At 43.7% G+C, this 144,179-nt stretch overlaps 4 protein-coding genes and 1 pseudogene across 5 annotated transcripts; 3 read left to right on the forward strand and 2 right to left on the reverse strand.

Moving 5' to 3' along the window:
* Nucleotides 1-28,778: 28,778 nt before the first annotated feature.
* Nucleotides 28,779-41,680, reverse strand: slc38a6 (solute carrier family 38 member 6). Its single transcript, XM_064953684.1, has 16 exons — nucleotides 41,383-41,680; nucleotides 39,852-39,982; nucleotides 39,634-39,707; nucleotides 39,247-39,299; nucleotides 39,008-39,047; nucleotides 35,015-35,093; nucleotides 32,914-32,999; nucleotides 32,761-32,819; nucleotides 32,612-32,677; nucleotides 32,019-32,075; nucleotides 31,046-31,125; nucleotides 30,493-30,593; nucleotides 30,111-30,235; nucleotides 29,748-29,892; nucleotides 29,415-29,509; nucleotides 28,779-29,203 (listed from the first exon to the last, which is right to left on the reverse strand). Exons 1-16 carry the CDS (start codon nucleotides 41,473-41,475, stop codon nucleotides 29,120-29,122), a joined length of 1,368 nt encoding a protein of 455 aa, XP_064809756.1. The 5' UTR covers nucleotides 41,476-41,680; the 3' UTR covers nucleotides 28,779-29,119.
* A 123-nt stretch (nucleotides 41,681-41,803) lies between these two features.
* LOC135525807 (tRNA (guanine(37)-N1)-methyltransferase-like) lies at nucleotides 41,804-44,414 on the forward strand (annotated as a pseudogene).
* Nucleotides 44,415-44,568: 154 nt separating this feature from the next.
* mnat1 (MNAT1 component of CDK activating kinase) lies at nucleotides 44,569-96,092 on the reverse strand. 2 transcript variants are annotated; one of them, XM_064953688.1, is made up of 9 exons: nucleotides 95,984-96,092; nucleotides 95,499-95,589; nucleotides 91,125-91,277; nucleotides 90,772-90,845; nucleotides 90,197-90,300; nucleotides 89,872-90,012; nucleotides 86,333-86,461; nucleotides 75,844-75,965; nucleotides 44,569-44,894 (listed from the first exon to the last, which is right to left on the reverse strand). In XM_064953688.1, the coding sequence occupies exons 2-9, from the start codon at nucleotides 95,585-95,587 to the stop codon at nucleotides 44,774-44,776; spliced, it is 933 nt and encodes a 310-aa protein (XP_064809760.1). In that variant the 5' UTR covers nucleotides 95,588-95,589; nucleotides 95,984-96,092; the 3' UTR covers nucleotides 44,569-44,773. The 2 variants fall into 2 exon arrangements, with proteins under 2 accessions (XP_064809760.1, XP_064809759.1); XM_064953687.1 differs by lacking the exon at nucleotides 95,984-96,092 and adding an exon at nucleotides 95,697-95,977.
* A 138-nt stretch (nucleotides 96,093-96,230) lies between these two features.
* LOC135525805 (homeobox protein SIX4-like) lies at nucleotides 96,231-103,285 on the forward strand. The gene is made up of 3 exons (XM_064953686.1): nucleotides 96,231-97,169; nucleotides 98,952-99,631; nucleotides 100,690-103,285. Exons 1-3 carry the CDS (start codon nucleotides 96,442-96,444, stop codon nucleotides 101,316-101,318), a joined length of 2,037 nt encoding a protein of 678 aa, XP_064809758.1. The 5' UTR covers nucleotides 96,231-96,441; the 3' UTR covers nucleotides 101,319-103,285.
* A 6,363-nt stretch (nucleotides 103,286-109,648) lies between these two features.
* Nucleotides 109,649-111,786, forward strand: LOC135526947 (homeobox protein six1b-like). Its single transcript, XM_064955612.1, has 2 exons — nucleotides 109,649-110,434; nucleotides 111,124-111,786. Exons 1-2 carry the CDS (start codon nucleotides 109,875-109,877, stop codon nucleotides 111,416-111,418), a joined length of 855 nt encoding a protein of 284 aa, XP_064811684.1. The 5' UTR covers nucleotides 109,649-109,874; the 3' UTR covers nucleotides 111,419-111,786.
* The last annotated feature ends 32,393 nt before the right edge of the window (nucleotides 111,787-144,179 follow it).

Below are 144,179 nucleotides of genomic sequence, written 5' to 3' on the forward strand. Positions count from 1 at the left end.
CCAAACTCCCTTGACCCCAATCTTTTTGGCAAAAGAAAAGGTCATATTCGGTGCCACACTGTCAATCTTTGAGGTCAGTATGTATTTCTCTCTCTCACGATCAAAGTCTTGCCGTTATTAGTGTTAGAGTTGACCTCTCAGCCTTCTCTGCCAAACGTCGCCTCCCCACATCTCTCTCTTCCAGCTGCTTCCAATAAAGGGGCCACATCCCAGGGAACAAAGATGGTCTTAAAAAACAAAGCTTTTAACACGGCTCTTACAGATCTCAGGGATAGAGCCTGTCTTATAAACAACGGCTTTTACCTGCCCTTATAAAAAGAAGACTGTGATGAGATAAAAGTGACAGATAGATAGGGTAGTGTGGTTTCATATGTTTTTCAGAATTATCACCCCAGAATGACTAACCTGAGTACTACAGATGTATGTGTATGTCAGTGTGTTCAGTCAGACATTGAGTCATTACTGACAGGGATTTGACCTGTCAGTAATAGAATTCCGAGACAAACATGTGCCCGTAATACATCAACGTGGTCTAAGACAACCTCCTGAGACAACTTTCATTACCGGTAAAAACACATTCAATTGATCCATCATCCATGGTCTGTGAGTAACCATTCCTCACTTTGAATATTCCCAAGGAATACTGTACATTGGTCTTCATTGCCAGTTTTGTGGAGCATTACACCATACAGTCCAGCAGAGGGCAGGCTGAGACTGCTGTTGAACTCAAGAAAGTTCATTTGATAGCCATCTTCCTCCTTCATACCACATCATCAATCTTTTGTTTTTTTTCCGTCTGTACTTTTACATGCCCTACTTCCTCATCTTGACAGTGGTCTTTTTTTCTTAGGCTACCGCAGACATTTTTCTCCACAGCAGTCGTTTCACTGGCTGGCGTTTATACGATCATGGAGGGTGATTTGTTTGGTCTCTCTGTTTTCCCAACTGTCCCCATCTCTCTATTTCTCCAACTCTCTCCCGTTTTTCATCCATTTTTATACTCTCCTCCCTACAGCTGTTGCCATGCCCAAATCAAGAGTTATGATCACACACTTACACACATCTGAACTCAAACGCGTGTTCTGGTGTGTACTCCACAAACACACATGACCACACTTTCTCATACATATAATCACGCATTTCTTTGCAAGGACACACCTCTGGTGTAAACTCTAAAATTGCATGTTTAACGTTCTTGTACACATTAACACAGAAGCAGCTACCTCAACCAGGCTGTAACAGTCCAGGGTATTCATTGGTACGACTAAAGTGACTGCCACCTGTAGTGTTTCCACATTCCCTTCACCGTCCACATTACGATTTATGCTCCTGTAACCCTGGACAGCTCTATTCTCTGGCTCCCTGCCCAGGTACACTCTATAGCTGCAGCTAATGAACCATAGCATTGGTGCCAAATGGGACAACAGGGAATATGGGTAATTTGGGCCAGGTATGGTGAGCTCCATTCCCAGCCCTCTGTGTGTGACCCCGGTAAGGGAAGGCCCATGTGGCTAGTATATAAACACCATGCCTCCCACATCAACCCCCTCCCCATCACCCCCCTCAGACCCAACCCAATTACCTCCATCCCTCATAGGGGCAGTACCCCAACACTATCCCCCTCACCTAATGTCACATTGGACCTCTCGTCCCCTTCAGGTTGGGTACGACTAGAGACTCCTACACACTGAATACTGAACTTGGCCAAATGAGCTGATTATGTGTAATCCACCAGTATCTTTCTTTCCTAGTCACTGTCCTCACAGGGCTATAAACAGAGATATCAAAAGGTACATGATAAACCAGAGTGAACCCTTCAAAAGAGGGCTTATATGTAGGTTATATGTGTCATCATTATCAGTGGCATTATGCCAAACAATTGCAAAATGATAAGCCAAGATGGTTGAATGCAATTTGGGGCAGGTCAATGTTGAATGACAGTAACCACTTATTTGTTATTGTGAGAACATACTATTTATTCTTTGCAGAACTAAGTCAATGTATGTTTGCCCTCCACTAGCTTTTGAGCCCCTCAGTTTACCTCTCCCCCAGCAAAATAAAAACAGCAGTCCTTTAGATGAAATGAGGGGAGAACCAGCAGGCCATAAATCACAGTCGTAAAAGCTGATTTGGTGCGAAGTGTCCCTTTTATTCACACGTCCATATTTCATACCAGCACTCTGCCGCTGGGAAACGTGACACCTTAATTGGTACAGGTTGAGGGCAAGGGAAAAAGGCATGGAGAGATAGAGACAGCGAGAAAGAGATAGTTTGTGCCAGTTAGGGTGCATGAGACCTCACTAGCTCACTTTACCACTACTTTCACCCTTTTTGGAGTAGGGACAGAGAGTGAGTTGTTTTTCCTATTTCAAGTTTAATATAGAGAGACACGCAGATTGTGTGTGAATAGTACCATAGTAGATGTAAAAAGATAAGTTAGGGGGTGAGAGAAGACAGGATATAGAAATATAGACTGGGAGACAGAGAGACTTAGAGGAAGGGAACGAAGGGAAAAATGAGAGCGAGTGAGAGAATGTTGTGAAAAGCAGAGGAATGTGTGTGAGACTGGGCCATCCAGTGTAGGAGGGTGGGGGGCTATGTCAAAGCCCCTCCTGGGTAATTGGCTCCAGATGTGGGGCAGCGTGGCTTCTGCCAGTGAGGCGTCAGGGCCGCGTTAAGGGCTCAGCGAAGTGCTAAGGGGATCGGGGGAAAGGCAAATGCACCCCCCACTTCCCGAAAACAGAGCCTGCTCAAAGCCCCATACTGTGCTGCTCACTATTGTGGCCCCCTTTCCAGACAAACTTCCCCACCTACCCAGCCCTCTCTGTCCAAGTCAGCTAAGGGCTGTTGGAGACAACCATTCTGCTCTAAATGTAGTAAACAGCTCATTGTGCTCTCCTCTTCTAATGTTTCTGTGCAGTTATGTGGAATTATCTTGACGTCTTTAATCTGGTCCTATTTTTCTAGCATTGCTTGAATCAGTCTATTCAACATTATTTTTCTGCTATTGTGTCAACTATGACTGTAGTGAGAAAGAGAAAAGTGATCAGCATGGAACCCAATTCTACTGCCAAGGCTTCACAAATGCATTCTGTTGACATTTGGTTGGTGTTGAGCAATGAACTCAGCGTTGTCTTTCTGTTGCAGGGATTGATAAAGCACTTGAGAGGACAACTAGGGGAAGTGGAACTGGAGGGCACTTTATCGAGCAGACCCCTGACATCCAGTAAAGAGAAGGCCCTGCTCCATTCTTGTCATTATAATAAGGGTTATACACACAGCCCGTCAGCCACAAAGACAATACAATGGTGTGTTTAAGATCTTTACAAGAAACTGCCTGTTGCAATGTGAAAAAGTAATGTTAGCTTCTTTCAGCTTAACCTTTCATGTATGCTTTTGTGATCGGTGTATGTCACTCACTTGACAAAGAGGCTGTTTTGAAAAGGTCTGTGGCCCTGAATCTTCCGTCAATTACACTGCGGGAGCCTGCTGCCAGCTTTACATACATTTAACTGAGTGTTAACTCTTCAAGAGAAAGAGAGAGAGACAGAGAGAGAGAGAGAGAGAGAGAATACACATTTTACTATACTTGTGAGTACCAGAAGCTCTCACAAGAATAGTAAACCAACAGAATTTCAGAGAAGTGAGGACATTTTGCCAATCCTCACTTGTAAAAAGGCTATTTTAGGCTTACAGGTTAGGGAACATAGGATTTTGAATGGGAATTAATTGATGGTCCTCAAAAACTCATCGAGTATAGTAATGTGCGTGTGTCACCAAATTTGATTGGTCCAGTCTATTTTAACCAAATGTTTCACAAGTAGAGTTCAGTACTGTACAGAACAGTAGAGTACAGTCAAGTAGATATGTTCAGTACAGTACATACAGTTAATTAAACTGTACTCAAGTGTTTGGAGGATATATCCTTCAAACACCAGCTTCGAGGCATTATCACTTTTACACAACGGGTTACCAACATATTCAAATAATGATTGACATATTTTCATTAACTTTATTTTGATGAATTTATTCATACTATTTCATCCTTCCACAAGATATAGTCATGACACAAATCTAGGGTTGCTACCCAAGCCGGCTGGTCATTCGTTCTATTGGTTCAGTTGGCAGAGACGCAACCCAGTCATTTAGTCTTTTTGTTCTGCATATATGGACGCGACTCAATTTTCAGCTGTTTGAAGCTGGTGTACAAAACCAAAAGTAAAAGAAACAAAAACAAAACTTAAGAACGGGAAGCATAGAAATAGCGCACATAGAACAGACTTCTTAGACTTGCGTTTAATGAGAATGAAAGATCTATAACTGACCATGTGAATTCGGTCAGGTCTTGCAAAAAGTTACATATTGTAGCTTTAATAATTAATAAACAAATTTGTTATCAAGAAAAACACTAACTCATTGGTAGGTCTACTTTTAATTGTTACTTCTGTGAACTTTCATTATCCTACTTAAATGTGGGTTTTTAGTAACAGAATGACAATTTAAATATACTGAGGATGGATTACTCCACAAAACTAAGCTAAATGACAGTGACAAGAAGGAGCATGTACAGAATGAAAATATTAGAAAACATACATCCTGTTTGCAATAAGGCACTAAAATAACAATGTAAAAAATGTGGCAAAGAAATTAACTTTTGTCCTGAATAGCCTAAAAAGCGTTGCTTGTGGCAAATTCAAAACAACAACCCATCACTGAGTACCAGGAGTGTAAATTGGGTATGTCAGAGTATGGCAGTCGCCATACACTAGTTCAACACCAACAATTTAAAATAGGCTACTAAAGTCATTCAATCCCAATGTAATAAGGCAATTGCAGTTTAGCGGGATTAGTGGCTGGCTTTTGGACCACGTGTGTCATGTCTTATTATGTCTGTTCCTGTCCTTTCTCTTCACTCTGTCTCTCTCTGCTGGTCTTATTAGGTTACCTTCTCTGTCTCTCCTTCTTCAGCTGTTCTACATCTCCCCTAACTAGCTCATTCATCCTTTCCCACCTGTTCTCTCTTTCTCCTCTGATTAGGTCTCTATTTCTCTCTCTGTTCCTGCTACTTTCAGTGTCAGATTCTTGTTTGTGTTTTTCATGCCAGAAGCAAGCTATCGTCTCGTTTGCTTCCACCTTGTCCTATCCTGTCGGAGTCGGCCTGGCAGGTGCATCCTGCACTATACTAACGTTCTTTTTGTTCCATTGACAACGTCGGAAGAGGATTTATGCCATTCCTGTTTTTTCATTAAAGAACTCTGTTTTCTGTTAAAACCGCTTTTGGGTCTTCACTCAAGTACATAACAACGTGAGTGGCGAAGAGCTGACAGGCAGGCTTCAGTACATTCAAAAAGTATGCAGACCCCTTGACTTTTTCCACATTTTGTTATGTTACAGCCTTATTCTAAAATTGATTAAATAAATAAAAAAATCCTCATCAATCTACACAATACACAAAGCGAAAACAGGTTTTTAGAAATTATGCCATGAGGTCGAAGGAATTGTCATTAGAGCTCCAAGACAGGATTGTGTCAGGGCACAGACCTGGGGAAGGGTACCAAAACATTTCTGCAGCATTGAAGGTCACCAAGAACACAGTGGCCTCCATCATTCTTAAATGGAAGAAGTTTGGAACCACCAAGACTCTTCCTAGAGCTGGCTGCACGGCCAAACTGAATAATCGGGGAGAAGGGCCTTGGTCAGGGAGGTGGCTAAGAACCCGATGGTCACAGAGCTCCTAAAGGACTCAGACCATGAGAAACAAGATTCTCTGGTCTGATGAAAGATGAAAGACTGAATTATTTGGCCTGAAAGCCAATCATCTCGTCTGGAGGAAACCTGGCACCATCCATACGGTGAAGCATGGTGTTGGCAGCATCATGTTGTGGGGAAGTTTTTCAGCGGCAGGGACTGGGATACTGGTCAGGATCGGGCGAAAGATGAACGAAGCAAAGTATAGAGAGATCCTTGATGAAAACCTGCTCCAGAGCGCTCAGGACCTCAGACTGGGGCGAAGGTTCACCTTCCAACAGGACAAAGACTCGAATCAAACATTTCTGGAGAGACCTGAAAATATTTTGGGGGGACAGCAGTGGCTTCTTCCATGGTGTCCTCCCATGAACACCATTCTTCTTTAGTGTTTTACGTATTGTAGACTCTTCAACAGAGATGTTAGCATCTTCCAGAGATTTCAGTATGTCTTTAGCTAACACTCTAGGATTCTTCTTAACCTCATTGAGCATTCTGCGCTGTGCTCTTGCAGTCATCTTTGCAGGATGGCCACTCCTAGGGAGTGGCCAATTTATAGACAATTTGTCTTACCGTGGACTTTCTTTTAGAGATACTTTTGTAACCCTTTCCAGCTTTATGCAAGGCAACAATTCTTAATCTTACGTTTTATGAGATCTCTTTTTTTCACCTTTATTTAACCAGGTAAGCTAGTTGAGAACAAGTTCTCATTTGCAACTGCGACCTGGTCAAGATAAAGCATAGTAGTTTGACACATACAACAGAGTTACACATGGAATGAACAAAACATACAGTCAATAATACATTAGAAAAAAAAGAAAACAGTCTATATACAGTTAGTGCAAATTAGGTCAAATAAGGGAATAAATAGGCCATGGTGGCGAAGTAATTACAATATAGCAATTAAACCCTGGAATGGTTGATGTGCAAAATATGGATGTGCAAGTAGAGATACAGTGGTGCAAAGGGAGAAAAATGAAGAGGAATAAACAGACTCACCCCATCTCGACGTCCCCCAAAGGCTAACTCTCTAGCCCTTGCTATCTCCCTGCTTGCTATTTCGGCCTGCTAACTGCTACCTTGTTTAGCCCCGGCCTACTAACTGTTAGCTTGTTAGCACAGGCCTGCTAACCGTCTGAATCGCCTCGTCCCAAACACTCACTGGACCCATATTTACTCTCTTATCTCTTTCCGATTTTTAATTTGTTTATACCTTCCGGTAACCTGCCTCACCCAATGTGATACGGAATCGCTATTATTTTTAATTTTTAGAACACACTCAAGAACCTCCAGAAGCTAACTAGCTAACTAGCTATAAGCTATTTAGTCATTGTTAGTTTTTTTTTCTTTTTACCTGGATAACACTCACTAATCCAGCTTCCCTGGACACTGATCACTTGGCTACATAGCTGATGCACGCTGGACTGTCCATTAATCACGGTACCTCATTCTGCTTGTTTATGTTTTATCTGTCGGCCCCGTTGCCTAGTCAACGCCATTTTACCTGCTGTTGTTGTGCTAGCTGATTAGCTGTTGTTGTCTCACCTACTGTTTTAGCTAGCTTTCCCAATTCAACACCTGTGATTACTGTATGCCTCGCTGTATGTCTCTCTCAAATGTCAATATGCCTTGTATACTATTGTTCAGGTTAGTTATCATTGTTTTAGTTCACAATGGAGCGCCTAGTTCCACTCTTCATACCCCTGATACCTCCTTTGTCCCACCTCCCACACATGCGGTGACCTCACCCATTACAACTAGCATGTCCAGAGATACAACCTCTCTCATCATCACCCAGTGCATGGGCTTACCTCGGCTGTACCCGCACCCCACCATACCCCTGTCTGCGCATTATGCCCTGAATATATTCTACCATGCCCAGAAACCTGCTCCTCTTATTCTCTGTCCCCAATGCTCTAGGCGACCAGTTTTGATAGCCTTTAGCCGCACCCTCATACTACTCCTTCTCTGTTCTGCGGGTGATGTGGAGGTAAACCCAGGCCCTGCATGTCCCCAGGCACCCTCATTTGTTGACTTCTGTGATCGAAAAAGCCTTGGTTTCATGCATGTCAACATCAGAAGCCTCCTCCCTAAGTTTGTTTTACTCACCGCTTTAGCACACTCTGCTAACCCTGATGTCCTTGCCGTGTCTGAGTCCTGGCTCAGGAAGGTCACCAAAAATTCTGAGATTTCCATACCCAACTATAACATCTTCCGTCAAGATAGAACTGCCAAAGGGGGAGGACTTGCAGTCTACTGCAGAGATAGCCTGCAAAGTAATGTCATACTTTCCAGGTCCATACCCAAACAGTTCGAACTGCTAATTTTGAAAATTACTCTCTCCAGAAATAAGTCTCTCACTGTTGCCGCCTGCTACCGACCCCCTCAGCTCCCAGCTGTGCCCTGGACACCATTTGTGAATTGATCGCCCCCATCTAGCTTCAGAGTTTGTTCTTTTAGGTGACCTAAACTGGGATATGCTTAACACCCCGGCAGTCCTACAATCTAAGCTAGATGCCCTCAATCTCACACAAATCATCAAGGAACCCACCAGGTACAACCCTAACTCTGTAAACAAGGGCACCCTCATAGACGTCATCCTGACCAACTGGCCCTCCAGATACACCTCCGCTGTCTTCAACCAGGATCTCAGCGATCACTGCCTCATTGCCTGTATCCGATACGGAGCCGCAGTCAAACGACCACCCCTCATCACTGTCAAACGCTCCCTAAAACACTTCTGTGAGCAGGCCTTCCTAATCGACCTGGCCCGGGTATCCTGGAAGGACATTGACCTCATCCCGTCAGTTGAGGATGCCTGGTCATTCTTTAAAAGTAACTTCCTCACCATTTTAGATAAGCATGCTCCGTTCAAAAAATGCAGAACCAAGAACAGATACAGCCCTTGGTTCACTCCAGACCTGACTGCCCTCGACCAGCACAAAAACATCCTGTGGCGGACTGCAATAGCATCGAATAGTCCCCGCGATATGCAACTGTTCAGGGAAGTCAGGAACCAATACACGCAGTCAGTCAGGAAAGCTAAGGCCAGCTTCTTCAGGCAGAAGTTTGCATCCTGTAGCTCCAACTCCAAAAAGTTCTGGGACACTGTGAAGTCCATGGAGAACAAGAGCACCTCCTCCCAGCTGCCCACTGCATTGAGGCTAGATAACACGGTCACCACCGATAAATCCATGATTATCGAAAACTTCAACAAGCATTTCTCAACGGCTGGCCATGCCTTCCGCCTGGCTACTCCAACATCGGCCAACAGCTCCGCCCCCACCGCAGCTTCTCGCCCAAGCCCTTCCAGGTTCTCCTTTACCCAAATCCAGATAGCAGATGTTCTGAAAGAGCTGCAAAACCTGGACCCGTACAAATCAGCTGGGCTTGACAATCTGGGCCCTCTATTTCTGAAACTATCCGCCGCCATTGTCGCAACCCCTATTACCAGCCTGTTCAACCTCTCTCTCATATCGTCTGAGATCCCCAAGGATTGGAAAGCTGCCGCAGTCATCCCCCTCTTCAAAGGGGGAGACACCCTGGACCCAAACTGTTACAGACCTATATCCATCCTGCCCTGCCTATCTAAGGTCTTCGAAAGCCAAGTCAACAAACAGGTCACTGACCATCTCGAATCCCACCGTACCTTCTCCGCTGTGCAATCTGGTTTCCGAGCCGGTCACGGGTGCACCTCAGCCACACTCAAGGTATTAAACGATATCATAACCGTCATCGATAAAAGACAGTACTGTGCAGCCGTCTTCATCGACCTTGCCAAGGCTTTCGACTCTGTCAATCACCATATTCTTATCGGCAGACTCAGTAGCCTCGGTTTTTCGGATGACTGCCTTGCCTGGTTCACCAATTACTTTGCAGACAGAGTTCAGTGTGTCAAATCGGAGGGCATGCTGTCCGGTCCTCTGGCAGTCTCTATGGGGGTGCCACAGGGTTCAATTCTCGGGCCGACTCTTTTCTCTGTATATATCAATGATGTTGCTCTTGCTGCAGGCGATTCCCTGATCCACCTCTACGCAGACGACACCATTCTATATACTTCCGACCCGTCCTTGGACACTGTGCTATCTAACCTCCAAACGAGCTTCAATGCCATACAACACTCCTTCCGTGGCCTCCAACTGCTCTTAAACGCTAGTAAAACCAAATGCATGCTTTTCAACCGATCGTTGCCTGCACCCGCATGCCCGACGAGCATCACCACCCTGGATGGTTCCGACCTTGAATATGTGGACACCTATAAGTACCTAAGTGTCTGGCTAGACTGTAAACTCTCCTTCCAGACTCATATCAAACATCTCCAATCGAAAATCAAATCAAGAGTCGGCTTTCTATTCCGCAACAAAGCCTCCTTCACTCACGCCGCCAAACTTACCCTAGTAAAACTGACTATCCTACCGATCCTCGACTTCGGCGACGTCATCTACAAAATTGCCTCCAACACTCTACTCAGCAAACTGGATGCAGTTTATCACAGTGCCATCCGTTTTGTCACTAAAGCACCTTATACCACCCACCACTGCGACTTGTATGCTCTAGACGGCTGGCCCTCGCTACATATTCGTCACCAGACCCACTGGCTCCAGGTCATCTACAAATCCATGCTAGGTAAAGCTCCGCCTTATCTCAGTTCACTGGTCACGATGGCAACACCCATCCGTAGCACGCGCTCCAGCAGGTGTATCTCACTGATCATCCCTAAAGCCAACACCTCATTTGGCCGCCTTTCGTTCCAGTACTCTGCTGCCTGTGACTGGAACGAATTGCAAAAATCCCTGAAGTTGGAGACTTTTATCTCCCTCACCAACTTCAAACATGTGCTATCTGAGCAGCTAACCGTTCGCTGCAGCTGTACATAGTCTATTGGTAAATAACCCACCCATTTTCACCTACCTCATCCCCACACTGTTTTTATTTATTTACTTTTCTGCTCTTTTGCACACCAGTATCTCTACCTGTACATGACCATCTGATCATTTATAACTCCAGTGCTAATCTGCAAAATTGTAATTATTCACCTACCTCCTCATGTCATGTCTTATTATGTCTGTTCCTGTCCTTTCTCTTCACTCTGTCTCTCTCTGCTGGTCTTATTAGGTTACCTTCTCTTTCTCTCCTTCTCCAGCTGTTCCTCATCTCCCCTAACTAGCTCGTTCAACCTTTCCCCACCTGTTCCCTTTTTTCCCTCTGATTAGGTCTCTATTTCTCTCTCTGTTCCTGCTACTTTCGGTGTCAGATTCTCGTTTGTGTTTCTCATTCCAGAAGCAAGCTATCGTCTCGTTTGCTTCCTCCTAGTCCTATCCTGTCGGAGTCTGCCTGGCAGGTGCATCCTGTACACTTCTAACTGTCTTTTGTTTGCACTGTGTCCAGTTCATCATATGCTACGTGTGATCAGGTACCACCATTCCTCTGTGACCCGCACTGACCCAGAGCGACCTGCAGCCTGTCGCCGCTACCCAGCTATTCATCAGAGGGACTTTATGTTTCATTTGTCGCCCTCTCTGCGGGTAGTCTATTGTGCCATTGACAACGTCGGAAGAGGATCTATGCCATTCCTGTTTTCTCATTAAAAGAACTCTGTTTCTGTTAAACCGCTTTTGGGTCTTCACTCAAGTGCATAACAGAAGAATCTGACCAAAAATGGACCCAGCGGCTCCGGACCCTTTTCACTCCGCCGTCGAGATCCAGGGAGCGATGCTAGGCAGACACAAGGAGGAATTGTCTGCTGCTCGACATGCCGTTGAGACCCTGGCCGCCCAAGTCTCCGACCTCACAAGACAGGTTCACCAACTCCACCTCGATCCACCGCCCACTTCCAGGGTTTCCGAGTCTCCGGAGCCCAGGATCAATAACCCGCCGTGTTACTCTGGGGAGCCCACTGAATGCCGCTCATTCCTCACTCAGTGTTTTCTCTCCAGCCCAACACTTACTCCAGGAGCACAGCTCGCATCGCCTACATCATTTCTCTCCTTACCGGACGGGCGCGTGAGTGGGGCACGGCAATCTGGGAGGCGAGGGCTGAGTGTATTAACCAGTATCAGGACTTTAAGGAGGAGATGATACGGGTTTTTGACCTTTCTGTTTTTGGGGAAGAGGCTTCCAGGGTCCTGTCTTCCCTATGTCAGGGGAATCGATCCATAACGGATTATTCTATTGAGTTTCGCACAATCGCTGCCTCTAGTGACTGGAACGAGCCGGCTTTGCTCGCTCGTTTTCTGGAGGGTCTCCTCGCCGAGGTTAAGGATGAGATTCTCTCCCGGGAGGTTCCTTCCAGCATGGACTCCTTAATAGCACTCGCTATTCGCATAGAGCGACGGTTTGATCTTCGTCGCCGAGCTCGTGGAAAGGAGCTCGCGTTCTCCGTTGCCCCCCTCTCCGCATCACTGCCACCTGCCGCATCACTGCCACCCTCCTCCGCCGGCTCGGGTTCTGAGCCTATGCAGCTGGGGGGTATCCGCATCTCGGCCAAGGAGAAGGAACGGAGAATCACCAACCGCCTCTGTCTCTACTGCAGCTCCGCTGGTCATTTTGTCACCTCATGCCCAGTAAAAGCCAGAGCTCATCAGTAAGAGGAGGGCTACTGGTGAGTGCAACTACTCAGGTCTCTCCTTCAAGATCCTGCACTACCTTTCCGGTCCATCTCCGCTAGATCGGTTCATCTGCTTCCTGCAGTGCCTTGATAGACTCTGGGGCGGAGGGCTGTTTTATGGACGAGACCTGGGCTCGGGAACATGACATTCCTCTCAGACAGTTAAGGGATCCCACGGCCTTGTTCGCTTTAGATGGTAGTTCTCTCCCCAAGATTCAGTGTGAAACGCTGCCTTTAACCCTCACTGTCTCTGGTAATCATAGCGAAACCATTTCTTTTTTAATTTTTCGTTCACCTTTTACACCTGTTGTTTTGGGCCATCCCTGGCTAGTTCGCCATAACCCTTCTATTAATTGGTCTAGTAATACTATCCTATCCTGGAATGTCTCTTGTCATGTGACCTGTTTAATGTCTGCTATCCCTCCTGTTTCCTCTGTCTCTTCTTCACAGGAGGAGCCTGGTGATTTGACAGGGGTGCCGGAGGAGTATCACGATCTGCGCACGGTGTTCAGTCGTTCCAAGGCCACTTCTCTCCCTCCACACCGGTCGTATGACTGTAGTATTGATCTCCTTCCGGGAACTACTCCCCCGGGGTAGATTATACTCTCTGTCGGCTCCCGAACGTAAGGCTCTCGAGGATTATTTGTCTGTATCGCTCGACGCCGGTACCATAGTCTCCTCCTCCTCTCCCGCCGGAGCGGGGTTTTTTTTTGTCAGAAGAAGGACGGGTCCCTGCGCCCATGCGTGGATTATCGAGGGCTGAATGACATAACAGTTAAGAATCGTTATCCGCTTCCTCTTATGTCTTCAGCCTTCGAGATCCTGCAGGGAGCCAGGTTTTTCACCAAATTGGACCTTCGTAACGCCTACCATCTCGTGCGCATCAGGGAGGGGGACGAGTGGAAGACGGCGTTTAACACTCCGTTAGGGCACTTTGAATACCGGGTTCTTCCTTTCGGCCTCGTTAACCCTTCAGCTGTCTTTCAGGCACTAGTTAACGACGTCCTGAGAGACATGCTGAACATTTTTGTTTTCGTTTACATGGACGATATCCTGATTTTTTTCACCGTCTCTCCCGATTCATGTTCAGCACGTTCGACGCGTCCTCCAGCGCCTTTTAGAGAACTGTCTTTATGTGAAGGCTGAGAAGTGCACTTTTCATGCCTCCTCTGTCCCTTTTCTCGGTTCCGTTATTTCCGCTGAGGGCATTAAGATGGATCCCGCTAAGGTCCAGGCTGTCATTGATTGGCCCGTTCCTAAGTCACGCGTCGAGCTGCAGCGCTTTCTTGGCTTCGCGAATTTCTATCGTCGTTTCATCCGTAATTTCGGTCAGGTGGCAGCTCCCCTCACAGCCCTTACTTCTGTTAAGACGTGCTTTAAGTGGTCCGTTTCCGCCCAGGAGCTTTTGATCTTCTCAAGAATCGTTTTACATCCGCACCTATTCTTGTTACACCTGACATCTCTAGACAGTTCGTTGTTGAGGTTGACGCGTCAGAGGTGGGCGTGGGAGCCATTCTTTCTCAGCGCTCCCTCTCTGACGGCAAGGTCCATCCTTGCGTGTTTTTTTCTCATCGCTTATCGCCGTCGGAACGTAACTATGATGTTGGTAATCGCAAACTGCTCGCCATCCGCTTAGCCCTAGGCGAATGGCGACAGTGGTTGGAGGGGGCGACCGTTCCTTTTGTCGTTTGGACTGACCATAGGAACCTTGAGTACATCCGTTCAGCCAAACGACTTAATGCGCGTCAGGCTCGTTGGGCTCTGTTTTTCGCTCGTTTCGAGTTCGTTATTTCTTATCGTCCGGGCTCAAAGAACACCAAGCCTGATGCTTTATCTCGTCTCTTCAGTTCTTCTGAGGTCTCCACCGACCCCGAGGGGATTCTCCCTGAGGGGCGTGTTGTCGGGTTGACTGTCTGGGGAATTGAGAGGCAGGTAAAGCAAGCACTCACTCACACTCCGTCGCCGCGAGCTTGTCCTAGGAACCTTCTGTTCATTCCCGTTCCTACTCGTCTGGCCGTTCTTCAGTGGGCCCACTCTGCCAAGTTAGCCGGCCACCCCGGCGTTCGGGGTACGCTCGCTTCCATTCGCCAGCGTTTCTGGTGGCCCACTCGGGAACGTGACACGCGTCGATTTGTCGCTGCTTGTTCGGTCTGCGCGCAGACTAAATCTGGAAACTCTCCTCCTGCCGGCCGTCTCAGACCGCTTCCCATTCCCTCTCGACCGTGGTCTCACATCGCCTTAGATTTTATCACCGGACTGCCTTCGTCAGCGGGGAAGACAGTTATTCTTACGGTTGTCGATAGATTCTCTAAGGCGGCTCATTTTATTCCTCTCGCTAAGCTCTCTTCTGCTAAGGAGACGGCTCAGATCATTATCGAGAATGTTTTCCGAATTCATGGCCTTCCGTCAGACGTCGTTTCGGACAGAGGCCCGCAGTTCACGTCTCAATTTTGGAGGGAGTTTTGCCGTTTGATTGGGGCTTCCGTCAGTCTCTCGTCCGGCTTCCATCCCCAGTCTAACGGTCAAGCCGAACGGGCCAATCAGACTGTTGGTCGCATCTTATGCAGTCTTTCTTTTCGTAACCCTGCGTCTTGGTCAGAACAGCTCCCCTGGGCAGAGTACGCCCACAACTCGCTTCCTTCGTCTGCGACCGGTCTATCTCCTTTTCAGAGTAGCCTCGGGTACCAACCTCCGCTGTTCTCATCTCAGCTCACCGAGTCCTGCGTCCCCTCCGCTCAGGCTTTTGTCCAGCGTTGCGAGCGCACCTGGAAGGGGGTCAGGTCGGCACTTTGCCGTTATAGGGCGCAGACTGTGAGGGCCGCTAATAAGTGTAGAACCAAGAGTCCTAGATATTGTTGCGGTCAGAGAGTATGGCTCTCCACTCAGAACCTTCCCCTTAAGACAGCTTCTCGCAAGTTGACCCCGCGGTTCATTGGTCCGTTCCGTATTTCTCAAGTCATTAATCCTGTCGCAGTGCGACTTCTTCTCCCGCGATATCTTCGTCGCGTTCACCCGGTCTTCCATGTCTCCTGTGTTAAGCCCGTTCTTCGCGCCCCCGCTCGTCCCTCCCCCCCCCCATCCTTGTCGAGGGCGCACCTATCTACAGGGTTCGTAAGATTTTGGACATGCGTCCTCGGGGCCGTGGTCATCAGTACCTAGTGGATTGGGAGGGGTACGGTCCTGAGGAGAGGAGTTGGGTTCCCTCTCGGGACGTGCTGGACCGTTCGCTGATCGATGATTTCCTCCGTTGCCGCCAGGTTTCCTCCTCGAGTGCGCCAGGAGGCGCTCGGTGAGTGTGGGGGGGGTACTGTCATGTCTTATTATGTCTGTTCCTGTCCTTTCTCTTCACTCTGTCTCTCTCTGCTGGTCTTATTAGGTTACCTTCTCTTTCTCTCCTTCTCCAGCTGTTCCTCATCTCCCCTAACTAGCTCGTTCACCCTTTCCCCACCTGTTCCCTTTTTTCCCTCTGATTAGGTCTCTATTTCTCTCTCTGTTCCTGCTACTTCCGGTGTCAGATTCTCGTTTGTGTTTCTCATGCCAGAAGCAAGCTATCGTCTCGTTTGCTTCCTCCTAGTCCTATCCTGTCGGAGTCTGCCTGGCAGGTGCATCCTGTACACTTCTAACTGTCTTTCGTTTGCACTGTGTCCAGTTCATCATATGCTACGTGTGATCAGGTACCACCGTTCCTCTGTGACCCGCACCGACCCAGAGCGACCTGCAGCCTGTCGCCGCTACCCAGCTATTCATCAGAGGGACTTTATGTTTCATTTGTCGCCCTCTCTGCGGGTAGTCTATTGTGCCATTGACAACGTCGGAAGAGGATCTATGCCATTCCTGTTTTCTCATTAAAAGAACTCTGTTTCTGTTAAACCGCTTTTGGGTCTTCACTCAAGTGCATAACACCTCATGCCTTTTGCACACAATGTATATAGACTCGCCTTTTTTGTACTGTGTTATTGACTTGTTAATTGTTTACTCCATGTGTAACTCTTGTGTTGTCTGTTCACACTGCTAAGCTTTATCTTGGCCAGGTCGCAGTTGCAAATGAGAACTTGTTCTCAACTAGCCTACCTGGTTAAATAAAGGTGAAATAAAAAATAAAAAATAAATAAATTAGTTTAAGCACACTGAGTTTGTCTATTGTTGTGACTTAGATGAAGATCATGTCAAATTTATGCAGAAATCCAGGTAATTCTGTGTTGAAGTGTTGAAGTAACAATGTTTATTACAACAACAGCACAGGCAAACGACAGGTCAAGGCAGGCAGGGGTTGGTAATCCGGAGTAGGGGCAAAGGCACCAGACAGGCAGAGTGGTCAGGCAGGTGGGCTCAGAGTCAGGACAGGCAATGGTCAAAACCAGGAGGATGAGAAGAGAGAGACTGTGGAAAAGCAGGAGCTGAGAAACAAAACGCTGGTTGACTTAACAAACAAGACGAACTGGCACAGACAGACAGAAAACACAGGTATAAATACCCAGGGGATAAGTGGGAAAGACGGGCGACACCTGGATGGGGGTGGACACAAGCACAATAACAGGTGAAACAGATCAGGGCGTGACATTTACCCCCCAACCCCTCTAGTGACGCCACCTGGCATCCTACCTGAACACATACTTGGTTGAGCATGGTGTCAGCATTGGAATTCGAGATGAAGTCTGGGTCCAGGATGTCCCTAGCGGAGACATAGCACCTCTCCTCTGGGCCATAACCCTCCCAGTTAACCAGGTACTGGAATCTGCCCCGAGGTCGAATCGTCAGGAGACTTCTCACCCTGTACGCTGTTTGGCCGTCCATGAGACGGGGGAGAGGGGTGGGCCTGAAAACAGGAGACAAAGGGCTGTGAGACATGGGTTTAGATATATACACATGAAAAGTAGGACGTATACGGAGGGTACTGTGTAACAGGACAAACAGCAGAGGGGCTATTGATTTTGGAGCAGGGGGGAAAGGTCTCGGCTTCCGGGGGTGTAGCTGCCAGACTATAGCGGTGTGTCAGCTCAACCGGCTTAACCTCCTTGGGTACCGGTCGGTGTTTTGTAGGTGAAGTGGCCCGGGCCTTACTGAACCCCTCCTGGAGGTCCTGGTACTCTGTGGGAATGGCGAAGAGGTTCAGGGTTTCCAAACCCCCAGGAAGATGTCCCGGGGCAGGCAGAGCTGATTTCAGGCAATAGGCATGGCAGAATGGGATCTAGCCCATGATGGCACCAGTAGACCAGTCAATCAAGGGATTGTGTCACTGGAGCCAAGAGAATCCCAATACCACAGGACTCAATTAGCGGGAATTGGATGGTCTTGCTGTGGTTCCCCGACACTCATAGGTTGATGGGGGTGGTATGGTGGGTGACCCGGCCTATAAGAGTGCCCGTCCAGTGCTCTAACATTCATGGGAATGGAGAGGGGTTGAGTAGGGATGCCCAGCTCGGATGCCCGGGTAACGTCCAAAAGACTCATATCGGCCCCCGAGTCAATGAGTATCTGGAGAGACTTGGACTGGTTGCCCCACAGCAGGGTGGCATGGAGAGGGGGGCGAGTAGAAGGAGAAGCAAAATTATCCTTAAGAAAATTATCCTCCGGTGTCCTACCAATAAGCTAGGTCTCTTGAAGGGACAGGTAAACACATAGTGACAGTAGTATCGCAATACAGACGATTCTGAGTGTTAAGTCTGCATATGTGTTTGCCTGGAGACAGCCTAGCCCTGCCGAGCTGTATCAGCTAGGGAAGAGGCAAATCAGCAGGCTTTGGAGGCTCTTGGAGGAACTCTCAGGGACAAAGACGCCGGGGAATTCCGGAGTTCATCAGATGCAAGGTGGGATCCTTGAGTGAGCGTTTGGGACCGCAATCAGACCTCTCCTTCGTTCCCGTAGCCGCCGATCGATCGTAATGGTTAAAGCGATGAGTGAGTCGAGATCCGCTAGTAGTTCCCGGGTTGCAAGCTCGTCCTTTACTTCCTCCGATAATCCGTGCAGGAACGTGTCGATCAGCGCTTCCAGGTTCCAGGCACCCTACGTTGCTAGCGTGCGGATATCCACCGCATAGTCTGCCACACTGAGGGAGTCCTGCCAAAGCTGGAGTAACTTCTGGGTTCATAGTCTGCCACACTGAAGGAGTCCTGCCAAAGCTGGAGTAACTTCTGGGTTCATAGTCTGCCACACTGAAGGAGTCCTGCCAAAGCTGGAGTAACTTCTGGGTTCATAGTCTGCCACACTGAGGGAGTCCTGCCAAAGCTGGAGTAACTTCTGGGTTCATAGACTGCCACACTGAAGGAGTCCTGCCGAAGCTGGAGTAACTTCTGGGCAGCCTCTCTCCTGGACACCGGAGCCTCGAACACCTATCTCACCTTCGTCACGAATACCTCCAGACTGAGGCAGACGGCGGATTGTTGCTCCCACACCGCTGTGACCCAGGCAAGTGGCCTCCCGGACATAATAATGTACACTATCTTTGAGCGGTCCGAGGGGAACGTAGAAGGTTGCAGCTCGAAAACGAGGGAGCACTGGGAGAGAAAGGCCCAGCAGGTTCTGAAATCTCCATCACAGCGCTCCGGGGGAGATAAGCGGGTTTCCGGGAAACCGGTGTGACGGCGCTGCAACTAGCCAGGTTACTGAGGGGCTGGGAGGTTGCCGTCATGGTAGGCTGCCTGGTAAACAACCCATGGAATTGCCCCCGCAAGGCAGGACAGGCAATGGTCAAAACCAGGAGGGTGAGCAAAGAGAGACTGGGGAAAAGCAGGAGCTGAGAAACAAAATGCTGGTTGACTTGACAAACGGGATAAGTGGGAAATTCTCTAAATACTTATGAATATTTTTCTCAACTTTGATTCCTAAAAGATGTTTCAGGGGATTTGGTCAAGTCCATCAGATTTGTCTAAAATCCTAAATGAATCAGGTATAAGAAGGGTCAGCTATACCTCTTATTCATGTCCACATTACATGTAGTGCAACAAGACCACTCATGGTCTGTAAAGTTCTCTACTTTTGATTTTAAAAAATTAACAAACAATATTGGAATCACCATGGTCACAAGCCTAAACTGTCAACTCAATCTGCCTGATAGATTAAAATAGAAAATTAATTTAGGTTCAAATATGTTACATTTAATAAGGTTTTAGAGTCATAAAGAAACTGAGTATTTTTATTTTTTTGTCTTCAACTCCTTCAGCTGAAAGATTTGACAGAATGGTTGTTTTCATTGGGGATTTTCAAATTAATAATTTTCCATATTTTACAAATGTTTGTATTGAACTTTCATATGAAGGCAAAAATATGTCTGTTTTGAGTATGTTGTCAACCCCTGTCAGTGACTTGTCAACTCCATGTCTGATGCCAAACTATTTTTTTCCCCGCAATCACTGTTCTGCAACATATGCTTAAACAATTGAAGTATTTGCTGAGCTAGACTCAAGGGATCATGTTTGCTTTATAAATGTTGTTTAATGGCCTAAATGTAAAAAAACCTGCCAAAATATTAACATAATTATCCCTGGGCCATTTAATAGTGCTATAAAATGAAACAAAAATACGTTTGGAGATTTGTATTACATATCAGAATAATCTAATGTTAGAATTAAACAATCAAGGCCTTTAAACACTTGTTGGACAATAATTGTACAAATGTAATGCCTTTATGGTGTCTGATGGAGTTGACATAACACCAGTTAGTTGCATTTTATGAAAAATAAGGTTGTTCCTTCACATGGTGAAGCTGATACTTTGGTCTATCAAAATATATATTTCAAATGTTGTTAATATTAAGACAAATATTTGTTGAAAAAAAGTTGAGATTGTCCCATCTTTCAAGAATCCCTGAGCTCTAAAACAGCAACATTTTCTCTCAGACTCATAGCAAAATGTGTAAAATAGCATGAGATTTCTCAGACCTTGCGAGCACCGAGAAATTCCATTATGCCACCGCTGACGCATCGACGCAACTGCACTGGACTGTGCAGAGGTGGAAGTTAGGTAACGTCGGCTGTTTGACATGACATGAAACTAAACTACAGTTTTTAATCCCGGTGCTGAGCTAGTGTCTACCAGCTAATTGCTGTATGGCATGTGTTTGTAGAATTTTAAGTCACCTATCAACTGAGGTGACTGAAGCTACAGTAGCCAAGTTGATAATGGCTGGAGTAAATTTTGCTTATTTTTGCTGTTCTTCAAATTGTATTACCCTAGGTTTAGGTGAAATGACGTCACTGCTGAGTACCACTCTTTTTAAATATGGTGGTGGCAGCATGATACTGATGACAAGCATATTCATAACATGATGTAAGGAGAAGGGAGTTTTTTGGGGGATAAAAAGAAACAGAATAGAGCTAAGCACAGGCAAAATACTAGAGGAAAACCTGGTTCAGTCTGCTTTTCATCAGACACTGGGAGACAAATTCACCTTTCAGCAGGATAATAACCTAAAGCACAAGGCCACATATACAGTGGAGTTGCTTACCAAGACTATCATTGAATATTCCTGAGTGGCTTAGTTACAGTTATCGGTTTGAAAATATATGGCAAGACTTGAAATGGCTGTCTTCCAATGATCAACAGCCAACTTGAAGAATTAAAAAAATAAATAATGGGCAAATATTGTACAATCCAGGTGTGTAAAGCTCTTAGAGACTTACCCAAAAAAGACTCCCAGCTGTAGTAACTGCCAAAGGAGATTCTAACATGTATTGACTCAGGGGGTTGAATACTTATCTAATCAAGATTGTTTTTAAATTAATGAAAACTAAAACACTATGTTAACATTTTCTTCCACTTTGACATTAGAGTATTTTGTGTAGATCGTTGACAAAAAAAATCACAGTTACATCCATGTTAATCCCACTTTATAACACAACAAAATGTGGAATTCTAAAAAATATAGACTCTTAGCTTTCATTTGACACCCAATTTGATATGCTGCTATGAACTTCACATGTTGGTGCGCATGGGTCTTTTTACATGGAAATGGCCTAATATGACTGGAGTGGTGTGAATGAAGGGACATCTGTGGACTTAAAAGAGTCCTCAGAGTGAGGAATGTTCTTAGTTTGACGTGAAAAGCATGGTTAGTGATATACCATGTAAATTGATTGGGGTTGAAGATGGTCTGGGGGATGGAGAGAAGCAAGGAGGAGGGGTTAGAGGCAGCAGGATGACACGGTGGTTACGAAAACACAATCTGTGGTGACACTGTCAATTACATTTTGTAGAGATCTATTATAGTACTTACAAGTAGATTCAGACTGTTCTCATGTCTGCGTGACATTCCACAACCATAATGTTAGAATAATGAAAACTCACACCTCCACTAGGAGAAAGTCTAATATCAGAAAGTATTACAAGACTTCTTCTCAGTGCTGGCTTTGAATAGGTTGTAAAGGTGAACAGTAAGCAGATGTCTTACAGGACTTAGATCTACTACAGTGCCAGATGTAGTAGATCTGGCACTGTAACTAAGCCACTGCAGTGAGCCTATAGTGACCGCTCCTCATCTGTTGCAGGAATGACCAGGAAGTGTGGCACTCAAGCAGAGGTTCTGCTCTCCCTCATGTCCACGCTCTCAGAGCCAAAGGAACCTGGACTGTCTGACCATTCATCTGTCTGGCCAGGACCTGTCTCTTCCTACTGGAGGGACTACAGGACATTATACTGGGTCCCTGTGTGTTTACTCTGTATCGTTACTCAGTTCTCAGAATAGGAATACATTGAACTGGAATTCTTAGACTTTTGAAAATATGTATTTAAAATGTGCATACACACCCACAAACAGAAGGGTGTGATCATAACAACATACATCAAGTCCTTCTGTTCACCTGACTTAGAATTCCTCACAATCAAATGTCGACGGCATTATCTAACAAGAGAATTCTCTTCGATTATAGTCACAGCCGCATATATTCCCTCCCCAAGCAGACACATCGATGGCCCTGAACTAACTTTATTTGACTATATGTAAACTGGAAACCACATATCCTAAGGATGCATTCATTGTAGCTGGGGATTTTAACCAGGCTAATCTGAAAACAAGACTCCCTAAAATCTATCAGCATATCGATTGTGCTACCAGGGCTGGTAAAACCCTGGATCATTGTTACGCATAAGGCCCTCCCCCGCCCTCCTTTCGGAAAAGCTGACCACGACTCTATTTTGGTCCTCCCTGCCTATAGACAGAGACTAAAACAGGAAGCTCCCGCGCTCAGGTCTGTTCAACGCTGGTCCAACCAATCGGATTCCACGCTTCAAGATTGCTTCGATCACTTGGACTGGGATATGTTCCGCATTGCGTCAAACAACAACATTGATGAATGCGCTGATTTCGGTGAGCGAGTTTATTAGCAAGTGCATCGACGATGTCGTACCCACAGCAACTATTAAAACAATCCCAAACCAGAAACCGTGGATTGATGGCAGCATTCGCACGAAACTGAAAGCGCGAACCACTGCTTTTAACCAGGGCAAGGAGACCGGAAACATGACCGAATACAAACAGTGTAGCTATTCCCTCTGCAAGGAAATCAAACAAGCTAAGCATCAGTATAGAGACAAAGTAGAGTCGCAATTCAACAGCTCAGACACGAGGTATGTGGCAGGGTCTACAGTCAATCACAGATTACAAAAAGAAAAACAGCCCCGTCGCGGACCAGGATGTCTTGCTCCCAGATAGACTAAACAACTTCTTTGCCCGCTTTGAGGACAATACAGTGCCACTGACACGGCTTGCTACCAAAACCTGCAGACTCTCCTTCACTGCAGCCGACGTGAGTAAAACATTTAAACGTGTTAACCCTCGCAAGGCTGCAGGCCCAGACGGCATCCCCTGCCGTGTCCTCAGAGCATGTGCAGACCAGCTGGCTGGTGTGTTTACGGACATATTCAATCAATCCTTATCCCAGTCTGCTGTTCCCACATGCTTCAAGAGGGCCACCATTGTCCCTGTTCCCAAGAAAGCTAAGGTAACTGAGCTAAACGACTACCGCCCCCGTAGCACTCACTTCCGTCATCATGAAGCTCTTTGAGAGACTAGTCAAGGACCATATCACCTCCAGCAACACCCTACCCGACACCCTAGACCCACTCCAATTTGCTTACTGCCCCAATAGGTCCACAGACGACGCAATCGCAACCACACTGCCCTAACCCATCTGGACTAGAGGAATACCTACAGTGCCTTGCGAAAGTATTCGGCCCCCTTGAACTTTGCGACCTTTTGCCACATTTCAGGCTTCAAACATAAAGATATAAAACTGTATTTTTTTGTGAAGAATCAACAACAAGTGGGACACAATCATGAAGTGGAACAACATTTATTGGATATTTCAAACTTTTTTAACAAATCAAAAACTGAAAAATTGGGCGTGCAAAATTATTCAGCCCCTTTACTTTCAGTGCAGCAAACTCCAGAAGTTCAGTGAGGATCTCTGAATGATCCAATGTTGACCTAAATGACTAATGATGATAAATACAATCCACCTGTGTGTAATCAAGTCTCCGTATAAATGCACCTGCACTGTGATAGTCTCAGAGGTCCGTTAAAAGCGCAGAGAGCATCATGAAGAACAAGGAACACACCAGGCAGGTCACAGTAGTTGTGAAATTGTTTGGTTAGATTACTCGTTGGTTATTACTGCGTTGTCGGAACTAGAAGCACTAGAAGCACAAGCATTTCGCTTCATTAACAAAATTGTATTTTATTTGAGTAGGGACCTGGAATAAGAATTGGTGGTGGTACCTCACGTCCCGATCTCCAACAACAGAAGAAAAAAACATGAAAAAATAAAACTGACAGCTCTAAAAATGATTGGGCAAGCTGCGGCTGCCAAGAGAGGATTAATTGAAGCCCCGTGTTCCCTCCTCCCCACTCCAACTCTCCTCCGTTAAGTCCTTAAGCAAAACAAAAACACTGAGGACACATGCATGAACCCTCCATCAAAACATCTCTGGTCTGCATTAACATACAGCTCAAACTCAGGGAAACGCTTGGCGAAAACTGCCGCATTTGGTTACATCTCTCTACCAAAGTCTACGTATACAAAGCACACAATGTCAACAAGCAGTGGTAGAGGTGGAGTCGAGGTTGCTGTGAGCTTGGTCAAACACTAGATGGTGCTTCTGTTCAGTGATTGAGGAATATTGGCAACTTACTCTTTACTGGTTCCTTTGGGAACATAAGACATGGCCATCAGTGTAGTGATGTACCTGATTATCACCATTTCTGTGAAAACCTGTGTGCTGACCAACAGACAACAGTGGTGACAGATAGCTATGATCTGTACAACTCATATCTGTTACTGTTTAACAAGCCTGTGTTTCTGCTGCAAAGCGTTACAGAAGAGCCTCTCTTTGCAAGCAAAGTCGTCAGACAAGCAAAGGATTACTTTTGTTTGATCAGTTCACTGTGGAAATATGTGTAGTTATGGGGCAGATGAGAGATGAAAAGATCTCAATTGCGTACTCACTTCCTTCTCAAAACCCATTGGATGAGAAAGCCAGAGGTCCCGCCCCTCTTACCTTCTCCAATGAGTTTTGAGGCGGTGGTAAGGTGTATGCAATTGAGATTCTCCCCTTGGTTTCTATAAAGCCAAACAAGGAGATCCTTCCTCTGGGGTTTAAAGCCTGTCATAGGAAAGACACTGGACTCCTCACTGCTGAGGTCGACCAGAACTAAACCACATGTGAGCTAAACTAGCAAATCTCTACCAGAATAATCCAGCAATGACGCACCATGTCCTCCCCCCCTGACTATAGCAGATCTCCCAAATTATTATTTTTTATTTTTAAATAGTAAAAAAAAACATCTTCCTGGATTAGGGAGCCTCCCAACCCTTGGTTGGGGGTGTGAGGGGTGGGCGGACTCCTGCTAGGCCTGGGGACCAGAGTACTCCATTCCTCAGATTAGAAGCAGCAGTGCAGCGGCCAGAGGTTCCAGAGGGTGCCGAGAGACAATCTAAACAGCATCATGATTGGAAAAGTACTGGGCATTTGGCTTTCATTAGCTACAGACCCCAAGCGCTACACTGCAGAGACTGTCCCAACATCAATAAATTGCATGCAAATACATGGTAGAGTGATTATTATTCCACAGTAAAGTAGATCGCAGCAGTACTCAATTAATATTCCAAAGTCAATTACACAAGTCACAATGTTTCCCTTTTATTTTACAATAAATGTATCATGTAATACAACAGATGATAAACCATGATTAGCATTTTTAATGTTTTAAAACCAGGTCGAAGTAAGACAGCAGGATAACTTTTCTATGATTGATACCTGAGGTGCAGTCAAGGAGTGTATAGTATATTCACTCAACACATCAGAGCATTAAGTAACTGAAAATGACATTGTCAGAGAGACCATGTAAACTACTAATATACACTGCTCAAAAAAATAAAGGGAACACTTAAACACAATGCAACGCCAAGTCAATCACACTTCTGTGAAATCAAACTGTCCACTTAGGAAGCAACACTGATTGACAATACATTTCACATTCTGTGGTGCAAATGGAATAGACAACAGGTGGAAATTATAGGCAATTAGCAAGACACCCACAATAAAGGAGTGATTCTGCAGGTGGTGACCACAGACCACTTCTCAGTTCCTATGCTTCCTGGCTGATGTTTTGGTCACTTTTGAATGCTGGCGGTGCTTTCACTCTAGTGGTAGCATGAGACGGTGTCTACAACCCACACAAGTGGCTCAAGTAGTGCAGCTCATCCAGGATGGCACATCAATGCGAGCTGTGGCAAGGTTTGCTGTGTCTGTCAGCGTAGTGTCCAGAGCTTGGAGGCGCTACCAGGAGACAGGCCAGTACATCAGGAGACGTGGAGGAGGCCGTAGGAGGGCAACGGTCAGAAACAGACTCCATGAGGGTGGTATGAGGGCCCGACGTCCACAGGTGGGGGTTGTGCTTACAGCCCAACACCGTGCAGGATGTTTGGCATTTGCCAGAGAACACCAAGATTGGCAAATTTGCCACTGGCGCCCTGTGCTTTTCACAGATGAAAGCAGGTTCACACTGAGCACATGTGACAGGTTTTCTACTTTAATTTTGAGTGTGACTCCAAATCCAGACCTCCATGGGTTGATAAATTTGATTTCCATTGATAATTTGTGTGATTTTGTTGTCAGCACATTCAACTATGTAAAGAAGAAAGTATTTCATGAGAATATTTCATTCATTCAGATCTAGGATGTGTTATTTTAGTGTTCCCTTTATTTTTTTGAGCAGTGTATTTATTTTCTACAGCACTTTCATTTACAAACAAGAATCTCACTCAATGCAAAAACTAATTTAGGGATCTGGCAGTTCATGGTCTTCCACAGCTTCAAGTGATGCTACTAGTAATGTAGAGTTACCCCATCATTTTAGAGGGGGCACAAAGTACATGAGGATATGCCTATTTTTCTGCATGGGTTATGTAAGCATACCTCTTTACCTGGTGTCATTTACCGGTTGTCGATTGTAATTTTGATGTGTGTCATTCTGACTGTTGTATATCACACATCTCGATATGCTGCGCTAACATGCCTAGGATATTACACCAGTACATACGATCATATAGGCACATATTATCATAAGGTGCCAGATTACATTTAAACCAAGTATTTATCTGTCTTGAGCTGTCTGTATCCTCCTGACCGGTGGGGCTTTTTTTTAAAGAAACTAAATATGCTTCTCTGCAGCTTTGCCAAAATCTGGGTAAAAGACTGAAAGGAATGTGAGTCTTATTCAGTACATTTAGAAAGTCTAGCAACCTTGCCAGCAGGCATTCCAGCTAAAATGGTTAGATTAAGATTTGACTGATAACTAGCTACCAAGCGAATTCAGGCTATGTGGTTGGTAGATTGGGAACCCATCTAGCTTGCTAGTTTAAGCTAACGTCATAAAATTGTTATGTGGCTAGTATTACAGCAGAAACAAAATGTATTTTATTTATTCATCAAGGAGTCAATAGGCTACATCACTTGTCAAATTAACTTATTAACATACCACCTGCAAGTCCTACCCATCACTGGCTCTATACTTTGCTCCATGGTTCACCTTGGAAGGAACCACTTACTAGGGAGAATTGGGGTGCCTCTTTGCCTGGTCCACTCAGTGTGCCCCCTCTGTCAAATACTACTGACAGATCTTTTTTTAAAGAATTAAGGTTAAACATGGGCTTAAAAATTAAGTTGTCATTAATAAATCCTCTTAAAGAGCGTGTGAATTTTTTCAGCTTTTTGTTAAAAATCGCGCAAAATGTCAACGTCCTGCTACTCATGCCAGGAATATAGTATATGCATATGATTAGTATGTGTGGATAGAAAACACTGAAGTTTCTAAAACTGGTTAAATCAGGTCTGACTATAACAGAACGTCTGTAGCAGGCAAAACCCCAAGGAAATCTGTTCACAAAAAAACAAAACAAAATATCACTCCACCAGTCTCTGTATTGTCTATGGCAAGAGAAAATAGATACGGCCCAGTTTACAGCTCCTACAGCTTCCGCACGATGTCGCCAGTGTTGGGAATTGGGTTGAAGTTAATCCTTGGTGAAATGAGAAATAGGCACTTCCTGTCATCGAGTACACAAGAGAAAGTTATGGAAGAGAGAATTGTCCATGATCTTTTGACATCAACTACTGAATACAGATCGCTCCGTGATCAATTTGATCGATTATTAACGTTTACTAATACCTAAAGTTGGATTACAAAAGTAGTTTGAAGTGTTTTGTCAAAGTTTATAGGCAACTTTTTTAATTTTAAAAAATGACGTTGCGTTTTGAAACAGTTTTTTCCTGGATCGGACAGTCTTCATAAATGGACATTTTGGGTATACATGGACCGATTTAATCGAAATAAATACCCAATTGTGATGTTGGCACTCCTATATGTCCCATAAACAAAGAAGCTCGTCAAAGGTAATGAATGTTTTATATTTTATTTCTGCGTTTTGTGTAGCGCCGGCTACGCAAATTATTTTGTTTACGTCCCCTTCGTGTATTTCGGGGGGTTGCATGCTATCAGATAATAGCTTCTCATGCTTTCGCCGAAAAGCATTTTAAAAATCTGACATGTTGGCTAGATTCACAACGAGTGCGGCTTTAATTGAGTACCCTGCATGTGTGTTTTAATGAAAGTTTGAGTTTTATCGAGTACTATTACTTGTCACTGAAATTTCCCCTGATGTCGATCCCTGTACAGGGACAGCAGCCATAAAAAGTTTTAACCTAACATCTGAAAAATTTGACAGATCTGCACATGTCCTTGTGCCCCCTATGAGCATGACACCTCTGTTGGTGATTGGCCGGTCTTCAGCATGGTCAGCCCCAATAAAAGAGCTTGGCTCGCTAAAGCATTATGAACGATTTCTTAATCTTGTCAATAATGAGTTTAAAAATGAGTTTAAATAATGAGTTTAAAAATAACAGTATGAATAGAATAACTTCACAGACACTAATAAGTCATCCCACATTCAAGATTTATTGTCAAGTGTACACATTGTCCAGAAGTAAAAAAGGCAACTCTGAAGCTTTGGAAGCACCATAGCTAAAAGGTACAGTTAAACATACAAACACAAGAGCAGCACTGATTGTATGGGGGTGGTGGGCAGTCGAATGCTTTCAGAGTCTGGGTGAAGTGATGCAGTGATCTTGTGGTCATGCCACTGACCTGTGTTGTGGTCATACAGTCTTTTGTGGTCATGGAGTTCTGTTGTGCTGCCTAATAGTATTTCTTTGGCATAATTCTCCCTTTAGGCTCTATGGAGCAGAGCTGTGGGTGGTCTAGTTCTGCGGTCCTGTTCAGGGGTTCTGTGCCCAGGTGACCACGATGACACACAGACTGAGCAGTCCCACAAACAGGCCGAAGATCAGCAGACATACAGCCTGGGGGGGTGACATCACTTTAGCATTAAATACAGTATTATATACACAAACAACCACAGGTAGTCATAATCATTACATTGCCAGATGTTATTGTAGAATAACTATGTGTTTTGTGTTTTCTTGAGTTTCCAGCCATTACAAATTCCTATTTTTTTTTTTTTGAGGCTAAACAACTCCAGTATGAGGATGAATTGGGGAAGTGTGCACTTACCCCCATAGACTCCAGGGACTTGAGCGGCTGGTTGCTGAGCCGGAGGTAGAAGATCCCCGGGAACACAAACAACAGGCAGGTCGACGTGGTCGAGCCTGGAGGATGCAGAGGCACAGGCGGTAAAACATCTCAACAGCTTAGAACATACAGTACACACGCAATATACTTAACACCCAAATCTAACTATAGATTAAAAGACAGTCACCCGAAACAAGAGAACATTAACCAACCATTTGAAACCCATTTATCTGATAAGGACCTAACGTATGAATGCAAATGCTACAATAATAATCCCCTCAAATAACCCCATTCGTTAAATGACTAAACACCTACCCACAACCCCGAACACATTCCTGATGTCAGGGACAAGGATGGCCAGCAGCATCACCACAGTCAGGATCAGGAGAGTGGAGAAGATATGATACACCCAGGAGAGAGGCCTATCTCCACAAAACAGCACTGACATTGCCTTCCGGGCCTTTAGGGCAGACAGCACAGGTTTAGAGCAGTCATACAACTGGACTCATTAAAATATGGTACTGTGATTGAAGGCAAGTCATAACTTTCTATGGGACAGACATGTACATTCTTGGGATATTCCATCTGCTAAATGACCCAACTACTCATATGGAAGTATGAGAGTGTAAGCAAACAAGCAGACGCAGAGCAGTAGTCTAAAAGGGGTACAATACTTACAGGGAAATGGATGAGGGGTACAGTAAGCAGCACAGCCAGCAGGATGGCCAGACGCACAGCCATCACCAAGACATCAAGCGGCAGGTACGTGTCGTAGCTTATCAAGAGCTCTGAGTCTACATGGCCTGTCAGAGATATAGCAGAGCTTGTCCTAATATTTCTTAATTCCATAACTTTTTAGATGGGTGTATTGCTAGATATTACTGCTAGGAACACAAGCATTGTGCAACACCCACAATAACATCTGCTAAATGTGTGTATGCAACCAATAACATTTGATTTGAGTGAAGGACTGGTCCAACATTTTGGAAGGAGGGGGAGACACCATGGATTGAATAGTTTCAACCAGCGCTCTCTCTGTGAGGTGTCACTGTCCGCTTACTGTAGAAGGTGAGGTAGCCAAACAAAGCAGAGATCAGGTAGAGCAGGAAGCTCAGAGAGATGCTAACATTGGTCACATTCTGCATCCTCTTCTTACTGGGCCTAAACACAAATCAGGAAAGTGATTAATTATTTCAGTATACATACATTTAAAAAGGCCCCACAATACATACATGATAACTGCAAAGGCCATGATAATTTCCATAGCAATATGCTGTGAACGTAAACAGGAAATGACTGCCCACTCAACCTTGTAGTTTTTCGGAATGCTCTTCAATAGACAGAAACATGCCACAATGGTATTCAAGAGCAAAAACTTCCTAAAATGCATCTGGTAGAAGTAAATTTATCTACATACATTCATAGATAAAAATGACCAGAAATATATACATTTAGTGAGGAAGGATGAGGATAAACGGCGGCTGAGGTTATTATGCTCGATTAACAACAAGACAGAGAGCGACCCCATGCAGGCCGAGGGTTGTCGTAAGGACATCGAATACACAGGTATATACAGTATGATGTGTATGGGATGTGTCAGGCAGGGTACTGACCGGTCCATCTCACTGTAGATGGGCAACACGGCAGTGTGGCAGAGGAAGGAGAAAGCCAGGGTGGGGATGGTGTAAGCACTCTGAAACACACACCAATCACTCACCACACTGCAGTCATTTAGGCCTTAGCAGTTTATGCGGAAACCCAGGGAGGGGGGAGCAGTTTATACAGTAGCCCAGGGAGGGGGAGCGGTTTATACAGTAGCCCAGGGAGGGGGAGCGGTTTATACAGTAGCCCAGGGAGGGGGAGCGGTTTATACAGTAGCCCAGGGAGGGGGAGCGGTTTATACAGTAGCCCAGGGAGGGGAGCGGTTTATACAGTAGCCCAGGGAGGGGGAGCGGTTTATACAGTAGCCCAGGGAGGGGGAGCGGTTTATACAGTAGCCCAGGGAGGGGGAGCGGTTTATACAGTAGCCCAGGGAGGGGGAGCGGTTTATACAGTAGCCCAGGGAGGGGGAGCGGTTTATACAGTAGCCCAGGGAGGGGGAGCGGTTTATACAGTAGCCCAGGGAGGGGGAGCGGTTTATACAGTAGCCCAGGGAGGGGGAGCGGTTTATACAGTAGCCCAGGGAGGGGGAGCGGTTTATACAGTAGCCCAGGGAGGGGGAGCGGTTTATACAGTAACCCAGGGAGGGGGAGCGGCAGTGTGTGTGTGCGGATCGAGTAGTTGAAGCAATAATAGTAGACATTACCAGCTAAACTGAAGTGTGGTAATGTCACACGTGTTATTCCATACACGGCACAATCCTGCACTCTTAATGACTGGGAAATGTCACCAGCGACCAACTAAGAACTAGAGACAGACAGTGCCATTTACTGAAGCGCTAAAAGAGCCATAGGACTGCTTCTGCAACTGTCATCATTATACTGCACTACTTATTGCAGCTTACCAATTATTATATAGCTTCTGTGTGTTTTATGGACTACATTTCCATGGTTGATGAAGACAACTTTTCAACCAATGCATACATACCTTACTGGAGATGACAAAGAGTTTGGGCGTACATTCCGATTCCGAGGAATTGGATACCTGGAAAAATGATATGAACAGAGAAAATGAAGCAAGGTTAAAGCTATTCCATTCTTTTTTTATTTTTTTAAATGAGACCAGTTGTAAAAGGTGGCCAAACATGAGCGTTGTTGCGGTAGATTTGAATTCCAGTCATGGCTGTGGAGAATGGTAAATAGCAGCCATTTAAAAATGGACCCAAAGCTGTGACTGTGTACAAGGAAGCAATAGTGCTGCGCTTATACCCAACAAGGTCAACGGTCACTTCCTTGCACTGGCGAGGTCATAGGTACTTCCTTCCCTCCAGGACTGGCAACAATCACAGTGCAGTGTTCCCTGGTCTTCGTCATACATAACTAGATCAGTCAGCCACCAATCTCTAGGATTGTGTCCTATGGCCCTGAACCAGGCCTGCATTAAAGCTCACAGCCTTCAGGTCAATTTGTAAGTCGCTCTGGATAAGAGCGTCTGCTAAATGACTTAAATGTAATGTAAATGTAATGAGACCAACAGTATTTGGTGTGTGTGGCCAGGGCAGTTTGCATTGTGGTTGTTACCTGGTTGATGCTCAGGGTCACATTGCTTGGGAGGGGGCAAGGGATGGCCGATTTCTTGACCACAACCTGGGAAAGAGGCAACAGGTCAGATGGATTATGGAGGAAAAGAAGCAAGTCTTTTACAAGCTTAAGATTTGAATTGAACTCACCACAACTGTAAAGAAGAGAATGAAGAGGAATGCAAGGCTACTGGTGTAGCCCAAGAAACCTAGAGGTTGGAAGGAGAGGAATGGTGATATACACAGCCATCAAAGATTCAGGGGCAAGAGCGCCAGATGACGAGACCAAACCAGGCCACTCACCAATCTTGGGCAGCAGAGCCAGAGGTAGAACCACACACACCGTCATCAGAATCAGCAACGTTTTGCCATCTTCATACCAGGCCCCCCTACAGAGAGATGGTCAGAGAGGATGACGGGAGAGGGGGAAAGAGAATATTGATAGTTGATATCTTCAGACCCCCCCCCCCCAGTCTTATGATGAAGACACTAATGGGGAATCTCCCTCTCCCCTGGAACCCCGAACAAAAAAGATCTCCATTTCATGCTCAAATATAGCGAGACAGTCTTATCATGTGGTATACATTAAAGGCTTTAACTCTCACAAACCATAACAATTATGTAATTCACATGCAAACGTTCTGTCAGACGGGGCATGATTTCAATCTGGTTTTTTTCTGAGGGCGAATAATATTTTCCTTTGCTGAGGGATAGCCTTGGCAATTTATTCAGAAAGCGGGTGGTGGGAGAGTGAGGGGGGGGGGGGGGTGACATGTGGAAATCATGCTGGCTCCGCTGGGGTCGATCGGGATGGGAGTGAGCGGTGGCTCTGGCTGCTGTGTGTTGGGAGGGAAGAGACGCAGTGTGGGGTCATGGGGGACTGGCTCCAGGGCTGTTTATGGGGCTCCCAGTATCAGCAGCACCTGCTCTGACCACATCAACACCAAATAACTCGTTTGGCAGTTTCACGGCTCCTGGGTTACCATAGTGGCCCAGTCTTCTCTGTCTGCACGGGGTGGACATTCTTTAACAGGATGCTATGTAAACAACCACTCTGACCCAAACGCCTGTCTCAGCTCAAACCTAAACCCTTCCTAGGACAATCAGGTTACACTACTATTCAGTTCAGAACCTTTCCTCTGCTTCTACTAAAGGGAAGCCCATATTGCCACTGGCTATCTGGAGGATGTGGATCAACCCTGGTTAGATTACTCAATGGAGAGGGGGAAGAAAAGATTGTTGAAATGCCTGTGAAATGTGCTATAACAAGCTGCAGGATGGGACAGAGTTTTGACTAGCTCTGCCAATGAGTCCATCTCCACCAAGTGTTGGAGATTAGCATAAATCTGGTCAATGCAGCAGAAACCCATCCCAGCTGTCCATGACCGTGCCTGGCTTCGTCAGTGGCCTTTAACAAGGGCTCATTGACTTACTGTAGGCAGTACATAATTCACTACAGACACGACTCGAAAGCTCCAAAATAGACTACAACTGACTGCCTTTCACTCTGGGATACCAAGATAAATGGAAATGCTTTTTAATATAAATCAACTTGGGGTATGCTATTTAATATAAATCAACTGGAGTATTTAGCATTTAATGGGCTTCAATATGAGCGTGTTAACATCCCAAAGCCACTCATCAACAGCACAGTTGTTTCCCTCAGCATGGCCGTAATTAAAATGGCAAAACTGATATCCCGTTGTATCGCTCTGATTCCAGGGAACATATGTAAGAGATTTGGGGCGAGGCAGTGCCTCTAATACAAAGCAGCTGTGAGGGGAAGAGTCAGATGTTGACGGATTGGGCCGAGACCAGCCACAGCTATCGCTCAGCTCAGTGTGGCTGATAATAAAGTGATAGAAGTTACATTCTAGGCCTTGGACTTCTCTGTGGGCTGTTCTCAGGAGGTAGGGAGGGGAAGGGGTACGTCTTCCAGGCAGCCAGGCCTAAATGAAGGACAGGACACTGATGGAGTCTGAGGAATGGTTCTCAGTCTGTCAGTCAGTCAGAGGTACAGTTCCTCCACTGCTGCTCCACGTTACACAACACCACTGAGGCTTTCCTCCAAGCCCTGCTAGACAGTGTATTGTGGTTTGGTGACATACTTCCTCCACATTCTTCATGTGATCTTAGCTGAATCTGATGCCTGGCTAGGTATGAGTATTTCATTCCAGGTTTAGCTGCCTTGTGGTTAGAATCCTTAGTCTTATGTCAGTTATTTGATCCAAATCTGCTCTAAATGGCATTTTACCTATGTCAGTCATGTGATTAATGCACCATATGGACAGAAATAACTGTTAGTGATAAGGCAGATAAAACCACAGGAGGAATGTCTAACTAGTTTCTTGTTTGTTTGAATAAAAGCTCATTTGAATTGAAAATGCAGGAAGTGTATGCATACCCAGAGGTCTCTGGGCTCAGGAAGCTGGCAATGGCTGCAGGAAGCTCTGTTTTCAAGATGAACATGTATGACGACATGGCTGGGGAGGAATATCAGAGACGCTCATTATAGTTAAAACCACATTGTTCACACACGAGCAAATAGTCAAATATGCTGTTCCAACCAAACACAGGTCAGACAAAGGTTAAGAATATTAGTCCACATCTCTCCAAGCTGACAGAGGTGGGGCAGCAGACTCCGGGGATCACCCAGCTAAGCCCAAATTGCAGATACTATGCAGATGTTTCCACTGCAGAAGCCCCGTCAGGGCAGCAAGAATGGAGAGGGAAGGAATACTAACAATAATGATCCCTGACACTAATCCAGGTATTTCTCCTCCTCCCTCCTGCTTCCTAGGAAACAGGTTATTGTATGAGTCTCATGAGCCACCCCCTCCCTCCCACCCAAACTCTTCTGACAGCCAATCATAGGCCAGGCTTTAGGTCACTTCCTGTGGGTCAGACTGCCCACCCCTAATATGAGAGAGTGGGACAGAGGGAGCAAATGACGTGAGGTGAGAAGTGCTTAGGTCAGGGTAAGTGAGAGTGTTAGTCAGTTGCTATCGTTAAGGGAGGCAGCGTTATGGGTATTAGATTGGGGAACGAGGGAGGGCCAGCTGCCTGGACCAGACTGCCCTGGGGCTGGACTTCCTGTCTCCTTTAAACTAAACTGTACCCTTATCCCTACTGATCCACTAATTGTTTTCATTAGAAAACGCTTCCAACACTACTGCCCACAGACAGCCACACATACAGATAATCATTAGGCGCCTATCATGGACTCGCACAGATGAAATTAACACTGTGCCTTTAACATTGTATTTTCTCATAGGATTTGAGGTAACCTCAGCATCAGATGCCAACTTGTCTCTGCCCTGGCCTTGATGAAGTGCAGTTAGTGTTGGCGTGCTTTACTATGGGGGTGCCAGGAATCTCCCTTCCTCAGACATAATAGCCCAGTGGTATGGCTAGAGTGTGGGATATTCCTTGCTCACACGCTCAGTTCAGCTCACAGACACTATGGTAAATACAGTACATAACACCTAGTCTGGAGTTTAGTCTGACGTATGGACCACAGAACCCCGACCTTCCTTATGATCAGGCATAAAAATAGATTTGCATGTCCATACAGACATGGGGAACATGATGGAATTTTTTAGAGTCATGCAGTCATTTACGGTAGACAACATCTTCCACAAGCCAGACACATTGGTAGTGGGGAATATACTTTCATCTCTAAACATAAGGCCATGAGCATAAAAATGATATTCTTTCAATCAAAAGCTGTTGAATTATGGTCTTTCTCAACAAAAAAAAGGAGAGTTGGTGTATGTACAGTATGTACCCTGTGGACACAGTGGGAAGGTGTATTTAGCACAAGACAGGCACTTTCATTTCATTAAGCTAGTGGGCGGGGGTCTGAGAGCGTCCTAGGCTAGTGGTTCCCAACCCTTTCAGTTACTGTACCACCAACTGAATTTTACTCTGCCTGGAGTACCCCTGAAGTACCCCCTCATGTGCATTTTACCAGTAGGCCTATGATCTCATGAGTCTTCTCAAGTACCCCCGTGGATAGGCCAAGTACCCCTAGTTGGGAGCCACTGCCATAGGCCATGTAGTAATTAAGGTCGATAGGCCCATCAGCTTTTGGCAGGGTAGATAAGTGTTTACCCAGAGTGAGCTAATTGCACCCCTTACAAAAGGACAGACAGGGGGGCATGGCAGTGCATAGGCCCCCTCTCAAGGACTGCCCCATGCTGGGACAACCACAAACATTTTAAAGGGCACTGCAATAATAATCCACTCAGCCCTGCTGCTAATGACTGGGCAAGAGAGAGCACCTAGGCTCCCATCTGTGTGAGAAGTAGTGCTGAGGAAGGGAGGGGTATAAGTGGGGGCTCCCATTAGGTCTCATCACTGAGGGGTGGGACTATGAGGGTCACCATCTGAGATCAATCAGTGCATTTCAGACCCATATGGAAGGGGCCAGATGAGACAGTGCCTTGAGGTTAAAGGTTATCAAGGACTCGGGCCAATGGCCACACCAGGAAGTGTTGTGGTGCAGGGCCCTTTGGTTTCCAGCAGGAGGCCCAGTAAGACTGCAGTAAACAGTTTATTTACTATTATTTCATTTGACATTTACTGAACTATGCAAGTCAGTTAAGAACAAATTCTTATTTACAATGACTGTCATTGATGCCTCTTGCACCAATATTTTTTTTATTTCACCTTCATTTAACCAGGTAGGCTAGTTGAGAACAAGTTCTCATTTGCAACTGCGACCTGGCCAAGATAAAGCATAGCAATTCGACACATACAACAGAGTTACACATAGAATAAACAAAACATACAGTTAATAATACAGTAGAACAAAATAAAACAAAAAGTCTATATACAGTTAGCGCAAATGAGGTAAATTAAGGAAATAAATAGGCCATGGTGGCGAAGTAATTACAATATAGCAATTAAACACTGAAATGGTAGATCGGCAGAAGATGAATGTGCAAGTAGAGATACTGGGGTGCAAAGTAACAAAATAAATAAATAAATACCAGTATAGGGATGAGGTAGGTAGATAGATAGATGGGCAGTTTACAGATCACTGCACCTGTACTTAGCCTGACAGCTTGTGCTTGAAGCTAGTGAGGGAGATGTGAGTCGCCAGCTTCAGAGATTTTTGCAATTCGTTCCAGTCATGGGCAGCAGAGAACTGGAAGGAAAGACGAATTGGCTTTGGGGGTGACCAGTGAGATATACCTGCTGGAGCGTGTGCTACGAGAGGGTGCTGCTATGGTGACCAGTGAGCTGAGATAAGGCGGGGCTTTACCTAGCAGAAACTTGTAGATTACCTGTAGCCAGTGGGTTTGGCAACGAGTATGAAGCGAGGGCCAACCAATTGAGAGCGTACAGGTCGCAATGGTGGGTAGTGTATGGGGCTTTGGTGACAAAACGGATGGCACTGTGATACACTGCATCCAGTTTGTTGAGTATAGTGTTGGAGGCTATTTTAGAGATGACATCACCGAAGTCGAGGATCGGTAGGATGGTCAGTTTTACGAGGGTATGTTTGGCAGCATGAGTGAAGGATGCTTTGTTGCGAAATAGGAATTCGATTCTAGATTTAATTTTGGATTGGAGATGCTTAATGGGAGTCTGGAAGGAGAGTTAACAGTCTAACCAGACACCCAGGTATTTGTAGTTGTCCACGTATTCTAAGTCAGAGCCGTCCAGAGTAGTGATGCTGGGAGCAGGTGCGGGCAGCGATCGATTGAAAAGCATGCATTTAGTTTTACTTGCGTTTAAGTGCAGTTGGAGGCCACGGAAGGAGAGTTGTATGGCATTGAAGCTCGTCTGGAGGTTAGTTAACAGTGTCCAAGGAGGGGCCAGAACTATACAGAATGGTGTCGTCTGCGTAGAGGTGGATCAGAGAATCACCAGCAGCAAGAGCAACATCATTGATGTATACAGAAAAGAGAATCGGCTAAAGAATTGAACCCTGTGGCACACCCATAGAGAATGTCAGAGGTCCAGACAACAGGCCCTCCGATTTGACACACTGAACTCTATCAGTGAAGTAGTTGGTAAACCAGGCGAGGCAATCATTTGAGAAACCAAGGCTGCCGAGTCTGCCAATAAGAATGTTGTGATTGACAGAGTCGAAAACCTTGGCAAGGTAGAGATGCCGTGCCTTAGACCGCTGCGTCACTCAGGAGCCCTAAAAGGAGTGGAGATGCCGGGGATTGAACCCAGAGCCTCATACAGTTACAGGAAACATGTCCAGCTTTACAACCTCCTCACTCCCGCCAGTGACACATGATACTGTGACATTGAGGGTAAACCAGGTCTGCCTCACCATAAGATTTTACTTCTCAATGGTGCTACCTCATTTCAAATGTTACAACTGCAGGATGCAGAATTGAGGAACTTAAGAGCAAAGAAACACAGCTGACCTTACCTCCAATGTTTTGGATGAGAATACTGACTCCAACAAGAACCTACAAATAATTTAAAAGGGCGTTACTTGAATGATAGATTATTTCCTACGCAGGTACAAAAGTGAAATATCAGGGTTCATAACATTCCACAACTGTGTAGTACTATACTAGGCGTACAAGTCAAACTTCATGTCTTACTTCCTTCTTGATGGAAACAGTGAATAATATTTGTGACTTATGATTTGTTATTCGGACTCACTTTGCCTGGCCTCTGCAAGGCTCTGCCTCCTAGGTCTTCATATGAGGTGATACCTATGGGTGACAGAAACACATCAATCCACCATAAACAAACAGTGTACATTCTCTACAGTTCACACCTAATCTTAAACAGGAACTATATGGAAATGTACTATAATTCTAATTCCCATTGACATCTCATCTAAACCAACTCTCAGGAGACAATACTGGTAGTAACATACTCAAGATGACTGAATTATAGGTGTGCCATCACCTGACTGATCATGTGGGTTTATTTTAGCTTGTCTAAGAGATAAGATGGAATGATCTAGATTGACATTATTACATTGTCAGCCTAATCATGTTATATCATACAGATGTTTGACATGAGATCTGAAGGCCAGCTCACCGGTTTGATCACACAGCTTCAGTAGGAGGTGTATAGAGTAAGCTGCCAGACTGGACACTAGCAGCAAGAGGATACTGCAGACATGGAGCCACATTCACATCACAGTGACATACATAGAGATACAGTTGTAGAGCTTGTATGGGAAAGCTGAGCACACAAAGGATTTAAGAGGCAGCTCGATTTTGTCTTAAAAATATGCCTGGATGTGTCCTACTCACCAAAATCCCACTATGCCTGTGTTGGCCATAGCGTAGGCCAGGCCCAGGATGCCACTGCCCATGATGGCATTCATCAGGTTGAAGACCGAGGAGGTAAAGGAGGCCCCTTTAGCCCTTGGCTCCTCTGCTCTCTGGAGAGGGAGCGGAAGAGCGAGAGGGGGCATACGGAGAGCTCAGTCAATCACAAATCAATATACGACTCACTACACAATAGCTTACTTTTACTTGAAAGCACAATTTCTGATACAAACATAATCAAGAAAGGGACACACGGACTGACTACTACTTAGGGGAAACCCTTCTGAGATACACTGGTGTAATGGTGATGAGGATCACTGCCCCATAATGAAATGTGGGAATGGAATGAGGGATGAGTGGATTTGAGCTGCCTGAGCTGTGTATATTAAGGGTGATGCCTGGCTCGGCAGGGCCTCTATTAGGGAATACCCTGGAGAGATCCAGCCACAACCCTGGTGTCAGTGTCACAGCAAACAGGAGTATGAGTCTGGATTAACATGCACATTTTTGGAGCTGATATAGCCAAGGTTACAGCAGTGGTGGACAGGAAGTGCACTAATTACATCAAATCAAATGTTACTGGTCACGTGTTTAGCAGATGTTATTGCGGGTGTAGCGAAATGCTTGCGTTTCTAGCTATGACAGTAAAGTAATATCTGACAATTTCACAACATACAACACACACACAAATCTAAGTAAAGGAATGGGATTAAGAAAATATAAATATTTGGACAAGCAATGTCAGAGCGGCATATACTAAAATACAGTAGAATACAGAATACATCATATACATATGAGATGAGTAAGGCAAAATATGAACACATTAAAAAGTGACTAGAGGGCTAAACATGAGGCAATATAGGAACTAGCAGAGAAGCCGTAGTAACATGTCTGAGGTGCTCCAATTCCCGTGTAAGTTCATTTGTTTCACAGCAATCAATCACCATAATGAGTAATCACTCCAATCAATCATTTTAAAGACTAGTGTTGCAATGCTTGACCTTATTAGGGGCCATTATTTTCTTTGTCATGACCTCTAAGGTTCACTTCACAGTGGGATGTGTGAAAATGCCAAATTTAACAGACAAAAATGCCAAAGAAATATGTAACCTACCAGTCACTATCTGCTGGCTCAAGAAGAATAACTTTTAACAAATCATTCTAATGGGATGTGACTTTGCAATGCCAAACAGCCTGAGAAGAGAATGTGCATGATTTCCAAAGTGCTGAGGGAGACAATGCAAGTGAACTAAAGTGTCATGTGTGAGAGAATTGTACAGATTGAGCATGTGATTCATGTTCTCTAGCTGGGTCCTGCCTTCTATTTGACCGGTTCACTTTCTAACATAATATAGACTCCCTACTAGAGACCAGTTGTAGTAGGCTAGATTGGGATTGTAAACCGGTTGCCAAAAGTAACGTTACTGAAACTCAGACTGCTATTGGCTGAGTGAGCACAAGGTTATTTAACGTATGCCTCTTAATTCCCGGATAGAGCGGAGTGCTTACTTACATTTCCCAGGAGAGGGTTGGTCTCGCAGCCCATGTCATCCGCAGCGGCCCAATGGTCAGAGTGGACGGTGGTGCCTTCCCCATTGATACTCATGTCTCCAGGTGACTTACCCAAGAGCAAGGCGTTAGTATAATGTTACTTTCAACAACCAATACAATATATACCTCATCTGTGCAGTTTGTGGTGGCTGTTCACGGCAAACGCTTCCAACAAAATATACTCCACTATTAGAAACGTTCTAGCTGTGTTTGCAACTTCTCACAGTTGATTTGAGGTGGTCATATGACATGAAAACGCTTCCGCATGTATTCGTCGCCTTTATAGGTCGCACAACATTTTTATCAAATCAGAGATCGACAGTTCCATCTGACGAATCATGTGGCTGCAAACAAGTCCACTAATGATGACATAAAACATGTGCGCGTTATGCAGAGCCGATGTTGAGGTGATGAATGCGTTTCAATGTTTACATTTGTACGGAATAAAGTAATCTTTCCATGCAATATCAAACAGTAATCGTTCAGTGTTGTGTGTTAATTATCCGCTTTTTAGTTTACGTATATTGTCTGTTTTTCATTTTCCTAATGTAGATGCTTAGGACAGGTAATATTTCAAAGAGACCTCTTCTACGATTTGTCATTGCAGGATTATTCCTAGAATATTCTCACTACAACAAATTTAAAACAGCTTGCAATCCCGCTATCGACACCGGACCCAGTGTTCTGCGGTCCCGAGCATCAACTTGTCCTGTGAGCTCCAGAATCAGATGCCTGTGCAGCAACAATACAGCGCGATGGAGCCCAGCCTATACACAGCTCCTCCAGAGGTCCGAGGTCTGACTTGTTTGGATAAAGAAGCCTTTGCCCAGACAGTTGTTTTCCCAGCCCTGTGTGTGACAAAATAAGTCCTGAATAAATTGGTAAAGAGCCCGAAAGAAATAGCCCTCCAGCGCCCAGGCATGTTAAAGCGTTTTTGGCGGTCGAAGGCAACGATAACGACAGGCTCTTGCTGCTGGACCCTGCCAGTGTCTCCTCGCCCAACTCATTCAGCGACGCAGAGGCCGAGGTGTTGCGGTCATTTGGAGTACCTCAAGAGCAACAGCTGCAACAAGCTACGGCTGACCTATGTTGACCTGAAGAGTGAGGAGGTTCTGTGCACTCTGCTTCCAGAGGGACAGGATTTCACTCAGGGTTTCGTTGAGTGGGTCACATTGCACATATGAACCTGCGGGAGCACCAGCTTCCCTACAGAAACCTCACAGGTGAGAGTGCCACAAACATACTGTACTGTTCTGCATCACAATATAAGTAGTACTATCTGTCAGAAGACAGACACCGGCATGGGTATCGGAGATGCTGTTGACAGGTCATTGTGTATTTTACAAGTGATGCTTTCTTCAATCCCTGACCACCCTCCCAAGATTGTGTTTCCTGAGTGGTCAATTAGCTACCAATGAAATACATTAAGTGTGTGTGTGAGGAAAACGATAGTGCTGATTCATTTTGTTTTACTGGCATGATGCTGTCTGCTGTTGCAAATCAATTTCCAGGCCAAGTCATAATGGATAAGAACCCTTGGGTGACCTGTGTGGTCAATAAGACCAACACCATTGACTCCACCTACCGCTTCTTCAAGATGGTGATGGTTGGAGAGGAAAATATGGTGGCCAAAGTAAGTCCAATGAAATTGTGATTTTGATTAAACATAGTGTGTCATGAAATCAGAGGCATGTGCATTGCATTCATTCCTTATCTTCACTCTCCCTCTGCTATAGATGCGTGAGAACGGTGTGAAATGAGTTTGATTTCTCCTGTGTATTGGAACTGTCAGGGGTTCACATAGGGGTCATGATCAGGGCTGTACCAAATGTTTGATGTATTATAATAATTAATTAAATATGCTTATGTTATCTCCACCCGGCATAGCCAGAAGAGGACTGGCCACCCCTCATAGACTGGTTTCTTCCTAGGTTTTGGCCTTTTTAGGGAGTTTTTTCTAGCCACCGTGCTTCTACACCTGCATTGCTTGCTGTTTGGGGTTTTAGGCTGGGTTTCTGTACAGCACTTTGATATTTCAGCTGATGTAAGAAGGGTTATATAAATACATTTGATTTGATGTTGTATTAATTGAAGGGGAGGGGTTATAAGACGCCTCCCTCCTTACATTTACAGGGTCCTAGACTACAGATTAACAATATATATATATATTCATTATAAAGGTGTAATATTGTTCCAGTCTTTTATAATCTCTGCCTCTTATAAAGAAACTGTCTGAGAAATGTGTGACTGTGAAGACAGAACTCTGCAGGGGACTCTAAGAGATAATAGACTAGTCAGACATTCCACTATAAATCAACGTGGACATTTACTGCTAAGCTGTTAGATAACACTAAAATTTTGTTTAGCTATGTAGGCATGGGTTTGGTCTCATGAGAAGAAGGTGATGACATAGGCAGTGACATCACTAAGATATATGACTGTAGGCATGATAAAACAACTCAGACCCTTTTCTATTTTGCAGAACGTACTCGGAAACACGCGTGCTATCTTCCTGTTGCCAACCTCTGTCTGCCTGCCCTGCTGAAGGGGACAGCCAGTGTACATGTGATGTGAAACTGCCGCAAGTGCACTGCTATGTGTTCTAAGGAGTACGACCCTCAGAGAAACATGGTGGAAAGGGCCTCAGCCAGCCTGGGGTTTTCCCTAGAGGGGCGGTGCTCTGCACATCTGGTGAGGAATGTGGCTCCCAATAAGGAGATGATGTCTGTGACCTTCACTATCCCCAAAGAGGTGCTCTTCAGCAGTAAGAATACACACAGGTAGGTGAGCTTTCATTCACACAGTACTCACACATGCATTATTCATTCACTCTCTGAAAAACTGAAAATGCAAATACTCTTTCTCCTCTCCTCAGAAACCATAGAAGAACCAGCACCAAAGAGACAGAAGTCTGGGGAGACGAACAATTGAATATATTTGACCAAGGAAGTCATTGAGACATTAAAATGATACATTTCGTTTTTGATCTGTGAATGGTGTTCACATTTTAATTTTAAAGTGTCAATGAGGCTGTCATGATATAATTCATGGTAACGTCTTGACTGGTCCATTATCCTGGTCAAACATTAAGGCATTGTTTCAAAAGCTTTATTATCCAACAAACGACATGGTTCAGACCACAACTGGCTTGTTTTTTAAATATTTATTTTAATAAAAATGAAAATAAGATAATCCAAAAATAGCAACATATACATCCTGGTCTGACTTTAGACCACCATCCATAGCGGTCTATGGCTCCCTCCCAATGTAGAGCAGGGTGGTGATTTGAGTCCTTAGACAAGAGTTTATATTGACAGCCTCATATTTCCGAGCTCCTCTCTGTTTTTGAGGGGTCAGCCCAGTGGATGGAAGAGCCCACTGAAGGCATCCTGGATGGCTCGATGACACGCCAGTCCTGAGTTGTATCCTCCAGCCATGTCCTGGGGCTGGGCAGTACGCACGTGGTTCAAATACCTACCAACAGAAAGAGAGAAGAACCATACCAGTAAAAAATATAATTTTGTAACAAAGCAGTGTCAGCACCTACAGTGCATTTGGAAAGTATTCAGACCCCTTGAATTCTTCAACATTTTGTTACGTTACAGTCCGATTCCAAAATTTATTAAATGCATTTTTCCCTCATTATTTTACACACAATAACCCATAATGACAAAGGGAAAACATGTTTTAATACATTTGTAAAAATGTCTAAAACATTAAAAAACATCTACCTTATTTACATAAGTATTCAGACCTTTTGCTATGAGACTGGAAATTGAGCTCAGGTGCATCCTGTTTCCATTGATCATCCTTGAGCTGTTTCTACAACTTGGAGTCCACCTGTAGTAAATTCAATTGATTGGACATGATTTGGAAAGGCACACACCTGTCTATATAAGGTCCCACAGTTGACAGTGCATGTCAGAGGAAAAACCAAGTAAACATGGTCGAAGGAATAGAGTAGAGCTCCGAGACAGGATTGTGTCGAGGCCAGACCTGGGGAAGGGTACAATGGCCTCCATCATTCTTAAATGGAAGAAGTTTGGAACCACCATACACTTGCTGGCTGCCATGCCAAACTGAGCAATCGGGGAGGAGGGCCTTGGTCAGGGCGTTTACCAAGAACCCAGTGGTCACTCTGATAGAGCTCCAGAGTTCCTCTGTGGAAATTGGAGAACCTTCCAGAAGGACAACCATCTCTGCAGCACTCTACCAATCAAGCTTTTACAGTAGAGTGGCCAGATGGAAGCCACTCCTCAGTAAAAGGCACATGACAGACCGCTTGGTGGTTGCCAAAAGGCACCTAAAGACTGACCATGAGAAACAAGATTCTCAGATCTGATGAAACCAAGATTAAACTATTTGGCCTGAATGCCAAGCGTCACGTCTGGAGGAAACCTGGCACCATCCCTACGGTGAAGCATGGTGGTGGCAGCATCATGCTGTTGGGATGTTTTTCAGCAGCAGGGACTGGGAGACTTGTCAGGATTGGGGGAAAGATGAACGGAGAAAAGTAGAGATATCCTTGATGAAAACCTGCTTCCAGAGTACTCAGGACATCAGACTAGGGTGAAGGTTCACCTTCCAAACAGGACAATGACCCTAAACACACAGCCAAGAGAACGCAGGACAAGTCTGAATGTCCTTGATGGGCCCAGCCAGAGCCTGGACTTGAACCTGATCGAACATCTCTGGAGAGACCTGAAAATAGCTGTGCAGCGACACTCCCCATCCAACCTGACAGAGCTAGAAAGGATCCACAGAGAATAATGGGAGAAACTCACCAAATCCATGGGTGCCAAGCTTGTAGCGTCATACCCAAGAAGACTCGAGGCTGTAATCGCTGCCAAATATGCTTCAACAAAGTACTATGTAAAGGGTCTGAATACTTATAAATGTGATGATTTTTAATATTAATAGATTTGCAAAAATGTTTTTTTAAGTTTTTGATTTGTGGTTATGGGGTATTGTGTGTAGATTGATAAGGGGAAAAAACAATTTAATACATTTTAGAATAAGCTTGTAACGTAACAAAATGTTGAAAAAGTCAAGGGGTCTGAATACTTTCCGAAGGCATGGAATATTAGTCTACTATCCCCTCTCCTTCATCATCCCTATATGAGCATCACTTCTACTAACTGATGTATATGTGATGTGAAGATAGACTGTGAAGATTTTGTCTTTAGAGGTGGTGAGGCCTTTAAAAACGAAATCCCCCAGTCAACACATCCAAAGCTTGGATGCAAAGGCATTGATGCAGTTGATGTGAAGCATTTCTTGAGCATTGGTTGATTTTTCCTCAGACACTTGGCCCACACCCAAGGTTTTTCTAGCCCCACAGAATTCCCTCAGCACCATATGAAGCCAGAAGTAAACCGCCCGTCAACCCCACACAGTGCACACTCACAACCACCTTGTGCCTCGGCGCTCTCCACCCTGCCCCCATTATAGTATTATAGGTATCTTTTATTTTTAAGTGCATACAGATGTTGCCCTAGCCCACCAGAGGATGGCGAGTCACTGTTCATTTTCACTCTGAGCTGTAGATGGAAAAACAGCTGAGCTGTCTACTGTACCTTGTACCCTGGTCTCTGTGGTGACAGGGGTGCTCTTCCTGACTCTACCTCCCCTCCTCCTCACACACACACACACAGTCCTAGGCGGTCAGTCAGCTCAGTGGGCACCAAGGGAGCGACCTCCCACCCCCACACGACTGGGCCTCCCTCACTGGGTTCTACAGTCTCTGACTACTAAGCTAACATAGTCCTCAAGCCACTGAGACCCAAAGCAACAGACAGCACACACTCACCCCTCTACCACACTCACAGCCCAAATACAGAGGGCTAAAGCCCCCAAACGAGTTAAGCTTTGTGCCTCCTGTCCCTGAGAGCCAGGGAAAGTGAAATAGGAAGTGAGCACACAGACAGCCCTCTGATTTCTGCTCCAGTTCGGTCTGCTTTACAGAGTAACCCAACACATGGGGAGGCTCAGAGAGAGACTGTAGGAGTGGGAGGGAGGTGGTGTGTGTTGGAGTATGTGTTTATGGAGCATTTCTTTTTGGCAGTTTACATGTGTACCTGTGTGTACTTAACATTTGACATGATACACAGTACATGAAAAAAAATACTAATATCTAAAAACCAACTGCTGAGCATAACGTATGCATGGTCATTATGGTCAATATGGCATTTACTAATGTGTTATGCATTGACATGAACAGAAAATGAATTCTAGCCATCAGTGGTTAAGTTCCAGACGTAAGAAGAGAAGGACGGATCGGGTTTTGTACATAAAGACCACTCTTCACCCACTAGAGAAACAACACACAAGTCCAAAACAGGCATCTCAGTGATTAATAATAACTTCATTTAGACTTAGCTCCTGTAGCCTGTCCTTCACAGAGCACTTGATGCCTTCTCCGATGGCTTCCTGCTCCTCTCCCCACAGCAGATGAGTGCTGACTATTGATTATATTGTACTGGGCCCTTTTAACAGTGAAAAAGTGGTCTATTTCCAGCCCGGCTAAGTCTGCTCTTCCTGCTAATCTAATCCCCAAGCTACTCGTGTGGTCATTCCTTCCAAGAAAGCTGAGAGCTCTGTGTAACTTTATACCAGCCTGCCCCTAAGGAGGGAGAGCGAAAGAGAGAGGGAGGGAGAATAATGGTGGGAGGAGAGAGTGGGAGGATGTAGAGTGAAATCACCTTCGAGTATCATCACCAGCAAGTCCACTAGTCGAAAGCCGTTAAACTAAACCAGTCAGTCTGCCTTCTGCTCCCCCCTAACACAAGTTAGTTCAGTTCCGCTCCATTAACTCTCCTCCTGTAAGTGCATCTCCTCTACTTTATACACACACACACACACACTTCCAGACAGACAGACAAATATTTTACATAGGTGCTTCATAAAACATTTGCAAACAGACAATGAAGTTTAGTAATTGGTACACAGCAATAGACATTTACTGAATGAATAAGACACTCAACAGTATACATGGTGCACTGAACCAGCTTTGCTGCTAGTATTTCACTATACTGTGTCTGTACTTCACCTCCTGAGACAAAGTTAGGCTTACACCTCTCCCCCACCACTCCTCATTCTCTTTCTCCCAGAGGACTGGCTGCCTTTTGTTCACAGGCCCCTGAAACCCAAGCCGTTTCGGCCGGTAACATCTTTCACTCTCCGGGCCCCACTGGAGCATTAGCTGCAACTCGATCTGGGCCTTTTCAAAGCCTCCTGTTATTGGGTAAATATGGGTCACTTTGGACTGGTCCATTATGTCGCTTAGGGGGGCGGGAATAGACTAATGCAGGCGATAGAGATGACAGAATGACATTTGTCAGCGTGATTTTAGTTGGTTCTTTAGTCCATACAAAAACCCATGATAACATATGGATCCTATAGCACGTCCAGCACTTTGTTATACTACACTGAACAAAAATATGAAGTATTGGTCCCATGTTTCATGACCTTAAATAAAAGACTTAAAAAATGCTCCATGTGCACAAAAAGCTCATGTCTCTCATATTTGGTGCACAAATATGTTTACATCCCTGTTAGTGAGCGTTTCTCCTTTACCAAGAAAATCCTCCCACCTGACAGGTGTAGCATATCAAGAAGCTGATTAAATTGCATGGTCATTACACAGGTGCCCCTTGTGCTGGGGACAATAAAAAGCCATTCTAAAATGTGGAGTTCTGTCACACTGTTTCCAGAGAATTTAATGTTCATATCTTGTCATTCTAGAGAATTTGGTAGGATGTCCAACCCGCTTCACAACCACAAACCATGTGTAAGGCGTCGTGTGGGCGAGTGGTTTCTGATGTCAACTTTGTGCCTCATGGTGGCGGTGGGGTTATGGAATGGGCAGGTATAAGCTACGGTCAACAAATCCAATTGCCTTTTATCGATGGCAATTTGAATGCACGAAAATACTGTTAAGAGATCCTGAGGCCATTTTTTTTTTTTTTTCATTATCTGTCACCAGATGCATATCTTTATTCCCAGTCATGTGAAATCCATAGATTAGGGCCTAATTAATGTATTCCAATTGACGGATTTCCTCATATGAACTGTAACTCAGTAAAATCAAATCAAATTATTGCATGTTGCGTTTATATTTTTCTTCAGAATACATTGTCCTACACGGCCTAGAAATGGAAAACTAATGATCCTACTGTTAAACCTAAAAACATGAAATGGAACATGGGACCAATACTTCATATTTACTTGGATCAGTGTATTACCACAAGGGAGTAATAACAATATTACTCTAGAATTCGGTTTTCAGTGTTCATGCTACCATCCAACCCTTTCCGAGAGCCAAATGCCTCCAAACTGTTGGAGCGAACAGCATTTTTCCTCTGGCATATGGAACGGTGAATACCTGGGAAATGTCTCCTGCTAACGCTAATAATCGTCTTGGATTTCCGGTTGGAACCTCAAAAGTATTCCCTGCTCCTGTTGCCTGGAAAACTACACGGAGGCACATCTCTAATTCAAAGTGAAAAGATAAGTGCCGAAATGTTCCGGAAGGTTCCGCGTGGTTATCATCTGAAAATGTGTGGCTTCTCTTTCTGTTGTGCGAGTGTGTGTGTGCGAGTGTGTGTGCGCGAGTGTGTGTGTGGAAGGCAGGGAGGGTGTTAGACTTCAGTGAAATAGCTGCAGGACTGAGGCTGAGTGAAAACGGCCTGCTTTGGAGCAGCTACCTTATGTGAGGGACTGGCAGAGTGGCTGGATCGAGGCCCTCGTCTAGACTCCATGTGTTAGCTGTGGGGAAACCCAGCCATGATGTAAAGAAAAGAGACCCAGATATAATGCTGCCACAACCACACTTGCCTATAGATGGCCAACAGTTGGTGGTGCTCTCACAAACCACATATACAAGAGTCAATGTATTAATTCATTTGGACCAGCCTTATTAAAACATTGCTGATTGACACTGTGGGATTATGGCAGGTTGCTTGGTTGTATTCCTCTATGAAAACATCCCTGTATGTAGGTCTGAGTGGGTTGTGCTCATATACAACAGCGTATCAGTATAAATTAACTCCACTGCGAATGTATAATAGAGGCCACTGTCAGAAAACGATGAATCACTGAAGCATGGCGTCAAGTAGTGGTAGCCAGCTGTTGTTACAGTACATCTCTGTCTCCCTCCTCATGCTACTGCACTTTACTTTCACAACGGTCTGGTCACTGACCCCAGACCAGGCTGCAGCTCAGCACCTGTCTGCTCCCAGACCACACTATCTGATCCTGGGAATGCAGTAGTTTTTGCAGCACAAAAGATCAAAAGAGAAGTGTTTACTTCCCATCACTCGTGGCCATGGTAGAGACGGAGCATCTTAACTCCCATCACTACCGCACTATGGGACAATTCTACTCTCTACACAGTGAGAGAAAAAAAAATATTTAGCAATGTCAAAACTCAATTAACTTTCAACTATCCAAGACTACAGCCTTCTGGTTGAAGGTGGTGGAGGGTTTTGTGTAAGATATCAGGGCTGAGGTGTGTGGTGACAGTAAAGGGTTATTAAGGTCAGTGTTTGGGAGGTCCTGGCTGGAGCTCTCCACAAAGACCTGTTTCATACTTCTGAAAGGCCAGTCATGAGCCTCTTGGACAGCAGGCCTCATGTCCGGAAGTCTTCCTTTAGCGCTTCGATCCAGCAGGGGTTGGAAATCCTGGCCTGGGAATGAGGGGGTGGGGGTGCAGAGCCACACACCTGCCGGATGATTTGTCATTATAGACGGGTCAGCACTCAGCTGTCAACCCCCTAATCACCCTCCCCACCCCAACTGCTCCTCCAGAAACACCCCTGCATTCCTTAGCCAGCTCCAGTTACACTCACAGCTCCACTTACACACACACACACACACTTACACACACACACACACATCCCCCACTGCCCTAAAAACAAGAGCACGGCTGTGTGTGGGTGTGTGTGTCTCTATGTTACAGGGTACAGTGACCTGCATATCTTTCCCAAAAACTTACTAGCAATATACTTCCTCTCTGCAGAATTTACTAGAAGGTATGCTAGCTAAAACACACCCAGCCACCCAGGAACAAAAAACCCTGCAGTGGAGACGAACATAGAGCACTCTGACAGGTAAACAAAATATGTCAACAGCAGCCTTTCATCATCAGGGGCCAGAGGCCAGTCTCATCTCCCTGAGATGGAGTTTCCTTCAGGACATGGGAGTGTGAGATTATATCCTGAACCATTTGGATGATATGGCACGGCCCAAAACCCTGTTGTACACTGGAGAATTGGTCTGTGACATCACACACACGCACGCTTGGTCATCGACTCCTTATCCTTTATCACGTATCTTATCATCACTTGCAGGTCAACTCCACCGACAGATGGGGCATCAGTAACACTTAGTTAAGGAGGGCCACTTTCAGGGTGTTAACACAAGCATTGTATGACACTTGACATTAACACTTATAGAAATACACTCATTTGTGATTGACAACCGGCAAGCAGAACCTATAAGGCCGGTTTACATTAATCACAGCAAGAGTATGAATGACATTTTTGTCTCTGTAATTTTAAGGCATTACAAAGAACAGAGGCTTAAGTAGACGCCTAAAACTTAACTATACTTCCTTCACAAAGCGTCACCTGTCACCGCTCCTCCAGGACTGTCTGTGTCACAGACCTGTTCTTTCCATGTCTGGCCTGATGGGGGCGGTAGAGGCTGCCTGACAGCGCAACAGGACAGCCCAACTCTGTACTTCAGCCATGGCATGGAAACCCACCACTAACTAGCCACTTGACACAGGAATCCACATTAGGGCAGTGAGATGCCAGGCAGGTACTGAGCATCTATCCCCTAGACAGCCGGGAGAAAACAATCAGGGTCCTCGTTAACCAAATGGGCCCATAAACAATGGAAGGGCATATGCTCTTCACCAAATGGTTGTTAGCGCGGAAACACCCACAAAACACACCACACGGGAGTGTTGATTGTCATATGTTGCAAATTGTGAATAGAACACTGGTACACTGCAGAAGAAAAACCTTCTCCCAGTTGGGTTCTGAAACACTGGTATCAGTTTCCACAGACCCTCAAGCTATAGGGAGAGGCCAGATAATTTCAATTAGAGGGTGGGAGGGAGATTCAAACATCATAATGGAAAGATACCTACTACAATTAGCTGTGTGAGGCAAGTCCCCAAAACACAGCACCAGATGACGGGAGTTTGTTTTCTTTCCCTAGCTCTTAAAGAGGGAAAAATGAGCCAGCTAATCTCTCTGTACATCACTGAACCCTGGGAGGGAAGGAGGAGACACACAGCAATCCACTGTGCCAATATGTGTGTGTGTGTGTGTGTGTGTGTGTATGCCTATAGCTAGGGTGAGAGGAGCCTGCCTTACACACCTCTGCATATACAGTGGAGAGAACAAATATTTGATAACCTGCAAAATCGGCAGTGTTTCCTACTTACAAAGCATGTAGAGGTCTGTAATTTTTATCATAGGTACACTTCAACTGTGAGAGACGGAATCTATACCAAAAATCCAGAAAATCACATTGTATGATTTTAAAGTTATTAATTAGCATTTTATTGCATGACATGAGTATTTGATCACCTACCAACTAGTAAGAATTCCGTCTCTGCTCTGCTTTGTAAGTTGGAAAACCTGCAAAATCGGCAGTGTATCAAATACTTGTTCTCTCCACTCTATTAGGGGAATGTATAAATAGTAAGGAGACATCGCCCCTCTCTCTCGTTCTTCTGGGAGTTGACCCTGCAGTCTCTAACCAGCGCCACAAATAAACAAAAGGAGGCAGCAGACAGCTAGCTAGCTATCCCTAGTCTCCATCACTGGGGCTGGCCTGTTGTGTGTTTGGGAACACCACCCGCCTGCCTGGGAAAGAGGCTGGCAAGGGGCCCTAATAAGAAAAACAGAAAACAGCCCTCTCTCCATTCAAACCCACAGACAGATCCCAGGAACACCCAGTGGAGGACTGGCGTGGCGACTCCCTTGCTTTCTGCTGTTTTTACAAACAAACCCATAAAGCTAAAGAGCTTTCTACTGTCAGCAGAGAAGCCTCCTCCTCCAATCCACTGGCCTAATGACTCACACTCAATCAATATTTGCACAGATCACATTAAGAGACAACAACAAATCCGGTTTATACAGAGCTATGCTTGTTTTGCTTCCGTTTCCTAGGACAGAGAATATTCTCTGTGAGTGCAGGTCAGGATAATGAGTGGATTCTGTACTATACAACATTCACACAATACCCTGGGAGTAGCACAGCTACCCCTGTAACGGAGAGAACCACCACTACTCCCCTTCCCCCTATTTCCAGGCTTGCCCCACGAAAATACAGCGCCTGGCCACGCGAGAGTAGCTATAATAGAAAATCAGAGATGAGAGTTGACTGACTCAGAGCTGAGCCAGTCAATCCTGCATTAAAGATCTGGCTCCCATACTCTCGTATACTTCCTGCAGTATCTTTTGGCTATGTAAATGTAAAATCTGTGAGCTACAGCTTTCACTCGTGCTCACTGCTCTGAGAGGGTGTGGATAGAGCATCCAGAGAAGCAGTATCTTGCAATGGTTTGCTTTACCCAGCTAGCTGCCAGCAAAAGTGACACTTTCAGCCTGAGCTTTTGAGAAACAGAAGGTATACCATATTTGTTACACAAAAGTATCCTATAACATACATCTTTATGATTCATTGTTGTTACGTTATACATTTCAATCGCCCCCACAAAAGCTTGAATAAATTAACGAAGGTTATGTAATTGCAGTAAAAACCAGATGCAAGACCTTGGGTTCATCAGACCATACTAGGACAGCGCCTTTCTCACCTTCATACAGCCCCATTACTCAATCATCAAAGCTACATTGTGTGTGTGTGTGTCCAGTATGCGAGGCCTTCACTGTGAGGTGCCGTCACTCTCCTCTGTCCAAGGCAGGCCCCCAGGAGTCTGTGAAGACCTCAACCCCTCCTAACCCCCTCTCCCTCCCAGGCCCCAGGCACATCAAGTGGATTTGATCTCAGCTGTGATCAGAGAGCCGTGGCCGTATGGAAAAGCCATTTCAGGCAATTTTGTGTAAACAGTCCCTCTGGAGTGGTCCTCAGCCAAGCACACGCCTGCTGCTCTCCACACACTCAGAGAGCGAGACGCACGGGAGCCACAGTGACTAAGATTTACTGACTCCTACTAGTGAGGGAAGCGGAGAGCGGGGAGGGTGGGGGAGAGAAAGAAAATGAAGAGAGAGACACAGAGGAGGACAATTAACCCCCAAGGTCGATGTCCGCACCCCTGCAGAAATCTAATTAGTATATAAAACAAAAATCCCCATAAAAATCTCTGTTTAAGCTAGAAAATGCTGTGAAAAGTGACAGAGCTAGAGCGGTGTTTGTCAGACCATGAGACATCACAAAAATCAGTCTTCTCACGAAATCGTCTATAGCGTCCGAACGGTTTGGCCAACTATCACGAACACGATGGTGTTCTGCGTTTTGCTCTACGACCCTAGCAAGCGTAATTGGAAATCGTCTGAAGTTGGTGCAGCCGAATGCCACGAATGAGACCCCTTTGTGTAAAGTTGAGACTCTCATGGACACATACATATCGGTTAGTTTGACTCGTCTGAAGGTCCCCTGGTACCAGTTGAACACAATTATGGAAGACTATATAGAGACTGTTTAGTGACAAAAATAAGTGGTTAAAAAGCTAATCAATTCAAATTGTATTTGTCACATGCCCGAATACAACAGGTGTAGACCTTACTGTGAACTGCTTACTTAAACTCACAATGCAGTTCAAGAAATAGTTTAAATAAACTAAAGTAAAAAAAATCCAATCAATCAAAAAGTAGCACACATTTGCATAACAACGAGACTATATACAGGGGGTACCGGTACCGAGTCAATGTGTGGGGGTACAGGCTAGTCGAGGTCATTTGTAAAGTGACTATGCATAGATAATAAAACAACGAGTAGCAGCAGTGTAAAAACAAATATAAACAAATGTAAATAGTCCGGGTGACCATTTGATTAGCTTAGTTGTTCAGCGATCTTATGGCTTGGGGGTAGAAGCTGTTAAGGAGCCTTTTGATCCGAGACTTGCTGCTCCGGTACCACTTGCCGTCTGGTAGCAGAGAGAACAGTCTATGACTTAGGTGAGTCTTGGATGTCAAGAAGCTTGGCTCCTGGGATGTACTGGGCCGTAAGCACTACCCTCTGTAGAACCTTACCATCAAATACTGAGCAGTTGCCATACCAGGCGGTGATGCAAATGGTCAGGATGTTCTTGATGGTGGAGCTGTAGAACTTTGAGGATCTGAGGACCCATGCCAAATCTGTTCAGTCTCCTGGAGGGGGAAAAGTTGTCATGCCTTCTTCATGACACCAAGCACACCATGTCGTGGTGTGCTTGGACCATGTTAGTTTGTTGGTGACGTGGACACCAAAGAACTTGAAGTTCTCAACCTGCTCCACTGCAGCTCTGTAGATGAGAATGGGGGCATGCTCAGTCCTCCTTTTCCTATAGTCCACAATCATCTCCTTTGTCTTGATCACATTGAGGGAGAGGTTGTCCTGGCACCACACGGCCAGATCTCCTCCCTATAGGCTATCTTGTCAGTGATCAGATCTACCACTGTTGTGTCATCGGCAAACTTGGTGTTGGGAGTCGTGCCTGGCCGTGCAGTCATGAGTGAACAGGGAGTAGGAGGGGACCGAGCATACACCCCTGAGGGGCCAGTGTTGAGGATCAGCTTGGCAGTTGTGTTGTTGCCTACCCTTACCACCTGGGGGCAGCCCGTCAGGAAGTCCAGGATCCAGTTGCAGCGGGTGTTTATTCTCAGGGTCCTTAGCGATGAGCTTTGTGGGCACTATGGTATTGAAAGCTGAGCTGGAGTCAGTGAAGAGCATTCTTACATTAGGATCTGTTGGGGCGGTATGCAAATTGGAGTGGATTTAGGGTTTCTGGCATGATGGTGTTGATGTGAGAGACATAACCAGCCTTTCAAAGCTCTTCATGGCTACGGACGTGAGTGCTACGGGGTGGTAATCATTTGGTCAGGTTATCTTCTCTTTCTTGGGCAGAGGGACTATGGTGGTCTGCTTGAAACATAGATATTACAGACTCGGTCAGGGAGAGGTTGAAAATGTCAGTGAAGACACTTGCCAGTTGGTCCACTCATGCTTTGAGTATACATCCTGGTAATCCGTCTGGCCAGCGGCTTTGTTAATATTGACCTGTTTAAAGGGCTTGCTCACATCGGCTATGGAGAGCGTGATCCCACTGTCGTCGAGAACAGCTGGAGCTCTCATGCATGCTTCAGTGTTGCTTTCCTCAAAGCGAACATAAAGGCATTTAGCTAGTCTGGTAGGCTCTCATCACTGGGCAGCTCACGGCTGCGTTTCCCTTTGTAGTCTGCAATAGTTTTCAAGCTCTGACACATCCGACGAGCATCAGAGCCGGTGTAGTAGGATTCAATCATAGTCCTATATTGACGCTATGCCTGTTTGATGGTTAGTCTGAGGGCAGAGCAGGATTTCTTATATGCGTCTGGAAGTCTGCCACTCCTTGAAACTGGCAGCTCTAGCCTTTAGCTTGGTGCGGATGTTGCCTGTAATCCATGGCTTCTGGTTGGGAAATGTATGTACGGTCCACTGTGGGGATGACGTCGTTGATGCACTTATTGTTGAAGCGGTTGACTGAGGTAGTATACTCCAATGCCATTGGATGAATCCCGGAACATATTCCAGTCTGTGCTAACAAAACAGTCCTGTAGCGTAGCTTCCACGTCATCTGAACAATTCCTTATTAAGCGAGTCACTGGTGCTTCCGGCTTTAGTTTTTGCTTGTAAATTGGAATCATGGATAGAATTATGGTCAGATTAGCCAAAAGGAGGTTGAGCTTTGTATGCATCTCTGTGCGTGGAGTTAAGGTGGTCTATAGTTTTTTTTCCTCTGGTTGAACTTGTGACATGTTGGTAGAAATGAGGAAAAACAGATAAAGTTTGCGTGCATTAAAGTCCCCGACCACTAGGAGCAGCGCTTCTGGATGAGCATTTTCTTGTTTGCTTATGGCTTTATGCAGCTCGTTGAGTGCAGTCTTAGTACCAGCATCGGTTTGTGGTGGTAAATAGATGGCTCCAAATAATATAGATGAGAACTCTTGGTAGATAGTGTGGTCTACAGCTTATCATGAGGTATTCTACCCAAGGCGAGCAATACCGCAAAAGTTATTTAATATTAGACATCGCATGCCAGCAGATAGACAAACACCCCCACCCCTCTTCTTACCAGATGTAGCTGCTCTGTCTAGCCGAAACGCATACAATTGAAGTCAGAAGTTTACATACACCTTAGCCAAATACATTTTAACCTGTTGAGTGGGGCAGTATTTGGATGTTTGGATGAAAAACTTACCCAAATTAAACAGGCTATTTCTCAGGCTCAGAAGCTAGAATATGCATATAATTGTTAGATTAGGGTAGAAAACACTAAAGTACCAAAACTGTCAAAATGTTGTCTGTGGGTATAACAGAACTGATATTGCAGGCGAAAACCTGAGGAAAATCCAACTAGGAAGTGCCTCTTATTTTGAAAGCTCCCTGTTCCATTGCATGCCTTCCCTCCATTTAAAGAGATATCAACCAGATTATTTTCCATATGGCTTCCACATGGTGTGAACGGTCTTTAGACATAGTTTCAGCCTTTTATTCTGAAAAATGAGCGAGAACAATCACATCGCGTCAGTGGATGGCTGGGTGCCAGCAGAGTTTTTGCATGCGCCAACAGCTTGGAGCAGAAATTTTCGCTCTCTCTCCTATTGAAAAAGCTACAGTCCGGTTAAAATATTAGCGGTTATTTATTGTAAAAACAACCTGAGGATTGATTAGAAAAACGTTTGAAATGTTTCTACGAACTTTACGGATACTATTTGGAATTTGTCTGCCCCGTCATGACCGCTAGAGCCTGTATTTTGCCAGGTATTTTGGATATAAAATCATCTTTATGGAACAAAAGGAACATATAGTGTGTAACTGGGAGTCTTGTGAGTGCAAACATCTGAAGATCAAAAGGGAAGCGATTTAATTTACTGCTTTTCTGACCAAACTTCTTGGCTGCTAGCTGTTTGTTATGTTTTGTCTGCTGAGAGAGATGTCCTTACATAAATGCTTGGTTTGCTTTAGGTGTAAAGCTTTTTTGAAATCTGACACACCAGGTGGATTAACAACAAGCTAAGCTGTGTTTTGCTATATTGCACTTGTGATTTCATGAAAACTAAATATTTTTAGTCATTTAATTTGAATTTGGCGCTCTGCAATTCAGCGGATGTTGACGAAAATGATGGGTGTGCTAAGAAGTTAAATCAGTTTTTCACAATTCCTGACATTTAATAGTAAAAATTCCCTGTTTTAGGTCAGTCAGGATCACAAGTTCATTTTAAGAATGTGAAATGTCAGAATAATAGTAGAGAGAATGATTTATTTAAGATTTTAGTTCTTTCATCACCTTCCCAGTGGGTCAGAAGTTTACATACACTCAATTAATTTGATGTCTTGAGATGTTGCTTCAATATAGCCACACAATTTTCCTTCCTTATGAAGCTATCCATTTTGTGAAGTGCACCAGTCCCTCCTGCAGCAAAGCACCCCCACAACATGATGCTGCCACCCCCGTGCTTCACGGTTGACCAAATACTTATTTTCCACCATAATATGCAAATAAATTTATTGAAAATCCTACAATGTGATTTTCTGGATTTTTTTTCTAATTGTCTGTCATAGTTGAAGTGTACCTATGATGAAAATTACAGGCCTCATCTTTTTAAGGTGGGAGAACTTGCACAATTTCTGACTGTTTGAAATGCAGATACATATGATGAATCATAAATAACTTTGAAAAAAATAAAGAGATGTGATTTTTAGGCCATATGGCCCAGCCAGCGTGGCATGAACCGTCGCGATACATTGGCACATGGCAATTATTAGAATGTCAAATATTTGTCAATTCTTGCATGCTGTCCATGCTGGCTTACCTGAGACATGAAACAGATAGTCTGAGGGCATGCATGCTGTTGCCAACTTATTAATGAGCAATTTTCCAAAATGGGTCATGGAAAAAGTTAATTTTTTTTGCCAGAATTATATCTTTTTTTGGTTTGACGTCATTATGTCCAGCTGTTTTTAAAATCGACACAAAAATGTCAAATGGACACACTCTTGCAGGCAAATGTCAAATTATTTTCTATGCAAACTTTCTAAATGTCGACAAAAGTGAATGGAAACATAGCTTTTGGTAGCTGAACAACAAAGCGTCCTTTTCTCTATATGTACCAATCAATCCCCTCCATCCATCCCTCAGAGAGCCTGAACCCTTCAGCCAGACTCCAGTGAGTCTCAGGAGCCTCCATGGCTCAGGATCCCGACTTCCTGGTCTGCAGCTCAGCTTAGCTCTGGGTCCCCTGGAGAGGAGCTCCAGACTAAACATCCAGCTCCCCCATCCCCCTCGCTCCCCTTCACCCCAACCAGGTGAGGAGAGACGGCCGCCTGACAACCAACCTCTCCACGACAAAAACCTCACTTTTTCCAACAATTAGGTAGAGCTGAGATGGAAGAGGGGCGGGGGTAAAACTTCTAAATATTATCTACATTGGCAATTAAAGTGGTGCGTTGAGCAACCCCTGTCACAGAGATGGACTAATTTCAGGGCAACCTGTGCCAACACAAACAACTGCTCTCTCTAGCTTTCATTGTCAGCACTTGAGGTTTTAGTAGAATGTTTGAGTGTGGTGCTGCCAATTTCTCCCCATTTTCCCCCCACGCGATTAGTCATTGTCCAAGATTTTCTCCCCTTTCTCTCTAGAGCGGCAGACAACTTGGGTCTGTCATCGCCTACACAGTCAGAGCTTAGGAAGTGCACCAGAAGAGACACACACACAGAGATCAAAGACAAGCATACATAAACATGCTCCCTCTTTCAATTTCTCAAAGACACACAACAAGACCAAAACAAACCTTCTCTAACAAACACACAAACTGTACATGACTTCCAAAACAGTAACATATGTTCATAATATACAAATGTACCATCATTCAGGTTCTCTTTTCATCCACAGACAGCAGAAGCACAGATTGTACAATGACATCCCTCTGTGGTGTGGAGTCAAGTGGTGAAACCTCAGTAATCAGTTCCCAACCATGTCACTGGAAGTCAGACTGGGCTGAGGCGGCTTGGTGTGCCAGGAGAGGCCAGTATTGACCCAGCCACACCTGTCCTGAACACCCTCAGTTCTAAGACTACAGTAAACCACACCTTCAGTGGTCCCAATCACAGTGTAGGAAAATTCACATTATAATCTGTTATGGTAATGCACAGCAAAAGGTATTTTCGGTGCGGAATAAATTAATGCATGTGCCAATCAGTGAAACAGAATGTGTGATGCTTCCTTTCATAAAATGTCTTCACACTATAGGGGGCCTCCACTCTTCTGTGGTTTTTAAATCACACACAGAGACACATGCACAAAGACATGCACATACAGAGTGTGTTTCTGAGATTGTATGTGTGTTGGGGGGGTGGAAGCTGAATGGACACTTTCGGGGGCCCCTGTTGCCTGAACATGCAGCCTTCTCGCTCTCCCCCATTAGTGTAGCAGCTGCCTTTAATAAGAGCTCAGCCCATATTTATTCAGGTACTGAGTGCGAGACAGCGCCGAGAGACCGACAGGGCACGCACAAGCAAGAGAGACTGACAGACAGAGCAAGAGCGACAGAGAGCGAGAGCGAGCGAGCGCGACAGACAGACAGAGCGAGAGCGACACACAGAGCGAGAGCGACACACAGAGCGAGAGCGTCACACAGAGCGAGAGCGAGCGAGCGAGCGCGACACACAGAGCGAGAGCGTCACACAGAGCGAGAGCGACACACAGAGCGAGAGCGACACACAGAGCGAGAGCGACACACAGAGCGAGAGCGACAAACAGAGCGAGAGCGACAAACAGAGCGAGAGCGACAAACAGAGCGAGAGCGACAAACAGAGCGAGAGCGACACACAGAGCGAGAGCGACACACAGAGCGAGAGCGACACACAGAGCGAGAGCGACACACAGAGCGAGAGCGACACACAGAGCGAGAGCGACACACAGAGCGAGAGCGACACACAGAGCGAGAGCGACACACAGAGCGAGAGCGACACACAGAGCGAGAGCGACACACAGAGCGAGAGCGACACACAGAGCGAGAGCGACACACAGAGCGAGAGCGACACACAGAGCGAGAGCGACACACAGAGCGAGAGCGACACACAGAGCGAGCGCGACACACAGAGCGAGCGCGACAAACAGAGCGAGCGCGACAAACAGAGCGAGAGCGAGAGCGACAAACAGAGCGAGAGCGACAAACAGAGCGAGAGCGTCACACAGAGCGAGAGCGAGCGAGCGAGCGCGACACACAGAGCGAGAGCGTCACACAGAGCGAGAGCGACACACAGAGCGAGAGCGACACACAGAGCGAGAGCGAGAGCGACGAGCGAGAGCGACAAACAGAGCGAGAGCGACAAACAGAGCGAGAGCGACAAACAGAGCGAGAGCGACACACAGAGCGAGAGCGACACACAGAGCGAGAGCGACACACAGAGCGAGAGCGACACACAGAGCGAGAGCGACACACAGAGCGAGAGCGACACACAGAGCGAGAGCGACACACAGAGCGAGAGCGACACACAGAGCGAGAGCGACACACAGAGCGAGCGCGACACACAGAGCGAGCGCGACAAACAGAGCGAGCGCGACAAACAGAGCGAGCGCGACAAACAGAGCGAGCGCGACAAACAGAGCGAGAGCGCGACAAACAGAGCGAGAGCGAGAGCGACAAACAGAGCGAGAGCGACAAACAGAGCGAGAGCGACACACAGAGCGAGAGCGACACACAGAGCGAGAGCGACACACAGAGCGAGAGCGACACACAGAGCGAGAGCGACACACAGAGCGAGAGCGACACACAGAGCGAGAGCGACACACAGAGCGAGAGCGACACACAGAGCGAGAGCGACACACAGAGCGAGAGCGACACACAGAGCGAGAGCGACACACAGAGCGAGAGCGACACACAGAGCGAGAGCGACACACAGAGCGAGAGCGACACACAGAGCGAGAGCGACAAACAGAGCGAGAGCGACAAACAGAGCGAGAGCGACAAACAGAGCGAGCGCGAGAGCGACAAACAGAGCGAGAGCGAGAGCGACAAACAGAGCGAGAGCGAGAGCGACAAACAGAGCGAGAGCGAGAGCGACAAACAGAGCGAGAGCGAGAGCGACAAACAGAGCGAGAGCGAGAGCGACAAACAGAGCGAGAGCGAGAAACAGAGCGAGAGCGAGCGCGACAAACAGAGCGAGAGCGACAGACAGCGAGAGCGAGCGCACTCAGTTTTCAAGTGGGTGTAGGACATACTGTGCAGAGCCGGGCCCTAGAGGCCACAAGGGGTGTGCATGGCTTATCGCCCAAATCTCCTGTCCCCCCCAAATTCCCCTGTCCTAGACAAATTAGCAGCAATGCTGCTGTCACCATGCGCACTGACCAAGAGGAACAGCCCTGTTAAAGATAACACCCTAGGACAGTCCCTCCTTCCCTATTCATATCCCCTTCATATTGTAGGTCAAAAGACCGACGCTCTGGCCCAACGCTGCACTGGAGAACTCCCTTCCAACCTCTCCATAAACTCCCACTGTTCTCCACACGCCTTTCAACCATATCTGTTGTGGCCAGAAATGCAGACCTGGACATGTATGTGTGTGTGTGTGTCACTATGCAAGTTTTTGGTGTGTGTCTGTCAGACTTTGGTGTGTGTCTGTCAGACTTTGGCGTGTGTGTGTGTGTGTGTGTGTGTGTGTGTGTGTGTGTGTGTGTATGCACGGGCGCATAAACTCTGAACTTAGCTGAATGACAAAACTGCCAACAATGCAGAAGTGTCAGCAGCATTCCAGCTCAAGCTAACAGAGCCCACTGCATCATGGGAGTTGTGGTTTATTTGTCAAACTGGGCTACAGTAGTCTGTATGACTGCCTGTGCCAGAGGGACTGGGGTTCCTCATTGAGAGGAGCCTCATTTATCTCAGTGGCAGAGCCCTTCCCCGCCAGCCTTGGTCCTGCAGGACCCCTGAACTGCTGACACCAGACACCACCCCCCTCCCCCTCCCCCTCTTAACGGTGTGTTTCATCTGCATATTGATCAGCCTGGCCAAAAGAACAAAAACCTCAGCATTACACTGCATATATAATGTACACTACCATTCAAAAGTTTGGGGTCACTTAGAAATGTCCTTGTTTTTGAAAGAAACGCAGTTTTGTCCATTTAAAATAATATCAAATTGATCAGAAATACAGTGTAGACATTGTTAATGTCGTAAATGGCAATTGTAGCTGGAAATTGATGATTTTTAATGGGATATCTACATAGGCGTACAGAGACCGATTATCAGCAACCCTCACTCCTGTGTTCCAATGGCACGTTGTGTTAGCCTTTTAAAATGATCAACTTGGATTAGCTAATTGATTATTAGAAAGCCCTTTTACAATTATGTTAGCACAGCTGAAAACTGTTGTGCTGAATTTAAAGAAGCAATAAAACTGGCCTTCTTTAGACTAGTTGAGTATCTGGAGCATCAGCATTTCTGGGTTTGATTACAGGTTCATCAGTCTATTCATCAGTCTATTCATCAGTCTATTCATCAGTCTATTCATCAGTCTATTCATCAGTCTATTCATGTTGAGAAATGAAGGCTATTCCACACGAGAAAATGCCAAGAAACTGAAGATCTCGTACAACGCTGTGTACTACTCCTTTCACAGAACAAACTGGCCCTAACCAGAATAGAAAGAGTGGGAGGCCCCGGAGCACAACGGAGCAAGAGGACAAGTACATTAGAGTGTCTAGTTTGAGAAACAGACGCCTCAAGTCCTCAACTGGCAGCTTCATTAAATAGTAACCACAAAACACCCGTATCAACGTCACCAGTGAAGAGGCGACTCCGGGATGCTGGCCTTCTAGGTTCCAGCTTGAATAGTCATTTACAACATTAGCAATATCTACCTTGTATTTCTGATCAATTTGATGTTATTTTAAAATGGACAAAAATAAGAAAAAAGTGATTTTCTTTCAAAAACAAGGACATTTCTAAGTACTGCAAAGTTTTGAACGGTAGTGTAAAAAAAGTCCCCGTTACTCTACTAAAGCCTCCTGCAATCCTTTAATTAATTAAGGAAGGTTTCACTTCAATTAGGTGGCTCAGGACTTCATTAGGGAAATGTGAAATGATTGAGGAACTTAAAATCAATAGGGCATTTTTATTACATATAAAATAGGGATTCACGATATATCGTTGACCATATCGGAATCGGCCGATATTAGCTAAAAATGCCAACAACGTGCGTACATAACATCATCACGCCAAGTAAAATGTAGCGCTACACTTGCAATACAGCATTCCTAACCTAGTCCACAAGTTCTGTGGTGTGGATCGAGCAGTCATTTGAAAGAGTAAGAACATTTCAGTGAGACAACTCAAAGGCGAAATCCATTTACGCCAAGACAATGTAATTCATTGCCCTTGACAAATCATCCGTTCTCTGTTGTGGGTGATGTTGGCTTTCAGACTGGTCAAGCACCGCTACATACGACCAAGTGTGCTATTTTTCAGCGACTCCTACCGGAGTTACACAGTAATAGCATCACTGCTATTAGCTTCACGACATACATACTATGGAACGCCATGTGTCTTTGCGTTTCAAAAAAAGATACAGTTGCACTGTCAAAGCTGTAAAAAAAAAAAAAAAAAGTCTGCAAACATGCAAACACCGGCCACGAACGATGTGTTTACAATACCACGTTGGTAATAAAGCATCATTTGTTTGACCGCAACGTCTGGGGCTTTGTCTTGATACCTAACTAGCACCAATACAACCACCCTGAAATGACTAGTAGAAACTGCAGTCATTTTCATTAGTTCTTAGCTATGATTTAGGAATCCTTGTGAGTAAGTATTAGCTAGGTTGCCACTTGTTCGCCAATGGAAATTGAACTTCAGTTCATGAAAATATATAGCTAGCCAGTTACTTAACCCTGTTGCCCAAAGCTAACGTTATAAACCTCTATACCATCCACTGCATCTTGCCTATGCCATTCTATACCATCCCTCGTTCATATATTTTTTTTATGTACACATTCTTATTCATTCCTTTACACTTGTGTTGAGAAATTGTTAGGTTAGATCACTCGTTGGATATTACTGCATTGTCGGAACTAGAAGCACAAGCATTTTGCTACACTGGGTTATATGTTGTGAAGCTAGCCACAATAAGGATTCGACACAAGAGGAATTTGCGGTTTGCCTTCAAAATAAAATAGTAGAAATGTGTCATTTTTTATTTGAAGGCGAGCCGCAAAGTCCACTATTGTGGCTAATTCTTACTGTGGTTAGCTTCACATAGATGGGTCCGACCACCATTAATCAAATAAGAACTGTGTTATAAATTAGGGTAATTTTACATGTTGACACCTAGCTACTGAAACAGATTGTCGTTTTGCTATGTTTTTGGGCAAGAACATTGTTTGCATCCATGAGCTTGGTAGCTTTTTTTGACCAGCAATGTAGGTGCGCGAGACAACTTCACCAGCATCATAGCATACGTATCGATGAATCGTTGTGACATATGAAATACAAGTGAGTGTAATCAATGTGTAATAATTACGTTAAAAATATGTATGAACGTGTTAAATTATTATGTGACGTGCAGTCATATTCATGTCCTGATTGGTCAACAAGCTTATTTCACACGTCATAGTGTTATTTGACGTGCATCTTTTTTGACACGCAAAAACCCAAATCGGCGTTCCATAGAAATCCTGCTTGAGAATGAAACGACTGAACAAATGAACAACGAAACACAGCAAGTAAGTGAAAGAAATAGGTTTTGATTAGATCTTACTGCTAATGGGGACATATGTAACAGCCAACAAAATAACTTTTGGTCAGTGTGTGTGTGTGTGTGTGTGTGTGTGTGTGTGTGTGTGTGACCTTTATTTAACTAGGCAAGTCAGTTAAGAACAAATTATTATTTACAATGACGGCCCGGACAACGCTGGGCCAATTGTGCACCACCCTATGGGACTACCAATCAAGGTCGGATGTGAGCCTGGATTCGTACCAGATTGAAGTGACGCCTCTTGCACTGAGATGCAGTGCCTTAGACCGCTGCGTCCATGTGTTAATTATTTAACTGTACTAGAATGCTTAAACGGCCGCAAAAGTTCTAAATTACACATCTTTTTTTGGTAAGGAAAATATCAGAATCGGACAAAAATGTCATATCGGTGCATCACTAAATTAATTTAAAAACTCAATGGAAACGGCAAGATAATCATCCCTCACAAGGGTCTGAAATTCTTCCTTGCAAGACTATCATCTGGAGGCCACATGAAATGTAATCTCTGCTGAATGATGGTAATATGAGGTAGATACACTCCATAAGTGTATTTATTTGGACAGTGAAGCTAAAGCTTTTAATTTGGCTCTATAATTCAGGATTTTGGATTTGAGATCAAACATTAAATATGAGGCGACAGTACAAAATGTAATTCTATTTGAGGGTATTTTCATACATATCTGTTTTGCCATTTAGAAATGAAAGCACTTTCAGTAGAGTTGAAGTCGGAAGTTTACATACACTTAGGTCGGAGTCATTAAAACTTGTCTTTCAACCCCGACACAAATTTCTTGTTAACAAACTATAGTTTTGGCAAGTCGGTTAGGATATGTAGATATGTACATGACACAAGTCATTTTTCCAACAATTGTTCAGACAACTTATTTCACTTAAATCACTATTCCAGTGGGTCAGAAGTTTACATACACTAAGTTGACTGTGCCTTTAAACAGCTTGGAAAATTCCAGAAAATTATGTCATGGCTTTAGAAGCTTTTGGTAGGCTAATTGACATAATTTGAGTCAATTGGAGGTGTACCTGTGGTTGTATTTCAAGGCCTAACTTCAAACTCAGTGCCTCTTTGCTTGACATCATGGGAAAATCTAAAGAAATCAGCCAAGACATCAGAAAATAATTGTAGACCTCCACAAGCCTGGTACATCCTTGGGAACAATTTTCAAACGCCTGAAGGTACCACATTCAACTGTACAAACAATTGTACGCAAGTATGCACGTATGCATGGGACCAAGCAGCCGTCATACCGCTCAGGAAGGAGACGCATTCTGTCTCCTAGAGATGAATGTACTTTGGTGCAAAGTGCAAATCAATCCCAGTACAACAGCAAAGGACTTTGTGAAGATGCTGGAGGAAACAGGTACAAAAGTATCTATATCCACAGTAAAACAGGACTGGTGCACTTCACAAAATAGATGGCTTCATGAGGGAGGAAAATTATGTGGATATAATGAAGCAACATGTCAAGACATCAGTCAGGAAGTTAAAGCTTGGTTGCAAATGGGTCTTCTAAATGGACAACGACCCCAAGCATACTTCCAAAGTTGTTGCAAAATGGCTTAAGGGCAACAAAGTCAAGGTATTGGAATGGCCATCACAAAGCCCTGACCTCAATCCCATAGAAATTGTGGGCAGAACTGAAAAGGCCTGTGCAAGCAAGGAGGCCTACAAACCTGACTCAGTTACAACAGCTCTGTCAGGAGGAATGAGACAAAATTCACCCAATTTGTGGAAGGCTACCCAAATCATTTGACCCAAGTTAAACAATTTAAAGGCAATGCTACCAAATACTAATTGAGTGTTTGTAAACTTCTGACCCACTAGGAATGTGATGAAAGAAATAAAAGTTTAAATAAATTGTTCTATTATTATTCTGACATTTCACATTCTTAAAATAAAGTGGTGATTCTAACTGAACCAAGACAGGGCATTTTTACTAGGATGAAATGTCAGGAATAGTGAAAAACGGAGTTTAAATGTATTTGGCAACTGTATCTAGCCCATATGAAGGTGTCATAAGTACTTGGACAAATTCAATTTCTCCGAGTACACAAAAAAATTAAGAGCACCTGCTCTTTCCAAGACAGACTAACCAGGTGAATCCATGTGAAAGCTTTGATCGCTTATTGGATGTCACTTGTTAAATACACTTCAATCAGTGTAGATGAAGGCGAGGAGACAGGTTAAAGACAGATTTTTAAGCCTACCATAGAGCGGGCAAACGCAAGTATTTCCCATGACTGTGTCTCAAAACCAAATGTTTACCTGGCCCACCACTCCACTCTGGACTTGAAAAGTCCACCTATACAAGGCAGCAGTGCCCACCTTCACCCTAAAAGGACATCGCCCTCAAATGCAGCCCTAACACTTCAACCAGGAGCAACAGATCAATTGACACACCGCACAGACCAGCAAGACACTCCCAGACCTGCGGGACGACCCAACCCCCCCTGGACCTACACATAGATGACCCACGCTGAGAGGACCTACATCCAGACCACAGCACCACCAGCCACATCCACACCAGCCCCGAGCTTGGCCCATATACCAGCTAATTCTCGGTCTACAATACCTTGTTTGCCAATTGGCCTGGACCCTTTATCACGACTGGACCGCCGACGTGATCGCCCGATGTGGTCTCAACAGGCTATTCTGTTACCATGTTGCCAAATGAACCATTTGCTAGCCCCAGCCCACTAGCTTTCTGAATGCTGCGTCCCCTGTTAGCCTAGCGTAGTAGTGACTACCGAACAGCACCCTGACTCACCTATTGCTGCTCTATTCAATAACATGGTACCTCATATTGTTTACCTGTCGGCCAAAGCCTCGAACTCAGGTTGTGTATGTCCTAACCAACCCGCTCTGCACATTCATCGCTATATACCCGTTTTCATAGCTCTCCTGGCCTGTGATTGCTTTATGCCTCTCTCTAATGTCAATATGCCTTGTCTACTGCCGTCTTGGCTAGTTCTTATTGAATATGTGGACAACAAATACCTAGGCATCTGGTTAGACTGTAAACTCTGCTTCCAGACTCACATTAAGCATCTCCAATCTAAAATTAAATCTAGAATCAGCTTCTTATTTCGCAACAAAGCCTCCTTCACTTAGGCTTCTAAATATACCCTCGTAAAACTGACTATCCTACCGAGCCTGGACTTCGGCGATGTCATTTACAAAATAGCCTCCAACACTCTACTCAGCAAATTGGATGGTGTCTACCACAGTGCCATCCGTTTTGTTACCAAAGCCCCATACACTACCCAGCACTGCAACCTGTATGCTCTCGTTGGCTTCATATTCGTCGCCAAACCCACTGGCTCCAGGTCATCTATAAATCGTTGCTTGGTAAAGCCCCGCCTAATCTCAGCTCACTGTTCACAATAGCAACACACACCCATAACACACGCTCCAGGAGGTATATTTCACTGGTCATCCCCAAAGCCAGCTCTTCCTTTGGCTGCCTTTCCTTACAGTTCTCTGCTGCCAATGACTGGAACGAATTGTAAAAATCACTGAAGCGAGAGACTTATATCTCCCTCACTAACTTTAAGCATCAGCTGTCAGAGCAGCTTACTGATCATTGCACCTGTACACAGCCTATCTGTAAATAGCCCACCCAACTCCCTCATCCCCATAGTGTTATTTCATCTTCTACACATATATCACTCCAGTATTAATGCTAAATTCTAATTAAAATATACAACTATGGTCTATTTATTGACTTTACCTCCCTAATCTTACTACATTTGCACACAATGTATATAGATTTTTCTATTGTGTTATTGACTGTACGTTTGTTTATCCCATGTGTAACTCTGTTGTTGGTGTCGCAATGCTTTGCTCCACCTTGGCCAGGTCACAGTTGTAAATGAGAACTTCTCAACTGGCCTCCCTGGTTAAATAAAGGCGAAATTAAAAAAAATGGGTTTGATGAAGAATGCAAAAACCTAAGAACGACATTGAGAAACCTATCCAACCAATAACAGAGACCCAGAAAACCTGAGTACACACCTTCACTAAAATGAATCACAAAAACAATACAGAAATACACATTGGAAAAAGAAATAACAGCACCTCAGAAATCAGCTCAGTGTAATTGAAGAAACCATACACTAACCACTTCTGGGAAAATTGGATAACAACACAGAGTTATCTAAAACAGAGATGTATTGGTTAACCACTTCTCCAATCTTTTTGGCCCTATAACAAAGAACAAACAGAAAAACCATATACATGATCAAATACACATCTTAGATTTAACTATTAAAGACTACCAGAACCCACTGGATTCTCCAATTACATTGAGTGAACTACAGGACAAAATACAAACCCTCCAACCCAAAAAGGCCAATTTAAATTGGCTATACTTAAAACTAACATCATCCTCAGCTCTGGCATCTTCACCAATATTTGGAACCAAGGACTGATTGCGCCACAAAAGTGGAGACAAATTTAACCCTAATAACTACCATGGGATATGAGTCAACAGCAACATTGGGGAAAATCCTATGCATTATCATTAACAGACTCCGTACATTGTTTTCACTGAGGAAATGTACTATAAAATACATGTACACAAACAACAAGTGAGAGGTTAAAATTAGCACACACACACAACAACAAAAAACATTTCCACAGGGCCGTGGGGTGAGACAGGGATACAGCTTAAGCCCCACCCTCTTCAACATATATATCAACGAATTGGCAAGGGCACAAGAACATTCTGCAGCACCCAGCCTCACCCTACTAGATTCTGAAGTCAAAATGTCTACTGTTTGCTGATCTGGTGCTTCTGTCCCCTTGCAAGGAGGGCCTATAGCAGCACCTAGATCTTCTGCACAGATTGTCAGACCTGGGCCTTGACAGTAAATCTCAGTAAGACAAAAACAATGATGATCCAAAAAAGGTCCAGTTGCCAGAACCACAAATACAAATACCATCTAGACACCGTTGCTCTAGAGCACACAGAAAAAAAACTATACATACCTCGGCCTAAACATCAGCGCCACAGGTAATTTCCACAAAGCTGTGAATGAGCTGAGAGACAAGGGCCTTGTATGCCATCAAAAGGAACATAAAATTTGACATACCAATTAGGATCTGGCTAAAAATACTTGAATCAGTTACAGAACCCATCGCCCTTCATGGTTGTGAGGTCTGGGGTCTGCTCACCAACCAAGATTTCACAAAATGGGACAAACACAAAATTGAAACTCTGCATGTAGAATTCCACAAAAATATCTTCTGTGTACAACGTAAAACACCAAATAATGCATGCAGAGCAGAATTTGGCAGATACACGCTAATTATCAAAATCCAGGAAAGAGACGTTAAATTCTACAACGACCTAAAAGGAAGATTCTCCCAAACCTTCCATAACAAAGCAATCACCTACAGAGAGATGAACCTGGAGAAGAGTCCACTAAGCAAGCTGGTCCTGGGGCTCTGTTCACAAACAAACCCCACAGAGCCCCAGGAAAGCAACACAATTAGGCCAAACAAATCATGAGAAAACAAAGAGAAATACTTGACACATTGGAAAGAATTAACAAGAAAACAGAGCAAACTAGAACGCTATTTAGCTCTGAACAGAGAGTACACAGTGGCAGGATACCTGACCACTGTGACTGACCCAAACTTAAGAAAGTTTTGACTATGTACATAGCCTTGCTATTGAGAAAGACCGACGTAGGCAGACCTGGCTCAAGAGAAGACAGGCTATGTGCACACTGCCCACAAAATGAGGTGGAAACTGAGCTGCACTTCCTAACCTCCTGCTAAATGTATGACCATAGTGACACATATTTCCGTCAGATTACACAGATCCAAAGAACTGGGGAAAAAAACTATTTTGATAAACTCCCATATCTACTGGGTGAAATTAACAGTGTGCCATCGCAGCAGCAAGATTTGAGACCTGTTGCCACAAGGGAAACCAGTGACAAACAAACACTATTGTAAATACAACCTATATTTCTGTTTATTTATTTTACCTTTTGTACTTCAACTATTTGCACATCGTTACAACACTGTTGTAACGTCTGTGAGTGTAATGTTTACTGTTCATTTTTGTTTATTATCTACTTCACTTGCTTTGGCCATTTTAGCATATGTTTCCCATGCCAATAAAGCCCTTAAATTGAATTAATTGAGACAGATTGTGTGAGTGCCATTCAGAGGGCGAATAGGAAATGCAAAAAATGTAAGTGTTTCCCGTGTCTATCAAGAATGGTCCACCATCCAAAGGACATCCAGCCAACTTGACAACTGTGGGAAGCATTGGAGTCAACATGGGCCCGCATCCTTGTAAAACACTTGACACCTTGTAGAGTCCATGCCCTGACAAATTGAGACAGTTCTGAGGGCAAAGTGAGGTGCAACTCAATATTAGGAAGGTGTCAATGGTTTTGTACACTCAGTATATGTGTATTCAAGTAGTCAGATGTTTAGTATTTGGTCCCATATTCCTAGCAAGCAATGACTACTTAAAGCTTCTGACTCTACAAACTTGTTGGATTTACAGTTTGTTTTGGTTGCATTTCAGATTATGTTCTGCGCAATAAAAATATAATGGTAAATAATGTGACACGCTTCCTCAACACGTCTGAAGTTGAAGAAGCGTGCAATTGGAATGCTGACTGCAGGAATGTTCACCAGAGGATTTGCTAGACAATTTAATGTGAATTTCTCTACCATAAGCCAGCTCCAATGTCATTTTAGAGAATTTGTCATCAGTTTGTACAACCAGCCTCACAACCGAAGGCCACGTGTAACCCCGCCAGCCCAGGACCTCCACAACTCATTCTGATTGGTAAGGCCAAGCTCCCCAGTCACCTGTGGGATCGTCTGAGACCAGCCACCCAGACAGTCGAAAGTTGGCATCCTATGACGGTGCCACGTTGAAAGTCATTGAGCGCTTGAGTAAAGGCCATTCTACTGCCAATGTTTGTCTATGGCGATTGCATGGCTGTGTGCTCAATTTTATACACCGGTCAGCAACAAGTGTGGCTGAAAATAACAAATCCATTTTTTTTTTAGATAAAAATATGACAACTTGAAATGGGGGGACTAGACACAGTGTTTTCATTTCTAAAACATACACAGTACCAGTCAAAAGTTTGGACACACCTACTCCAACAAGGGTTCTTCTTATGTTGTAGAATAACAGTGAAGACATCAAAACTATGAAATAACACATATGGAATCATGTAGAAATACCACCAAAAAGTGTTAAACAAATCAAAATATATATTTATATTTGAGATTCTTCAAAATAGCAATCCTTTGCCTTGACGGCTTTGCACACTTGGCATTCTCTCAACCAGCTTCATGAGGTAGTCACCTGGGATGCATTTCAATTAACAGGTGTGCATTTGTCAAGAGTTGTGCTATGACATGGTAGGGGTGGTATACAGAAGATAGCCTATTTGGTAAAAGACCAAGTCCATATTATAGCAAGAACAGCTCAAATAAGCAAAGAGAAACGTAAGTCCATCATTACTTTAAGACATGAAGGTCAGTCAATACGGAACATTTCAAGAACTTTGAAAGTTTCTTCAAGTGCAGTCGCACAAACCATCAAGTGGTATGATGAAACATGCTCTCATGAGGACCGCCACAGGAAAGGAAGACCCAGAGTTCTCTGCTGCAAAGGATAAGTTCATTAGAGTTACCAGCCTCAGAAATTGCAGCCCCAATAAATGCTTCAGAGTTCAAGTAACAGACACATCTCAACATCAACTGTTCAGAGGAGACTGGCAATAGACATTAGACAGGTGGAAATCTGTTCTTTGGTCTGAAGAATCCAAATTTGAGATTTTTGATCATTCTAAGGCCAGAATCCCAGAGTAACCTCTTCACTATTGACATTGAGACTTGTGTTTTGCGGGTACTATTTAATGTTGCTGCCAGTTTAGGACTTGTGAGGCGTCTGTTTCTCAAACTAGACACTAATGTACTTGTCCTCTTGCTCAGTTGTGCACCGGGGCCTCCCACTCCTCATTCTATTCTGGTTAGAGCCAGTTTGCGCTGTTCTATGAAGGGAGTAGTACACAGCGTTGTACAAGATCTTTCTCGCATGGAATAGCCTTAATTTCTCAGAAAAATAATAGACTGATGAGTTTCAGAAGAAAGTTATTTGTTTCTGACCATTTTGAGCCTATAATCGAACCCGCAAATGCTGATGCTCCAGGTACTCAACTAGTCTAAAGAAGGCCAGTTTTATTGCTTCTTTAAAAATCAGAACAGTTTTCAGCTGTGCTAACATAATTGCAAAAGGGCTTTCTAATGATCAATTAGCCTTTTAAAATGATCAACTTGGATTAGCTAACACAACGTGCCATTGGAACACAGGAGTGATGGTTGCTGATAATGGGCCTCTGTACACCTATGTAGATATCCCATTAAAAAAAAAATCTGCCATTTCCAGCTACAATAGTCATTTCCAACATTAACAATGTCTACACTCTATTTCTGATCAATTTGATGTTATTTTAAAAAAGGGAGGAAAAAAAAGGTGATTTCCTTTAAAAAACAAGGACATTTCTAAGTGACCCCAAACTTCTGAATGGTAGTGTACCATCAAATAAAAAAAGGTGACATTCTGTACTGTCTGTCTCCTCATATGAGAAATTTTATCTCAAATACAAAATGCTGGAGTAGAGCCAAATTAAGTTTTAGCTTCACTGTCCAAATAAATACAATAATAGTCACCTCCTTACACCACTGAGCGCTCTAATTCGTCTCCATGTGCCACTCTCCACCAATTAGATCAGGGCTCTTGGCAGGTGGGAGGGCCTTAGTCAAGTCAAATCAAATTGCTTTTGTCACATGCTTCGTCAACAACAGGTGTAGTTTAACAGTGAAATGCTTACTCGTGCCAGCCTGTCCCCGTGGAGACAGACGGCTGGGCACTGTGATGGATAGGCTGTGTTGGGTGATGAGAGGAGAGGGCCAATGACGTCGACGAGTGTTTGGCCCAGGGGGCCCAACATTGAGAAAGCACTTCCTGTGTGTGCTGACAGACAGCAAGGTCCAGGAGAAGCAGTGAGAGGGAATGGGCAGAGGGCTGGTGCAGGGGAACTGGTTGGCTGTTCCCCTTTAAACCTTGCCCTCCCCCCACCTCTCACAGCTAATCAAGGGCAACTTCAGAGAAGAAAAAAAAAGACTTCCAGAGCAGCCTCACTCCCAGTTAAATGCCTTACTGTACCACATCAGATATGCTGTGCAAACTAGGCCAGGCCTTATACTAAGCTGGTCAACCTTTGGAGGTGCTGATTACACTACTGTTCACTGAACAATATAAGCAAGGCCTTACAGTGTGGTGCTTTCCCCTGTAGTTATTTATCAAACCACTGGCATCTCCAGATTATTTTGTGCAGCAGCTAACTTTGCCAGTTGTGCAGAGCTGTGTGTGTTACAGGATGGCTTCTTACCCGAGTCGCCCCAGCTGCTCCAGCTCAGGGACGGGGGGTCCGTATGTGTGCATGTGGATGGGCTGGTAGTGGTACAGAACCTCTTCTAACCGGTTCACGGACAGCAGCGACACAGTCTGACCCTGTAGCACAGGAGAAGCGACACATTACAGTCAAACATGTTTGCCGGTGTGAACATCACTAATAAATCACCACAAAGAGATTTAGCAGTTGTAGAACAAATATGCTACCCAAATCCTTAAGGAAAGAACCGGTAGTCGTCAACCTATGTCGTCGTAAGAAGGCATGCTAGATCGAACAGCATTGACCAAGTCCAAAACTGCCCCCAAAGTAGACAGCAAGAGTTAAGCAGTGAACAAAGCTATTTTTCTCAATAGTGAAAATAGCCTACCCTAAGTTAAACCCTCTGATGGTGATTTGGATAGGGAAAGCCTGTGCTTATGCTAGAGCTCATATTGTACAAAGCAAGAGAGAGCTACTCATAAATAGTTCTGAACTAAAGTAAATACTATAAATACCCAGAATAAATCTTGTGGAGAACAAGGTAAGTAATGATGAGAAATACAGAACACAGACTGCCCAGAAGGCTCCGGTGATTCATGATAAATTAACTTTACAGGAGGGAGGCAAAGTCATGGAGGAGAGCAGTAACCGTCCGTCCGTCCATGCATCCGTCCGTCTGTCTGTGTGACTCCAATCAACGGGAGCTTTAAGTGGATTCATCCAGAAACACCATCATGGCACGGTGGGTGGCCAACCAAATTACCTGAATGACATCACTGCAATTCGGTAAGCTCTCCGGCACGCCAAACAACCCACATTAATCTGTTGTGTATCCTCCAATCAGAAAATATGCTGTGAAACAGATTTGATATCCGCATATTCTCTTCCAATCCATGAAGGTTGAAAGGGGTTTCAAATTTGTCTGCCTTGCCTCGCAGTCAAACTGCCCTTGACTGTGGCCATTGAGCAAGAAACATGATCCTTCTTCAGGACGTTGCAGCATTGTTCGATCTCAGCCTGTGCCATTAGTCAGAGGGACTTTCCGTTCGGCCATGTTCTCTACTGAGTTTCAGTCTAGCTTTAAAGCATTTAGACTGGAAGAAGGGTAATGGATGAGTTTGGATGACAATGAAACAAAGAGAATTAAAAAAAAAAAGATAATGTTTAAACAAAAATATAGGAAGGGGGTGGGGGACAGAGAGAGAGAAACAGAGTGCTAAAAAGTATGAGAGAGAACAGGGAGACAAAGAACATAAACATTACAGTGAAAGGGGAGCTGATGAAAACCAACTGAACTAGTAACATGTGGCCCCTGGCCTCCGACTGCTGTTCTAATGCATGCTGATGGCCAGGCAATCATGCACAATAGAATGAACAAAGCTGGGGCCGACAGAAGCAACACAGTCCGGTGTGACACAACGCTCAAAACAATGATTCAGTGGTGTGGGACCATATAAAATATCTGAATATTATGTGATAAAAATCAAGATATTGCCACTAACAAATAAAACAAACATAGGTTTCTTTCCAACTGGCGACAGATTTTCAGAAAAATATTCTAAAATCTGCATAAGAACAATATGCACATTTTCCGACCAGGTGCGTTTCCATCAAACTGACTTGTTTTGCAGATAAAATGGCCTGTGCGTGATGACGTGGCGTACACTTTTTTTTAAAGCACTTTGGCGGTCAAGTTCCCATGACGAAAATGTGTTTAATTGCATTTCCAACTCCACTGATGGTTTATCACAAAAACAACTGGTCTGATAATAGCAAACTAGTTAGCTGATAAAGAGCAAGATAATTTTATTTGATAATTGGCAGCCAAGCACTGATCATCATGTCACAAGCAATCAAATAAGAACCTACCCTCCATATTTAGCGTATGGGCAATTTGCATGATCACTGTGCACTTTACTAGCATGTGAAGTTCATAACTTATTTAATCTGCTTATTAAACATAATGCTTTTCCTTGTCGTGGTGGTAGGCCTACAACAGCCTGATGTGATTCTATCAATATTGGCATTATCACCTCTATTAATATTTCTGAAACAAGAAGTTCCCATGTAAAACGAACAAATTGTCTATCGACATTTATGAAATTGCACCATCATCTCCTGTTTCCATCAGCCCTGTCATGACTTTATGTGTCAGGTTATTCATCCACATGAAACGGTTGGATGGAAATCTGGTTATTGACAGTCAAACATTCACTCCACAAAACAAAAATACTCTACTCCTCCCACACACACATTTCTCTGCTGCTGCCACTCAACCTTTAACCCTGTGGGGCCAGTGACCCAGGCAGACTCTTCCCTCCCATTCATCCCTACAACACTTCAGCCCCAACACAAGCTAATCAAACCCAGACCGGCCACTCTCTCTCCCCGCTCTCCATCAATCTTCTTTCAGTCTTTCTTTCAGCACTGTATTACTCCTACTCTCCCCTGCACCAATCACCCCAGACAGACTAGAGTGATGGTGGGGTGAGAGAGAGAAAGCGAGACAGAAAGTGAGAAGAGAAAGAGTCAGATGGTGAAAAGGCAGTAAATCTCATTTGACAGACAGACAAACTAGAGCAGTCCAGAGAAGTTTGTTGCATTCCTGTCCAAAGGCACCTTGAAAACTGGCAGGAACACACATACTGTATCGCTCACCCCTACACCACACACAGAGCTCCCCTTAAATGTATATGTTAAATGTGTCTGCATCACTGTAACATCAGTATTGTCAACATCCAGTTCATTCACTAGCTGCCTGCCGATTGTACAATGGGATTGAAAAACAATACCTAACAACGAAATGTTGACTGGTTTACAACTGCCAGACATCGAGAATGATGACCACATCCATGACAGGTAGCATCACAACTGCATTTAAATATTCAAATGAGTAAAACAAATAAACATCAACAGTTACGATCATTGAGACTTATCTCTCCCGCATGTGTGGCAGAAACTCATCACGTTCTATTAAAAGCTGTGTGGATCAGTGTAAATGGTTGTTTTCCGAGCGCTCACTGTCAACACAGCAGAACAACTCGGAGATCCAGGCTCCCGTGGCCCACATGACTGTCCGAGAGAGACAGTACCACTTCCACAGGGCCAAAACAAACATCTGCAAACAATATTAAGAGGCCAATCTTAAAACCCAAGGAAAAAGTGTGTAATTGCGTGTGTGTTTAAGATTCCCAAAAAGTCCCGTGACACTATAGTAAAACTCTTGGGACCATCCATCTTAATAAAACAGCAGGGGAGGATAACTTGAGGAAATCAGTGTCCCTCACTACTCCCTTCTAGTTATCCCTACTCCGGTACGGTCCACATCAGGTTTAAGATCACACCATCTTTATTCAACTCTCAAGATACTGAATTTGCCAGCCATTGTAGCCAACATATGATTGTAGAAAAGCAACCCACATTCAAACATGGGAGCTACTTCGTCAGTGTTCAAGGCCAAGCCTAATTAACATCCGGGCACGAGATCTGTTCACACACACACTACCCCCAGGGAGCCACTACCTACGCCACACACAGTCCACTTGCTCTCATGAGCAGCCCCTCTCTATCACTCCAACTGTGGAGCTCTGCGGGACATCCCAAGATCGCTGGAGACAACCCCCCCACCCCCATGGGTAGCCTAACTTCAGCTGAGCTCTATGTAACCCAGGCAGAGCTACAGGGGGCTTCATTCACTAATGGCCCAGTGATAATTGCTGCAATCACTTTAGAGTGAGGTGGCGGAAGTAAGACGGCCACTGTGTGGAATTGTATTGGGGATAAGTCTAATGACCAGAGTTAGGATGAACTGCACCAGCGAGCGAGAGGGTCAAATCCTCCCACGTGTGATCCTCCTGCCTCCCTCACCCTCTCTGCCACCACTACCCAGTCACGGATGGTGCTTCTGTGTGGATAAAAAGCTTTGTGGCCCCCTCTGGCCCACTGAGCACAAGTAGCAAGTGTAAACGCTCCTGCCTTTGCAGTGCCTCCCCTTCCCTCGGAGGGTTAAATATAACCATCTTGCAGGCAGCAGCTGCACCAGCGCAAAGCCCTTAAAGCTGACAACTATCCTCTGGGCTGGGCCGGCCTGCCTGTAGGGTTCTGGGGCCAAGCAAAACAAGGCCAAACCAGAGGCAGGGGCACAAGTGTGAATGAATGCCCACAGATGGTGCCAATCGGGAGGTGGGGGCTACTATCCTTTACCCCAAAAGTCATCTCCAAAACCCCCAGCCCCCACATCCCCGCCCCGCAGCCATGGGACTAGTGGCCAACAATGGAATATAAGAGCAAAGGTGAAGGGTCAAGCCCTCTCCCACATAAAACAAGCCAGGCTTTGAGATGTGAATGACACACTAGTCAAAATGAATGTCAATCACGTTGGTGGGGTATAAAGGGAAACATACTACTAACATATACAACCACACATTTAGAGACCCGTGTTAATACACATAATTGAAGTGTTTAAAAGAAAAAGAAGAAATCTGAGCAATGGCTAAGTGGAGCAGCAAGAGGAGGAACATATCACAGCATTGAGAGAAGAAATGGAGTGCGTGATTAAGACTCAAGAGTGAAAGAGTGAGGGGAAAGTAGCTGTGTGGTGTAGCTGTAGCAGACTGCCTCCACAGTAGAACAGGTTGAGCCAGTCTGCCAGACAGAGCTTGGCTTGGCCTTGAATGAGGAGCATGACTACCCAACAAAGGTCACTGCAGAGGACAGCAATGAAAAACAGGCCAGCGCAAACACACACCGAATGTGTATTCACTAAGGCCCTTAAATTCCATTCTATAGAGTCAAGCCTAAGAGGACCCTGAGAATTTTAGCAAGGTACACATCTGTGTTAAGGGATAAACTTCCCACATGCATTTGACCAAGTATTAGTTTTGCTCTCGCGCTCTCATCAAGAGCACACGTCAGCCTTGTCAGGCATGTCAGCTGCTCTGCTGGCCACGAGGGGTGCATCTCACCCCTGTGGCAGTGGGACGTTTTATTTAAGATGGCGCTGAAAGCTGGACCAAGGTGGAGATTCTCTACAGGTCAACAGCAAGCAGGCATGGAAGACTGTTCTAGTCGGTCTGTGTGTGTGAGACAGCTGCAACACAACACTTAACAGACATCTACACACACAGTTACCTAGGCTACTTCCATGAACCAGTGGATAATTGAACTAAAGTAACACAATTTAACCAAGGTTTAATTTTGCAAACAAGCTTGGCTATGGCAGACTATAGCTATCAGACTACAACAAAAAGAGGGAGAGAGCCATCATCAATAGCTAGTTTCAGCATGGAAGGGTTACATCCCACACATCCAATTTCTTTCGATTTCTACAGATGTCTACTTTAAAAAGAGAACACGCTTCACTTTGGTCTTCGAAGGATGTTTGCCCAGGCTGGGTAACATGTGTGTGGAGTACACGGATGTGTGTGTGTTTGAGAGACATCAAGGCAGGGAGGGAGAGTCTCTCTTTGTTCAGTGGAGTGCTACAAAGTCAGGGATTACCCAGACTGACTTAGGACCATTCAAGTTCACGTGCACAAGTACAGTGAAATGCCTTTCTAGCAAGCTCTAACCCCCAAAATGCAGTAAGCAATAACAATGTAATACTAAAAATACCATAAGGTAGAACATAAACATACAAGAAATAAACATGAGGAAGTAAGCTATATACAGGGTCAGTTCCAATGCCATGTTTACAAAGATACTGGAGTGATAAAGGTAGACAGTGTAGGTATAGGGGTAAAGTGACGAGGCATCAGGATATACAGTGCATTTGGAAAGTATTCAGACCCCTTCACATTTTCCACTTTGTTACGTTACAGCCTTAGGTTTTTAGAAATTGAAAGTTTGTTAAAAATAAAAAACAGAAATACCTTATTTACATAAGTATTCAGACCCTTTGCTATGAGACTGGAAATTGAGCTCAGGTGCATCCTGTTTCAATTGATCATCCTTGAGATGTTTTTCAACTTGATTGGAGTCCACCTGTAGTAAATTCAACTGATTGGACATGATTTGGAAAGGCACACACCTGTCTATAATGGAAAGTCACACACCTGTCACAGTTGACAGTGCATGTCAGAACAAAAAAACAGCCATGAGGTTGAAGGAATTGTCCGTAGAGCTCCAAGACAGGATTGTGTTGAGGCACAGATTTGGAAGAAGGGTACAAAAAAATTGAAGCTCCCCAAGAACACAGTGGCCTCCATCATTCTTAAATGGAAATAGTTTGGAACCACCAAGAAGCTTCCTCCAGCTGGCCGCCAAGCCAAACTGAGAAATCGGAGGAGAAGGGCTGCATCACATCCGGCTGTGATTGAGAGTCCCATAGGGCAGCACACAACTGGCCCATTATCGTCCAGGTTTGGCTGTCATTGTAAATAAACATTTGTTCTTAACTGACTTGCCTAGTTAAATGAAGGTTAAAAACAGGTTGTCAGGAAGGTGACCAGAACCCAATGGTCACTGACAGAGCTCCTCTGTGGAGATGGGAGAACCTTCCAGAAGGACAACCATCTCTGCAGCACTCCACCAAATCAGGCTTTTATGGTAGAGTGGCAGTTCAGAAGCCACTCCTCGGGTAAAAAGACACGACAGCCCGTTTGGAGTTTACCAAAAGGCACCGAAAGGACTCTCAGACAATAAGAAACAAGATTATATGGTCTGATGAAACCAAGATTGAACTATTTGGCCTGAATGCAAGCGTAACATCTGGAGGAAACCTGGGACGATCCCTACGGTGAAGCATGGCGGTGGCATCATGCTGTTGGGATGTTTTTCAGCAGCAGAGACTGGGAGACGAGTCAGGATTAAGGGAAAGATGAATGGAGCAAAGTACAGAGAGATCCTTGATGAAGTCCTGAGTGCTCTGGAGCAGGTTATCAGACTGGGGTGAAAATTCACCTTCCAACAGGACAACGACCGAAAGCACACAGCCAAGACAAATGCAAAAGTGGCTACGGGACAAGTCTCAAAGTCCTTGAGTGGCCCAGCCAGAGCCTGGACTTGAACCTGATCGAACATCTCTGGAGAGACCTGAAAATAGCTGTGCAGAGACGCTCCCCATCCAACCTGACAGAGCTTGAGAGGATCTGCAGAGAATAATGGGAGAAACTCCCCAAATACAGGTGTGCCAAGCTTGTAGCATCATACACAACAAGACTCGAGGCTGTAATCACTGCCAAAGGTGCTTCAACAAAGTACTGAGTAAAGGGTCTGAATACTCATGGAAATGTGTTTTTGTTTTTTTGCAAAAATGTCTAAAAATGTCTTTGCTTTGTCATTATGGGTTAGTGTGTAGATTGAGGGTGAAAACAACCATTTAATCCATTTTAGAATAAGGCTGTAACAAAATATGGAAAAGGACAAGTGGTCTGAATACTTTCCAAATGCACTGTATGATAAGAACAGAGTAGCAGCAGCATATATGATGATTGTTTGTGAGTGTGGGTGCATGCGTGTAAAGCAGGGTTTCCGTTAACCTACAGTTGCCGGCTTTTGGCCGCATTTTTATTTTTAAGCTGCAAATATATATAATGCTGGCCAAACCGGGATATTTTAGATTTTTGTTGCAAAAAAAAGGCTCTTTATTCATTGATGGAAATACATTTGACCGTCATGCCAATCGGTCTTTATCCCGCACAACTATCACATGTGCAGAGCAAACAGAGCCCATCTATTGTGGAATTTCTCCTGCTGCTCCTCTGCTGGTTGCTGCTGGAGTAAAACGTGCTTTTAATCAACCCATTCAGTGCGCAACAATTCTACAGGCAATCGCATGTTAAAAACAGTTTTAGTGCATGACTAAAAATATCTACCATTTTTATTTGAAGCGTGCCTCCCAATCACCATTCAAGTGCAGGCAACAGGCTATCAGCGCGTCACCACTTTACAATGTGAGCTGGAGGCCGTACGCATTTTGAAAACATAATTGTTTGAAATCTTAATGTATTTCTCATTATGAGGAATGTCTTACCTTGCTTCAAAGTAGACAAAAGCTAAATCCAACCATGGAAACGTGGAGGCAATTATTTTCTAAAGACTTCATAGGCGGCACGTGAGAGTTTCAAGTTTGTGCAAGTTAACAATTTATCCTGACAATTCTACCGTTCTGCGTGCCAGTTATGTTTTTCATGTGCATTTTTGTGAAAACAATTTCAATAACGGTTTTCATTTGCTCAATAATTGTCATGTGGTAATCATAAAAATCTGAATCTAAATTAATGTTAAAGTCAACTATGCGAAATCACCAGCCTCTGCCATATGGACACATTGATACACCGTGAGCTAAAGAAATTAGCAAATGGAACTCATAGCCTATAGGTCAATGCAGCAGTAGGCCAATAACTTCCATTGCTCTTTCACACCAAGGATTGGTGATTAACGTAAAGATTTTTTAAATTGCTTACTGAGGAACTACACTCAGCCAGTTTATTAGGTACACCACCCCAGTCACGAAAATACAGAGTTCCTACAGAGTGAGTCACGTGGCCGTGGCTTGCTATATAAAAGCAGGCAGACAGGCATCGAGCCTTTGTTAACTGTTTGATTGAGCGTTAGAATGGGTGACCTAAAATTAGTGACCTAAGCGACTTTGAGAGTGGTATGATCGTCGGTGCCAAGTGCGCTGGATCCAGTACCTCAGAAACATCCGCTCTCCTTGGCTTTTCAACTACGACAGTGTCTAGGGTTTACTGAGAATGGTGCGATAAACAAAAAAAACATCCAGTCAGCAGCAGTCATGTGCGCGATAGCTCGTTGATGAGGGAGGTCGAAGGAGAATGGCAAAAATTTTGTAAGCTAACAGGCGGGACACAAACAGTAAAATAACGGCGCCATACAACAGTGGTGTGCAGAACGAAATTTCAGAATGCACAACTCGCCGATCCTTGCAAGAGACGACCACACCGGGTTCCTCTCCTATCTATACTGACAGCTCACCTTGGCCTGCCTGCCAGGAGAGACTCTTCAGTGTGAGGCCAAACCCCCTGCTTCCACACCCCCAGAGGGGTGTCTGCTTCTATCTCCAGGATATGATAGTTAAGAGGAGCGAGAAGCACCCTTCTTACAACCATGCGGTGCCTATAATTGATTAATGGCAAGATAATTTCGCTGTTATTTCTCTCGCTCTCAAATGACAGCAACATGACTCTGCATCTTCTCTCTTTTGAATCCTACTTCAACAGGAAACCAAAAATGAAGAGATAAATAAGCCGGCGTTCTCCAGGAATCAACTGCGACATCTTGAAACGCCACCAAGTCAAACAGCAGTCTTCTGGACTGAGGTGAGTGGAAAACAAAACCACACTGAAACCAAACTGAAGCCTCAACTGCTCTACCCCACCCGAGTCAGAGGGAGAAGAAAGAGGGGTAAAGAGGGAGGAGGGAGGAGAAAGAGGGGTAAAAGTGACTGGAAAAAGCCAGAGTCCGAGCCAAGAGCAACAGCATCTTACAACCTTCTCTCCATCAGCAAGTAGCACTTAATGCTGCATATCCAGTCAGTTCGAGAGAACCACATCCTCCTGAAGCCAGCCATACTGGAGCAACTCTTTTTCCAACGGTGGAGGAAGACTGGACGGTGGTCATGTCTTTGGGTTTAAATGGATATCAAATAAACTCATGGTACAAATTTATTGCCCAGAGGATTACCCATGCTAGCTGGGCTGATGAGACAGAATAAAAGGTTTCTAGATTCTGCAAGCAAAACTAGTATATAGGTATGTGAGTGTGTGTGGAGAAAGACAGCTGGACAGAGACTTCACAATTCTGTCACGGATGTGGGACTAGTTGAGCACTAAGATAAGATTTCTCCCACGCAAGTCAGCCACACCTCCCATATGGGCTTGTGGAGAGAAAGGTGGGGGGATATCGCTTTATCTCGTCATGGTATAATGAAAATAAACTAGTGTGAAGGAAAACATAGCCGTTGCCAAATGGAAGGAGGCCTCAGCTACCCTGAACAACAAAGCTGACAACTCAACAAAACACCTAGCCAGAGCCCTCATTCTGTCTCTGAGAGCTGCAGGTAGGAATGTGATGAAACTATGGATGAGATGAGGGCTTGTTCCCACACCAGGCAGAGAAGCGCACTAAGGGATTGGTCACAGTGCACTGCAGCAACACTCTCCTTCAGGGGCTCCTCAACCATTAGCATGAAGCTATATCTAAACTAACCACCACTGTAATATGCTAACAATGAATTAGCATTTACCTAAATGGCAGTGTGTGTGCCCCATTAAGCTAGTCAGCATTGGGCTCTGTTTAAGTATGCTAACCATGCGTTACTATTGAGAGAAATCATGCAGACAGAGTGTTCGTATGACCTTATCATGCTTTAAAGCTAGCTAAAATAGGCCGACCCAGGGTGCATGCTGGACATTCATTAGCATTTCTGTGTGGGTGCTGTTTGTATGCTAACTATGCGGTAGGCTTAAAGCATACTTCACAGTCAGGACAGTCAGCGTGTTTACACATGGCGTGTGGTACTCACCATAGGGATGCCGGTGGAGAAGATGGTGGTTTTGACCACCTGTTTCTGCTTCTCAATTTGGGTCTCCAGCTGGGCGGCCCGGTCCTTGTGTTGGGCCAGCAGGATGGTGGCGGGGACATGAGAGCGCTCCTAGAGGGAAACATACAAATACAGGTATGAATATGTCATCATATTTCTGTGTGTGTGATCATTTTCAAAAACCACTGACGAGCCATGATCTAGCCTCAAGCAAAACCTGTATTTAAGCCAAGTAAAATATGGGAGGAGCTTCAAAGACTGGCACCTGTAAATTAAATGTGTAACTTGGGAACCTCGGCGTTTACAATATCAATCACACACACATCTCCCTATAACTGCACAACAAAGAAACCAAGGTGCTCTGAGGCTAGTCATTAAATTATTAATGCAGGCCAAGTTAAAAACAGTAGTATTATGTCGCTCTGCGCCATCTTTACCTCCAAAAAGACAATGCATGGTGTTCAGATGGAGCAGGACGTTATTGTCGAGGTATACAGGCGGTATGGACAGAACTGGGAGTGTTTATCACTTGGCAGGAAGGAAAGTGTGGCGCAGAATAATGAACAGCTGGAGGGGATCAACCAATGTATCCTTATCAGGATCTATTGCAAACACTATCAGTCTATAATGATCGTGTGTGTGTGTGACCCCGACCCTCAGAGATTGCTAGTGTAAATGCCAACACACAGCAGCATGTCCCCGGGGGCTGACTGCTCATCTCCCAACAGACGAGGCCCAGTGTTTAAACAAACAAACAGCTCAAACTGCTATCTGTGATCGCGCTTTACCAGGCAGCTCTTCAGGGACAATCCCTTCCACAGCCTGTTGCTAAATAACAGCTTTGCACACTTGGCATTCTCACAACCAGCTTCCTGAGGTAGTCAACATGAATGCATTTCAATTAACAGGAGTGCATTTGTCAAGAGTTGTGCTATGACATGGTAGGGGTGGTATACATAAGATTAGAGGTCGACCAATTAAATCGTAATAGCAGATTTTAATTAGGGCAATTTCAAGTTTTCATAACAATCGGAAATTGGTATTTTTGGACACCGATTTTGATTTTTTTTTGTTTAACTAGGCAAGTCAGTTAAACACATTCTTATTTTCAATGACGGCCTAGGAACGGTGGGTTAACTGCCTTGTTCAGGGGCAGAATGACAGATTTTTACCTTGTCAGCTCAGGGGATTCAATCTTGCAACCAAACAGTTAACTAGTCCACCGCTCTAACCACCTGATTACATTGCACTCCACAAGGACATTGCCTGTTACGTGAATGCCAAGGTAAGTTGCTAGCTAGCGTCTTATAAAAAACAATCAATCATAATCACTAGTTAACTACACATGGTTGATGATATTACTAGATAATATCTAGCGTGTCCTGCGTTGCATATAATCTGACTGAGCATACAAGTATCTGACTGAGCGGTGGTAGGCAAAAACAGGCGCGTAAACATTCATTCAAACAGCACTTTTGTGCGTTTTGCCAGCAGCTCTTCATTGTGCGTCAAGCATTGGGCTGTTTATGACTTCAAGCCTATCAACTCCTGAGATGAGGCTGGTGTAACCGATGTGAAATGGCTAGCTAGTTAGCGCCCGCTCATAGCATTTCAAACGTCACTCGCTCTGAGCCTGTGGTTGTTTCCCTTGCTCTGCATGGGTAACGCCGCTTCGAGTGTGACTGTTGTGTTCCTGGTTCGAGCCCAGGTAGGAGCGAGGAGAGGAATGGAAGCTATACTGTTACACTGGCAATATTAAAGTGCCTATAAGAACATCCAATAGTCAAAGGTTAATGAAATACAAATGGTATAGTTGGAAATAGTCCTATAATAACTACAACCTAAAACTTCTTACCTGGGAATATTGAAGACTCCTATTAAAAGGAACCACCAGCTTTCATATGTTCTCATGATCTGAGCAAGGAACTTAAACATTAGCTTTATTGCACTTTTACTTTCTTCTCCAACACTTTGTTTTTGCATTATTTAAACCAAATTGAACATGTTTCATTATTTATTTGAGGCTAAATTGATTTTATTTATGTATTATATTAAGTTAAAATAAGTGTTCATTCAGTATTGTTGTAATTGTCATTATTACAAATAAATAAATACAAATCAGCGAATTAATCAGTATCGGCTTTTTTTGGTCCTCCAATAATCGGTATCGGCGTTGAAAAATCATTAATTTTTTTTATTTTATTTTTTATTTTATTTATTTTTTTATTTTATTTTATTTTTTTTTATTTTTTATTTTTTATTTTTTATTTTAAATCGGTCGACCTCTACATAAGAGCCCTATTTCGTAAAAAAACAAGTCCATATTATGGCAAGAACAGCTCAAATAAGCAAAGAGAAACAACAGTCAATCATAACTTTAAGACATGAAGGTCATTCAAAATTGAACATTTTCAGAACTTTGAAAGTTTCTTCAAGTGCAGTCGCAAAAACCAAGTAGTATAATGAAACTGGCTCTCATGAGGACTGCCACAGGAAAGGAAGACCCAGAGTTCTCTGCTGCAGAGAGTAAGTTCATTAGAGTTAACAGCCTCAGATTGCAGCCCAAATAAATGCTTCAGAGTTCAAGTAACAGACCCATCTCAACATCAACTGTTCAGAGGAGACTGTGAATCAGGCCTTCATGGTCGAATTGCTGCAAAGAAAAACTACTAAAGGACACCAATAAGAAGAAGAGACTTGCTTGGGCCAAGAAACGCAAGCAATGGACATTAGACTGGTGGAAATCTGTCCTTTGGTCTGATGAGTCCAAATTTGCGATTTTTGGTTCCAACCGCCATGTCTTTGTGAGATGCAGAGTAGGTGAATGGATGATCTTCGCATGCGTGTTTCCTACTGTGAAGCATGGAGGAGGTGTGATGGTGCTTTGCTGGTGACACGGTCAGTGATTTATTTAGAATTCAAGGCACACTTAACCAGCATGGCAACCACAGGATTCTGCAGCGATACGCCATCCCAACTGGTTTGCTCTATCATTTGTTTTTCAACAGGACAATGACCCAACACACCTCCAGACTGTATAAGGGCTATTTGACCAAGAAGGAGAGTGATGGAGTGCTGTATCAGATTACCTGGCCTTCACAATCACCTGACCTCAACCTAATTGAGATGGTTTGGGATGAGTTGGACCGCAGAGTGAAGGAAAAGCAGCCAACAAGTGCTCAGCATATGTGGGAACTCCTTCAAGATGGTTGGAAAAGCATTCCAAGTGAAGCTGGTTGAGAAAATGCCAAGCGTGTGCAAAGCTGTCATCAAGGCAAAAGGTGGCTACTTTGAAGAATCTCAAATATATTGTTTAAAAAAATAAGTGGTTACTACATGATTCCATGTGTGTTATTTCATAGTTTTAATGTCTTAAAGAAAAACCCTTGAATGAGTAGGTGTGTCCAAACTTTTGCCTGGTACTGTATGTCACCTGATTGTTTTCTCAATTTGCCTGTGTGGTGCTATGTGGCAATCTGTGTTTATTAGTGTGTGTGTGTGTGTGTGTGTGTGAGTCTCACCAGTTCATCCAGTAGAGCCTGCTTGCTCTTCCTCTTGGCCTGTAACTGTCTCTGTTCTTCCTGCAGAGTCTCCAGCCTGCGCTGCTCATTCCCCTGCTGCTCCAACAGCAGCAGCTCCTCCAACTCCTCCTGCTCTCGAGTCTGACAAAGAGAGGGAGAGGAATCGGAGAGAAAACAATCAATATCATAGTAGACAGAGTATTGCAGAGGAGGAGACAGAGGTTGAGAGAGGAAGCTTGACCATTTAGTACAACAGAATAATGCATAAGCGATGCGTTTCACCAGGCAAAGCAGAGTGAGTCAGTGTGGGGTTACAGGTACCCACCAGCTTGGCCTTGTTCTTCTGAATGATGTCTCTATTCTCTCTCTGGTAAGCCTCCATGATCTGTTTGGTCCCCTCCACCTCTAGGTTGTTGGTCAGGTTATAGACTGGAGAGAAGGGAGCAGGGCAGCCATCTATCAACATACTAGCATGGACTTCACCTCAAATGATTTAGGACTGATACTGGAAATCAGATTTGGCACAAGATGAATTATGATGTTGCAAAGCATCTGACAAGATACTTATTTAATCAAAACGCATTGAATTAAGGTTTAATGTTGAAATTGTATATATCCCTATGTAAAATAAACAATAGAAACACATAGGGTTTGCCAGTGCATTTCTCTAAAAGTAATTAGCCATGTTTCTGACGATGTAAGCATAGGGGACAGTAGGAGAAGTCCAACACATTGTCACAGTGCAAACACCATCTGACAGAAATCTCTGAGAATTGGCACAGAGAGACTGGTGTGTCTCTGACCCTGGCACTGAAGCCTGTAAAACATCAACATCCAGAGGCAAGGCCAGATCAATCAGGCTACATCCTTCCCTCTCTCTCTCCCCCCACCTCCTCTCACCGATCTCCTCCACTCGCTCCAAGTAGTCATTGTATTCTCTCAAGTTGGAGAAGTCAAAGTCTCTTTTGTTGTAACTGAGGGAGAAAGCGAAGAGTTATTATATGCATTAGGCTTAATGCTTGTTTACAGACATTGCATTGAAACTGCAGAGCTAAAGAAATAAAGATGAGATATGGATGGAATAAGAGTGGCTGAGAGGAAAAAGTATGGCAGGGAAAGAGCTTTCCTATTCGAGCAAACCCTGGGGGGCCCATTGTCTAGAAAACAAACAGCATCATGACAATGGCAGCTTAAAGAGAGGGAGGAGTGGGCTGAACAGAGACACACCCTTCTCCCCCGTGCCCCTCACTCACATCTTGAGCACCTTCTTACGGATCTCCACCTCCTTGTCGACGGCAGGGTCTTCAAAGAGCTGCACACGGAAGTTACTCTTCCTCAGGGGCGTGTCGCACTGCACACAGTTCCCCGAGCCGCGCACAAACAGCATGTCCACACAGCTCTCACATCTGAGAGGAGACAGAGACATAGTAAACCAGCCTTTCCCCATACTTGGTCCTCGGGACTACGCAGCTGATTCAAATTATCAAAGCTTAATGATGAACTGATTATTTGAATAGCTTGTGTAGTGCTAGGGCAAAAAAGCAAACGTGCAACCCTTGGAGTCCCAAGTTTGGGAAACCCTGTGGCAAACACACACAGCTGTAGAGGAAACTATATTATATGGAGCATGCATGTCAACTACTGCCTACTGTATGTGCATGTCTAATGCACTTTTCCTTAGCAAAGGCCTGGTGGTATATTTCAATTTTGTCGGTCTGTCTGAGTTATCAGCCTCACAGCACGTGATAATGGCCATCTTGTATTTTTACAGTTGGAATCATGAATGGAATGTTGATTTACACACCACCCCCCACACACAGAAATTAATCTGACACCCCTGCCATTGACTTTCTGCACTGGAAAAACGGTTGTTGGTTTTTTCATTTCAAAGGAACTCATAGTCAACATGCCACGTTGCATAGAATATAGAATCTAGTTCAGCAATGTACCCACAGCTCCTCATCACTAAACCATTTCAAATTCCACTGATCCTGAAGTTCCCTGAAAGGCTATGGGTTATTTCAACATTGTCAGGATTGTAATCATTTTTAAAATGACCTTGAAAGTGCTCTAGCAATTGACCTACAATTAATAAAATCAAAACAATTGCAAAACAGTTATAGTAGATTTAGGCTAAATTACGTTAGGCTAGAAATGAATACGTCATAAGGCCTTATGAACTGCATCGATAAAGAAAGTCTAACCACATGACTATTGTTGCATGATACACAAATCCCATCTCATCATGAAGTCAATTTAGACCGAAAGGAAAGCATTCCAATGCAGCAGGTTCTGTCCTCCACAAACCATCAGGACAACACAGCCGTAGCAACGACCAGAGCCAACTTTGGACCGAGCAACATTTACTAATCATTCACACCTTTGAGCAGGTAGGCGTTTATACATGAAGACAATGAAAAAGGCCTTAATTCTTCCCTAAGTAGGCAGCAGGAGAGGCGAGCAGGGGGGCTGAATAAACATTTGCACAGTCCACTCTTAATTAAGTCTCTGAGAAGCTTTATTCCACTGGAATTCACCTTCTGTAGGCTTCCTGCTCCTAGCTGCCCACCTTCAAAAGCAAGCCCCAACATCTGGTTTCCAAATGGCCACATCTTGGGTGACTACTGCCATTTTCACCCCAAAATGTTGTTGCTTATTCAATGTGATGAAATTCTGGAGGAAATCATCTTGTGTCTCCATGTTTTTTATTTGTTTCCAAAGTCACATTGCTTTCAAAACTTCTTTAGAACGCAAGTCCTTCAGGCCAAGTTGCAGTAAACCCTTGTCACCTCATCAGCAAGATTCTCAATTAAAAAGCAGTTATGGGAGAAACCGCAGAAACTACAGGGCTTTGCCTGTTTACATATCAGATATGGATCAATCAAAGCAAACCTGCCAAAAGATAATTAACACCAAAACACCCTCTAGTACAGAACAGAGCTCACAAAACATTCACAAATAGACCTAGTGTTCAACAACCATTGGATTTAGCACAAAAACATAGATGAAACAAAAGTTATCCTATACGTGGTTGGTCCCCGGTACCATGAGAGAGCCTTCTGATCAAGTGCAGCCCAGTGGGGGCAGATGTTCACTGTGGCCCCAGGCTACAGGAGATGTATAGGCCTGGCCATATGGAGGTAGAAGGGGGAGGGGTGCTGCTTGTTTCCACAGGCCCACAAAGAGCCCATTCATCAGGCAGGGCCAGGAGTGGGGCATAGCTTGCCCCCTGCCCCATAAATGGACCACACAACGGACCCTCCACAGGGGAAATCCTGTGTAATTCTAGAGGGAAGAGGTGAAGCTATGAGAAGATTGAAGGGAGGAGACTTTCAAAGTGAACTTGCCATCTTTAGGCTAGCCATCTGTATAGGACCCTCTTTCTGATTGTGCCTTTCTCCTGCTTCTGGGCATAAGGGCTTGGGAGAGACCATATGTCTAGCATCATACACACGGTTTCTCTGGCATATGCTCTCTCTCCTTCTCTCCCAAGGCTATTCTCACTGCAGCAAAGTGGTGAGTGAGCCCTCCACCCCCAGCCCTCACCTGTCCTGTTCAGAGCTCCTGGCTCATATCTCTCCCATCTGCAGCTGTCAGCAGGTCAGGGGAAGGTAAACAGGGGCCTGGCAGGGCAAAAACAACCCCCCCCCACAACCCAAGGGCCAGTGACATTGCCTGCCTGCCTCCTCGTCTACGGTAGAGAAGGTAAGTACAACACAGCCACATAGGGGCTGGTTCACCCGCGTCTCCCATGAAGCCCTCTCCATGCTCTGGACTGGGCCTAGGCAGGAGATCCCTTTGTGTAGTAATCACCTGTAGTAATCATCAAACACTGCTAAGCTGCTGTGACGCCCCTCTCCTGCCTGTGACACCCACCACCTGCAGAGCCATAGACAGAAAACACTGGGACACTTGATTGGCTCTTAAAACTAAATGGGAAGAGGAATTTCATAAATTACAATGTACATTATCAAGCATGGGAAAGAGTAAAACTTCCTAAATTAGTTTTCGAATAAACTACACCGATCTGCCCTCTAATGGGTAGGTGACTGACAGACACACAAGAACATAGCCTCCACCTGCAGAAGCGTCCCTAATCACACCTTCCTCAATCTCTACATACCCACCCTAATGTACCTGGCCCACCGTCATCTGTGCAGTGCCCAGTCCCTGCTTCCAAATGCCAAAGGACATTGGCCATGCATCAGGGTGTGTAGGTAATAAATAACATAAGGCCAGTGTTACTGGCGACGGGGACACTAAATGTGCTGCTGTGGGATTTAAATTTAGACACAGGGTGGAGCGGTTACATATAGCGTGTGGGATGGCCTACACCGGAATGGCTTCATAGCGTTGTCGGCAAGACTCTCTCCCCAGTGCAGATAAGACCTTACCACAGTTTGACAAACCGTCAGTCAGACCAAAGGACAGACAGGAAGATAAACTGGTCATCACAGGATATTTTTGCTTCAATTTCATTCAAACATAGACAATGTGTTGATTATGATTCACTATGAAACTTTTTTCAAGTTTAGGCTCTTTTGTGACAGATCAAATATGGTTCTGGGTTCCAAGATAGTGTAATTATTGTGCATCAACAATAGTACACCAAACCTTGAAATCATGAGTTATCAAATGACCAGCAGTCAGGACAGTCAAAAACAATTACCAATGTGTGTGGTTGCAGTTTCCTAGCAGCACCCAAATAATCTGGTAAACAGTTGTTAAGAGCACCATCAAGGTGAACAGAGCTAGGGAAGGGTGATCCTCTAAAGTTATTTACATTTTCTCCCAGTGTGACCCTGCGTCCAGATAGAACAGAAGCCCTGAGTTATGAGTGTGCTGACTTGATGACGAAGCACAGACACTTCCTGATGGTACGGATAATAAACAAACAGAGTCAAGCATATGCGCCAACAGACACCAGCATTTTCCTCACCCACTGTCACTGCATAACAACACCCATAAAAATCAACCCGTCTCCGTTCCTTCATCAGAGAGACTGGGAGGATGTCTGGGCTTACAAACAGGGGATGTAATTGAGGACAGCTTTCTTGCTATCTTTTTTATTTTACTTCCATAGAGACTGAGGCAGTACATCAACCTGAGTTGATAGCTATATGGTTACGTTTCAGTATCACATGTTCTTGCAATAAAAAATAAACAAGCCAGCGTTGTCTATTTAAGTGATTAATGCCCGAGAAGCCGGTTTTTGGAGGATATATTGGCACGGGTGTTAAGCCAGAGACGAAAACATTTACTTGTGCATTCTGTACAACTTGTAATCAAGACACGCTGAGACAAGGGGAAGTTTTTATGTTGCAGATAGAAAGGGGTGAAAAACAACAAACATCGTGCACCTAAAAGGTCATAGTTCTTCACTTTCAGCTTTGCTAGCTACATAGTAACGTCAACAGATTACACTCCACGAGTTGAGTTTGACTAGCTAACGTTACATAGCAGAAGTACTACTAGCTAACATTACATTTTATATCCCTTGTTGTAGTGGTCTGGCTAAATAACATATTTAACGGGTTGAAAACCTGCAGCTATATCTGTGAAGCTAGCTCGCTCAGGACACTGCTGGGCTTGCTAGCTAGTTAGCATGAATGGATAACGTTACTCACAGCGTGTGGCCACAAACATTCACCATCAGTTTCAGGGAAGGATTCCTGTATTTCGTTGTCTTGCATCTCGGACACCCTTGGTCTTCCATCTCTACAAAGCACAGAAATGAGAGAAAACAGAACTAAAATGAACTAGCCCGCTAGCTAATAAGTTAGCAATCTTTCTTAACAGTTCACTCAGGCGGTCAAATGTGTCACCTTCAAATAGTCCCGATAAGAACGTCGCTGGTAAGAACGCTTCCTAGTTAATGGTTCCTCAAAGTGCATCGCACAAAGTGGACAAATGCAACATAGTGATAAATATTGTTATTGTCCAATGATTAAAAGAAAAAAAACACACACGAACATTTCAGAATTCCACAATGTTTAGGCTACCAGTATTCCAAAAATGTAACTCATTAGCCTAACTTTCATAGGTTCACTTTTTTTACATTAATCGAAGGTGGAATTGAAGGCAAAATGGCAAGGGTAGGCTTTCATCTCACCGAAAATGTCTTTCTTTCTCTAAAAGGGGCAGTCCATTGTCACATAGCTCAGTTGGTGCAATCAAAAAATAATATGCCATAATGCAGGCAAGATGGATAGTCTTTTCCGCTCCCATAACAAAATCACAAACACATTCACCTTGTACAGGTAAACCTCTGAAATACTGTACGTCATGTCTGAGTGACAGATGCAAACCAAACACTCGTCTCTGGATCGTGGTCGCTCCTCCCTGGTATAGCCCGTCGTAGCCAATTGGGTGACTCTCAGACAGACCCCAATGCCCCTTCTTGCTACAGTTCCCGCAGAGTAAAAAACACATTGGAACTAAAGGGGAGAGCTATCCATTTACAGCTGCTGCCAGACATTCGATCGTGTTCGCATGGCGAGGGGGTAACCTGATCGGCTTAAGGCTTGCCGAAACCAGGGAGGAGTGACTTATACAAGGAAGGCTTGAAAAATGTCTTCTTCTTCAGGAGAAGTCACAATTTCAAATAACATCAAGAAGGAAAATGTGAAGACGGACAAACGAGATTGCATCAAGCTTCTAGCGCTGGAAACCGCGGAGTTGTCTATGGAGCGCGCAACTTCGAACACTGATGCAGTCCACAGTGAACTTCTGGTGAGCGCGGCTTCCTCGCTGGCATTCTCCCCGGAGCAAGTGGCGTGTGTCTGCGAGGCTTTGCAGCAGGGAGGCAATGTGGACCGGCTGTCCAGGTTTTTATGGTCCTTACCACAGAGTGACCTGCTTCGTGGCAACGAAAGCATCCTGAAAGCCCAAGCTCTTGTCGCTTTTCATCAAGCTCGGTACCAGGAGCTCTACAGTGTTTTGGAGAACCACAACTTCAGTCCATTCAATCACTCCTCGCTGCAAGACCTCTGGTATAAGGCACGGTACACCGAGGCAGAGAAAGCGCGGGGGAGACCCCTGGGCGCTGTGGATAAATATCGCCTGCGGAGAAAGTACCCACTACCCCGGACTATCTGGGACGGGGAAGAGACAGTATACTGCTTCAAAGAGAGGTCCCGCAACGCGCTGAAGGATCTATACAAGCAGAATAGATATCCCTCTCCAGCCGAGAAAAGAAACCTCGCTAAAATCACGGGACTCTCCTTGACGCAGGTCAGCAACTGGTTCAAAAACAGGAGACAGAGGGACAGAAACCCGTCCGAAGCACAATCAAAAAGGTGAGAAAATAGTCCGTTGATTGCTTGATTTTACGCAAATGGCACAGTGTGCATAATAGCTTAAGAAATTAAACTCACAAATGCATTACCAGGAGTCATTTTGAGAGATTATTGCTGGCAAGGTCGAGCAGGCTTTGCCTTGTATGGTACATGCACACCTGACTGAAGCCTCTGACTATTGCATGGTAATCGCTCGTAGAGCTTGGTGTGCGAGTTGACAGCGTAAATCATTAACATTATAATATAGGCACAAAAAAATGTGCAGGGTCGCTTACACGCCGCTAATGTTTTGAAATATGAGGCTGTTGCCATCCAGATCAGGTTTCATTTGCGTGTTAGGGCACTAAGAGCATGGACCCCAGTCCAACATAAGCCTACTCTATTCCAAATATAACTTTTATACTCTAAATTGTGTTATAAATAAGTTGTTTTTTTATAGATGTAGCCTATACATATGAATAGTCTCCGTTCGTGTGTTAGGGTTCACAATTAACTGAATCGAATTCTCACCACATAAATCGCTTTGGCAATTGTCTTTACCTCTTATCAAACCAGAAAATCCCCCAGACAGATATTATTCCCTTCTTTGTATGTGTTCTTCTCGCGCGCACCTGGTGGAGGTGACCTCTTACCCACCCTGCAGACATTGGTTGAGTCAACGTTGTTTTCACGTAATTTCAACGGAATTACATTGAACCAGCGTGGAATAGACTTTGAATTGAGGTCTGTGCCCAGTGGGTACTCTCTCTCTCACCACAAACTTCCCCAAAATAATGCTGTAAATTGATCAAACGCATTTGTTTTTGCAATCAACTTCATTCCAGTTTGTGGGAGCCAATAATTATATTGCCACTGACTAAACATTATTGTGCTTTGAGTGACAAAATAAGTGATTATAAGCCTGAGCTAATTTATGGAGAAGATGAATAGGATTTATGCTTCTTCAATAATTGGCATGCAGGCCTCAGGACGATGAAGAACACGTTTCTCTTTGGTTCAGAGAGCACGTCTTTTTTGTAGCAAGTGAAATGCAGCTTTTTCAGTCACTCGCTCATGATGAAAAATACGATTCAGATGGTATTGTTCGATTTCCTAATATTTTGCTATCATTATTAACTTAAAAAGTGAAGCTATTCAAACATAAAATAAAAAGACGTTATATGCCAATGACCACATAAGAAAATACAAATAAAGGTATTTGACCATGTGTTGTCACGCTGCGACCGCTTGCATTTGTCACCCCGGAATTTATTACGCCAAATGGTAGACCTGAATGAGTATAACTAAAGGAGGACTATAATCCAATTTACTCTCCATGGGGTAAAACGTTTGGTAGTCGACTTTCCTCATTAAAGCCATGTTTGAGAGATCTCCATTGATCGCCACTGCCCACAAATATTGTGTGCCAATACAATGATATAGCCTGTGTAATGTGGATGTATCATTGTTTTCATAGGCGAAGAGAGTTGAGGTATGGACAAAGTTGCTTTGACATATCAGCCATATTTCTTTGTATGCAAATAATGTCTTTCTATGGTTATTTCGGTTTCAAAATCTGTCTGTCACTCACTCTGTCAGTGGTAAGACTCAACCTGTGCACTCACCAATGACAACAACATAAGTCAAACCAGTAGGACAACTTACTTCGCTGAGCTCAATTCTTCCTCACACAATTCCATCATTAAAGTCTACCAAGAGTTAAGAAGAGGACATATTTTCTTCAGACAGTCCCTGAGCTGCTTTCAATGTCTCTCTCTTCTCCCCCCTGCATTTTTTCCACAGTGAATCTGATGGCAACCACAGCACAGAGGATGAGTCTAGTAAAGGGCAGGGGGAGCTCTCTCCACGCCCCCTCTCCAATTCATCTGACGGGATGATGACCCATGGGGTCCTCCCCCTGCAGACAGGGTCTCTGGACAGTGGTGTAATCATCCAACAGATTGGAGACATAAAGATACCCCCTGGATCCAGCAGTGAGGTGCTCTTCAATGGAAACCTAGTGACAAGTAACCCCTCCACTGTCTTCCATAACGGTGGCTCGTCTTACCTCCAGGCCCCCAGCAACATTCTGTTCAATGGGCTCAACCTGGGCATCCAGCCCTTGGCCTTCAACTCCCTGCGGCCCTCTGGGGGGGTCTTGATGGGGGGCTCTGGTGTGGACATGCAGATGCAGGCAGGCCAGGAGAAGGGGCTGGGCAGCTCCAGTGTGGACTACGCCTCCTATTCTGGCTGTGTAAACGGAGCAGAGGTGAAGCTGGAGGGGGTTTACAGCATGGCAGCTCAAAACGGCAGCTCGTCTGTCCTCACGTTCAGCTCGTCTTCAGGGGCGCTCCAGCTGGGCGGTTACAGTCTGGTCCACGTGCCCAGCGGCGTATCCAACGGCGAAGGGACGTCACTGCTCAACAGCAACTTGGGTCTTCCTCCTCTGCAGCTCCCCTCTGACTCCTCATCACTCTCACAAGGTGGGTTGACTTTACCTCATATCTGTCTATGTGGTGGTGTGTGTGTATCAGGGGGTGTTGGGAAAGGCAGAAGACACATTTCCCTTCTAACCAATGGACAACAATGTTGTATTTTATTCTATTTTACATTGAAAACAAAAAATCCACATTGAAGTTTTGCTGGTAGCAGTTTCCGAGGTATTGGTGACAACTAATGACTGTTCTATATATAGTATTATAGCATTTTAGGTGCTCTTCCAACTGCTAATAGAGAAAGAGAGAGTGCATTACAGTAACATGGTGGTGGTTGACCCTAACCTTTCAAACATCTAAAATATTAGAGCAACTTAACCCCGCTCCCCTTAAAAAAAAAATAGAGTCCTGGGTTGAAATGGAAATGGGTGTAGTCACCAGCCTTGTTATGCATTCAATATGTCTGAGCTGTCTTAGCAGATGCTTTTTACTACACTGCAATGATTTGTGGCTGGATGCAAAGGCCACACACAGACACACACACACACACACATCCATATTTTCTTGTGTGGTGATATATGGTGGTCCTGGAAAATTATAGAGATGAATGGAACACAGGTTCTGAAGTCATCATCAGTCATCATCACTGCACACTCCTGACCTAAGGGGGAGAGAGGAGGATAATCTGTTTAAGACAATCACAGGACTGAAAAAACGTACTAATGAGGAGAGAGTCATTACAGCACTTAATTTGACACAAAGCAGAGAACTCATACCAGGACAAAAGGAAAGTAAAATGGAAAGAAAAAGCCTTCTTGTTGGCCCCGAGCAGGCTTTTACAGCAATACGACTCTCCTGGGTCTCACAGGGCCAGCTTCCAAAACCAGGAGTTGTGAGAGAGACACAGCAGAGATTTCAGATGGAATTCTGTTGCACGTTAGAGTAAGAGTGAGGGACAGTAAGAGTGAAGCCAAAGATTTACAGAACTATGTTATAGTCAAGGAGGAGAGGATGTTATAGTGGTTCAGAGATTAGAATATAAAGTACTGTTAGAAGAAGGAAGTATAATATGTTTAGTCTAATAATCTGTCATTTGAATACCCCAGGTACAATCCAAGTGAACAATGTAGCAGTCAGTTCTTCTAGTGAGGACTCCTACCACCACCAGCACCATCAGGACAAGCTGGCCATGGCCCCCATGCACCCCAGCACGGTGCTCTACAGCATGGGCAACGCTGGACAGACCTCCATTAAGAAGGAGCCCCTGGAGGGTGGTGGGGGTGGAGGGGTGTACTCCTACCACCATGGCCTTCACCTGGACCCCAGTGGGCAGCTCAGCTACTCCTCAGACCCACTAACCTCAGAGGAGGTCCCCTCCAGCCGGGGCTCCTCCTCTGACGTAACCACCGTCAGCTCCTCCAGTCCAGAGCCTGAGGTCTACACCAGCCTCACCGTCAGCACCCCTCTGATGGCCCAAACAGACCCTAACGGACACCAACTCCAGCCTGGGGAGTACCTCAGGGGCCACAACCCACAACCTGTCCCCTCCTCACACCTTCTGGGCCCTGGCATGAACAACAGCTACATGTCTGTGTCGGAGAGTAAGGTGGACGCTAATGGCGGTGGGGTGAATGAGATGGTGCGGGTCATGTGTGGGGAAATGGAGCCGGGGGAGGAGAAGGAGCTGGCCAAATTACAGACAGTGCAGATGGACGAGGACATGGTTGACGTTTAACCTGTAACCTATGACCTTTCATAAGCACTCATATCTGCCCAAGCAGTGATGTGGTGAATCTTTTTACTCTTTTTTTTTACCATTCATTTCCTCTAACTGTTAAATTATTTGCTAATGTTGTGTTCATTTTACCTTACAATAAACTCTATTCAGATACAAAACCCTTGGATTGGCACCATGAAGTCATCCTAATTAAATATTTTAAAATCCCCCGATCTTTCCTCTATGCCTTGCAGAAAGGCATGACTAGCTGTTATTTTCGAAGTCCCTTGCATGCATTTGAACCACATTTTAAGTGTGCATTTTTTTAAAGACAACACCTGCTACTTCCTGTTGAGTGGACTTGATCTGCAGAACAGGTGTTGGAATGGCCCTGGTCATGTGACCAGGATGTTCCTCCAAACTAAGTGCATCATCTGGGTGAAACCAAAAAGGTAATTTAGTAGGGGCAAGGGTAGCGTCTCTGTGAAAAGGTTCATTAAAACCACTAACGCTGCACTGAAAACCACACATGAAACCACATACGAATAACAGGAAACCACTGCACAGCAGTTGCGGATTTATGCAATTTAGTCCTTCAATAAGAAATTAATGTACATTTCTGCCTTGTAAAATGTCAGACTTCAAATGGGTGGCAGGTAGCCTCAAGGTTAGAGCGTTGGGCAAATAACCGATCCGGTTCAAATCCTGGGGCTGACAATGTGAAAATTCTGTCTCTATGCCTTTGAGCAAGGCACTTAACCCCAGGGGCACTGGACAATGGTGACCCCACTCCCTGTGGGTGTCTCTGGGGAGTTGGGATATGCAAGAACCACATTTCCATTACACACACGTGTAACAGCACAAATATAAGACCACCCAAATTATTATTATTCACTGACCTCTCCCAATTTGCACTATAGTATCAAAACATAAGATTGTAGCTTCAAAGAACATACTTTGTCCTCTGGGGGAAACATTAGCAAATCAATACTGTGACATTTGTTATAATGTGTAAAACATATTTCAAGCTTCATATATTTCAAGCTTCAACCATTATTGGAGACAGGGTGGGGCCTAAAAGGGCAGTTACACAGTCCAGTCTGTGTCTAAATGAACATAGTAAAACCTCTAAATGTCTCCTAAACTGTCTCTGTGAAAAAATACATCCAAAATATTTTTCTACAAAGTAAGACCGGCGTGCCTGTTCGTGTGTTTGTATGAGAAACTGGGAGGGGGGTATTGTGTTTGATGGAGGAGAACCACATGCAGTCTGATGTGTTTTATATGGAGAGGGATTTCTATTGTGTCCCTTTGCATGGCAAACTGAGTTAACAATATTAGAATGTCTTACTACTAGTGCCTTTTACTTTTAATTGTTATTTGTAAAAACGATTGACTGTGGCTAACACGTTCTCTACACTTTATGATTGATGTGTAGGTGCAGAGTGTGACCCATGCAATGCATTAATGGGTTTCTGATAAAGCTTAGCTATTCCACCTTGGGTAATTTCCTGGTTTTGTCAGATAGGGGCATAAGGAAGACATATCCTGTTATATTAATGTAGATAGTAAGTGGACATCATCAGTCAACAAATACATGTGGAGCACACAGACACACAACACAAAACCATTATATGCCATGACCAGCAGATGTCATTTACACATAACAGTAAGACAGTAAGACACAGATCCATGTACATAGAGTGGCCAGTACATTTTTATTTGTCAGGTTCCATGACCTAAACCCCCATTCAGAGCAGTGCTATGAACAGACTGCAAACTGACATAAAGATGACATTACAGAACAACTTTATCTACTTGCTCTGATGTCACATACCAAAAATGAGCCATAGGCATATGGTAAAAACAGATTGTTTTTTATTTGATCTTGAACTGTACATTTGTAATCTCAAATGATCTGGATGTATTTTTTTAAATCTACATACTTCATTAAAAGTTTATATTTATAAAACTGTTACACTTTTTTCAAATGTTTTCTTGATTCATTTTTGATTAAACATGTGAGTTGGGTTCGTGTTTAATGTTATGTCTACAGTGGACCTAAATTCTCGAGACAGGAAGCATATATCTTCTATATATTTAAAGGACTTAAAAAGCCAAACTCTGTGAGGATAGGGGTATAACAGTCGTGCCCTAATCCAACAAGCCTACAACCTCGCTCTGCAAACCTGCAGTGATCATTTGCACATGCCTGGCAACCTGGGATTCATTAGCCCTCCTTTTCTCATCTCAGCCCCCGTAATTCAAATAAACAGCAATGAGATTTCCAGAGGTACTGCTCTTAGGGGTGGGGGGTCTACAGCTCCAAAACACCCTGTCCCAGGGCCCTCTCCCTGGGCTAACCCAGAGCAAGCGCTGCCTGGCTCACTCAGCCAACCCACAAGTGGACGAATGAGTCTGAAGTGCTGTCACTCACAAGCACTGTGTGTCTGTACAGAGAAAGCCTGAACTGCTCACATGGCTTAGGGGGATTTTACAAGATCTTCTACCCAATTCTGATTCACTCCATCGGATCCCAAGTAAGGCAAAGTAAGATGGTGGGGGGGGGTTGTGGATGGGTAGATGGGCAAATTATAGTGGTTTAGAGACCGAACTATTGGCCTTATGCTCTTTGTGGATCCTTTTTATGGGTTCTATGCAGATGACCCAAATAAACAGAAGGTGTTTGTCTCTGCTCACTCAATGGTGATGAGGCCCGGACAGAGACGGGGGAGAGAGTGGGAGAAAAGGAGCTGGAGAGGCAGGTTGCTGGTGTATGGTTACCTGTGCACAGGTGACCTTGCCACAGGCATTGAATTAGCTGATTGTTAGGTATCAGGTAACGCCTCCTGTAATATTGAAGAAGTCTTTGTTGAAGCCCTGAACAATGTCCCATTGGCAATGGGAGCCCATGTTCTGTTGGTCTCACGGGGTGGGGCCCCCAGAAAACTCAAAATTGCACATTTCAATTGTGCCTGTAGAATAGGAAAAAATGAACACCACACTCAGTCCATTTTATGGAATACTAATCATTATTTTGAAGAACATGTCACATCTGTTTGTAATATTGCTATTTTATTTTAATTAGAGTAGCCTACAAGGCAACCTTGTTTAATTTTTTTTTTAATTTTACCTTTAATTAACCAGGCAAGTCAGTTAAGAACAAAATCTTATTTTCAATGACGGCCTGGGAACAGTGGGTTAACTGCCTGTTCAGGGGCAGAACGACAGATTTGTACCTTGTCAGCTCGGGGGTTTGAACTCGCAACCTTCCGGTTACTAGCCCAACGCTCTAACCACTAGGCTACCCTACATTGTTAGATGTATTGCATATATTATTTTTCCATAAATATTTCACTTTTAAAATTACACACTTGTTTGTATAAAATGCATCCAGCAGCTATGTTTACGATCAAGTACACTCCAATCTAACGACATAATGTTACCAAAAAAGTAGAAGAAAAAACATGTAGGCCTATCATTTTTTCCGCAATTTAAAACGTGCACTGTAAAACATGCAAGGGCGAGCAGTAAAAGAATGGAAACCCCCCAGAACCGAGGCCTTATTAAAAACGGTGACCTCTGATCTCTTGGATAGTTTCAAAGATGACATTTAATGCGGTGCAGCAGACTGCAAGCCATATGTAACATGACCTGGGGAGCGCGGTACTGCGCTGATCCACGTCCCACTCACTAATGAGAGGCCAGGGGTCGCTGGGTGCCGCACAGCTCCAACAGACCCACCACCAATACTTTCCCCACTGAGATTCACTTGTTGATTCCGAAAGAGAGAAGTAAATAAATGAAAGTAAAGTTAGTAAATATATGTAAAATTATGCATCATTGGTGAAAACGGGCATTCTACGGCGTTTACGATGTGAGATGTGTCTGTGCGTAAAATCCATTGGGAATGACAGAGGTTAGGCTAGTTGTTTTCACCATCAAAACTACAACGCAGTCTTTAACTTCGACTTCAGATAATAGAGTTATCAGGCGTGAGAAAATATCTGCACATGTTCAGTCCATCATCCACAATCAAAGAGAAGGGGAAAGGTGCGACCTGGGGCGATTTAATGGTCGGTTCTGCACTATAAGGGCAACGAATAACATATGCGTGAAAACGGTCCAAACGTGCACTAGTAAACGTCCCCTGATTACACGTGCCCGTGTGTTTCCATCCATCTCTATATCTCTCTCTTTCTCCCCCTCACTCACTCACTCACTCACTCTCTCACACACACACACGTTGTTCGCCACTGAACAGTAATATGTTGAGAGAGAGGCAACAGCTGGGAAGCCGCATCATCTCCACACCACACGGGTCAGATGGTATTTCCCAGAGAAACACACCACTTTGTAACAGGAGCGACGCAGATAAGACTCATATGACTATTGAGGAGTTAGACTTCGTCTCAAAGCCATTAAAGCATGACAGCTTCTTTCGCCATGCCGAATGTCACCTGCTCAATATATGTTTTATTAGTTGTGTTTCCAACACTCACAGACATTTTAAATTCATTTAAAATATAATTTAACACATTGACACTGAAGATAAGCTACTCTCCAAGTAGCCTAATTCAACGGAGGCTTCGTTTTAGGCATTGTGAATATATCACATCTCGATCTGTGCATAAGGCAATTGGATTGTCGTTTATAAGCTGGCGCCCCCTCCCTGCCAATAACCTTACACGTTGTCTGAAACCAATGGTTTCAAATGGTTTAGAAAATAAGGACAACGAGACAAAATATTGTGGTTATTTTAATACATAGAACTCGTACAGGCCTACGGTTTAAGTCTCTTAATCGAATTATATTTTAACAAGCGTGTTTACTGACCTGCTGTATAATAACCTTTCGTAGCCTGTGCGCTGGCCCTGCGAGGAAAGTGAGCCGTAATGATTTTGATTGGGGGTGACCGCAGTGCTCTTATAAAATGCCTAATTTTCTAACATGATAGGATCCTATGTTACGATGATAATTGCGGCTGCAATTTGATTTACTCATTCATGTCAACGGTTGTGTTTTGAGAAAGCAGTAACTAATTCGGAGTATTGCACTAAAAGTGATGAATAGGCTTGTATTTTTACTATATAGGCCCTATGTAGTGCTGAGCCTATAGGCCATTACAAACTAACAGAATATAAATCAAATCCAAGTCGTGGTAATTAATGAATCACATATTTTCGTCACAGGTGAGTGAGTTAAATGATCAATTATATATTTAAAAAATAACAATAATACAAGATTGTCGTTTATACAGACACGACATTTGCCTACGCCTATATTGGGTTATAAAAATATAGACAATCTAAAACAGATTTGATGTAACCTAACAAAATACATGTTTGTTTAAGAATGCTTGTTGCATACTTTGCATAGTTTGAATATATATAGGCCAATGCAACGAATTGTATGGGGTGGCAAATATTATAGGCCCACTTTTTAATTGAAAACCGTTTTACAGCAATTATTAGGCCTGGGTTATAGGTCTATGTCTCGAACTATTTTGATTTAAGTAGTAGGCTAGATATCTTAAGGAAAGCCACTGGACTACATACATTCCATATTTTTCAGCCAATTTGAACAGTATCAGCATTGTTCCATTCAACAGCTGAAATAGCAGTTTTGATTTAGCGAAACCCATCTGCTAGCCTATTGTTTGTGTTAAGCCGGCTTTGCTGGACTTTCATGATTTTACTCTCTACCCTTTTAATGAAGAAAAAGCTTCACTCACAAAACGCCACATATAGACGGTTTGATATGAAATATGGTGACGTTTTTATGAAGTGCTTTATGTTTTTGTGGCTCGGTTTCTTTCTCCCTCTCGTTGTGTGCAGAGACGTGGCCAGTCGTCATCGTTTCTCATGGGCATTGGAGGGGTGTCCACATCTTGAAATAATCACGACCTGAGATCGAGCACGTCCCCCTGGCTTCTCCGGTTAAAGGAGGAGGCGCGGCGCAATGTGGTAGAGATATTAGAGAAACCTGCGAGTGGCTCATTTGCTGGTGCATGGGGTTAGAGAACTGAGCGGAGCGCACCCCATAGGTAGGCCTAATGTCGAGGACCGGCAGGCCAACCGCACATTATGCACCTTTTTTTAAATACAAAATGATGGGCACTTTGTTTTCGAATGTAGCCTATCCCACATTAATTCATAACTTATTGTACTGTCTGATTTGCATGGCAGAATGCACATCTCTTAACCGACGTTAGGCTACTTGGGATGCTCGTTTGATTTTGTTTTCCTTTATAAATCAGTACAACTGGGAAGGTCGAGTAATTATATCTGGCCATAAGTTCATCAGGAGGCAGTTATGTTGAGATCATAAAACGTTCTCAGCAAAGCGTTGAGTCTTAAACTTCATTCATTGCATACCCTTGTTAATTAGATTGTATGATGGAAGGTTCATTTACAAAAAGTGCACCTAAGTCAATATTATAATCTTTATGGTAATAGGCATTATTTCCAGACTGATGAAGCACGAGGTAGCCTACAGTTTGTTTTTGCAGGTGTCTGCGACCACAAAAACAATTGATAAAACCAAAGCTCGATTAAACCTTAACTGGCAGAGGTGTATGGAATACCAAATATGTTACCAGTAAATTAGACTATATTTCATTAGCAATATCACATATTGGTTAAATATGTAGCCTAAAGGACAGCATAAATAATATTGGCTGCCCTCGAAATGCTCCTTTCGGGTGTCTAGTTCTCAACGTGTTGCCCGAGAGTCACGTTGCAAAACCTGGGAAAGATAAGGAATTTGATCTATCCTTCAAAATACCGACTCAACGACCAAGAGCCTGTGACTCACATCACTAATGTACTAATGGATAGGTGTTATGTTTCACGCCACAACATTGAGGACAGCAGGGGAAAGACGATTTCCAAGAAAATAACCTTGGGAGAGCCCGGAATATAAATGTACATCATTTCCTAGAAATATAAAGTTTTCACACCATAATAAATTAACAATTAGTGCAATATAGTAGGCCAGTCTAAAATTGACTAATGCGAATTGAAACGAAACAACATTAAAAAACAGATATAACAGAATATCCTAATGATTACATATGAGCCTAATGATGTTGGCAAGGCTTTTGGAAATTGAAAGAATTAGACAAGTTGCAAAAAAACTCAAATACATAAATTATCAATGTACATTTCCATCAATGTGCTAACACATTTTTAGGTTCAGCCAGTCAGGTAGGCCTATGCATTGGTGCATAGAGAGGAGTCGAGTCACACCAGTAAAATATAATGCAATAGCCTACTTTAATACTGATGTACAAACTGAATAGCATAACGTTGGGTTTATTAGGGCTATTATTTGGACGTTAAATAAAAGGATAGGAAATGTATTCCATAATCTATACCACATTATTATTTTTGGAGAATGTCCGTTGTAAACTCAGTGAAATAACGTGTAAGAAGGCTACTATTCTACATTATAAGGTATAGGCCTATATGTTTCTTTAATCAATAGATCATCATGCAATATTTACATACATAGGCCTTTCAAATAACTATCCTAAGTTATTTTTGAAATAGGATAGCATTGGTGCTTTTTAGACCCATGCCAGTTTATTTACAATATCTTTACAATTTTGCACCCCACTGGGTATAGATGCCATGTCAACGTCTAGGTATTATGTACATTTGGTTGTTTTCAACTAACGTGAATTCAACTTGAAATCAACAAAACACTTTCACCATGTCATTGGATCTAAGTTAAAATGCCTGTAAGTTGATAAGTCCAATAAGTGCTCCACGTTGATTCAACGTCATCACAAAGATTTTTGGGGTTAAATGACATAGAAACAACGTTGGTTCAACCAGTATTTGCCCAGTGGGATGTTTCTTGACCTTTCTTTCCTATCTGAAAGCCCCAACCTTTGTGGCAGGCACTCATGACACGTATAACTAGTATAAGAAGTTCTAAAATTATATAACCTCATAAAATAAACTACTTGTAATTAATAGACTATGAAAAATAGCATGGAATTACACAATCTGCGTGCAATGAACGCGAATGCAAGATGAGGGGGGTTGACAGTGACAATAATGAATCATGCATGGTGATGCAATAAATTACTTCAGCTATATCCATCGATCTCTTACTTAACTTCAAGCCCTGTCTGAAACTCTCCAAAAACATGGCGAGGACATGATAAAAATGCCCTTTAAGCGGTCTGTAATAATTGATTAGCATTTAGGTACCCCTGCTCCCTCCGCTAACGCTGGAGAGGAGTACAGGGTGGGGGGGCTCCAATTTCAGCCCCTGACGTATTCCCTCCAGGGAGGAAACGGAGCTGCAAACTCAGTTCTGCTCGGCTGCCAGGGTATAGGGCAGTGGAAGAGCCAATCAACGAATCGCGCAGCGCTCTCTTTAAGCCTGACATATCTCCAACAGGAACAAATTGTCCCAACAATCAACATCCGAATCTCCCGTGCGCATCAAGGGTTGAGTGGATATTGCCCGGGCGGATTGTACAGGGTTCTGGAACACAATAACAGTGAAGAATATTTTGACTCTCATCATCCTTCTGGATTGGGCTGGGGACCGGACATCATGTCAATACTACCTTCGTTTGGGTTTACCCAGGAGCAAGTAGCCTGCGTCTGCGAGGTCCTGCAACAAGGAGGGAACCTGGAGAGGCTCGGTCGTTTTCTCTGGTCTCTCCCAGCGTGTGACCACCTCCACAAGAATGAAAGTGTACTGAAAGCAAAGGCGGTGGTCGCCTTCCACCGAGGGAACTTCAGAGAGCTATATAAGATCCTGGAGAGCCACCAGTTTTCCCCGCACAACCATCCCAAGCTGCAGCAGCTGTGGCTGAAAGCGCACTACGTGGAGGCGGAGAAATTGCGCGGCCGACCGCTTGGAGCGGTGGGGAAGTATAGGGTCCGCAGGAAATTCCCTCTGCCCCGCACGATCTGGGACGGCGAGGAGACCAGTTATTGCTTTAAGGAGAAGTCAAGGGGTGTTCTGAGAGAGTGGTACACGCATAACCCCTATCCCTCCCCGCGAGAGAAAAGGGAGCTGGCCGAGGCCACGGGACTGACCACTACGCAGGTCAGCAATTGGTTCAAAAACAGACGCCAGAGAGACAGAGCCGCAGAAGCCAAAGAAAGGTATGCTTAGATCAAAAAGTAAAATGTTGCCATATAGGCCTATAAATTAATAGTAGAATATAATAAACGGAACATCATCACCTGCGTAATCTCCCAGGTGGAATTTCGTTGAATAAACTCCCAACTTTCTAATTAATTTCCAGTGACATGTCCTTATGCTGATTTTTGATGGCCCAAATAATATTAGTAAGTAAATGTATGCTGAATGATTTGTCCATTGTAAGTTAGAATTTATCCACAGTAAATTACATTTCCAACATTTAGTGTGATAACCCTAAACAAAGCCTATGGCCTGCAAACATTTGAAATGGAACTAATGACAGCCTATTGACTATCATTATTTCGATAGTATTCTAAACATTTCTGGAATCTGAAAAGGTGTTAGAGCTATTTAGATAATGTTACATATACAATTGGAGCTACAGGTCTCGCGTTTAAGTCGTCAATATATGGAATCAGTATGATAAGATATATTATTCTAATGGAATAATTAAAAGTATGTAACCAAAAGTTTACATTTAATATTTTCTAAATCGCTTTCTCCTAAAGTTTAAACCAATATTGTATTGGATTGTTGTTGTCTTATTATTGAAATGTATGGCTTGTTTTTAGCCTATACGACTATAGATTCTGTAAACATGTGTCCAAAAGGCCTTCATCACTAATTTTGACATATCTTCCCTTCTCAGAGAGAACAGCGAAAACAATAACTCCGGCAACAACAAACAGAACCAGCTGTCTCCCCTCGACGGCGGCAAGTCGCTCATGTCCAGCTCGGAAGATGAGTTCTCTCCACCACAAAGCCCTGATCAGAACTCTTTGCTTTTGCTCCAGGGAAATATGAGTCACCCCGGCGTCTCCTCTTACCCTATGACCGGCCTCGGTGGCGCACAGCCGCTGCATGGAATGCACGGACACCCGCACCAACTCCAAGACTCGTTGCTGGGACCTCTAACGTCGAGCCTTGTGGATCTAGGCTCCTAAAGGCAAACTGATACTATCTTTGAAAAGACTGATAACTCTACCAGATTGAATAGGCCTACATATATGAAATTAAACTGTGGTAACTTATAACTAGACTGACTTTTGTCTGTCGTTAAATTTGGTTACAACTATAACGCAATTCCTTTATGCGCTTATCCGATTTAGGAGGTACCCTCCTGCCCGTTAATATACAATCAACCCCCTTTACGAACTCTTAAATCAACGAGACACTTAAACTGGACTGCCCTTTAATTTATGATATTTTTGTTCGGATTAAATGTATAGCAACTTCCTGCTATGGAAACTAAGAAACAACGTTTTCATTAGAATCATAATAATGGGTTTCCAATAAAACAAAAAAGACGTCACATTTGTTTCATGTGTGTTATTTGTATATCCACTCAATAAAATAAATAGTATTATATATTCATATACTATATATTAAAAGTGGCAGGGTAGCCTAGTGGTTAGAGCGTTGGACTAGTAACCGGAAGGTTGCGAGTTCAAACTCCCGAGCTGACAAAGTACAAATCTGTCGTTCTGCCCCTGAACAGGCAGTTAAACCACTGTTCCCAGGCCATCATTGAAAATAAGAATTTGTTCTTAACTGACTTGCCTGGTTAAATAAAGGTAAACTTTTAAAAAAAATCCTCAAATATATTTAGGGCATGCAAAAAATATGGGCTAAAATAAACCAAAACATATTGGTTAGGTTTTCCTCCATTTTGTAGCCTTGAGGCCTCTACAGTTACACACAGCCATGGCAGGAAACAATAAAAAATAATACATGTTAAACTTTTGTAGACAGAGTTATTCGAAAAGCAAATGCTGTTACTTAGGCGTCAATGTCACTTGTCACTGCTCACTGACTACATGAGTGAGATAGTGAGGAATTGGTGTGTGTCACTCTGGATGAAGTTCCCTGTTCAACTCTACGGACCAAAACTACATATTTCATATTTTGTGGAAATTGTTGCTTTAATTTTCACTCAATGTCGTGGGATTTCAGAGATGCTAAAGGCGTTGAAACCAAACACATGAGCAATCCAGAATAACTAACGTTAGAAAACATCCGGATTGGGAACGTCTAAAATGTGGGCCCAAAATCTAATCGGTAAAAAGGGCCATGACATGAGGTATGCACAACAGAGCAGTTTTGTTGAGGATATTTAAAGCCATGTTTTGCCTAAGGCGAAGCCTAGTTCTCGCCCGTGGTCCATGAGCGCTGCGGATCATTACGTCTGTGTTGCAGTGTTTACTTTGCTCTCTCCAGGTGTTTGTTCTGTCGGTTCTGGGCCACGGGAAAGCCACACCATCTGTGAAAGGCGCGCTCACGCGATGATCTTACATGAATCTGTGGCCTATTAAGAAGAACAAATACATGTATATTTTTGTAATATTTGATTCTTACACATATATGTTCAACATCATGCACAAATGTTAGAATTACAATACAATTACTATTGAACCCTGGTATAACCCTGGTATCACTCTTGTTATAGTCTAAATGTCCTATAATAATTGTGGAAATTGAATGGTTAATTATAACACCACCATCACCAACAATAATAACAACAGTAGCTTAATCTGAATTTTGTTGTTGTTATTAGTTATTAGCATATTACTTATTTGTCTAACAATAATACAAATAATATACTAATAATAACACTACTAGAATAATATTAAGAATTATTGCTGCAAGGCTGATTTGTATAGGGTATTACTAGGGCCTAAAGTAGCGTGAGTTAGCCCATATGGCAATCGTCAATGGACAATAACATTTATAGCCTACTGCCTGAACCAAATATCTGCTCATATTTTGAAACTGATTTTCTCACTTGCACTAGAAAAGATTCTGGTAACCTCCTCCGTCCCCCACCCCCTACCCATTCGGCTTATGTCAGGGTGAATTGTTTTGAACATAGAGCACCAAGGATTTCCTGAGCCTAATCTGAACCAGTTGTTGCTAGCTTTAGAGCCTGATTGTGAAGATTGCAGGTCTATGCCCCTCTGTAGCATGAGGAACCCTGGCCCGGGGCAGTCTGCATCCCGGAGGAAGTTGTCATTTGGGACTGTTTCTCGGTTATGATTAACAAATGCATTCTACAGTGGAGTGAATATTTACCACTTACAGCTACGCATTTCATATTGTGAAGTGATGCAATTGTTAGATTTTGAGTAGTTTTCCAATAATATGTTGAGAAACACTCTTTTTCATGCCACTTCGATATGGAAGAGACTTTTTCGTAACAGGTTAGGAGATCTTACGCAGCAGGTTAGGAAAAATCATGTAGCAGGGTAGGAGACTGAGGTTAAGGTTAGGAAAAGGATTAGGGTTAGCAAAAATGCTCTCATAACCTGCTACAAAAATCTATTTTTTATTAGTGGCATGAAAAGAGTGTACCCCATTATATGTTATACTATCCCTAGGTCTACCCTACTACAAAAGGCAACTTGACACAATGCCTCAGGATTCCCTGTATGTACATGTATCCTTTAAATCTTATAAGAAATAACGTTTGGACCTCGTTTGAACTCCAAAAAATCAGGAACCCCAGTGTATTTGATTCACAGTAGACACATAAACAAGTTTATGTCTTAAAAAAGTTTAAGTGACTCAAAAAAAGGTTTGGAATATTCTGCACTCTACCTCCCACCCACAAGCAATGTGCAGCAAACCTTTGACTAACAAAATACATACTTCAGACCAAATTACAAGAAATCTCCCATGTGGCTGCAGGCAGAGAAAAACTAACAGGTAATTGGCTAACAGGTAATAACAAAGGGACCAAAGCAGACATGCAAGTTAAGTCTAAGGGCAATATGTCCGGTAAAGGACGGATACACAGGAGATTACTATGTGCCATACAGGAATGCAGCCATCAATGTCACCTCTACAGGGGGTATAAATAGAATATCAATTCAATCCCTTGCGGAAACTCGGACAAGGCTTTTAATTAGGCCTGAATCCCACACTTCCGATTCCAACTGAACACACTGCATTTACACTGGACAGTTAAGACGGACACACAGAAAATGTCAGTCTACTCTATCTGGCACACAGAGAATTCCACAAGTGCAGCAGTGCAGCATGTCTAGGAGGAGTAGCCTTGGCCTCAGCCTTAGCCACTGGGCTCCTTCTGCACTAGGCCTGGATGGGATGTGGCATCAGGTCTACTGTGAGCTGACTGGTGTCAGTAACAACAGCTGCTAATGGACAGTAGAGAAGTCACAAGGGCATTTTGTTTTTCGTGGATATAACTTGCAGTCCCATTAAATCAATGTCAGGAAAGGCATTTTCAGGTGTAAATAAACATCAAGAAGAGCAAATGAATGTACACAGTCTGTTATAGAGTGTGGGAGAGGGGTCTGGTATGTATTTTTTTGGTAAGAACCCAGAGTGAGTAAAACAATCATATACAATGAGGACAAAAGCCAAAGGTAAGGAACTTGGTCTCGGGTTGGCTTTCTCAGGTCTAGTGCCTGCAGGTATAACCTTACCCCCACATGGGAGCATCATGTGAGACAATCCCAGGTATCCATAACCACAGACTGTATGAGGGGTGTGGGCTTGGGGAGATGGAGGTAGAAGGGGGGTGATGAGGGACAAAAGGATCTTTTCAGGTCTGCCGCAGAGAGGGAGGTGGGGCGGGGGTTGACGGGCTTGTGGGGAGATTTTCTTACCAATGATGCATGGATCTGACAACGCTCCAGCCTGGCCTGGCCTGCCCCAGAGGCAGACTAAGACTGTGTGTGTGTGTTTGTGTGTTTTTGGTTTTACATTCCTTGTGGGGACCAGTCATCTCCACAAAGACAGCAAAGCAAGGACAAAGTGGGGACATTTTGCTGTTCCACACAAGGAAAAAGGCTATTTTAGGCTATTTTAGGCTTAGGAGGTTTAGGGTTAGGGTTACAATTGCAGGTTAGAATTAGAGTTAGGGATTAGGGTTTAGGGTTAGGAGTTAGGGATAGGTTTAGGGGTTTGGGGTTAAGGTTATGGTTAGGGGTTATGGTATTTTGAATGGGAATCAATTGTTTGGTCCCCACAAGGATAGTAGAATAAACATGTGTGTAAGAGAGAGAGAAAGTGTGTACTATAATACAGTGCTATAACCTTTAAACAGCTGTTCTCCATAGTGTTTCTAGGTAAATATTGTGTGTGTGTTGTTCAATGCAAACAGTGAGCGCCATAGAAAGTCTCTTCTCGGAGTGGTCCAGCAGGAAGCCTCTGGTACAACAGGAAGCTCCTAGTAGCGTTGGTGAAAGAAATATTTATCTCTATCTCACTATGCTGAGTGATGCATGACCCAGAGTTCAAAGACAAGGAGGAGCACAGACTATGAACCCAAGCTATTATTGTGTAAGATAGCATGTTGTGTGTCAAATGAAATGTGTCAAGTAGAGCAGACAATGAATGGGAATTTTAATATCTTTACAAATAGAAAAGGTGGAGGACAAGATGGAACTCGATTCTGACGCCTTTGAAAAAAGCTTGTAAAGAGAAATATAGCTGGAAGGCCTGGGCTCATGTAACCGACCCTCACAGAGACAAAGCTAGGTTTCACAGAATCAGATATCGGTATTTTGGGACCTTAGTAGGAAAAGCGATATGTAGATATTTTTTTTCCAATATTGAATTTTGAACACAAGAAAGTGACTTCAGTCTGGGATGTTGGAACTGAATATTTCCACAAGTTGACAGCTCTTGTTGTCCTGTGCTAATTCTAGTTTGAGCACACTACTGTGATGTGCCTCAGAGAAGGTATACGCACACACATACAAATACATGTACATATACACATGCACCACACATTATTCTAAACTAAACTAAAGAAAAGCATGAAACTAAAAAGCAATAACATTATTCCACAATAAAAATACTACAAATATTACTATCCTTAGTAAACCATCCATCCCTCGAGAGGCCTGATGGAGCTAATGTTACCTGGCTGCATGCAATGGCCCCGGGGGCGTAAGGGGCACAGGCAGACACAACAGGAGGAAGTGTTATGGGATATGGGATAATGAAATATACCCCACTGTCCCATGGGCCGTCACGCACCTACTCCAGAGGTTCACAAACAGCTTATGTGACCCCCCAGCCCTAAATCACACCCCTTCCCCCCCAGATTCCGGTGCAAAATGTAGTTTGTGTTTGTTTGGTGACATGAGAGAGACATGTCCCAGAAATCTAGATTCCATCCAGTTCCCTGCTCCCCTCGCCCCTCATTCCCATATGCCAGCACAGGATAAAATACCCTTGTTGGGTCCTCCAAAAAATATTTAAGGAAATGAAAGTTGGAACACGATCGTCTGTGTGCCAAACATCTCCCTGAGAAGGAACAAAAGGGAGAAAAAAATCTGCTCAGGCTATTTTAGCTTGCAGATGACAGAGGGAGAGAGGGAATGGGAGGGAGGGAGAGACAGAGAGAAGGAGGGACAGAGAGGGGGAGGGAGAGAGAGAGAGAGAAAGGGGGAGAGAGGGAGCAAGAGAGAATGAGGGACAGAAACAGAGTGCAAAAACAGAGGAAAAGGTGAAGTGCAGAGAAAGAAAGATTCAGAGAAAGAGGTGGTGAGAAGACGTAAGAAATAATACAAATAAGGAGAGACAGGAGAGACAATAATATTGTGTGGGAGAGGGAAGGAAAAGGATAGAGAGGGGGATGGAAACCGTTACCAGTACTTTGGACACAGGACCCCTATGCCGCAGATATGCTTGCACTAAGGAATATAAACTTCTCATTCCTGTCCTAAATCGCCAGTAAGCCTCTCTTGTGGGAATGCCTTTGTGGCTCGTCATTCATAAGAGGTTCACTGGTTATGCTCTAGTTAAGTGAGTCCAGAAGAGAGAGAGAGAGAAAATATTATGTTAACCTACTGCGTGTTTCTGTGTGTGTTTGTGGGTGTGTGATTGTGTACATGCACGAGAGAGAAAGACCTCTTTCAAGAACAGAGATAAATGTATGCATTCCCCTCTTACCTCTAACCACTCCCACCTCATCTGTCTTGCTACTCTCCTGATATCTGTGGCAAGCTCCTCTGCACCCTTCCCTGACCTCACAGATGGAACATGGACCTCTAAACCTGTAACAGAAGACAGAATCCTTATGAGCATCTTTAAAGGCAGACAACATTGCTAGATTGCTATTGACAGCATGCCACCTTAGGTAGAGGGATACATATATGATCAGGCATGGCTAGGTATACGGTTGGGAGTATAATACACTTCACCAATGTAACCAGCAGCTCAGCCTCATTGATAAGGACATAAAGGCAGAGGGATGAGAAGGGGTTAAAATGTCCTGGTTGTGATGTCCTGTGCATTCGCTGCATTTTGACAGTGGCCATGGGTAATTACAGCGCTCTCCATGGGTTACCCCCCCCCACACCACTTACAGCAGCCAGAGGGACTGAAGACCACCCTTACAGAGCATTGGTTTGTAGGTCTACCACTAGATGCAGATATTTGTTTATGTGCTCAAAGGCTCAAAAGCAGACAATGTCACTCCTTTGGGTATGCACTACAGCATATCTGTGACACGTTGGAGAACAGCAGAAAGGAACTGTTGCTGTCATCATGACCTAGCCAAGCCTAACCATAAAACCAAACGAATGAAAATGTAATTGACCTAGGCTTTGTGTGTGTGTGTGTGTGTGTGGTTTAACATTACTATCCTTTATCCTTTTAGGAAAACAAGGTCAATTTGACAAGTGGGGACATTTCACCTGTCTCCAAAAGGAAAGGTCCTGTTTTAGGATTAGGGTTAGGTTTACAATTAGAGTTACAATTAGGGTTAGGGGTAGGATTAGGGTTAGTTTTAGGGTTAGGGTTTGAGGTTAAGGTTAGGGTTAAGGGTTAAGATTAGTGTTAGTGTTAAGGGTTAAGGGTTAGATGTAGGTTTAATGTTAGAGTTAGGGACAATATGATTTTCAATGAAAAAGCAATTGTTCTCCACTTGGATAGTAAAATCAACATATGTGTGTGTGTGTGTGTGTGTGCCAATGGGGAAACAATGAGGGGTAGACAGACACAGCATTACATCCTACACCACAGCCCTGATGGGTAGATAATAAAGAAACGTACCTGCACACCTACAGTGTTGTTAATATGACTCCTAGGCAAGCACGGGCATTGGGTCAAGATTTCTAATGGCTGTGAAACAAACGCTGATGCGCAAACAACAGGTGCGGTGTTTACATTTGTTTTACCAACGCCCCAGACAGTAAAGCCACTCCCAAGTTTGAGAAGGATGCTGCTAAATCTATTAGATTAGCCTTAAATGAAAAATAAACATCTCAACATAAATAAAAAAGATTACAATTGAATACACATTGTGTGCGCAGGATTATGTTGTGTTCACCTGAAGACAGTCTCATTCACATTCCAAAGAAACTTAAGTCCAATAAAATGTGAACGCTCTGTAAACACTCGCGCCACTTTTCCTCATCCTCATCCTCATCCGGGTGCATTATTCTACCCTTCCCTGAAAGGTGACTACAGTGATCAGGTAAGAAAGAGTTGTCTACGGTATGTGTTAAGACACTGCTCTTACTAGAATGTCTAGCTATTGTCCCTGGTCAAATGAATTACCTACTTACAATAACCAGTTCCAATATGTAGTTGAGAGTCAGAGAATTAAGTAGGCTTACATGCATGTTCTGCAGATAGATACCTTAATTAATCGATCACACTGCATGTAACTAAGTGGTATTAATGCAACTTTATTCAATGACTTAAAGCTGGGTACAACTAGCTGACAGAACTGGTGGTTCGCGGCAGCAGCTGTGTGTGATGGGAGTCACTTGTGCACAGGGTATGACATGTTCAACAGGGATGTTCTGCTGAGGGGGCACCGCCACCCCCTCAAGGGTAAGAGAGAGTCCCTCACTGTCACTCTCTCTTAAAGGTTTGGCAGGTGTATAACTCTAACTCAAGAGCAGTCTGAGAAAAGCTAAAGGTGCTGAGCTTAAACTTGGTGACAGCTGCAGAAACTAGAGACCAAAGTGTTTAAATATAGAACCCCAACTGGAGCACTTGCACTTCTCAACACACTTATTTACACATTGATATTCACACCCACTACCATGATACAGTGCACAGAGTGATATTGGCTAAGCAGTCATACATTAAAACTCAATAATTCACTCAATAATAATCCTAATCTACTGTAGTGTGCTGCTCGATAGTAAAGCACCATATTTATTGACATGGAGCACTATCATGCAGTGATGCATGACTTCAGACATTGACACAATGGCATATGCAAACACACCTGCTTTACCCTATACAGACATGCAGACAGTAATCCACACAGTAATCCACACAAAAGACAGAGACACACAGATGAGGTAGCCCTGACTCGCTCCTTTGTGTTATGTACTTCTTGGGACAATCTGGGAGTCTTGAAACAGTTCCATCTTTCAACATCATGATTTGTGAAGCTAGGTGTTGCTACGAGATCTAATATCATGACATGATGATCATATACGTCACAAGCTCTCAGTAAAGTAAATGGGTTGCAGCCAGGCTTGGTGCAGTTATTTTGGCAAGGGATTTGCAACCAAATACAAAGCTTTGTAGTACATACATTTATTTTAAACTGATGTCCAAATACTTATGAAAGAAAGCTCAATTAAGAAAACAAGCATAAAACTACGTCCAGCTAAAGGTGACATTCTGTACTTTTGCCTCATATTCATAACTAGATTTTAAATTTGAATTGCAGGGCCCATATGAATAAAGCGTCTCAGAGTAGGAGTGCTGATCTTACAGTGCATGAATAAGATTACATGGATTAGTCCACCAGCAGGTGAAATAGTTATGCATTTTATAATACAATTATCAATCTTGGTACACTAATACTAAATACTATAAGGAACATTTGGCGGCAGTCTGGAAGCCTGTCAGTCAACCAGGGTGGCCATTTTAATCATACCGCTGCCATTTGGATTTCCTGTGAGAAGAAAATAGGGTAAAACAATATCAAAATGACTTTGTAATATTAACTACCCACTAAATAAACCCAGCAGATAATGTAGACGATAATTCTGATCATAAAGTGCTCTTAAGACCTTCATGGGGCTTGTCTTGAGATCATTTTGAGCATAGTCGAGCTGCTACGTAAAATAAATGGTGCACTTTGTGATAGAGCCACCAAATTACACACACAGCTACAGCATGTATAAAGACGTACGTTATTTGTGGCTATATTGCCCTCACAGTTTTTGTCCACTACCCCTATGGTGGTTATTTCCAATATGGCCCGCAACAAGCGGCATGGGGCCATATTGGACACGATTCACTTGGCCACATTTCCATAGATAATTGGTATATATAACCCAATAATGGCTTAAAATGTTGTATGGGGGTCTGGAAAACACAAGAAAATTGCCAAAATATGCCATATGTACGTATCCTGTTAAGTGGAACGGTGGTGAAAATTAGTGCCAAATTATTGTTTTCCGTAAATGTTTTAATGGCTATTTCCAATAGTTTACATGTAAATGCTCTAAGAAATTATACGAGTGTCTACTGATTGCAATGATACATAACGTGATTTTCTGTTTTGTGCCAATTTTAAGAAATGTGACAGGAAATTTGCCCAGTACACGTCACTTTCTGTAAAATCACAAAGGAATGCATTATGTCCAGCAGAGAGGCAGGTAACCCAATACTTTGTACCCCTTTTTCTCCCCAATTGGTAGGTACAGTCTTGTCCCATCGCTGTAACTCCTATGAGAGGCATGCGTCCTCTGAAACACGACCCCGCCAAGCCACGCTGCTTCTTGACACACTGCTCGTTTAACCCAGAAGCCAGCCGCACCAATGTGTCAGAGGAAACACCATACAGCTGGAGACTGAAGTCAGCGTGCATGCGCCTGACCCACCACAAGGAGTTGCTAGAACACAATGGGACAAGGGCATCCCGGCCAGCCAAATCCTCCCCTAACCTGGAAGAGGCCGGGCCAATTGTGCGCCACCTCATGGGTCTCCAAGTCACGGCCGGCTGCGACATAGCCTGGGTGAAGGCTCTAGCACTGCGATGCAGTGCCTTAGACCGCTGCGCCACTCGGGAGGCCCCAAGTAACCCATTTTGACAGAATTTTATGATGAGACCTTTAAGGCTACACAAAATTAGTAAAAGTCCAAATACAGATGTCTAGATTTAGCGCCATTGCAGATTTCACCAATTATACTCTAAAGGACCAGTTTTCCAAAATCATCATCAACCAGCTACATTGGTTCTAATTGTACAGGACTCAAAGCTCCATAAAGCCATAAATAATTGGTACATACAGCCCAATGATTGCTTAAATAGGAATGGCTATGTCTGTGGTTCCTTTTTCAACATTCTAAGTACAAGGAAGTAAGTACAGGGAAGGTTTCTTGTCATATTTCTAGAAATGGACAAAATACAGAATATAATATTATATATCATTGTAATTTGTAGACTTTAGGGAACACCCATTTCACCATTTTTATCTTTCTTTCTTTTCTAAAAGTGTTTAAATGTAAAATACTGAAAATTAGGATGAAAGTGTGTTCAAGAATCAGAATTTAGGTACGTTTCTGGGCACTTTTTTGCCACTTTTCTACAAAATCTTTAAGGATACATACATATGGCTGACTAGGGCCATTTTATTGTGTTCTCTAGATCTCCCTCAAACATTTTAAGCCCTCATTGGGCTCTATGTACCAACTATTTATGGAGATATGTGAATCCTGCCCAACATGGCCCTATGGAGCTGGAAGTCATTTTGGAAAACTAGTCATTAGAGTACAATAGGTTCAATCTGCAATGGCACTACAGCTTGACATCTTTATTTTGAATGTTACTTACTTTGTGTAAAGGCTGAAAGGTCTCATCATAAAACTATTTTGTTAAAATGTGTTACCTTTCGCTCTGCTGGACATAATGCATTCCTATGGGATTTCACAGAAAGTGAGGTGTACAGGGCAGGATTCCTGCCACATTTCTATAACTTTTAGAGTGTTTACACTAGCCATGAAAACTGTGTTTTCCAGACCCCCTCAAACATTTTAAGCCATCATTGGGCTGTATGTACCAATTATTTATGAGATATGGCCATGTGAATCATGCCCAATATGGCCCCATACAGCTGGTTGGCGCCAAGAGGGTAATAGACAAAATAGACTAAATCTGCAATGGCAGGCCTCCCGAGTGATGCAGTGGTCTAAGGCACTGCATCGCAGCGCTTGAGGTGTCACTACAGACCCGGGTTCGATCCCAGGCTGTGACCGGGAGATCCATGAGGTGGCGTGCAATTGGCCCAGCATTGTCCGGGTTAGGGGAGGGTTTGGCCAGCTGGGATTTCCTTGTCCCATCGCGCTCTAGCCACTCCATGTGGCAGGCCGGGTGCCTGCAAGCAGACTTCCGGTTGCCAGCTAGACGGTGTTTCCTCCAACACATTGGTGCGGCTGGCTTCCGGGTTAAGCGAGCAGTGTGTCAAGAAGCAAGTGCGGCTTGGCAGGGTTGTGTTTCGGAGGACGCATGGCTCTAGACCTTCGCTTCTTCCCAGTCAGTAGGAGAGTTGAGCGAAGGGACAAGGCTGTAACTACCAATTGGATATCATGAAAAAGGGGTAAAAATAGTTTCAAACTATGATTTTGGGCAACTCTAATCCTTGGGCGCCACAGAGTCTGCTGGTTTTGGTTATTTCCTTCAAATCAATGACTGGAAAACCATGTGTGTGCACTTTCTGAACAATAAGTGACATGAATGGATCAATAAAGTGTAATGGGGAAGAGAGAACCAGCAGGCACTGCAGCCTTCGAGCGAGGCTGGAGTTGCTCATCCCTGACTGAGTTAGGACATATAACACTGGTCTTTTTCGCCACCATGTGGCAATGTTGAATTACTGCTAGATAAGACATTTTTACTGGACAATGTGAAATGAGGTGGACTACCTAAAACCTGGAGAGCTCATGTGGCCTGTCCCACACTTAACATACACATACATAGTGTTTAATTCAAGATGAGTGGAGTCGTGTACTCATCAAGATGTGCACAAGTGTGAGCTCAGTGACACACCATGATGACACAGTGATTGACACACCCTTTTTTCTGAAATCCATGCTTTATTGACAGAGACTTTATTGACAGAAAAATAGTGCTAAAAAAACAACCCACTGGGCACACTGGTTGAATCAACGTTGTCTCCATGTCATTTCAATGAAATGACCTTGAACCAATGTAGAATTGACGTTGAAATTACATCTGTGCCCAGTGGGAACAAATAGTAAGTAATACAGAGAATACTGGAAATATGTTAAGGACACCTACTAATCTCAAACAACAAGGTAACCTTTATAAAACAGACAGTCAAGAGACATCACACATCAGTTGTTCTAATCATCCTGATTCTCTTATATATCATTCATTGAGAGCATTCTGTCCTACTGCTTGACCTGCTGGTTTGGGAATATCAAGGTTGCACAGACAAATAGGTTGGGCAAGATAGTCAGGACTTGTGGGAAAATCATGGGCAGCAACAGCAAGAACTGTCATCTCTCTACTTGGGCAGAGCCCTCCAGAAGGCAAATACAAAAGCGGTTCACTCTTCCCATCCACTCCACTCCGAATTCCAGCTCCTTCCCTCTGGACACAGGTACAGCTTCTTTTATTCCGAATGCAATTCTGCAATTCAACAAAATGTTGGACTAATTGCACTTAACACTTGCGCTATGAAACTGCACGTACCCTGCCTGTTTGCTTGAAAATATCCGTTGCTATTTATTTGAAATGTTTATATGTGATATGTTTTATGACCGATGCAAAAAGAATTGACTCTCTAAGGACATTAAAGTTTTCTGAATCTGAACCTGAATCAGTGATGTCACTGTTAGGCTATTTACTGGAACAAAGCATGTTCTCTTTGATGCATCTTTATAGTCACAGTCTCCATCTAGTGGGTGATAATATTTCACACGAGCCTTGGTTGTTCTACTCTCGTTTCAAAGGATAAATTTATGCATTCTTTAATGAATCATGGAATCTAAACTGGCATTTTGCAGTTTATATATGCCCTTAATTCTAACCTTGATGTCACATACTCAAGTTATATCATCAAAATGATTCATGTCTATCATGCCTTGTGTGTGGTCATTTTAGTGGATGTGGAGAGTAAGAGAGAATAAACTGGAGCACTTTAAATATATGTAAATGCAGTTTTTTTTGTAAAATTAAGTTAATCCCTGATCTTGAACTTTGAACCTTAGCAGATGTAATAAGTCAACGTAACTGTATGTTTGATTTAAATAACAGCATTGTTGCAGGAGGATAACCTGATTGGACGTCAGACCAGCCTTAAGTTATGGATGATGTCTGTTATACAGTGCATTCAGAAAGTATTCAGACCCCTTGTTATGTGACAGCCTTATTCTAAAATGGATTAAATTGTTTTCCCCCCTCATCAAACTACACACAATACCCCATAATGACAAAGCAAAAACAGGTTTTTAGAAATGTTTGCAAATGTATTACAAATAAAATACATTTACATTTATTAATTTCCTTTACTCAGTACTTTATTGAAGTACATTTGGCAGTGATTACAGCGTTGAGTCTTCTTGGGGAAGACGCTACAAGCTTGGCACACCTGTATTTGGAGTGTTTTTCCCATTCTTCTCCGCAGATCCTCTCAAGCTCTGCCAGGTTGGATGTGGAGAGTCGCTGCACAGCTATTTTCAGGTCTCTGCAGAGATGTTTGATTGGGTTCAAGTCCGGGCTCTGGCTGGGCCACTCAAGGACATTAACATAGGTCCCGAAGCCAATCCTGTGTTGTCTTGGTTGTGAGCTTCGGGTCGTTGTCCTGTTGAAAGGTGAACCTTCGCCCTAGTATGTGGTACTGAGCGCTCTGGAGCAGGTTTTCATCAAGGATCTCTCTGTACTTTGCTCTGTTCATCTTTCCCTCAATGCTGACGAGTCTCCCAGTCCCTGCCACTGACATCCCCACAGAATGATGCTGCCACCACCATGCTTCACTGTAGGGATGGGGCCAGGTTTCCTCCAAACGTGACGCTTGACATTCAGACCAGAGTTCCATCTTGGTTTCATCAGACCAGAGAATCTTGTTCCTCATGGTCTGAGAGTCTTTTTGTGTGTGTGTCCTTTTAGCCCTTTTCTCCCCAATTTTGTGACATCCAATTGGTAGTTACAGTCTTGTCCCATCTCTGCAACTCCCCTACGGACTAGAGAGAGGCGAAGGTCAAGAGCCATGTGTCCTCCGAAACACGCCCCTGCAATGCCACAATGCTTCTTGACACACTGCTCGCTTAACCCCTTGACTTTTTCCACATTTTGTTATGTTACAGCCTTGTTTTAAAATAGATTAAATCGTTTTTTCCACTCTTCAATCTACACACAATACCCCATAATGACAAAGCAAAAACAGGTTTATAGAAGTTTTAGCAAATGTATTAAAATATAAAACAGAAATACCTTATTTACATAAATATTCAGACCCTTTGCTACGAGACTCGAAATTGAGCTCAGGCGCATCCTGTTTCCATTGATCATCCTTGAGCTATTGGAGTCCACCTGTAGTAAATTCAATTGATTGGTCATGATTTGGAAAGGCACACACGTCTATTGTAGTGATGCACCGATATGACATTTTTGGCCGATACCGATATCCGATACTTTCCATGCCAAAAAAAAGCCTGATACCAATAACCGATATTTAACATTTTTGCGGCCAATTAAGCATTCTAGTACAGGTAAATAGTTAACACACACACAAACGCAGCGGTCTAAGGCACTGCATCTCATTGCAAGAGGCGTCACTACAGTCCCTGGTTCGAATCCAGGCTGTATCACATCCGGCCGTGATTGGGAGTCCCATAGGGCAGCGCACAATTGACCCAGGGTCGTCCGGGTAGGCAGTCATTGTAAATAAGAATTTGTTCTTAACTGACTTGCCTAGTTAAATAAAGGTTACACACACACACATACACCACACTGACCAAAAAGTTATTTTGTTGGCATTTACGTACACTACCATTCAAAAGTTTGGGGTCACTTAGAAATGTCCTTGTTTTTGAAAGAAAAGCACATTTTTCTCTGTCCATTACAATAACATCAAATTGATCAGAAATACAGTGTTGACATGGTTAATGTTGTAACTACTATTGTAGCTTGAAACGGATGATTTTTTATGGAACATCTACAAAGGCGTACAGAGGCCCATTATCAGCAACCATCACACCTGTGTTCCAATGGCACTTGTGTTAGTTAATCCAAGTTTATAATTTTAAAAGGATAATTGATCATTAGAAAACCCTTTTGCAATTATGTTAGCACAGCTGAAAACTGTTTTTCCTTCTTAAAGAAGCAATACAACTGGCCTTCTTTAGACTAGTTGAGTATCTGGAGCATCAGCATTTGTGGGTTCGATTACAGGCTCAAAAGGGCCAGAAACAAAGACCTTTCTTCTGAAACTCGTCAATTCTTTTTCTGGGAAATGAAGGCTATTCCATGCAAGAAATTGCAAAGAAACTGACGATCTCGTACGACGCTGTTTATTATTCCCTTCACAGAACAGCGCAAACTGGCTCTAACCAAAATAGAAAGAGGAGTGGGAGGCCCCGGTGCACAACTGAGCAAGAGGACAAGTACATTAGATTGTCTAGTTTGAGAAACAGATGCCTCACAAGTCTGAAAATGGCAGCGTCATTAAATAGTACCTGCAAAACACCAGTCTCAACGTCAACAGTGATGAGGCGACTCCGGGATGCTGTCTTTCTAGGCAGAGTTGCAAAGAAAAAGCCATATCTCAGACTGGCCAATAAAAATAAAAGATTACGATGAGCAAAAGAACACAGATACTGGACATAGGAACAGAATGCCAGCATCCTGGAGAAACAGGATGCTCTTCACTGTTGACGTTGAGACTGGTGTTTAGCGGTTACTATTTAACGAAGCTGCCAGTTGAGGACTTGTGAGGAATCTGTTTCTCAAACTAGACACTCTAATGTGCTTTTCTTTCATAAATAAGGACATTTCTAAGTGACCCCAAACTTTTGAACAGTAATGTATATCCCCTTTACCAGTAAAACATAATCAAAACCTATTTCTTTCACTTACTTGCTGTGCTGTTTTGTTGTTCATTTGTTCAGTCATTTCATTCCCAACCAGGATTTCATCATACATGTCAAGCAGTGAAGTTTCAGCTCTGTCTGTCTGTGGCCTCTCTTCCTCGGTGCGCACTGTCACTGTGTCTGTTTCCATCCTGTCCAGCTGTGTATGTAACATTTCACGTAAACCCTGTTTCTTGCCTGCATCGAAGTAACGGTCCTTGTACGAGCATGGTGGTGACACAGTAAAAAGAGAATGCCACCGAATCGCTTGTTCACAGCCTGTGTCAGCAGTTTTGTTGAGCTGGCGTTTCAATGCCATGACAGAGGGTATCACGTCTGCTGCAGGTGCAGTTGATGAGCTTATTTCTCGAGTCAGTTGTTTGAATGGAGCAAGCTGGTGTGTTCATGTTTCAAACATGTTCTCAAATGCCATTGAAATGGCAAAAGCAGTTGACAACCAGCACATTCATGTGCGTGAAATACGACTTTCCTCAGAACGAAATCCTCGACCCACTATGCTGTCAGACTCAGCATGCTCATGGGGCTGATATCACTGGTCCAAATGTCAGTCGTGAAGCTAATAGCAGTGATGCTATTACTGTGTAACTCCGGAGGGCAACATCTGAAAAATAGCGCACTTGGTCATGTGTAGCGGTGCTCAACCATTCGGCGAAAGCCAACATCACCCACAACAAAAACCTGTTGATTGTCAAGGGCAATGAATTCCATTATCTTGCCGTTAATGGATTTGCATTGTCCCTTGTGTTGTCTCACTGATATGTTCTTACTCTTTCAAATGACTGCTCAACAACGCGTCGAGACTGCTCAACGCGTCGAGACTGCTCAACGCGTCGAGACTGCTCAACGCGTCGAGACTGCAGGCATTGTGGTCTTGGTTAGGAATGCTGTGTTGCGCGTGTAGCACAACATTTTGCGTGGCGTCATTACGTCATGTAACTACATTATATAGGTAGGCACGTCAGCTTTGACATCGGTTTTGCACATCGCTGTTAAACTAGACAACGGGCCGACGTCGATGTTGGCATTTTTAGCTAATATCGTCCGATTTCGATATATTCCCCTATATATCGTGCATCCCTAGTCTATATAAGGTGCCACAGTTGTGTCCATAGAGTTCCGTGACATGATTGTATCAAGGCACAGATCTGGGGAAGGGCACCAAAAAAAGTCTGCAGCCAAATTGAGCAATCAAGGGAGAAGGGCCTTGGTCAGGGAGGTGACAATGGAATAAACAGTCATGCATCAACATTTAAAGATTTTTTACAGACTAAAGTCTATGACTTTGCTGTCGGCAAACTGACCTCAATCAACCAGTGTGTCACACCCTGATCTGTTTCACCTGTCTTTGTGCTTGTCTCCACCCACCGCCCATCGTCCCCATTATCCCCAGTGTATTTATACCTGTGTTCTCTGTCTGTTGCCAGTTTGCTTGGTTTGACAAGCCTACCAGCGTTTTCCCCATTGCTCCTGTCTTTTTCTAGTTCCTGTTTTCTAGTTTTCCTGGTTATGACCATTCTGACTGCCCTGACCCTGAGCTTGCCTGCCGTTCTGTACCTTGTCACACTACCCTGAATTACTGACCTCTGCCTGCCCTTGACATGTCGTTTTGCCTGTACCCTGTTTTAGTAATAAACTTGTGTTACTTCAATACTGTCTGCATCTGGGTCTTCTCCTGAAACGTGACAGTACAAACTGGCCTTGACTGACCCAGCAGACTTGGGCCAGCTCCGTAACGCCATCTCCTCCCAAGGAGCCACCATTGGAAGGCACAAGGAGTTGCTTCGTGGTCTTATGGAAGGATTCCAGACCTTGGCCAAACGCCATGACCGAGCGTTGAACACATTGCTGGTACAATTCTGCAGTTTGTCTGTTAGGCAGCCTACCACGATGGTAACTTTCCAGCCCCTCAGTAACCCGGCTGCAAGCAGTGCCGCCTCTCTGGCCACCACGATTTCCCAGGAACCACGCTCACATCCCCCAGAACGCTTCGATGGAGAGTCAGGCACCTGTCGGGCGTTCCTTGCTCAGTGTTCCCTCATCCTTGAGCTGCAGCTCTCCTCCTTCCCCTCAGAGCTCTCTAAGATAGCGTACCTCATCATGCTGATGTCCCAGAGGGCTCTAGCCTGGGCTAAGGCAGTATGGGAACAACAGTATGCTTCAGTCTGGAGGAGTTTGTGTCGGAGGTGAAGAAAGTTTTCGATGCTTCATTGTTCGGGAGTGAGTTTGCCCAGAAGCTAATCCAGATTTGGCAAGACTCCCGTAGTGTGACAGACTATGCAGTGGAGTTTTTGCACATTGGCAGTTGAGAGTACCTGGAACCCGGAAGTGTTGTTCGACATGTTCCTGCAAGGAGTATCGGAGAAAGTAAACTACGAGCTTGCAGCCCGGGAACTACCGACGGCTCTCGACTCGCTCATCGCCTTGACGGAAGCAAAGGAAGGAGAGGAGGTTCAATTTCACTCACCCGCCCAAGGCTTCCACCTCGCCTCCAAGACATCCCGGAAGTCCCTAATGGCTCCGTTGCCGAGAGAACCCGAGGCTACCCAAGTTCCTCCGAGAGTCTCCGAAGTCTACCATTTCACCTCCTCCTGAGTTGATGCAACTAGGCAGAGCTAGGCTGTTCCCAGCCAAACGGCTATACAGGCTTCACAAGAAGAGTTGCCTGCATTGTGGGACTACTGGTCATTTCATGGCCACCTGTCCACTAAAAGACCAGGCTCACCGGTAGGAGCGAGTACTCTGGTGGGCCATACGGACAACTTTTCCTCTCCCCTTACCCGCACACCTTTTCATGCCATCTTGCTGTGGGGGAACCAGTTGAAATCTTTCTGGGTACTTATCGAATCTGTGACCAATGAGAGCTTTATGGATGCTACCCTGGCGTCCGAGCTGGGCACCCCACTCAGCCCCTCTCCATTCCCATGGGCGTTAAGAGCTCTGGACGGGCGGCTCTATAGGCCGGATCACCCACAATACCACCCCCATTAACCTATTGTACGTGTGTCAGGGAACCACAACGAGATGATCCAATTCACGCTTAGTAAGTCTCCTCAGGTTCCCGAGGTATTGGAGGTATCCAAGGTATCCTCTTGGCTCCAGCAACACAATCCCCTTATTGACTGGTCTGCTGGTGCCATTGTGGCCTGAAGCCCGTTCTGCCACGCTTATTGCCTGAGGTCAGCGCAGCCTTCCCGGGAAGTCTTCCTGGGGGCTCGGAAGTTGCCCCAGACCGCTCCACCATTCCTGTGGAGTACCAGGACCTCCGGGAGGTGTTCAGTAAGGCCCAGGAGACTTCGCTTCCACCGTACCAACCCTATGACTGCGGGATCGACCTTCTCCCAGGCACCACTCTGCTCCGGGGATGGCTGTACTCTCTGTCGGGTCCAGAGACCAAGGTTGTGGAGACCTATATTGTGGACTCCCTAGCTGCAGAGTTTATCTGTCCTTCTGCCTCCCCCGCAGGCATCAACTACCGGGGCCTCAACAATATCACAAGGAAGAACTGCTATCCGTGAATTTCATCGCTCTACCATCCCCTTCTGGGTTACATGATTGCTGCAGGGAGTGTACAGATTAATTCTGGGAAGGTAAGAGTGGTGGTGGATTGGCCCCAGCCTACTTCCAGAGTGCAAATGCAACATTTCCAACATTGCCAGCTTTTATCACCGCTTTATCTGTGGTTACAGAGCCCTGGCTTACCCCTGTCTGCACTCACCTCTCACAAGGTTCCGTTCACATGGTCCCCAGCTGCTGACCGGGCATCCAGGATCTCAAACATTTTTTCACCACAGCTCCCATCTTGGTTCATCCTGACCCATCCTGCCAGTCATTGGTGGAGGTCGATGCTTCGGATGTCGGAATGGAGGCTGGCCTTCTTCTCCCATCGCCTCAATGCCATGGAGAGGAACTATGATGTGGGAAATTGTGAGCTTCTCGCGGTGAAGGTGGTGTTGGAAGAGTGGAGGCACTGGCTGAAGGGGGCAGATAATCCGTTCATTGTGTGGACCGACCACAAGACCCTGGAATATCTCCACACCACCAAGCGTCTCAATTCCTGGCAAGCTAGGTGGGCCCTGCTTTTCACCCGTTTCAACTTCTCCCTCTCATACCGACTGGGATCTAAGAATGTAAAGCCGAATGCGCTGTCACGCGCTATTGCCCCGCGGCTACACCCCCGGAACCCAAGACCATCCTTCCCACCTCATGCCTGGCGATGGCACTCAGCTGGGTAATAGGGGAGCAGGTTCCCAGCCGAACCGTGGGGGGGATTGCGCAAATAACCGGATGTTTGTTCCTGACGCTCTCCGCTCCTCGGTTCTGGAGTGGGCCCACTCCTCCAAACTTGCCTGCCACCGTCGGGCCCTAGCCTTTGTGCAAAAACGCTTTTGGTGGCCTGACGTTTCCGCGGGTCTCTCGCCCTTTGAGTGTTCCCTGGGTTATCAGTGTTCCCTGGGTAATCAGCCGGCCAACCGGCATACACAGTGAGGCTGTCCTGAAGGGGTACTGTTCCACTCTGATCTTTCACCTGTCTTTGTGTTTGTCTCCACCCCACCCCCTCCAGGTATCGCCCATCTTCCCCATTATCCCCAGTGTATTTATACCTGTGTTCAATGTTTGTCTGTTGACAGTTTGTTTTGTTCGACAAGCCGACCAGCGTTTTTCCCCTTGCTCCTGTCTTTTTCTAGTTCCTGTTTCTTAGTTTTCCAGGTTTTGACCATTCTGCCTGTCCTACAGCGTGCTTCGTGCATCACTTGATAATAGAACACCGCAATTGGTGAAATTTCTATTTTTCCGACCTGCATGTGTTCTTCCCATTATTTCCCTTTCACATATTTTAACCCCTATTAATTTAACAAAACTCTCACCAGCGATTGTCAAAACAATATCCACTTATTTCTAATAATTGTTTGAGGCAAGGAAGTTGACAGAAGATCCAAGTTCACATTAGGCCCTTTGTGTGCACAGAGAATCTTGATGATATGCACATTGATTGACTTCACTACATAGGCACCAGTCAGATAAAAGCTCCATATTTCTGAATTGTTTCTTGTAACAAATGTGAGATTGTGAGTGAGGCAGGAGGGACAAGGCAGACACAAACTATTGATCTGTCTGGAGCAATGTAAAAAGCACAATTTACAGCATGATGAAAGGGTGGACTTGGAAAACTGAATTCTTTAAGACATACTTCTACAACACTTGAGAAAGTGTTCTGTTCTGTAGAATTCATTTGGAATGTCTGTTCTTATTGTCTATGTATGTTTCTGTTTATTGTCAAATATATGTTTATTGTAATATATATATATATATATATATATACAGTATATATATATACCAGTGGCGTGCCGTGGGCCTGGGGCCTGGGCCTTCAGTGAGGTCCTACACAGTCCCACCTGAATTAATCCACCTCTTATTACGATCATTATGATGCCATGGCTGTAGACACTATACATTTAGACAGAAACGCAGTATAACCAGGCGTTGCGTCACCTTGAAATTGACATTTTTATTCAGAGAATTGCAGGGGACGAGTACAATACAGTACAGTTCAACTGATAGGCAAAAAAAAAGTTGAGTGCAACAGAGTTATATTAATATTCTTCTTCTATCCATTTCTGGTCCACAAACTTTGAGCTTTAAGTCCCAAAAAAAGAGTCAGCACTTTCATCATGTTCCCTGAATGAAAGTTCCTGTTTACCCAAAAACATGACACAATCAAGTCGAGTCTTTTCAATATTTCCCTATTTTTCTTCACCTTTTCATTGCGCAGCTCCATTGCCCTGCATGCTTGTTCGTTGAGCTGTAGATCCACTCAGGTGTCCCCAAAAGTTTTCAAAAGCATCATTGCTTGTAAGTGCCCAGCCGTACTTTGGTGTCTCGTTGATGCCTTGGTTAGACAACTCAAGTTTGCAAAGCCAGTGTGGCTCCAAACACCAAATCGATCACTTGCAAATAATAGGCATTCCCAGCAGTAGTTTGCAGTGCTTCTCGGAGCCTGTGAGTCATTGATAGCGCTCGTAGTTGGAACTTTGAAAGTGGCGAACGAACCCCCCCCGTGACAAGCTTTGTAGCGTCGGCGTCGGGCGACCTCTCCTTACAATGTATAACTTTTCTTGAAATGTTCGTCTTGAGAATGGCGTTATAATTATATCCTCGACCAAATCGATATCTTCTCCTCGTTCCGCCATTGTGGGTTGAAAAAAACAGCTTAGTAGTACGCGAATTAATTTGTTTATCAAATTCAGTTTCCCAGCTCTGAGGTTCTGCATAGACCTGCCCATAGGACCTGCCTTTCAATATTGATAATCCACTCAAAAGACGTGCACGCACTACGCCTGCTAGCTGGCTCCTGTGTAATACTGGAGCCAGCCAGCAAGCGTACAATAGCCAACTCTAAAGCTGATTGGTTGACACTAAATTTTAATTTCCATTCACTTTAAGCTACAAGCACCCGCACTGTTGATTCCGAAGGCCTGAGGGCAGATTTTAGACCCCTGGAAACACATGATGGCTGAATATGATTGGATAAAAGATCTAACATAAAGACCAGCCCTTCAAATCTCAACCTGGGTCTGGAAGCAGTGCAACCAAGAGGAAAGCTATGAAATGAAGAGTATAACTCTTACTCTGGGGAATAATTTAATACATATTTGTGGAAAATATATTTTTAAAAAATATATATATATTATGATGATGTTTAGGCCAGCAGAGAAGGCCTTGCTGGCCCTGACGGCCCACCACTGATATATACATACATAATGTTCAAAAGTTTATCTAATTCAAGTTTATCATTGATCATTAGAAAACCCTTTTGCAATTATGTTAGCACAGCTGAAAACTGTTGTTCTAATTAAAGAAGCAATGAAACTGGCCTTCTTTAGACTAGTTGAGTATCTGGATCATCAGTAATTGTGGGTTTGATTACAGGCTCAAAATGGCAGATGCCTCACAAGTCCTCAACTGGAAGCTTCATTAAATAGTACCCGCAAAACACCCGTTTCAAAGTCAACAGTGAAGAGGCGACTCCGAAATGCTGGCTTTCTAGGCAGAGTTGCAAATCTCAGACTGGCCAATAAAAAGAAAAGATTAAGATGGGCAAAAGAACACAGACACTGGACAGTGCTAGCATGCAGGAGTCGCCTCTTCACTGTTGACGTTGAGACTGGTGTTTTGCGGTTACTATTGCAAAAGGGTTTTCTAATGATCAATTATCCTTTTAAAATTATAAACTTGAATTAGTTAAATTTTTGAACAGTATATATGTACATATATATATTATAATAAACATATATTTTACAATAAACAGAAACATACATAGACAATAACAATAGGTATCTGTTTCTCAAACTAGACACTCTAATGTACTTGTCCTCTTGCTCAGTTGTGCACCGTGGCCTCACACTCCTTTTTCTATTCTGGTTAGAGCCAGTTTGCCCTGTTCTGTGAAGAGAGTAAGTAGTACACAGTGTTGTACCAGATCTTCAGTTTCTTGACAATTAGTCTTGTGGAATAGCATTCATTTCTCAGAACAAGAACAGACTGATGAGTTGCAGAAGAAATTACTTTGTTTCTGGCCCTTTTGAGCCTGTAATCGAAACCCACAAATGCTAATGATCCAGATACTCAACTAGTCTAAAGAAGGCCAGTTGTATTGCTTCTTTAATCAGAACAACAGTTTTCAGCTGTGCTAACATAATTGCAAAGGGGTTTTCTAATGATCAATTATCTTTTTAAAATGATAAACTTGGATTAGCTAACACAACGTGCCGTTGGAACACAGGTGTGATGGTTGCTGATAATGGGCATCTGTACGCCTATGTAGATATTCCATAAAAAATCATCCGTTTCCAGCTACAATAGTCATTTACATTAACAATGTCTACACTGTATTTATGATCAATATGATGTTGATGTTATTTTAATGGACAGAGAAACATGTGCTTTTCTTTAAAAAACAAGGACATTTCTAACTTTTGAACGGTAGTGTATATTACAAAAAATTTATTCATTTGGAATGAGTTCATGAGAACATAAGCGTAGGCTTCCTGACTGTTTCAACCCTTTAAAAAAACATGAAAAAAATCACATGTGTAAAGTTTCACATGGATTTTGTAAATGTACATTTTTCACATGAACAAATTACTTTACATGACCAAAGGTATGTGGACAACTGCTCGTCGAACATTTCATTCCAAAATCATGGGCATTAATATGGAGTTGGTCCCCCCTTTGCTGCTAAAGTATAACAACCTCCACTCTTCTGGGAAGGCTTTCCACTAGATGTTGGAACATTGCTGGGGGGACTGGCTTTTATTTAGCCCCAAGAGCATTAGTGATGTTAGGCACTGATGTTGGGCGATTAGGCCTGGCTCGCAGTCGGCATTCCAATTCATGGCCAAAGGTGTTCGACGGGGTTGAGGTCAGGGCTCAGTGCAGGCCAGTCAAGTTCTTCCACACCGATCTCGACAAACCATTTCTGTATGGACTTCGCTTTGTGCACAGGGGCATTGCCATGCTGAAACAGGAAAGGGCCTTCCCCAAACTGTTGCCACAAAGTTGGGAAGCACAGAATCATCTAGACTGTCAGTGTGTGCTCTAAAGTTAAGATTTCCCTTCACTGGAACTGAGGGGCCTAGCCCAAACCATAAAAAACAGCACCAGACCATTATTCCTCCTCCACCAAACTTTACAGTTGTCACTATGCATTCAGTTAGGTAGCGTTTTTCTGGCATCCACCAAAGCCAGATTCCTCCGTTGGACTGCCAGATGGTGAAACGTGATTCATCACTCCAGAGAATGTGTTTCCACTGCTCCACAGTTCAATGGCTGCAAGCTTTACACCACTCCAGCCAACTGCTTCCAGAGGCAGTTTGGAACTCGGTAGTGAGTGTTGCAACCGAGGACAGATGACATTTATGTGCTACCAGCTTCAGCACTCGACGGTCACGGTCTGTGAGCTTGTATGGCCTACCACTTCACGGCTGAGCCGTTGTTGCTCCTAGACATTTCCACTTCACAATAACAGCACTTTGACTAACTGACTCGTTGGAAAGGTGGCATCCTATGGCGGTGCCAGCTGAAAGTCACTGAGCTTTTCAATAAGGGCATTCTACTGCCAATATTTGTCTATGGAGATTGCATGGCTGTGTGCTCGATTTTATACACCTGTCAGCAATGGGTGTGGCTGAAATAGCCAAATCCACAAATTTGAAGGGGTGTCCACATACTTTGTATATATGTAGTGTATTTGTGAAAACAAAAAAATCCCAGTTCTTTTTTTTAAATTTAGCGTGTGCTTTTGTAACCGCTGGAATTAAAACCTAGGTCTCCCACGGGGGAAGCCAATGTCTTGACCATTAGACCAAGAGAGCCAACACTAGGTTTCTCTTCCAATGTACTGTATATTTATTATATATTTATCTCAATGTCAGAATACTGACCGTTCATTTCAAAATAGGTCTGTCAAACATATAAAATGTTTATTGAGTTAATTGCAGGATTTTGCTCAAACTGAGCTGTAATTTATATAAAAAGCAGTATAAGAATATTGACATCTTGATTTTGTCCAAAGTAAAGGTCAGCAAAATCAGGTAAATTGATTAACGCACGTTTTCTTTCATCTCAATGTCAACTTGTTTTGACATCCCATTGGTGTTTTTAGCTGTGTAGATTATGTATTTTGAATGTTTTCAGTGTATTTTGAACTCTTTCAGACAATGTCATTAATCACGATTTAAAAAATGAGTGCACTAAAATTACAAAAAGTTAACTGAGTTAACTGATTAAAGCTGACAGTCCTAATTCAAAATCATCTCTTTGTAGAAAAGTGTCTATTTACATTAATTCCAAAAGCAAACACATTCACACATTTTTCAAATACATGAAAATACTCTTAAGCCTGTATATTAAAAGTAACAAAAACCAATGGACAGCTAATAATATCAGAAGCTACAAATAGCTAGTTATAGCGTGGTTAATATGTACCCATGTAAATACACTCAATATGAGCCATCGTTTGTAAAAAATAAAACAATTTAAAAGCCAAAACATTTATAATGGGAATAAAAAATGTTACGAAATGCCATCTTGTTCTCATTGACTTGAATACAAAAGTGAGCTTGACTACTTACCTTGGTTACATTCATGTGAATAGTAAAATCTCATTTGTTTTCACTCAGACAAAACAATTAAATAATTTTGAATTAAAATTGACCAGAAAACTCAACACAGTTTAGTTAAACGTGTTATCTCTAGATTTTGAAAACGTAACCATGCATACAAACCAGAAAACAGGATAAAGAATTAGGAGACACGGAGAGCTAGCTTCTCTGTTTTTTCTCTGGGCTTCTTCCAATGGCCACGGACACATTAACACTCCGAATGCCTCTTCCTCGTGGTTGCGCTAAGTATACATGTATATCAATGCAATCCCATGGAGGACTACAATAACAATTGAGTGGACAACTCAGAAATTATAAATACTATTTCTTTATAATGGAATTATTATACTCATATTATACTCTTGAGGCAGAAGGTGCTATTCCACATGTGGAAATATTGCTACTGTCTGTAACATGTTAACACCACCTTTCACATGTAAGGAGAATAGCACTTTCACCCCCACATGTTTGTTTTTTAAATGTTTGATTATTTGTGGACTGTTTGACATTATACTGCATTTTTAAGAGATAGTAACATAAGCATTTCGCTGCACCCACTAAAGTCAGATTTTCAAGTGGAGATTTCTTACATGTGAAACTGCAAATGAGATTTTCACATGTTAATGTTTTTCAAATGTGAACATGTAATTCACATGTGAGGTAAAAACATGTTATTCTCCTCACATGTGAAAAGGTGGTTTTAACATGTGAACTCTAAGTTGAATACATTTGAAAATATGGTTTCATATGGGAAATTTAAGCTCAACATGTGAAAACAGCCTGTTCACATGTGTAAAACTGCAAATTTCACATTTCTTTTAAGGGAATGACATGCAAACACTAGGTTTAGGCCTGACTGCTAATAACCAAATTATTTAATCTTGCATTTATATTACGAAGCCTCTGGATAGGCTGTAATAAAGGACCAATGGTTTCTGAAAAATAAGCATGTATGGTATCCCTCCATAGTGAATCAAACTGGGACATCGCTTTGTGGTAATGGTGAGAGAAACACTTAGGGTCTATGTCTATATAGGTGGGTATAGGCAAAAAAAACTATCATAAACAATATCTGCAGGACTGCTCATAGCATCATAATACCAAATGTAGGCCTGTCTATAGGCACTGTTTTTTAAACTACCATAACTGGTCTGGTACACGCCTTTATGCCTAGGCCTACTTCTAAAATGTACAGTGTTTTTAATGAACCATTAATGACCAAACATAAATGAAAAAAAAAACATTTAAAGTGAGAAGTAGGCATTGGTCAGATTCTTTTCTGGTATAGACCGACCTTGATTTGTTCCAAACCTAAAAGACAGATTAAAAACATTTAACATCACACATTTTCCACCCACAACAACAAAAAATACAACAACAAAAAACAGTCCCCATGTTGGCTTTAAAATAATAGAAGCAATAAGTTCAACATTATCATTATTATTGATTTTTTAAATAATGGAAAATAAAATAAAATAAATGCAAACAGCTAAATAGTAAAATACAAACAATCAATTAGTAGTAACCTACAAACAGCAACAAAAAAGGTTAATAAGTGGCTACAACCCTGCTGTTACTTAAACCACTTTTTAACTTTTTGTGTGAACTCACGAACACTATAGCCACACGTTTTAAGTTTTCTGTAGTTGGTTCAAGTGGTGAACAGCTTTTAAAGAAAATGCAGACTGGGCAAGTGCTATTCTTCACACTGGAACTCTATAGTTGCCATTCACTGTTCCCTTAGAATGTTACCCTATAGATTATAGAGTTGTCACTTGACTACTTAAGGGTTGTGGAGCAAGTCGACGTAACCATTTAAAAAGCAGCTTTATCCACGCTTGTACAGAGATTGCAATATTTTGATTGTCATATCTCCTGGCTGTGACCAATTTGAGACATAAACCATAGCAGCATTAGTGTTAAGGCAGTTTCTTATATGTCTAAAGTTACATTTCACAGTATTGACCAACTTCTTAACATTATTTTTCAAAGTCTGTTTAGAGTCCAATAACACACCCAGGTATGTATATTAAGACATAATTTTTGTATTTAAATTCTGCCTTAATAAAGATGTCAGGAAGTTACATGATGTCTCCTTCTGGAGAAAGACATACCAACAGTTTAGTTCATATTTAAACTAAGACATGACTGCTGCGAACTGCCATAGCTTCACTTAGTTTAGATACAACTTCTTCTGCAGTTGTGGCATGTGTATATATAACAGTATCATCTGCATACATTTGTAAATCAACACCATGACACACATGAGGCAAGTAATTTATATATAAGCTAAAGAGTAAAGGCTCTAAGATGGATCCCTGTGGGACCCCCATTATGCTGTTGCCAGACAATAATACTTTCTGATTGATTCTAACACACTGTATTCTTTCAAATAAACATTGTAGCCTCTCATAAGAGAATTGGCCAAAGGCTAATTGTGGCAGACATTAGGCTATCTATCAAACATTCATTCTATGATCAATTAGACCATGATCGAACAGCTTATTGCCTACGATGCAGATAACATTTTATTAAATGTTTTAGTCTATCACCCAGAAATCAATGCTTTAATGATTTAATCTAAATTAAATGTGATGCTTAGGCTACAAAATCATCTTTAATTTGAAATACACAACAATGGTTAAAATTAAAATGTAGGACAACATGTATTTCTATACTCATCCATTAGCCAGCGCACATTTCATAATCTGTAGGCCCACTCTTAGAAAAAAGGGGTTATTTGGGATTATACATAGAACCTCTTGAGGATTTTTGCCAACAACAGCTAACAAAAGATAAGACAGGCAAGTCAAACTCAGAAATGACCTCTAACCAGCTACCTTTAATTTGTTTTAGCTGTTTTGCATTGACATTTATATCCATATTAACTATCCTACTGCATGAATTCGCCTGGTCAGAAAAATGACTAGCTCTCGTCCGACACCAATCACTCACTATGGCAGGGGGAGATCGAATTCCTATTTTGCAACATTGTTGCTGAGGTCAGAGTGGCAAACAGCAAGGTTCATACAAACCTGGGCTGCTGTAAACTAAATGCTAGCTAATTGCTAGCTAATCATCCCACTGGCAGACACTGGTTGAATCAATGTTGTTTCCACTTCATCTCAATGAAATTGCGTTGTTGAATTGATGTCTGTGCCCAGTGAGATACACTTACTATGGTTATATGGCCTACGGAACCTTTTTTTCTGAGTGAGGTGTTGTGTATTTGTTTTTACTCCGGGAGGCCATCCCAGTTGAGAGATAGCATAGTAACACAACATGCTATTTTAAATATGGTAGTGCCTCAGCAGTTTTCCTTTTGTTATGTCAGTCACTGACAGTCAATCAATTAGCCCATGCCAGATAACATTTTATACATTTCTAGTTAAGTTAATCTAGCCAGCTATCTAAACCTTGTAGTAATCATGGCCGAATTACTGACTGGGGACCCAGGGCATGGGCCCAGGGGCCCTGGCCTCTAGGGAGCCCCCATTGATTTTGTTAGTCACTCTCATTCAGATATCATATGCACACGGCATAAGTCATGGCAAAATGTGTAGAACTGCAGGCAAAATAGCATTAAAACTGCAACAATTTTACTCCAACCGTTGGCATAACGAGTAGTTTGCATTAAACATGCTTTAAAACTGCAAAATGTTCTCCACGCCCCATAGCAAAATATGTAGAATTGCAGGAAACATACTTTAAAGCTGGAAAAGGTTATTAGTCTTATAAACATAGAAACTTGGTTGCAGTTTCTATGATACAATGGTAAACGTTTTTGATTTTGTTATACTCTTGTGAATTCTATGGTTTTCACTAGATTACTTGTAGTTTTTCATGTTGTTTGTCTGTAATTTTTTGCAATGACTTGGTGCTGCCTATCTTGGCCAGGATGCTCTTGAAAAATATATTTTAAATCTCAATGACCCCTTCTTGGTTAATTAAATGTTTAAAAAGTGTTAATACATATTTAATACTGGTAATCAGACTGTGTTGTTAGGGGTCAAGTTATATGGCTACCATTTGATTAATGTTTGAAGTGTCATTTTAGGATTACCTTTTTTTTAAAGATCCGAAAAAGCTATTGTTTACCTTATATATTTCTAAATAAATTATGTATATTTGTTTGGCCAGAGGCCCACTGCCTAGGCCCACCAAGCACAAAAGTTAGAGCACCCCTGCTATACATGCCCAAAAATTGTAGCACCCCTTCTATATGCCACGTTCATGTGCTAGTCAGAACTAGGAAACTAGGAAATGTCCGTGGGTGCATGGGTGCCCTTCCGGGTGCACTCCCGGGTTCTCTCCCGGGTGCACTCCATGTCCATGGTGCTGAAACGCAGTGGCCTCCCTGTCCATGGTGCTGAAACGCGGTGGCCTCCCTGTCCATGGTGCTGAAACGCGTCTCCCGAATTATATGAGGCCAACACATCATCATAATTGCCGTTGACTGCCTCTTGCCAGAGGGGTGCGGTGCAAGACGATTAGACAAAAGGTTAGGGTGGGACTATGTCACATACTGTGAACAACTAAGTGAAACCCGTTGCTTCTTTGTATTTTTTTAAATTGTTTTTGCTGGTTTAAACTATATTTTTTTCATGTTTACCTTTATTTAACTAGGCTAGTCAGTGAAGAACAAATTCTTATTTATACACCGGCCAAACCCGGACGACGCTAGGCCAATGGAGCGCCGACCAATGAGACTCCCAATAACGGCCAGTTGTGATACAGCCTAGATTCGAACCAGGGTGTCTGTAGTGACGCCTCAAGAGCTGAGATGCAGTGCATTAGACCGCTGGGCCACTCAGGAGCCCTAAAGGAAAAAAAGGTGCATTCGTGCAGAAAAAAAGCCAGTCTTCAGGCTGACTTCAGTTTGGAGATATTTTGTGAAACATAAAACAACAGGTTATCCGGAGGATATTAGGCTATGTTCGTTTTATTAGAGCTTGGAGGCATTCCAGAAAAATAGCTTTTGGAAATCATAATGCATTCTAACACAATGGAACCATTTTAATTTTAAATTATTAGGTTGTGTGATTGTAAATAAGTAGGCTACCATGACAAGCGGCGTCTCTCCACTCCAGTAAGCAGTAGAGTAGGCTACCACCCAATATCACCACCAGAGGTCACCCGTGGCATTCTCTGGGAGCCTACTGTGAAACGCATGCTTTCATGCAATTTCTTAATGTAAAATGTTTATAAACGTGAATACATGGTAAATAGACCTTCACTATAGTCATTCTGTGAACTTCATTTATGAAAGAGAAAATGTTCCAGTGAAGAAAGTACAGTATTTGACTTCAATAAAACACATGCAACACAAACGCGAACGAACATGACTGACTTACAGACAAGCCATTTTCTAGAGTATAAAATATGTTCAGGATTCTTATTAATTTTAATACGAATATTGATAGCTGAGTGTTTCCAGTGAGTGAATGTTATGTTCTTGCTGAACGAACGAGCAGTAAAGTTGGTGTGGCCCTGGCCGACGATGTAGCCAACAATAATAGGCCTACCACACCAATAAAACAAAGATAGAGAAGAATCCATGAAATTGTGAAATTCAAGCAAGAAGAACAAACCAATAGATATAAGTTTTGAACGACAGTCATTGCAGAGACGACATCAAGAAAGTGTTCAAATCAAATTAGCACATTGTGGGGAGACGGGACAGAGTGTTTATGGGAAAGGGATGGAGCAGTGTGGGGTCCTCCTTGAGAGCTTTGCTAATTAAGGAGGAGGACAAGCTCTTAAAATGCACTTATGTTTCTACGTAATTTAATGACCTCATCCGCTTTAGGGAAAACAGGGAAAACTCAGGCAAGAGGTGAATGGTCTACTCTATGGCAAGTTAGGCTATTAAGTCTGTTTTACGAAAAGGGCCTACTACAGGTGATAATAATATAATAATAACATTAGGCCTACTAATTATAATAATAATAATACATATATTTGAATATGTTTTTCACAGGACCATACCTAGGCTATAGCAGAGCCTGTTAAATAAAAAAGACGCCTAAAACCAGGGGATTTAATATAAACATCAAGAGGCAGAGTGGATAAAAATATGTCAGAGATTAAACAAATCAAAATAGAAATTGTAGAGATTACTATCACCGTTGGAAGGAATATGCATAAAATAACCCTGTGGTAAACTAACATTGATTAGTGATCATTACGAATCAGTTCAAGACAAGCGTGTAGAAATACAGACTAATGTGGTAAATAGCCAGATAATGTCATGTAACTGCTGCAGGAGAAATAGCCCACGTAGCCATAGCCTACTGCTAGTGCTGACACGAGCTCGCACCACGTTGTGTATCACTGCTGAACTGCTATGACAGATTCGATCATAAAGACTCAACAGTATAGAGGGATTGGAGAAAGAGAACCTTCCTTCAAACTATGATTGACACAAACATTGAAATTGGGGTCCCATCTGCTTTCATTTTTATATATAGATTAGAAACGA

This window comes from Oncorhynchus masou, chromosome 32 (assembly GCF_036934945.1).
Source record: "Oncorhynchus masou masou isolate Uvic2021 chromosome 32, UVic_Omas_1.1, whole genome shotgun sequence".
Classification (NCBI taxonomy): Eukaryota; Metazoa; Chordata; class Actinopteri; order Salmoniformes; family Salmonidae; genus Oncorhynchus; species Oncorhynchus masou.

Excerpts from the sequence above, each read along its gene's own strand:
- slc38a6 (XM_064953684.1), bottom strand. The coding sequence starts at position 41,475 with ATGAGTATCAATGGGGAAGGCACCACCGTCCACTCTGACCATTGGGCC. Across the intron at positions 39,983-41,382 it reads CCAACCCTCTCCTGGGAAAT|AGAGCAGAGGAGCCAAGGGC; the intron begins GTAAGTAAGCAC and ends CTCCCTCTCCAG. Across the intron at positions 32,678-32,760 it reads TTCTCTTCTTTACAGTTGTG|GTTGTGGTCAAGAAATCGGC; the intron begins GTGAGTTCAATT and ends CCTCTTTCCCAG.
- mnat1 (XM_064953688.1), bottom strand. The coding sequence starts at position 95,587 with ATGGAAGACCAAGGGTGTCCGAGATGCAAGACAACGAAATACAGGAAT. Across the intron at positions 90,846-91,124 it reads CGTAAGAAGGTGCTCAAGAT|TTACAACAAAAGAGACTTTG; the intron begins GTGAGTGAGGGG and ends TTTCTCCCTCAG. Across the intron at positions 75,966-86,332 it reads TCTCCACCGGCATCCCTATG|GGTCAGACTGTGTCGCTGCT; the intron begins GTGAGTACCACA and ends CCTGTGCTACAG.
- LOC135525805 (XM_064953686.1), top strand. The coding sequence starts at position 96,442 with ATGTCTTCTTCTTCAGGAGAAGTCACAATTTCAAATAACATCAAGAAG. Across the intron at positions 97,170-98,951 it reads TCCGAAGCACAATCAAAAAG|TGAATCTGATGGCAACCACA; the intron begins GTGAGAAAATAG and ends TTTTTTCCACAG. Across the intron at positions 99,632-100,689 it reads CTCCTCATCACTCTCACAAG|GTACAATCCAAGTGAACAAT; the intron begins GTGGGTTGACTT and ends TGAATACCCCAG.
- LOC135526947 (XM_064955612.1), top strand. The coding sequence starts at position 109,875 with ATGTCAATACTACCTTCGTTTGGGTTTACCCAGGAGCAAGTAGCCTGC. Across the intron at positions 110,435-111,123 it reads GCCGCAGAAGCCAAAGAAAG|AGAGAACAGCGAAAACAATA; the intron begins GTATGCTTAGAT and ends TTCCCTTCTCAG.